General features: G+C 49.2%; 3 protein-coding genes and 4 pseudogenes across 5 annotated transcripts; 4 read left to right on the top strand and 3 right to left on the bottom strand.

The window, feature by feature from the left end:
• The first annotated feature begins 338 nt into the window (after nucleotides 1-338).
• LOC127031564 (granzyme H-like) lies at nucleotides 339-12,299 on the top strand. The gene is made up of 5 exons (XM_050918495.1): nucleotides 339-449; nucleotides 9,740-9,887; nucleotides 10,579-10,714; nucleotides 10,900-11,172; nucleotides 11,498-12,299. The coding sequence occupies exons 1-5, from the start codon at nucleotides 383-385 to the stop codon at nucleotides 11,639-11,641; spliced, it is 768 nt and encodes a 255-aa protein (XP_050774452.1). The 5' UTR covers nucleotides 339-382; the 3' UTR covers nucleotides 11,642-12,299.
• An 18,134-nt stretch (nucleotides 12,300-30,433) lies between these two features.
• On the bottom strand, nucleotides 30,434-34,180 carry LOC127031753 (mast cell protease 3-like; annotated as a pseudogene).
• A 24,686-nt stretch (nucleotides 34,181-58,866) lies between these two features.
• Nucleotides 58,867-63,394, top strand: LOC127031575 (mast cell protease 1A-like; annotated as a pseudogene).
• A 5,566-nt stretch (nucleotides 63,395-68,960) lies between these two features.
• LOC127031557 (mast cell protease 1A-like) lies at nucleotides 68,961-101,108 on the top strand. 3 transcript variants are annotated; one of them, XM_050918488.1, is made up of 6 exons: nucleotides 68,961-69,062; nucleotides 69,145-69,264; nucleotides 97,647-97,794; nucleotides 98,343-98,478; nucleotides 99,674-99,946; nucleotides 100,278-101,108. In XM_050918488.1, exons 1-6 carry the CDS (start codon nucleotides 68,996-68,998, stop codon nucleotides 100,425-100,427), a joined length of 894 nt encoding a protein of 297 aa, XP_050774445.1. In that variant the 5' UTR covers nucleotides 68,961-68,995; the 3' UTR covers nucleotides 100,428-101,108. The 3 variants fall into 3 exon arrangements, with proteins under 3 accessions (XP_050774445.1, XP_050774447.1, XP_050774446.1); XM_050918490.1 differs by having other exon boundaries at nucleotides 68,973-69,062; nucleotides 69,149-69,264; XM_050918489.1 differs by lacking the exons at nucleotides 68,961-69,062; nucleotides 69,145-69,264 and adding an exon at nucleotides 94,026-94,422.
• An 11,340-nt stretch (nucleotides 101,109-112,448) lies between these two features.
• On the top strand, nucleotides 112,449-115,209 carry LOC127031754 (mast cell protease 1A-like; annotated as a pseudogene).
• Nucleotides 115,210-124,052: 8,843 nt separating this feature from the next.
• LOC127031556 (olfactory receptor 10S1-like) lies at nucleotides 124,053-130,532 on the bottom strand. Its single transcript, XM_050918487.1, has 2 exons — nucleotides 129,621-130,532; nucleotides 124,053-124,079 (listed from the first exon to the last, which is right to left on the bottom strand). Exons 1-2 carry the CDS (start codon nucleotides 130,530-130,532, stop codon nucleotides 124,053-124,055), a joined length of 939 nt encoding a protein of 312 aa, XP_050774444.1.
• A 9,958-nt stretch (nucleotides 130,533-140,490) lies between these two features.
• LOC127031756 (olfactory receptor 10G6-like) lies at nucleotides 140,491-141,429 on the bottom strand (annotated as a pseudogene).
• Between the last annotated feature and the right edge of the window lie 1,032 nt (nucleotides 141,430-142,461).

The raw sequence follows: 142,461 nt of genomic DNA on the forward strand, positions 1-142,461 counted from the left end.
GAGATGCACACTGGAGAGGAAGCAGGGAGCTGAGCCAAGCCTGCTGGTGACTCAGCATCAGCCGCACTCCCCACCAGATGAGCTACTGGAGCAGAGGAGACAAGCGAGTTCCAGAGGAGCCTGGCACCAGGTGTGCTGGGCTCCAGGCAGGACCCAGGAGCCCCTGCTCCCAGATGTTCTGGGATGGGGTGAGAGAGGCTGTTCTCCTGCCACCAGCTCCCTCTCTCGTGCCCCCCATGTGTCAGTGGAGTATTGCTGAGGTTTCTGAGGGCGCCTGCGTGGTCCGAGCTCCTCACAAGGGGAGAAAGTGTGTGATCTGTGGTTTCCTGCTGACTCTATAAATCCCCCATGGCTGAGGCATGAGCACTGTCACTTCTCCCAGATGGTGACGATGCTGATCCTGATCCTGCTGCCTGTGGCCTTTCTCCTGCCCCCCAGGGCTGGGGCTGGTGAGTGTGTGTGTGGGGGTCAGGGATCCTGGGGTGTGGAGCCAGGAGCTCTCTGGGCTGTTTTGAAATTCTGGATCCTCTCCAGAGTAAGATGTGTCTCCCAGGGTGACTGCTGGCTCACAGGACCTGGCTAGTGAAGAGTTTGGAGGTGGGAATGAAGGAGTCAGGTGGTGGAGCTGGAGCTCAGATAAAGCCCCTGAGTTACACAGAGAGCTTGAGAGCAGAAGAGAGACACAGGGGTATCTTTAGTAGGTGCTAGGAGCCAAGACTCCTGAGTTCTACCCTCCACTTGGGAGTAGGGTCAAGTGATTAGAGTGGAGCTCAAGGGGAGGCAGTCAGGACTTCTGGGTTCTAGCTCTTTCTTCCTTTGTGTGTGATGTCATTTTAAATTGAAGCTCTTTAGGGAAGGGACTGACTTTCCTGGAGGGTCTGTGCAGCACCCGGCACAACGGGGCTTTCATCTGGGTTGGTGGCACCATATGCGAATAACAGCGACAGACTGTCCAAACAGCCTCGTTCATATGGACCTCAAACTAGCAGCCCTGAGTCATGTGTTAAAACATTCAGATGTGAGCTGCACACAGACTTGTGTTGCTTTAACCAACCTGATTTCAAACCACATCTGTGGTTTAACCGGTTCAGCTCGGCCTGTGGCTGCCCTGATATTGATTTAAACCTGGCAAAAACGTCAGAAGCTTCCCAGGGGCCAGTTAACCTCAGCGAACCAGCCTTCAACCCATACAAGTGCCTCAAGCCGTGCATTGGCACAGGGTTAAAATAAACCACACAGTCTGGCAATTCCTAATTCCTACATCCCTCTGATGGTTAGAGACCTTCTCACTTCCACCTCCATCTATCCCTGCCCAGTTTATCCCCTTTTATTCTTCTGCCTACCTTGTCCTTTGGCTTCACCAGCTCTTCCCCCCTCCTGTCCCTGCCACCCTGACGTCTTTACGCCAATTGTCTAGGTCTGACTTCATCCACCTGGGCTGAGACGTTTCAGAGTTGGTTGGAAAAGTTTTTCCCTTGGAAATTTTGACTTTTTGTTGAAAACCCCCAAAGTAATTTGTTTTTCTAGTAACTTTTTATTAATTTTTAAAAGATACATAGAGAGTGAGAAAACAAGCAGAAAAATAAACATAAACTTCTCATAATGCATAAACACCTCATAAGATATTAAGTCTTTGCTGCCTCACCTTAGCTGGGCTTGAAACATTCGTTATCTGTAGTATGAATGGTCAGAATATCAATCCCTTATGTAGTCCACAATTTACAAACAAAATATGCGTTATAAAAATCCAACTAGTTAAAGAAAAATTATTAAAGTAAGATAAAGGCTAGAAGCGAAATTCAAATGAGAGGGATAGATAAAGGGAGCGGATGGAAGTGGGTAGGGAAGAGGGGAGTTGAGGTGGGCCCCTGCATTTGATAGGATGATCAGATACTTCCAGGAGAGCATCTCATACCTCTAACAACATTGCTTGGGAAGCTCTGTAACAGCCTGTAGCTCTTTTCATGGTAGCCAAGCTTAGGATGTCTGTGCTCTAATCTTCGATTGCTGGTTGTTTTTGGAATTTCCGTTTTGGTGGTACATGTTTAATATTATTTGACAGGAGAAAAAAAAACCCACTGTCCCCTTCAGTTCCGCCCAAAGCTCACCGGTCTATGAGCATGAGGGGTAAGTCAGCACCTGCTACTCACAGCTGACTTAGCAGCACCTGCATTGAACAGGTGAAGAGAGGTCCAATGCCTCCTCCATATAATTCCTGTGGAATTAATCTTTAATGTAGCTCCAAGGAGCGGTTCAGAGCACTGGTTATGATTTCTTTCCATTTGGTTAGCAGAAAATAATTGGCCTAGTTTCTCCTCCCAGTGCTTCTTTAGGGATCAGTATTTAGTTCACATTTGTGGGCCAGGTGTGCATAATGTTACCATAGAGCCTGGCAATCTGAGGAACGTTCGCAGAAATGAAAGCAGTAATGGCTGAAGGAGAGTGAAGACAGCAGGGCTAAACAGATGGGGGGGGCATGTTTCCCTTGCATACCTTGCCACTCCATCTTAGTCTGTAGTGTGACCAAAATTAAAATTGTTTTAGTGACTAAAAAGTTACAAAGTTTCAGCTGAAAAGTGCCAAAAACCGGGGGGAAATAATCAGTTTTCCAAGAAAAATGCCAAAATGTTTGAGGCAAGGAGACGCCTTTTGGGAAAATCTGAATTTCTGTACAAAAACAGTTTGGAGGGGCAGCTTTGGAGCAGCCCTGGCTTGTCACTGGGGGTCGGTGGAGGAGGTGAAACATCAGCAGGGGACGTGTCATTGGTGTTCCGGGTGAGACTGATCCTCAGCACTGTTAACTCAAGACAGTGCGATTACTGACCCACTCCTGGTGCATTTGGCACTGATTCTCCACCCAGTGAGGTCAGAGATTTAGATTTACCTGTCGGCCCCAAGGGGTGTCCAGTGCGGGGCAGAGTGGAGGAGGGGGCAGGGTTCCAGGCACAGGGATCCCCCAGTGAGAGCATCACAGGAGGTGAGTTGAGACTGTGGGGACTCCCCTTTGGGATGGGGAGCTCGGTCATAGCCTGGCCCGGGGAGATGACGGGGCTCTTTAGATGAACCTGGTGTCCCCCCAGGCAGGGCCAGCTCTACCATTTTTTGTCACTCCAAGCAAAAAAGAAAAAAGCCACTGGATTGCTGCTCGAACTGCAGAAGCAAAAAAAATAAAAATAAATTAAAAAAAAGCAAAACCCTTTCTGTGCTGCCCCAAGAATGGAGGGAATGCCGCCCCTTAGCATGTGCCGCCCTAGGCATAGGCTTCCTCCACTGGTGCCTGAGGACGGCCCTGCCCCCAGGAGAGATCACTGGGCAACAGAAAGCCCAGCCCCACTTCAGACCCTGCATGGCCTATCTGGGTATACGATGGGCAGGGTTGCTGGTGTAGGAGAACCTTGTGCTGACGGCTGCTCACTGCAATGGAGAGTAAGTGCCTCTGTGCTGGGGATGTTGGGGCAGGTCGGGGTTAGCAGGTGACGGGGGAGCCAGGAGCTCTGGAGCAGTCATAGGTTGTAGGGAAGGAGCAGTTAGCAGGACAGGCTGGGAGAGCAGATTCCAGGGATATGATCTGCTCAGGGGGCGTCAGCACGTCCCTAGGGGACTCTGCAAACCATGGTCCAGATCCAGCGCTGGGTGAGTCAATGTGGCTATGGCCAGTGACACCAGCTGGGGTCTGGCCCATTGATCCCAATGGGGTTAGGGTCAGTGACACCAGTTGAGGTCTGCCCCATTGCCGACATGGGGAATGGAAGGGCTCGCAGCCCCAGGACAGCTCTGCAGGGCTCTGAGCTTGTGGAGCTGGCATGAGGCCCTGTCTGGATCCAGCTGGGAGGGGTCCCCTGGCTGGAGGGGAGCTGAGACCCAGGGGACAAGCGGAATGAAGGACTCTCAGATCGCTGCCTGAGCGCCCCAGGCTGATTTCCCCTACTCCAGACATTGCTGCTTTCAGGCAGTGCCCAACCTATGAGCAGCAAGGCAGGGAGCCAGGGAAACTTAGAAGCCATGTTCAGTTCTAACTCCCTCAGCTCCCCTGGCAATCCCAACCCAGGCCCTTAGGCTGCGTCTTCGCTAGGGAATCAGCTGGTTTATTTCCCCTGGGGTAACGGACACAAGCCAAACCCTGGGGCAGACCCGGCAGTTTGTAGCCTTCGCACATGTCAGCTGGTTGAGTGACCATTTATGGGAGATTCTTGTCATTACCTGACCTGCTAACTCCTATTAAAACTGCAGCCTGCCCTGTCCTCACTGGGCCTTTTCCACGTTATTTCCCTCAGGGGTAGCCACTGCCTGTTCCAAAGACACCTGTTCCCAGTGCCGACAAGGGGAGTAGGAGTTTGTTCATGGGAAGGGAAATTAGGAAATTATGCACTGAACTGATTTCAGCTGAAATGACAACTCTGAGTGCCTTCTTTTAACTTCCCTATCCTGCCCTGTCCTGCTCTGCCCTGCCGCGCGGCCTGGTATATTTTGCTCATGACTCCTTAGCCAGCAATGAATAAAAACAAAGTTTCAAAACAGTGTGCCTTTCTGGGAAGGGGCCTCGGACTCCCAGCTAACTTGTACCTAGCAGGTGTAACCAAGGTTTGGGCCCAGTGGGGAATTCACCCCTTGGGTTTGAGTAATTCATGCTGGATCTGCTAGAAAGACAAGGAAAATCACAAGTGTAAAAGCAAATCACTGTGTGTCTGATACTGACTCTGCTATCCCACTGCTGACACCCAGCTAACAGGATTGTGCTTTAGGCCACTGGAGGAGAAATCGGTACCAGAGTATTCTTAGTTTCCCTTGCACATCATTCCTCGTCCACTCTGCACTTGTCTGGGGACAGAGGGGTCACAAACAGGTGGCAGGCCAGTCCCTCCATCAGGCATCTCAGCCCAGATCTCAAGGCCTGATCCCAAAAAGCCTCTGTGTGTGTCCTCGCCTCCCCCACCCCCGAACCGACTCTAATCAAGGGCTGTTCAGGCAAGGGACAGACACCATTGCTGTTTGCACCAGCTCCCCTGCAAAGAAAATACCTGTCAAACCGAGCCCAGTGCAGCAGGGATCCACAGACCGGAACATGGCACCCTCTGCCGATGCCTGTTAGTGTCATCTCATTGTTCCCTTGGTTCTTCCCCGTCAGCCTGTCTGTAGTTACTTGTTTTCTCTTGTCCGATACCTAGACTGTGAGCAACTGGGGACGGGGCCATCACTGTGTTTTGTGTTTGTACAGCGCCTGGCATGGTGGGGTCCTGGGCCATAGCTGGGAGTCCACCTAGGTGCTACTGTGATACACCTAACCAGTCATGTGCAGTGGCAATGGGATCCATTGCCATGACTGGGTCTTCTAGGCGCTACCATAATACACCTAATAAACACTGTACAGTGCCCAGCACAATGCAGCTCTGGGCATCTGAGAGCCTGGACAGGCTCCCTGGCTCAGGTTGGACACCAGGAACCAGAGTCACCCCAGGGTCCCAGCTCAAGCTGCCATCAGACCTGCGGGTGTCACAGCGCCGGGCAGAGCGGTCAATGCTGACAGAGCCAGGGCAGGTGCAGGGAGCGAGCTGAGGCGCTTGCTGAGCTGGGCCCAGTCACACCCCAGCAGTGAGAATCCAGCCGACGCAGTGTTCTCCCTCCCAGCCCCAGGGATGCGGCCACCTCCCCTGGTCCGGGACTGTGTCCTGGAGAACTGGGGCTCCACAAAGGATCTAGGGGGCTACAGTGAACAAGCAACGCCATGAGCTCCCATGCACCGTTGGGGCAAAACTGACCAGAGCCTGTGCTGTAAAGCCGGGAAAGGGATTTTGCCTCCCTAGGCAGCATTGGTGAGAGTAAGAGCAGCCCTGGGATGGGGGACAGGCTGGTTTAGGGGAGTGGGGAATGGATTTGGGGACTTCCCTCTAGAGGGGTGGGTGGGCTAGCTCTGATACAGCTCCATGGCAGGGGATTGGCTGGTTCTAGGGGTACAGAATGAAATGTGGGACCTTTCCCCTCTTGGACACATCTGTGCTGCTGTCACTGTTCCAGGCTCCTGTAGCTACCAGCAGATTCCAAACAGCAGGTTGGTCCAGCACTGGTAGGGTGAAATGACGGATGTACAAGGATGTGAACCAATCTAGAAGGGATCTACAGGTGGTTATGTGGGCATGGGTAGATCTAGAAACACGGCACCAACTGAAGTGAATTTAAATGGACTCAGTTGGGTATTCATGCATGTATATTGATTATGAATTGATTCAGAGAGGTTTTAGAATTGCTTTAGATCAGGGGTCGGCAATGTTTTTGGCTCAAGGGACACATCTGGGTATGGAAATTGTATGGTGGGCCATGAATGGTCATGAAATTGGTGGTTGGGTGCAGGTGGGCGTGAGGGCTCCTGCTGGGGTTGCGGGATCTGGGTGAGGCTGGGGATGAGGTGTTGGGGGTGCAGGAGGGTGCTCTGGGCTGGGACTGAGGGGTTTGGAGGGCAGGAGAGGGATCAGAGCTGGGGCAAGGGGGTTGGGGCATGGGAGGAGGTCGGGGGGCAGGCTCCGGATGGTGCTTATCTCAAGCAGCTCTCAGAAACAGAGGCACGTCCCTGCTCTGGCTCCCATGCAGAGGCATGGCCAGGTGGTTCTGCGCGCTGCCCTGTGTGCAGGCTGGCCAATGGGAACTGCAGGGGCGGCGCTTGGGGTGAGGGCAATATGCCGAGCCCCTTGGCAGCCCCTATGCGTAGGACCGGAGTGGGGTCAGGACCCTGCTCCTGGGAGTCGTCCAGAGTGGGGCAAGACCCTGATTCCACTCCTCAACTGGAGCAACGGGGTGGGACAAACCCCAGATCCCCTTTTCAGCGGGAGCTCGAGGGCCAGATTAAAATGTCTGGAGGGCCAGATTGGCCACTGGGCTGTAGTTTGCCCACCTCTGTTTGACAGTGACACTGATATCTGGATGGGTAGATCACACATCTCATTCATCAGACATAGCAATTCCAAGAGAGGTACCCAGAGCCAAATAATGGAAGGGCTGAGATTGGATCTGCCAATAGGCAGATACTAAAGGATGGAAACAGAGTTAACTCCAGTCAACGTGAGTTCATGGAGAACAGATCATGTTCAATGACCATTCTGTCATTTCTGAGCAACCTTAAAATCTGGTTCATTAGGTGACCATGCTATTGTAATATATATGTGGATTCCAATAGCGAGTTTGCCCAACTACCACACAACATTCATATTGAGAAATTAGCTCTCTAAAGATTCAACATGGTTCCAAAATGGGCCAACTGATTCTCCTCAAAATATGATCCTCAATGGGGAATCAGCATCCACTGGTGTGTTGCTGGTGGCCTCCAGGCTCTGTTCTGGGCCTGAGGTTATTCAGTATCTTTATCAATGATCTGGAAGTTCATGTAAATTGTTGCTGGCAAGGTCTGCAGAGAACACAAGGATAGGTGAGGTGGAGGACGTTTCCAAACTACAGAGCTACCTGGGTCACCTGGTGAGTCTGGTGCAATTAGACCTGCACATGAATCCAGCCCAATGCTAGGTCAAACATTGAGGGAGAAGGGATGTTATTCACGCTGGCAGGATGGGAGCTGTGTCCTGGAGAGCAGGGGCTCTGAAAGGGAGCATGGTGGAACCCATCCAAACAGGAGATTTCAGTGGAATGCTGGAGCTAAGCAGGCAGGTACCATCCTTGGGTGCATAAACCAGGGGATATTCAGTAGCAGCAAGGAGGTGGGGTCACCTCTAGATTTGTCCCTTGTGGGACCATGAGTGGAGATTTTGTCCAGCTCTAATGTCCACATCTTTAGCAGGACTTTGGCAAATTGAAAAGTGCTACAAGACCAAGCTGGTGGGGAGAGCTTCAAGGAGAGTGATCTCCAGAGGGTTTTGGAGATGAAGAGGGGACTTGGCTCCCTCTGTAGGAAACTCTATGGGGTGGGGGTTTTGAGAGCAAGGTCTCTTCAGCCTCTCTGGCCAAAGCAGGACAAGACCCAGTGGCCAGGAGATGGAGTTAGAAAAGGTCTGGCTGAGACTAACATGCAAACATTAAACATGGAGTCATGGGAACAACTGACCCAGGGCCGTGGTGGAGGCAGGAGTTGCTGAGTGGGTTCTAGCTCTGGGGTGTCTACCGGGGATCAGGTTGGAAGTCACAATGGTCCCTCCTGTCCTTGAAATCTATGGGTCTGGGTATCTATTTGCAGAGAAGCACAGGGGTGTTTCTTACACCTGTAGTAGGGGGGAGCAGGGTTAACCATATCCGCCACCAGGCTGGGTGGGCACCAGAGCAGGGAGGAAACCCCCCCATCCTGATGTGGGCACAGCTGTGGCTGGAGGCTTCTTCAGTCAGTGTCTCCACCCTTTGTCTACCTGGGGTGAGAGTTTCTGGACAGCAGGGTTCATGTTCCTGTGGTTGCCAGGCTCTGCCCTCCCCTTCCCACCTCTGGTCCTTATAACCCCCAGGGGGGCTCAGGCAGAGGCTCTGTGCCCATCCCTAGATGTCTCTGACAATGCAGTTCTTGTTCTTCGTCCTGCTTCCCGTGGCTTTTCGCCTTCCCCCTGGGCCTCAGGCTGGTGACTTGGGTGGGAGGGAATCAAGGCTGTGGGGAGCGTGACCTCACCCCATATGGGGAGCTGTGGACAGCGTTTGGGGTCTCCCCCTTGCTTCTGCTGGGGCCAGGCACCTGTGTCAAACGATGTATCCTCTCCTGAGTGCTGCTGGGGCTTTCACAACAGCACAAGGAGTTGGGTGGGCCAGCCTCCACAGGCTCCTTTGGGACCCCACTGCCAATCTGTGTCCCAGATAGGGAGATGGGCCATGGGGCTGGGCCACTGGGCTTGGACCCAAGAAATCTGGGACCAGTTCCCAGATCTGCCCAGGATCTCTGTGGACAGGGATTTCTGTGGTTAGAGGATGGTCACCGAAATCCCATAGGCAGGTTTACAAACAATCTCCCTAGGCCTCAGTTTCCCTATCTGTACAAAGTGAAGAATAATTCAGTTTGTGTCAGGACGCTGCCTAGGTCAGTGAAAGGCCTGGAGCAAGGGAGCCCCTGATCTCAGTTAGTTTCTGTGCAGCCCTTGGCATAATAAGTGGTGGATCTCGCTTTATTTGCCACCCTCTTGCAAATAATGGCAATTTGTTAAAGTTGGGATTTTCCAACACACTCACCCACCCGGCTGGAGACTTCTTCAGAAGGGATCACAAAACATTTTTTATTTTCCATGGGAAAAAACCCAAAGTGATACTTTTAATTTTTCACCTAAATATTACCTAACACTGGGGGAAAGAATCAGTTTCACCACAATAATTCAGATGGGTTTGAGACAAGGTTTTCTGAGAAAAAATAATGTTCCTAAAAAGTTTGGCAGGTCAGTCTGGGAGCAGCCCTGGCTGGTGACTGTGGATTGATGGAGAAGAAGTATCCACAAGGGACCTGTCTGCGCCCTTCCAGGTGCTGCCTGGCTTAATCTGGGGTGACTTCACCCCCCAAAGCTGTTAACACCAGGAGTGCGATTACTGACCCACTCCTGGTGCGTTCTCCACACAGCGAGGTCAGAGCTTTAGATTTACCCTCCGGCCTCATGGGGTGTCCAGTCTGGGGGAGAACTGAGCAGGGGGCAGAGTTCCAGGCACAGCGATCCCCCAAGGAGAGCATCAGAGGGGGTGGGAGGAGGTTGTAGAGACTCCCCTTAGGGATGAGGAGCTCAGTCCCAGCCCGCCCCAGGGAGATGATGTGGCTCTTTCTATGAACCTGGTCTCTCCCCAGGTGAGATCATCGGGGGTTGGGAAGCCCAGCCCCACTCCAGACCCTACATGGCCTATCTGGAAATACAACGCAAAGGGAAGACATCTGTCTGTGGAGGGTTCCTGATATCGAAGAACTTCGTGCTGACAGCTGCTCACTGCAAGGGAGAGTATGCGCCTCTGTACTGGGGATGTCGGGGCAGGTCAGGGTTAGAGGGCGATAGGGGAACCGGGAGCTCTGGTGCCGTCGTAGCTGGCAGGGAAGGAGTAGTTAGCAGGACAGGCTGGGAGAGCAGAGCCCAGGGTCTGATCCGGTCAAGGGGTGTCAGTGTGTCTCTAGGGGCCTCTGCAAACCATGGTCCAGATCCAATGCTGTGTAAATCAGTGGAGCTACGGCCATTGACACCAGCTGGGTTCTGGCCCATTGCCCAGATCTGGGCAGGGAGAGAGTCACAGCCCCAGGACAGCTCTGCAGGGCTCTGGGCTGGGAGGAGCTGGCATAGACCCCATCTGGATCTAGCCGGGGGTGGGGAGGAGCTGAGACCCAGGAGGCAGGAGGACTGTGGGACGTGAAGGAGCTCAGAGGAACAACACGAGGGGCTGGTAGAGACACAGGCTGGGACCCCAACACCACTGGGCAGGGTCTTTGTGCTGCAGCCAGTGCCTCCTAGAGCGGAAAAGTCCCCTGTGCTATTTCCCAGCCCTGAAGCCGAAAGCTGAGTATGAGATCACAGACTGAGATCCCCGGCTGCCCTGTCCTCCCCATATCACTGTTCATGAGTTGGACCCACATGTGCCTCTCCCCCTCCTCATGTACGCTTCTGCCCCTGATGCACCATGTATTGCTCTTGGCTTTTTCAGTGAGATCACTGTCATTCTGGGAGCCCATAACATTAGACAACAGGAACAGAGCCAACAAGAGATCCCCGTGTGCCACCAGATCCCCCACCCCCAGTACAACAAGACCACCCGGAACAATGACATCATGCTGCTGCAAGTAAGACCCCCATTCCATCACACCACCCCCAGTTACCTCACACAGCTTCAGGTATCGCCCCTATCCCATCCCCTGATCCCCAGTGACCTCTCAGTTATGGCTTTGAGTGTTTCTGGGTATTGGGGTGCGTCTCTGTGTCCTTGAGTGTGACCCTCACATTGATCTTCATCATTCTTGTGTCTCAGCTGGCGAAGAAAGCGAAGCTGAACAGATGGGTCGATACCGTCGCCCTGCCCTGCGCCGGCAAGAGAGTAAAGCCAGGGGCTGTGTGCAGTGTCGCCGGATGGGGCTACACTAGCACAGATTGTAAATCGTCCCCGGCCAGGCTTCAGGAGGTGGACGTGGTGGTGATGCCGCATGCCGCATGTCTAAGGAACCCTGATTGGCCATATTGTGACTATAACGCTTCCACCATGATGTGTGTGGGGGATCCAAAGATGGGCAAAGACTCTTGGAAGGTGAATCTCCTCCTGTCTTCAAGCATCTTTGATAAATTGTTATTATTAATGAGGCTGTTGGTTTTGCAATCAGGCCTATGAGTGGCGGTCAGCAATCAGGCCCCACTGTGTTTGGTGCTGTACAAATGAATGGGAAAATATTGGGTTTTCTTCCAGGGGTGGCAGAGACCAGCTCTAGGGGTAGGGGTGTGGGGACTGATACCAGCTGGGCCTTGGCGGAGCCGAGCAGAGACTGGGCGGACATAGGGGGCTGTCACTGAGCTGTGCATCAGGGGGAAATTACTCCCTGAGCTGTTCTCCATCTGTGGTTTGTTTTATTTCACAGGGCGATTCTGGAGGCCCCCTGGTGTGTGGGAAAATAGCCCAGGGCATCGTCTCCTGGGGGCCTCCCACCCCTCCCGGGGTGTACACGAAAGTCTCCACCTTCATCCCCTGGATACGGGTGACGATGAGGAGGCTACAGCCCTGAGCCAAGCCAGGAATAGCTGTGGGGGCTGGAGCTGCGCCGCTTCTGTCCTTTGGTGATGCCTAGATGTAGGGCCTGTTTTGCAGATTGGCTGAGCCCTCCCTCCACTCCCCAGAATACTCCCCCACTACCACCATCACTCCACTCAGGCAGTGCTCAGCCCATGAAGATCAAGGCAGTGGGACTAGGGGAACCACGTTCAAGACCAGCTCCTATCTGGAGTTAAGTTGCTTCTTTGCTAGGGAAACAGGTGGTTTATTTTCCCTGGGGTAACGGACAAAAGCCAAACCCTGGGATAGATCCGGTGGTTTGTAGCTCCCTGCCATGTCAGCTGGTCAAGTGACCATTTATTGGGGGATCTTCATTGGTACCTGACCTGTTAAAGCCTGTGAAAAGTGCAGCCCGCCCTGGCCTCACAGGACCTATCCCATGGGTTGGTTCATTGGGCTGGCCACCACTCCTTCCAAACACACCTGTTCCCAGTGCTGGCGAGGCCAGTGGGACGGGAACGCAGAGAAGGCTGCACTGAACTGATTGCAGATCAATCCCCAGTGCTGATCGCCTCTTTCCCCCCTTCCCTGCCCCATCCTGCTGCGCGGCCTGTTGCATTTCGCTCTCTGCTCCATTGCCAGCAATGAATAAAAATGAAGTTATAAAAAAATAGTGTTTCAGGCACTGAGCGATCAACCCGAGCTGTGAAATCCAGAGCAGCTGCTGCCTCTGCCAGGCCCAGGTGGGAATTAACCCCGCAGGGGAAGGCTGGGCTTGTGGTTAATGTGCTAAGCTGGGAGCTAGGGCACATCACATTTTTGACACTGAGTGCACGTCCCCTCCCCTTTTCTCCACTTGATCCTTCCTGACTAGCTGGTAATCATGGATTTTAACTGTCCAGTCATGGGAATCATCCCACCAGGTTCCAGTCACACCTGCTCCACCAAACTGATGGTTCTGGAGGAGCAATTCCAATTCCTCATGTTTGTTCCCCAGACTCCTCGCACTGGGGCAGAGGCAAGTCAACAATTCCTTCTCTTCATTTAATTGGGGTTCCTGGATTAATTTTGTTCTTGATTTTTGCTGAGAGCTCATTTCTTCACCATTTTACCCTCCCCTTGGCCCATTAGTTTAGCCCTCCCTTGACTTCTCTAGCTGGCCTGTCCCCATGGAGATTGGTCCCTGTCATAGGTTTCACCCTCACTCTGAACCTTAGAGTATAGATGTGGGGACCTGCATGTGAACCTCCTAAGCTTGATTGCCAGCTTAGATCAATATGCTGCCACCATCCAAATATTTGAGTCATTTGGAAAACCTTCCCCTCCCTGGGTAGCCTTGAGAGACTCCTCTACCAATTCCCTGGTGAACACCGATCCAAACTCCTTGGATCTTAACACAAGGAAGAATTACTCCTTCCCCCCACCAATCCCTGGTGAGTCCAGATCCAATCTCCTTGGAAAAATCAATCAGGTTCTTAAAAAAGAAGGCAAGTTACAAAAAGAAAATAAACATAAACCTATTTAGTTACTTCCTTAATACTCACTATGATAAGAGGCTGGTTCCTTGATCTTTCCCACTCTGGCCAAAACTGAAACTGACTCTAAACAAAGGAAACTTCCCTCCTTCCTTTTGAAACATCTTGTTCCCCCATTGGTTCCTCTGGTCAAGTGTCAGCTAGGCTAGGTGAACTTCTTAACCCTTTACAGGTAAAAGAGGCATTAACCCTTAACTGTCTGTTTATGACAGTCCTCTTCTGAGGTGGAGGCCATCCAAACTCTGCAGGCCCCTCTCCTCATAGAAGATAGACTGATGTTCCACAAACCCTGCACCCTCCACACCACCAATATAGAGAGTAATCAGACCCCATCTCAGCCTGAGTCTTAGGCTAATCCAGCCCAGCACATTCACTCTCCTCTCATCAGACCTGCTCTCCAGTCCCCTGGGCGCCCTCACAGCCCTTCCCTGCTCTGCTCCAATCTGAATTCCTCTGTCCTGCACACAGGTAATGAAAATTGGTTCCAGATGGGAAGCCGGCTTCACAGTGGCTCCTGGCACACCCTGGACAGTGATGGGAGGTGTTTGCTGAGGTCGCAGCAATGATCCAGGGCAGCTGGAGTCCAGCAGCCCATGACCCCGGGAAAGGTGCCCAGCGGCAGGCCTGGCCCCAGAAGCCAGCCTTGGGAGCCCCAGAGCTAGAGGCCGTGGCTTGGCTTGGCCTGGCCCAGATGTGTCTCGCTCAGAATCATGGGAGGACTGACATTTGGGTCTGCTTGCCACAGATTAGCTCCTGCACGGTGGGGCTGAATCAGGTCCATCTGGGGTGATGCCTCTCCCTCTATAGGCAGAGCCGAGGGAGCAGGAAATGGAGAGGTTGCACCCCTCAGAAAGCCCATGTAACATGCACAGACCTGTGGGGGACGGATGTGGGTCCTGGCTGAGACCCTCAGAAACCTCAGGGTCATCATGCAGGCGCTGTGGTTCCTTCTTTCTCGCATTCAAGATGCCGGAGATAAGGCCACTTGGTGAGGAATGACCCACAGCCTGGAGTGCTGCACAGCTGGGGCCATGCAAAGCTGGAGCCCGGCCTACATAGATCCGAGCTCTGGCAGCTCTGCAGCCCATGGGACGTCCCTTCACCCCCATGCTGGTCTGTTGGTCAATGTGGCAAATGCTCTCCAATTGAGGTTACACATCAGCCTCCTCATTCACAGGAGCGGGAGGGGACACAGTTCAGGATGGTGTTGCAGATGGAGATTTACAAAGAGCAACTTAGTGCAGGCCTGGACCTGTGGATTCCAGGCCTCGGGTGAGATGCAGTAACGTTCCCTGCCCGCTGAGCCAGTCTGTCCCTCAGACCTGGGTCCTCATCAGAGCCGGTGTCCTCCAGAGAGGAAAGATCCCGTCTTGCATTCCCCATTGCCACTGACAGCAGAAGGAGATGCAGCTAGTGATTTGTTTTTCCTATTGCCCTGGTCTGACAGACAGCTCAGACTGCCGGGTTTAACCACTGAGTGGAGCCAATTGTGGAGAGGGGGGCTCCCCTCTCCTGATTGACAGAGATCCAGGAGGGAAGGAAACACTCACAGGGATGGAATTTCATAGAATTCTGTGTTGATTCCAGAGGACACAAACCAGCCTGTGAAATTAACAAGTTAAAAGGGCAGATGGTGGGGAGGGAAGCGGACTTTAACGATCCAGGTTTCAGAGTAGCAGCCATGTTAGTCTGTATCCACAAAAAGAACAGGATAATTATGGCACCTTAGAGTCTAACAAATTTATTTGAGCATAAGCTTTCGTGGGCTACAGCCCACTTCATCGGATGCATAGAATGGAACATACAACAGGAAGATATTTATACATACAGAGAACATGAAAAGATGGAAGTAGCAATACCAACTGTAAGTGTTATATCCTTGGGGAAAACTGTTTTAGGAAGAAATCACTGTAGACACAGAGCTGTAAACTTTGGAGCAGCCACTTATTGCTACACACAGAAGTAACCAACAGCCAGCCAAACAGGCTGGGCTACACCCTAATAATCTGACTCAGTTGCCATAGCAACACAAGATTCTATTACCTTGACAACCAAATACACAACATATTCCTCCCCTCTTAATAAGAACATCCCCTAAATAAAACAAACACTAATTAGACAAGGAGGGTAGACTGCCTCCATTCCCGGCTAACCCCCGGGGATTATTTTGCCTCGTAACCATGGGTTCAGCCTAGCTAAAGATCCAGCCGACGAGGAGGCCTTCTGTCTCTAGGTGGATTACGACGGACTTCTGGTGTTGTTGCACCCGGAAGTGCCTTGAGCACGGGCCTGACAATGGGCTCAGAGTTTGTAGGGCAAAGTGGTGAGGATGGGGTATCAGCTGGTGCCGGGCAGAGGGGTATCTCTGCCCCTGGCAGTAATGGAGTGGGACAGTCAGGAACAGGTGACTCTTGATTCGGTGTCTCACTGGAGGTGGTGAAGTCAGGCAACTCAATTGAAAATGTGTCCTGAGGACTGGTATGACTGGGCAGCAGCTGATCTACATGTCGATGCCAGGTGAGCTCCTCTGCAGTCCGGACTGTGTAGGAAACAGGTCCCGTTTGAGCGATGACAGTGGCAGGGACCCATTTAGCTCCAGAAAGTATAATTCTGAGCCAAAACCGGCTGTCCCGGGCTAAAGGTTCATGAAGTCTTTTGCTCTGGGTGCATGCATGATAACTTGACCTTGCTGCTGATGTTGCACAATCTGTCTGGGTTCAGAAGGTTTCAGCAGATCAAAACAAGTGCACAGCTGTCGTCCCATCATTAGAAAGACCAGGGATGCCTTGGTTGTATCATGAGGTGTGTTTCTGTAGGTTAGTAAGAAGGTGTCCAGATGCAACTGTCCCCTTGCTGATTTCAAAGCTTGTTTCATTGTCTGCACAAATCTTTCAGCTGATGCATTGGTGGATGGATGATATGGTGCTGAAGTGATGTGGTGTATCCCATTTGCCTTCATAAACTTTTGAAACTCCTGAGAGACGAACTGCTGTCCGTTGTCACTCACAAGTTGTTCTGGCAGACCGAAACGACTAAAGAGTCCTTGTAGTTTTTTGATAGTACTCTCTGCAGTAGTGGACTGCATTATAGAGACTTCTGGCCATTTAGAATGGGCATCTACTGCCACCAAGAATGTGCTTTCTTCAAGTGGGCCAGCAAAGTCAACGTGAATACGTTGCTATGGCTTTTCAGGCCAGTCCCAAGGATGTAGGGGTGCCCACTGGGGTGCATTCCTCACACCCTGCCATGACATACAAGCTCTTGCCTTCTCTTCAATAGCACTGTCCAATCCCGGCCACCAAAAATAGCTTTGTGCAATTTCCTTCATGTGCACTATTCCACAGTGACTAGAATGTAGCTGTTCTAACATCTGTGATCTCAGTGGGGGTGGGATAATGACACGTCTCCCCCACAACAAACAACCAGATTGGATTGATAACTCCGTCCTCCTGGACATGTAGGTAACAAGGTTGGGTGAGACTGGAGAGGTTCGTCGAGTTGTTCCATGCATCACCAGGTCCATAACTTGGGACAATACAGGGTCAACTCAAGTTGTCTTCTTTACCTGAATAGTGGAGATGGGTGTGTTCTCTACCTGTTCAAAGTAAAAGATTTCCTTCTGGGCAATATCTTGACATTTGACTGGCAAAAGTAGCCTTGAGAGACCATCCGCATTGCCGTGCAGAGTGGATTTACGATATTGGATCTCATATGTATGTGTGGAAAGCAACAATGCCCAACATTGCATATGACTAGTGGTTAATGGAGAAATGTCTGTGCGGGGTCCAAAAATTGAAGTCAGGAGTCAATGGTCTGTGAGAAGAGTAAGCTTTCGTCCAAACAGGTACTGATGAAACTTCCGAATTCCAAAAATGATTCCCAATGCTTCACGTTCGATTTGAGCATAGTTAGTTTCTGGTTTGCTTAGAATGCATGAAGCAAAAGCAATAGGTCTCTCTTCTCCCAAAGGCATAATGTGTGACACGACTGCTCCCACTCCATAAGGCGATGCATCGCAGGCCAACTGTAGGGGTAAGGATGGATCAAAGTGCGTCAGAACTTCAGAATTTAGCAATGCATCCTTCGCTTTGTAAAATGCAACATCACAGGCTTCAGTCCACTTCCAGGTCTTGTTCTGCTCAAGGAGTTTGTGAAGTGGTTTTAGCAGTGTAGCTAACTGTGAGATGAACTTTCCATAATAGTTCAATAGCCCTGGAAATGAGTGAAGCTGGCTAACATTTCGAGGAGGGGGAGTCTCCACAAGAGCCTACAACTTTATTCTATTCAGCATACAGAGATTATATATGACATCACATGTTAGCTAATAATAATATCACACTATAAGTGAGTAATAAACTAAAATCATTGGCTACACATCCATCCATCCATCTGCAATAGCCAGTCATCCAGCCATGCCTACATAATACCCAGCTACATCTCCAGTCAGGCTGGAGGAGATGGACGCTCCTCTCTAAAGCTTCAGTTTGTGCAGAGTGTTCTTGATCCAGCACACGTATTTGGAGAGCCTGGTAAACACACTGGGAGTTGACCTGTCACCGCTGCCATGGGAGACTATGCCCTGGGCCTTCCCATTACAGATCAGGAGGGGCCTCGGAGTTGCCCTGAGAAGCAAACACCAGGCACGGGGTTACTGATGTCCAAGCAAAGGGCGGGCTGCATTCTGTATTCACAGTCCTGAAATCCAGCTCCTTACGTTGCTTCCTGGGGACGACTCACGGTCAAATCACTCCAAGGACGAGCCTGGGGCTCCCACTCCATGGTCCAGGGACCCAGCAGACCCCTATCCCTGATTTTTCAGATCTGCCCAGTTCCAGTATCTGATTTCTAGCATCCATCCCCAATTTTTTTAACCTGCTCATTTCCCATGCCGGATTCTGAATCCTGATTTCCAGCATCTCATTCACTCCTGCCTTTGCATTCTAGGATTTCCTGCTGATTTCTCAGATCCACCCCTGGTTGTTTTTTTTAATTAATTCCCATCATCTCTCTCCTAGGAGCCAGTTGATTCCCAAACTGGATTTCTAGGATCTCTCCCTCACTGTTAAGATCCATCCCTGAGCTCCAGGATATGGCTGATTCTTGTCCTTGATTTCTAGAACATTTTGAACATCGAGCCTATTTCTGTCCTTGATTTCCAGTTCCTGTCCCAAATTATAAGGATCCCTTCCTAATTTGAAAGATCTGCCTGGTTCCTCTCCCTGATTTCTAGCCTCTATCCCTGATTTCTAGGATCTGGCCAGTTTCTGACTCTCCCCTTTCTGCCCAGCCTTGTCAGTCTCCTGTTCTTGCAGCACCTTGCCCCGGGTGCCCCTGTCCTACACTCACCAGGAATGGTGCCTTCCTCTCTTGGGGGTCCCCCACTCACAGCATCTTGGACAGGACATAGTGCAGAATGGGCTGAGATAGACACATACATTTCCCCATGACCGTCAGTTCCACCTCCTGCAGGGTCAGGGAGGGCTTTTTGTTTGTTTTGATACTGGTCTGGGCCCAGCCAGCTACGCTGCACACTGCCCCCTTCTTCACCTTCTCCTGGGACAGGAGGATGGTGCCCACAGTCTGGGTCAGCTTGGCCTTATCCCTCAGCTGTGAAGGGAGACAAAGAGAGAGAAGGGAAATCAAACCTCTCGTGCAGGCTGCAGCCTGTCCTGGGGGAATGGGACCAAGTGGGGCATCCCCCACGCTGCTGGTGGAGGATGATGAGAGTAGGTCGCACATGCAGCAGTGTGAGGTCACTCGGGAAAGGTTGATTGGACAGGGGAGGCCCCTGCAGCAGTGTGAGGTCACTGGGGGAGGAGCGATGGGATGGAGGTGGTACCTGCAGCAGTGTTAGGTCATAGGGGGTGGGGTGATGGGATGTGGGCGGTGCCTGCACCAGTGTGTGGTCATGGGGGCGCGGTGATAGGATGTGCGCGGTACCAAGAGCTTCTGCCTCCCTGGTTCATCTATTTCAGTGTTGTAGACCCCCAGCAGCATGCTGATTTTGCTGTGAAATACAAGGGGATGCAGGTGCTGCAGATAGGCCAATACTCTGCATTTAGTCATGGGTCGTTAACTTCGTTAAAGTGATTATGTGTAGACGCTGTCTTGCACTCAGTTTGCATGTTCAGAAGCCAGAGCTCCAGGGCCTTTTCACTGCAGGGCAGGGGGCAGCTTTACTTGGCCTCAGGTTAGGAGAATGGCTGGCTTGGGGACAGGGGATCCTGCATTTCTTACCCTAGGTTGCAGTTACAATGAGCCATCGTCACCACCACATCCTCCAGGATGAGGAACCCTCTGCACCTGATTTCTCCTTTTCCTTGTCTATTTTCACAAAGGTCATGTAGGATCTGGAGTGAGACCGGGCTTCCCATCCCCCGATGATCTCCCCTGGTCGAGATGCCAAGAGACGGAGTTAATTCAGGCACCTCTGAAGGTGATCACTCCCTGAAGGTGATAGAGGGACCCCTCCTAAAGATAAGGTCAGGATGACAGCATGATGGATAGAGATGTTTTGATCGAACCAATAGGTACACAGTAAAGGGGGGTAACTAACCTCGTCCAGTGGGGCAACACGTAACTTGTTTGTATCAGTGTGTAAAAGGGGGGGGTTCACAGAAGGGGTGTCCTTATCTGGCTGAGGGGGGAGGAGAAATTCCTGGCCCTCACTGAGCTAAGTCCATTGTCATGGGCACACTTGTGCTAGTGTACCTGTAGCCAGGGCCATCCTTAGCCATACGCAAACTAGGCAGCTGCGTAGGGCACCAGGAAATTGAGGGTACCAAACTGACTCAAATTTCCTGGGGCCCTATGCAGCTGTGTGTTCTCCAGTGCCCAACCCAATTTCCCGGCCGTCTGAGCCGGCCAGGAAATCTGCCCCTGCCCCTACTTCGCCTCTGCCCTGCCTCTTCCCACCCATGCTCCACCCCATCCCCATCCCCACTCCACACCTTCCCTTGAGCTATGTCCTGGAAGTGGAACTACCTGGCCCAAGCCTGCTCCACTCCGTCAGCTCCCAGCCACACCACCAGTGAGTGCTGGGGGTGGGTTCCCCTCTGCCCCCAAGTCCCAAGGCTGGGAGCCAAGGGGACCAGAGCGGAGCAGGCTGGGGCTCTGTCACTCCACTTCCCGCTGCCCCGTGAGCGTGGGGTCAGGCCTGCACTACGATCACTGGGCAGCAGGAAGTAGAGTGACCCAGCCCCAAACCGCTCCGCTCTGCCGGCTTGTGCTGGGGGGCGGTTTCCCCCCTGCCCCACAAGTCAGCTTCTGCACCACAATGTGTAGGGACAGCCCTGCCTGTAGCATGTATAGAGCACTAATACCACGCTCTGTTGGCAACAAACCTGGCCAGGCGCCTTCTCCAATAAACAGAGTCTGTGATCTTCTTGGACAATTCAGTGAAGTCTGTTGTACAGGCTGTCTGGTCAGAGCCAGTGCAGCACACTCAGAAAACACACACACAGCCAACAACTGACAACACTGGTGACCCTGAGCACTAATCTGGTAAGTAGGTGAGCTGTCTTCTGTTGGAATCGTGATCTAACATAGCAGAAAGCTACGAGATAGGAAAGCCTCTTATCCCCTTCCTGCAAATCCCCATAAGTTTGATGAGATATGGATGCACTGGGTTGCCAGTAAACCCTTAGAGAAAAAGGAGCAGGTTGACCCAGAGGTGGATTTGAGTACGGGCTTCTTTATTGCAATACTTGTTCCCCTGGAGCCAATTGTGGAGTAAGCACTGGATTAGTTTCAGCACACTCTTTTTATCTAAGTTAGTATGTAAACGCCTACATCTGTTACAACACCCCAAAACCTTTATTAAGTAATAGAAACACCCTTACGATTTGTATTCCCACCCGTCTATTGTTCACAGCATTACCTTGAAAATATATTTCTTTGCAGTAATTTGTTGCTACAAATTCCCGTAATCAGCTGTTCTCAGGGGCAGGCGGAAGGGGCCCAGGGCTCCTTGTGTAGCTGGGAAAGGAAGGGACGGGGAGATAACCCTTCTTTTATGGAAAGGGTATTCTTAGTTTAGAAAACTACATTTTTCACGCAGTTGCAGGTTTATCAATTCTTACAAGCAACAGGGAAGGGAAAAGTATGGCAACTTATGTATCAAACAAAGAAATACTGCCTGCTTATGCCTTTATCCCCTAATGCCATGTCAGCACATCAGCAGCTTCCCAGGTCTTTACTTAATCCTAACATATCCCAACACAAAGGACGTCCGTTTGAATTTAAAAAAGAACACGGGGAAGAAACATAGAATGGAATCTGTAAGGCTAGGGCAGAGACAGAAGTCTGGGAAAATAAAAGCATAATTTCTGACTGGAGGGAAATCTCATGGCAGGCTCAACTGATCCCTCCCTCCCTCCATCCTGCTTCAACATCTGTCCATCATCCATCCATCCCTTCTTCTGCAATATTTATCCATCATCCATTCTTCTGTAATATCCATGTCTGCCTTCTCATCTGCCATCCATCCATTGTTCCACAGTATCCCGCCATCATCTGTCCACCTGTCCTTCTGCCATACTCAGGAGTCTTCTCATCTACCATTTTATCTATCCATCCCCAGTATCCATCCATCTAGCTCTCCATCCACCCTTCTGCAATAGCCATCCTTCTGTAGCCTTTTTATTTTATTTTAAGTGAATTTTGTACTCTGTACATGGATTTGGCTCTGTTGGCTACAGTTTCAAGCTCACAGAGTGAAAGTCACCTCGACTACTTGCTTCAGATTTAGAGTTTTTAGGAACACATAAAGACCAAAGGGAGTGACCACACACACATTTCGCAAGGACAAGGCCTGGTCTGTTTTTCAAATTTTATTAAAGCTACAGTTAAAGTTGTGATGACCCAAGCATGTAGAAATTCTATGAGGACCTAGGCACACATTACATATATAGTTACACTCACATCCTTAATGATATTCTTAAGGACTAATGGCTGCCTGGCCAAATGATTGTCAGTAGAAGGATGGTTCCTGCTGGGGTTTCCAATAAGGAGCTCAATTTTCCTACTTTGAGCACCCTCTACTTATAATGTGATTCCAACTATTCCTCATTAAGGCCTTTTCATCACAGACAAGGGAGCCTGTGGAGTTGCCCTGAGACGTACAATCAGCAGGTGAGGAGTTACTGATGTCCAAGCAAAGCGCGGGCTGTATTCTGTATTCATGGTCCTGAAATCCAGCTCTGTACTCTGCTCCCTGGGGACTCACAATCAAGTCACTCCTTCCTTAGAGGTTTTTAAGGTCAGGCTTGGCAAAGCCCTGGCTGGGATGATTTAGTTGGGAATTGGTCCTGCATTGATCAGGGGACTAGATGACCTCCTGAGGTCCCTTCCAACCCTGATATTTTATGAATCTATGATTCTATGATACGCGTGGAGCTCCCACCCACAGTCCAGGGACCCAGATGGCCTCTGTAACTGATTTCTAGGATCTGGGCAGTTCCAGTGTCTGATTTCTAGCATCCATCCCTGATATCTTTAATCTGCTCAGTTCCCATCCCTGATTCCAAATCCTGATTTCCAGCATCTGGCTGACTCCTGCCCTTGATTTCCAGAATCTCATGCTGATTTCTCAGATCCATCCCTGGGTTCTTGATTTGGGAATTCCCATCATCTGACTCCTAGGATTCAGCAGATTCCCAACCCTGATTTCTAGGATCTGTCCATCATTATTAAGAGCCATCCCTGATTTCCAGGATGTGATCCTTGTCCTTGACCTCTGGGGCCCTGCACACCCTGGGGACTGAACAGATATGGGCCCCTGCACCCCTGGAGGTCTGTGATTATGTGGGGCCCTGCACCCCTTGGGGCTGTGCACATGTGGCTTCCTGCACCACTGAGGCTGTGCCTATCTGGGGCCCCTTAGCCCTAGGGCTATTCACATCTGGGGCCTGCACCCTTGGAGGCTGTGCACTTGTCTGGACCTGAATCCCCTGGGGTTATGCTCTTCTCAGGCCCTGCACCCCTGGGTCTGTGCATATCTGGGGCACTGTAGTGCAGGGGACATGCATATCTGGGGCCCTGAACCCCTGGAGACTGTGCATATAGGGGCTTGAGCCCTGGGGAGCAGGTGTATGAGAAGCATTGTCATGGCCCAGCTGGGGAGGGGGCATCTGCCTGGGCAGTAGGTTACAGGCCTGGCTGGGCAGCGGGGATGCAAGGCAGGAATCCTCAGGTCATGTGCACAGGGGTGTGGGTGGGGGACCTGCTGTTTCAGCACTTGGGCCCCCCACCACATCAGCTGGGGGAAGGGTGGAAAAGGGAAGTCCCCATATGGGGCCCCTCAGCCCCTGAGTGCATTCACTGGGGGTGGGGCACGGGCTTTGTGGGGCTGGTCTCACCCTGAGCAGTGCTCTGCAGCCCTGCTGAGTGGGGGGAAGTGGTCAGACACTAAGAGGAAGGGCCCGATTTGAGGCCTGTGATGTGGTTAACTTGGCCTCATCTCACTGTCTTTCTGCAACAGGAAGTCTCCTGTGTGTGGCTGAGGCCTTCACCACTGCGGGCTCACAGACTCGCTTGCCTGCCATGCAACACTGTCCCCACTCTCCCTGCACGTCCAGGGGAAGGCGCTGGAGGAAGGTTCCTATACGGACAGGTGACCTCCACAGCTGGGGCTGCGGCACATCTGGACACTGCTCAGCCTGGAGTCATGCACATCTGGAGCAGAACTGAGACCTGATACAGCTTGCAGTGACCCCTCCTGGTCCATGCCCGCACCTGGTCAGTACTGATAACATGTAACCATCTGAGCCCATAAAACAATAACTCTGGCAACTTGCTCTGCTTGGCAAACAGATGAGGTTTCTGAAATTAGTTTAGTCTCTAAAGGCTTTGTTTTGATTTCTTCTGCAAAGCCAGGTGTGTCAGAATCTGGAGGATAGGCAACCGTTACAGAGGTTTTACCTCTCGTTGCAGAGCTTCAGCCAGTCCTCGAAGAGCAAACTTGGCTGGAGCATAAGCTGTGTAACTAAATGGTCCCATTTGTCCAGGCTGAGATAATACAAACACAATCCTTCCCATTCTTCGTTCCTTCATGGTAGCAATTATGGCATGACTTGCGTAAAGCTGAGACATCTGCTGACATGGCTTCGCTGGCCTCTTCCTCCAGGCTGGGAGGGGGGAGAGATCAGGTCCAACTGGGTCAGGGTCCCCACAGCTCAGCCCTCGGAGCCCTGCCCAGCTGGCAGCTTCCCATTCGGGGGCCAGAAAGGGTTGGAGACACACTTAGCTGGGAGCCCCCTGTGCCCCTGACACCTGTGCACTGCTGGGTACCGCGCAGATCTGGAGTGATGCTGGGGGAAGTGGTTCAGCAGCTAATAGCAGTTGTGGCTCTCGCCCCAGGTTGGTACTATTATGGCCCTTTGATCCTTCTCAGCTGCCCTCCTGCCCTGCAGTGTGGGTGTGAGCCAGGGGGAGGGCTGTGGGTCAGGGAGACTAGATTCCCCCGTCTGTGACAGTGCCGCTTCCCACAGACACCCAGACTGGGGACTGGGGCAAAAACAATGAATCTAATTCTCAACCCCTCTGAGCTAGCCAGTCTTGGATGAGAATTGGCACCTCCTAGAGGGGAAAGGCCCCATATCCCATTCCCCACACACCTGAGCCAGCCAGGGCCTGGATATGGGGCTCAGTGGGAGCTGGTGCCCCCAGAGGGGAAAGGCCCCATATCCCATTCCCCACACACCAGAGCCAGCCAGGGCCTGGATATGGGGCTCAGTGGGAACTGGTGCCCCCAGAGGGGAAAGACCCCATATCCCATTCCCCACACGCCTGAGCCAGTCAGGGTCCGACCATGGGGCTCAATGGGAGCTGGTGCCCCCAAAGGAGAAAGGGCCCCTGGCTCATTGCCCAGCCCTTTAGCCAGCCAGCCTTCATCCTGGGGCTTTATTGGAGCTGAGATCCCCTAGAGGGAAAGGCCCATGTCCATTCCCCACCCACCTTCACATGAAGGGTCGCCGTGTAGCAAGAGGCTGGATTCCATGAGAAGCTTTTTCTGTTGTTGGGGGTGAGGGGCTGAATGGACACCAGTGGGTACCTGCTTTTGGCAATATGTCTTAGGGGGCCCATTGCATGTTTGGTACCTGTGAAAATCTCCCTATATCCCCCCATTGGGAGATGCTGGATGTTGAGGTTCCAGGGATTGAGCCCCTGGATTTGACAGGATGGGCTGGGGATTTCAAAGGGGCATTAGGGTGTTAGAGGCCCAATTCCCACTGAAAGTCAATGGGATCCTGCATGCGGCTTTGAACATCCCAGTCTGGCTGTGTATGATAGCGGCAGCCTGTTCTAAGGGTCCCAGAGGGAAGTAAACACCCATGAAGGCTAAATGTCATTACACTTAACTGATGCTTGCTATGTCATGTAGGAGTAGAAACAGCTGATTGACCCAAAGGGTTTCCCTGGGGACTGACCTAGTGAATGCAGGGGCTGGGGCACTGGCCGGTGGAGCTGTGCGTGTCTGGGAAAAGCAGCAGAAAGACTGGAGAAGCTGCCAGAGAAGGCACCAGCCACAGCCAAAGAAGCATGTGTAGTATGACCCTGTGCTAAACCTGGGGAGAGAGCTTTTGGGCAGAGAACTGGCTGAAGGAGGCTTGGGACTGGGAGTAAAGAAACAGTCTCTTGGTGTTTCATTCCAACTGCATTCAAAGAAACAGGACTTTGGACATGCTTTGTAAATAAATAGGGAATAATAGACCTATCACCACAATTTCTCCTCCTAAGGAAACATCCTGGAACACCCCACTCGCTGCTCAGGCCAAAGGAGCTAACCATTCCTTGAGCAGAACAGCAGGGTATGTTTTTCTGACGCCTTCTGTACCAGCACAATATTACTGGTCCAAAACGACAAGAGGCAAGACCCAGGACAGGGGCTGGCTGGCTCAGGGGCAGGGAATGGGACACAGCAGCTTTCCCCTCTAGGGAAACTTGCTCTGATCCGGCCCCAGGACTGGGACTGGCTGGCTCAAGGACAGCAGATAGTGCATTTCTTACATCAGGTTGCAGTCACAATGTGCTGCTGTCATCATCACGTCCTTTCGGATTAGGAACCTTCTGCAGCCTCCTTCTCCATTTCCTCCTGTCTCTATCTTCACAAAGGCCACATAGGGTCTGGAGTGACGTTCAGCTTCCCATCACCCGATGATCTCCAGAGAACACAGGATGGGAATTGAAATTAACAAGCAGTGTGGTTAAGGGGCTGTGGTTACCACGATGTGTGGGAGCCAGGGCCGGAGCCAGGCACCAGCCAAACAAGCTCATTCTTGGGGCGGCAGATTCAAGGGACGACTTTCCTCCAGTCCTAGGGCTGCCCTTTTTTTCTGCCGGTTTGTTAGGGGGCGGCAGCGCGGAGGAAGGGAGCACCCTGCTAGGAGCCAGCTGTGCGCTCCGTCTGCCCCAGCCGGTGCCAGGTCTGCAACAAGCCTGTTAGCCCGCATCCTTCCCTCCCCACCAACCGGAGCGGCGCGGAGCCATCCTGGCAGGCAACACGGTGGCAGGGGCCAAGTGGTGAGCGCCCTGGCTGAAAGAAGCCCTGGCCACCCCCCTTCTTTCTCTCCCACCCGCTCCCTCCCCCTCCCCACTGTTAGCTAGGGCACGCACTCCACTGCCCAGGGTACGTCTGCAGTGCAGGGAGTCCTGCTAGCCGAGAGTTTGCACCCTGGTTCCGGCCACCCTGCAAATTTTTTTTTTTGCTTCACCGCTCCATGTGCCTTTTTTTTTTTTTGCTTGGGGTGGCAAAAAAGCCAGAGTTGGTCTTGATGGGAGCTGGGAAGCTGTGTGGCCAAGTAGCCAGAGCAAAGGCCTGCACCTGGGGACACCTGTGTTCTGTTCCCGACTGTGGTGCTGCGTGACCTTCGGCAAGTCCCAGCCCCTTTCTGTGCCTCAGTTTGCCCATCTGGGGCTAATGATCCTCACCACCGTTTGTAAAGTGCTTTGAGATCTCCTGGAAGGAAGAGCGAGGAGCCCAGATCCCCAAAGGTATTCCGACTCCCAGTGATTTCAATGGGAGTTAGGCACTCAAAAACCTCTGAGGATCTGGGCTTTGATGTTTTTATTTAGCATCAATTTTGTTTATGGCTCAACCCAGCACCAGCATCCTGCCCACCACCCCATTATTCACCCCCAACCCTATATTATCCACACACGCAACGTCCAGTCTATAGGCCAGTGATGGAAAAGGCAGTGCAAATTGTTCAGAGAAAACATTTCTTATTCAGAAAAATGGCTTTTATTCCTTCAAGTATCATTTGATTTTCAAACAAGCATCCATTTTCAATATTCTCCAAATATTTGGAAATAGACAATTCTTTCTTTTGCCCCAATGTATCTCAGCGATGCTTTCTGGGTTCCCTTCCTTTGGGTTTTTCCAACCTCTGGTCAGTATCACAATAATAAATAATTAAATATTTGTGGGGTGGGAGAGGGAAAAAGAAAAGAAAATACCGAAAACAAAAATTGGGTCCGGCTCAAAACGTGTGAAACAAAATCATTGAAATTTCAATGTTTTTCACACAACCATTTCAATGTACTATTGTCACAGACTGTTTAATTTAACTACCCATGCTCTGTGGTCATAGGTTGGCCACTGAAGCCACATGGCCCCATTCTTGTGCTTCAGTTTGGTGAAAGAAAGTTTTTAAGCCGGTCGGAGACACGCTGGAGCTAGGAATTTTGATGGTGGAAACCCCGTGAGGAATGGATTAGGTATACAAATGATCAGCATTTGTAGAAGTCCTATAGAATTCAGCTGAGAAAATACAACCCATGCTCCAGAATCCCTTTAGCTGATGTAAAAGCCTGTGCGCACGTGCGAATTCTAATGAGTCAAGAGGAAAGTTGTCACCGAATATTGTTCTGGGGTAATGAGACATGTGGATCGGACAGACACAACATAAACAGAGAAATCTGGGGACAGAAGTGAGTCAGACATAATGTAAAAAGCCAGGCAGACGTAACCTGGAAACGCAGGAATGTGGCCCTGAGAAAAAGCTAAGAGAACCATTTTGGGCACAGAGTCTTGGCTGGAGAGGAAGAATCTGTACACTGAACAGAGGAGATGTCTGCTGCTGTTTGATTCTGACTGTGTTCAGGAAAACAGAACTCTTCTCTAGCCTAAATATGCCCAATTCTTTTAGCCTTTCCTAATCTCTGATCATATTTTTTTGCTCTTGTTTCTCTCCTCTGGACTCTCTCCAGTTTGTTCACATGGAAGGAAATGTTTCAATCTGTTCATATCTCAGCGTGTTTATTTTGATTGAAAATGTTGCAATGAAACATTTCAACATTTCTGAGTGAAACCTGCTTTTGGAATTTCCATTCTGCCAAAAATGTTGAAATCTCAACTCTTCTTAGAAAACAAAGATTGAAATGTTGCCATTTCCTGTTAGATGGGAACACTGATTCTCCCTCAGCTCCAGTGCCAACCTGGCCCTATGAACATCAACAGCAAAGCTCCCATCCACGTGTATGGGGTCAGGATTTCACCCAGGGTCCTGGCTGTTGGGTAGCCTCAGGGTTGAGTTCATCAGCAGACCCTCCAGTGAAGGTGAAGAGTAGAGATGGTCAGACCATGTGGTAGGGAAGAGGGGAGGTTTCCCCTTTTTCCATCAACACTTTTCCTGGAACATTTTGCTAAAAGCTCAAAGCCTAACTATCTGTAATCATGGGAGTTGTATTTCAGGCGCATCATTCTCTTATGGGAACACAGGCCTGGAAGGGCCCTACTGGGTCATGGAATCCAGTTCCTCCTGTCACAGGCAGTCCTGTCATATCATCCCATCCATAAACTTATAAAGCTTTGTGTGCATCCTTGTTTCCCCTCCCGCTCCAATTGCTCCCAGTGGACGTTGTTCCAGAACCTCCTCCCTTTGATGGTTAGAAACCTTCCCCTCATCTCCAGCCTCCATTGATCCCTGCCACTTTTATCCCCATTTGATTTGTCCTTTAGCTTCAACAGCTCGTCTCCCTCCCTGGTGTCCCCCTGCCCCCTCCTGATGTATTTATAAGCAATCAGACCCCTCTCAGCCTGTGTTCTATGCCAAGCTAGCCCAGGTATTTTATTCCTTTCTCATCAGACCGGCTTTCCATTCCCCTGATTGTCCCACCAGCCCTTCTTAACACCTGCTCCAGCTGAAATTCCTCTTTCTGGGACAGGTCTGCCCAGAACTCTGCACCAGATTCCAGCTGAGCAATGCCCAGAACCTTCTCCGCTGGCATTAAAACCTCCCTCTCTACTGGAGACACCTTGGCTGCTTCATCCCAGGACACATGGGCCTTTCTTCCGGCCACATCCCAACGGTGGCCCACAGGGCCAGTGCAACCATTTAGGTGACCTAGGCGGTCGCCTAGGGCGCTAGGATTTGGGGGGTGCCATTTTCTTCGGCAGTGACCGTGGCGGCCAGATCTTCGGCCGCCCAGGTCACCCCCGGCATTTAGGTGGAGGGAGCTGGGGCAGGGTAGCGCGGGGAGGGCCGACTGCAGCAAGTAAAGGGGGGCATGCAGGGGAACTCTCCACCCGAGCTCACCTCTGCCCCACCTCCTCCTCGAGCACACCATAGCTGCTTCACTTCTCCCGCCTCCCAGGCTTGCAGCACCAATCAGCTTAGGCACCGCAAGCCTGGGGGGTGGGAGAAGTGAAGCAGTGATGGCGTGCTCGTGCTCGGAGTAGGGGTGAGCTGGGACGGGGGGTGCTTCAGGGCGGAGGGAGGGGGGTGGGGAGCTGCTGCAAGGGGGGCGCCTCAGGGCAGAAGGAGGTAGCTGCTGCGGGGCGGAAGGGCGCCTCACGGCCGAGGGGGAGAGCTGCCGTGGCGGGAGAGGGGCTCCTCAGGGCGGGGGCGCACAAGGTGGAAGTTTCACCTAGGGCGCAAAACATCCTTGCACCAGCCCTGGTGGCCCATGGTCATCCTGTGATTCACTGACACACCCATTTCTCCCTCCCCGTCTGTCACTTCCAGCTGATGATCCCCTGGCTCAGAGGAGAAATTCTTGTTTCTTGTCACTATGTGCATGAGCCCATGTAAAATTTCGGCCCATTTTCACCCCCACTTTGCACAAGGGCAGTAACACTGGAGATACCTCTCTGCAGTCATTCTATGTGCTGGGCTCCCCGGCTGGGCTGCATCTCCCATGATGCACAATGGGCTCCCATCTTGGGGCAGTGGAGCATGGGAGGGGCACAGCCATGGTGGTTTCCATTGGCTCCTTCCCCTGGAGCAGCTTGCTGTACCCCCAGTGGGTCTGAGCGTGGGGATATTTACCTAGAAGGCTGATTTCTTGGCACGAGGGCTGCCAGAACACAGCATGGTGGTGGGGTTGTAATGCTGGTACTGCTCTTTGCACAGGCTGTCCGACACCACCTCCTGCTTCGCCTCCTGCAGCCTGTCGTGGTGGTGTTCACTCCAGTCCGACCCCATCTGGCCACGCTGCACTCAGAGCCTGGGCTGATGTGGTCATTGGCCTTCGGCAAGGAGACAAGCTCCACCCACTTGGTCAGCTCCGCGCTGTGCCACAGCTGACATGAGCAGGAGAGAGAGAGAATGGATCCAGATCAACGCAGGATTCGGAGCTGGCAAGGTGCAGCACCACCTGGCCAGGGCATGTATGTGAGTCCAGAAAGTGAGTGTGAGGTCACTGGGGGCAGGTGATGGGATTGGGGTGGTGCCTGCAGCAGTGTGAGGTCACTGGGGGGGGTGATGGGATGGGGGCAGTACCTGCAGCAGTGTGAGGTCACTGGGGAGGGGGTGATGGGATGTGGGTGGTACCTGCAGCAGTGTGAGGTCACTGGGGGTGGGGTGATGGGATGGGGGCGGTACCTGCAGCAGTGTGAGGTCACTGGGGGTGGGGTGATGGGATGGGGGCGGTACCTGCAGCAGTGTGAGGTCACTGGGGGTGGGGTGATGGGATGGGGGTGGTACCTGCAGCAGTGTGAGGTCACTGGGGGTGGGGTGATGGGATGGGGGCGGTACCTGCAGCAGTGTGAGGTCACTGGGGTATGTGTGATGGGATGGGGGCGGTACCTGCAGCAGCATGACATCATTTTCAAAATTCTCATTGTTGAAGTCGGAGCTGGACCCAGCGATGGGCCCAAATCCATTGCCAGTTCTGTCCTGGCTTTATGAAGTCTTGGACTCCAAGGTATTTATAGGTGTTGCTGGAAAAGCCAAGGGGAAAATACAGAGGCATTAGTGCCCATTGGACAGCAGGGTACCTGTAGATGTTCGGACTCACCCCTGCAGCACCTCCTGCTGATGACTTCCAGGAATTAGATTGAGTTTCAGCCCAGAGTGCCCTCTGCAGGCTTGTGATCCACTTGTCTCTTGCTGTTGGCCCCTGTGTCCCTCCCTGCACCCAGTTCCCCTTTTACATGGGGTGCTGCCCCCTGGCAGTAACCCCTTTCTCTCAGGGTCTCCTTTCCCCAGGGAACCCTACCCACTATCCCCATCTTGCCTCAGTATCAGGCTACTGCCAGTCGCATCTAGCCCCTGCACCCTGGGGCAGACTGCAGTATCAGCCTGCTCGTCACTGGTAAGGTTGGGTTTGGACCTACTGCCTTTGCCTACCCCTGGGCTGCCCTCTGCAACCCCCAGTGCCTGTTAGCCCAATGCTAGGCTAGAGCCTGAAGCTTTCCAGGCTGGAACTCCCAAACTCCTCTGCCTTTCCCCAGCCCTGCTCCACTCAGGTACCCTGTGTTTAGCTCTCTGCAGCCAGGTCCATCTCCCTCTACAGCTAGAGAGAGACTGTTTGGGCGCCTGGCTCACAGCCTTTTTATACAGGCCAGCTGTGGCCTGACTGGGGCATGGCCCAGCTGCAGCTGCTTCCACAATCAGCCCAGCTTTTAGAGCTGCAGCCCTCTCCAGGGCCGCTTTTTAAAACCCTCAGGGCAGGAACGGGGAACCACTCTGGTACAGTACCCCAGAGCGGGGTGCCCACCCATCACAGACCCTCTGGTAGGGACACAAGCCTAACCCATGTCATGTGCAGATTTCTACCTACATTTGTGTGACTGAGTAACACAGAGACCATCTTATGCATCTACATGTGGACAGACTTCCTTCTTCTCTGCTCTGGTTGGCTAAAAGGACCCAAAAGGCTGACCAATAAAGTGACCATTGTCCAGTTCTTGTGTCCAAGGTTCAAGAAGATGTTGATAAATTGGAGAGGGGTCAGAGAAGAACCACAAGAATGACCAAAAGATTGGAAAACCCACCTTATACTGAGAAACCCAAGATCAATTGGTTTCAAATTCAGAGGGACCATACAGGATTCTGTTTGGTTTCTTTCTCAATGATTGTTTCATGGTCTGAGATTTAGCAGGGACTGTAACTAGTGTTGGAACCACTTACCAAAGTTCATTGTGGAGTCTCCATCACTGGCAATTTTTATTCACGACTGGATTTTTTAAAAGATCTGCTGTAGATCAAAAGGAATTATTTGGGAGATGGTCTCTGGTCTGTGTTCTACAGGAGGTCGTTGGAGATGATCACAAAGATATTTACATCCATAAATCATTGAAGTGCATATGGCAGAAGAAGGAAAATACCCATGGGAAGGTGTAAGGCCCTAACCTGGGCGCAACTTTGAAATATTAAAATACATTGTTTAAAGCAGGGAAATCCCAGGTGCCTTGGCTGGGCCGACACAGAAATAAGCTGGCTGGAATGAATGAAACATGTAAATAAGAAAAGGATCAAAGAGTTTTTTATGCACCAGTGCCATCTACTGGATATGGACAGCAGTAGCAGGAAGCCCAGATCTGCCCATGAAATGACCCTGGGGACAGAAATCACAAGGTGGGACATAAGTGGCTGCTGAGTCCATCAGAGAAAATTTTGAAGTCGAGAAGGGAATCAGGACACTTGGCCCAGCCCCTCTGGCCAGCCCTTTCCCTCCTCCAGGGTTAGCGGGACATGAGAAAAACTAGTGAGACTTCATGGCAGAGATTGAATCTCTTTGTCTTTCTTTAATCTCTGTCTAGATGTTCCCCTTTTGACACCAAGAAACGTGCTACAAACACAAAAGAATTGATGGCTGAAGATCACAAGTGAATGTCGTAGGAAATTCTCGGGATTGGATCAGTTTCTGGTACAACAGCTGAGCCCCAGTGCTGATCTATGTTAATTGCCTACAGGGTTGCTCTGTTCAGTAGGGCTCAGATTCCCAAAGGCAATTAAGGGATTTCTTGATTGGTTAAGAACAGCCAGGGGTCTGGGTTTGAGAAGCGATGGCCAAGGGAAAAGACTTGAGAAGGGGCTGGGTTCAACTGAGTGAAGTAACTCAGTGACAGGGGTTGTTCTTATTGAACTGATTAAAATAATCAACTGAAATGTTAATCCTCTGGGGCAGGTCTGGTTTGGTGGGTTTGGACTTTAAAACCTAACAGGCACCCCGTGAAATTAGTCATTTTCACACACCATAAACCCTTCTAGTGTTTGGGGCAGTAGCCCGTCGCACGGCCGGAGGAGCCGTGGGGCAGCAGGCCGGCGTGGAAGCGCAGGAGCGAAGTTGAGCGGGGGGCAGGGAGGTCCTGTCTGGGGGCATGGCCGGGGGGGGAACCAAGGGAGTGTGGCTAGAGGGGGAGCTAAGGGGGGGCATCTTTTTTATGATTTTTGCTCCCCCTACCCTGAAAACTGGGCTACGCCACTGGTTTGGGGCAAAATATTGCCAGCTCCAAACCCATCCCAGAGATGGACACTGACAGGCTCAGAGGGTGGGAAATGGTACACAGGGCCTTTCTCCTCCAGGGGCACCAGCCCTGATCCAGCCCCGGGGTTGGGGACCGGCTGGCTCAGGGGTGAGGGATGGCGTGTTCCTTACCCCAGGTTGCAGTTACAATGAGCCGCCGTCACCTCCACGTCCTCATGAATCAGGAACCCTCCGCAGCTTCCCGTTGACCTAATTTGCACATAGGCCATGTAGGGTCTGGAGCCAAGCGGGGCTTCCTGGCCCCCGATGACCCGAGCTAGAGAGAGACAGGGAGGGGTTAAAAAGGGAGCCAGACAGTGGGATTAAGAGCCCAGTGCAACCTGGATCTTCATCCCTTAGCTCAGCCCAATGCTGGCCTGGATTTCAGCCCCTTAGCCCCCCGCAGCCCAGCCTGCCCCTAAGTCACCCCCTCTCCCCAACCAGCCCAGTCTATCCCATACCTACACGTGCCCACTGCACATCCACCTATTTCCACGTGTACCTGTCCATCCTTCCATCCATTCTTCATCCCATACACGCCCATCCATGTTTTGTCTGTGGGGCCACCCTCTAGCCATCTCCCCTCTCAGAGAACTAGGTCAGGAATTCCCTGTCACCCCTCAGCCTCATTGTCCCATCTCCTTGTTGCCGACACAGAGGGTGCCCGAGGCAAGCAACAGTGGTTCGTTGCCCAGAGTGCGTAGCGCCAATGAACACACCAGGGTGGAGAAGCAAAACACAAGTTTATTTGAGCTCAAATAAGGTGCAAGGGAGAAGTAACAATCTCAAATCCTACACACCTAAAACAAGCAGTTTCTTCCTCTTATATTCTAGTTGTTTACTACAAAACTTTTTTCTTGCTGACTAGCTGATCTCTCACTCCCCCCTCCTTTCTCATCCAGCTGTAGTATCTTTTCTCATTCAATCTTTTGTCTTCCCCCTTTCTCCCCCCTCTCCACTGCTGAGACATGTATACAGTATCTTAAAACGGCCTTGAGCATGCATGCTTTAGCCTAGCTTCAATGTATTACAGCAGAGAACTTGGCTGTTACAACTGAAAACTAACTCCTAACACTACATTTTTGCAGCTGTTAGTACGTTAGGTTACACAAGGTTACACAAAGTGTTTAACATGGAGGAACTTTGGTTCATTGAGGCCTGACCAGGAGGGCTTCATCGGCACTCGTGATCTTCCACCCTCCCGAGCTACCTAGATCTATGCCTAGTGACACCAACAACTCTCTCCTTTGAGAATACTCAACAAACTTTTGGCTGAGTGTTCTCACATTCAAAGAATAACATGTGATTAAGCTCTAGGGAGCTGGAGTGCTTTACACAAGCAAGCAAGAGAAGAGTAACGATACACAACACCACACCAGTGAGCAGGAGGCTAACAATACCTGCCCCTAGTTTCCCCAGGTAGAGTAACCAGCCCCAGAGGGAATCAGAAATAGTGGGTTCCCTTTCCTCGGCTTTCCACTGTTCAAAAGCCTGTTTGACTGACAGGATGTGCTTGTTAATATCCTGTGTGTTTTCTGGGACAAAAGAACAGCATTCATCCCCTATGAGAGCGCACACCCCGCCCTGTGAAGCCACACTTCCACCCAGAAAGTGTCCAAGTATGTCTCCATAATCACAGATCAGATGGTATTCCTGATGCATCTGTAAGGGCAGTGGGCCAAGTCTGGTACTCAAGATCACTCCGAATGACCATCAGCTGGTCATCCAGGAAATCCTGAATTCCTACACATACTAGATCCCACTGCAATGCCTTCCCAGCCTCAGTGATATTCAATACCATCTTTCCTTGGTGTAGTACTATAATACACCTGTTATTTCACTATTCTCAGGTACTGTCAAAAGGCATTAACATTAATAGCATAGGAGGGGGTTACATGATTAGTCACTGGAATGATTTCAATACGGGTAAAATTTCTAGTGGCAGAACAAACTCTTCGGGTACTTGTTATTTAAAATCCAATTAGAGAGAGCAATACATGCTGAAGGATTTATCCAGAACACAGGGCATAGCCTGTAGAATAAACCCCAAAACCCAATCAATACCACATTCCCAAGCATGGGTCCCACAAATGTCCTCCCGCCAGTGTATAATTTTTTGTTTCTTCACCAGGGTCAGTTCTTAATGTCCTTTCTAGTCAGGAATTCCTGGACTTCGGCAATTTCAGTGGAGCGAGTGTTCCTTCTTCTTTCCCAAAACAGTCATGGTGCAGCATCCTACAGGGGAGAGGTTACCAGCACATCACCCTGTAATGGCTGTGATTCTTCTAGAAAAATTCAAAGGCACAGTAGATCTGTCAGTGGACAAGGGAGAGGTTACTAGCACTTCACCTTGTACTTTTTCCCTGCTGTCCAGAAGGCACAGCGGAGCTAGAAGGCGAAATAGGCTAATCATCAGTAGGAGAATTCTCCCGATGTGGAGGGATCTTTTTGCAGTGAAAATCATGGGTACAGGCAGTCAGTCTTTGACACTTCACAGCGGTGCTAGTAGTTAGCAGGACTTAATAAGGGCCTTTCCAGGGTGGAGCCAGAGCAGTCTTTCGTTGGTGGACCTTTACATCAATCCAGTTTCCTGGTTCCAAGGAGTGGCAGGGCTGCTAGGGTCTTTGGGTAGCACTTCTTTACCTGTGAGAAAAGAAACCTAACACATTTCATTAGTGCCTGGCAGTGTTTTGCAAACCTTATAGCTGCATGGGCAAATTCAAGCCCTCCTTTTCCTGATTGTCAGCCAAGTCTTAACTGTGAGCAGTGTCCTTGAGTGGAGTCAGTGTATTATCTATAGCCTGAGCTTGTTATTTTTTTCCAGTTAACTTATTCTGTTTTTTTGTCCTTCTTGCTTTCTTGGCTTCTTTTAACCTACAAAGGAAACTTCCACTTATACACCTTTTTCCAACAACGAACACATAAACATTGCCATTATACAGTATATCAGTCTTATTATTCAATGTATGCCACACATACCCTTCCACTAAAGTAACCTTATTACAGAACTTTGGAGCAACAAGCCAGGACAAACACACCCACTTTGAGGAGTTCACTCAATACAACCTCTGGTGTCCAATAGCTTCCCACCACCCGCAGCCCTCTAGCTAGAAATCTGAGGTAGCCAGAAGGATCCCATGTACAGTATGGGGAGTGGATTAACTTTTCATGGCTTTGCTTTCAAAGACTCTTGATATGCAAATTTTAACAACAATTTTTGCAATTAACAATTTGGCCAATGAAATTTCTTTTTCTTAAGGAAATGCATTAGACTTTAGTATATCACAGTCTCCTGATTTATTCAAACACTTTGTATTCCAAGTTGAACAAAACAAGTATCTGCATTTTAATTTAACCTTTTTGTTTGATTTTAAACTAGACTATTTTATAAAAATATTAAACACAACAATTCCGGCCACAAGACAAACACCACAAGACAGAACATAGAACACAAAACATAATTTCTATTGTGCCAGTAAATGCATGGTACGTTGAATGCTGTTCAGCTGGCATCAGGGATAAAGTGAGGAAGGCTAAAAGCCGCATTGAACTGGAACTTGCAAAGGGAATCAAAACCAATAGTAAAAGGTTCTACAGCCACATAAATAAGAAGAAAACAAAGAAAGAAGAAGTGGGTCCGCTATACACTGAGGATGGAATGGAGGTTAAGGATAACCTAGGCATGGCCCAACATCTAAATAAGTACTTTGCCTCGGTTTTTAATAAGACTAGTGAGGAACCTTGCGATGATGGAGGGATGATAAACGGGAATGTGGACATGGAAGTGGATATTACTGCAACTGAGGTAGAGGCCGTACTTGAACAGCTCGATGGGTCGAAGTCGGAGGGCCCGGACAATCTCCACCCAAGGATATTAAAGGAACTGGCACGTGAAATTGCGAGCCCGTTAGCGAGAATTTTTAAGCAATCGATAATCTCGGTTGTTGTGCCGTATGACTGGAGGATTGCTAATGTAGTTCCTATTTTTAAGAAAGGGAAAAAGAGTGATCCGGGTAATTATAGGCCTGTTAGCTTGACGTCTGTAGTATGTAAGGTCTTGGAAAAAATTTTAAGGGAGAAAGTAGTTAAGGACATAGAGGTCAATGGTAATTGGGACGAATTGCAACACGGATTTACTAAAGGTAGATCGTGCCAAACCAATCTGATCTCCTTCTTTGAGAAGGTGACGGATTACTTAGATAAAGGAAATGCGGTAGATATAATTTACCTAGATTTCAGTAAGGCGTTCGACACGGTTCCGCACGGGGAGCTGTTAGTTAAATTGGAAAAGCTGGGAGTGAATATGAAAGTTGTAAGGTGGATAAGGAACTGGTTAAAGGGGAGACTCCAGAGGGTCGTATTGAAAGGTGAACTGTCGGACTGGAAGGAGGTCACCAGTGGAGTCCCTCAAGGATCGGTTTTGGGACCGATCTTATTTAACCTTTTTATTACTGACCTTGGCACAAAGAGCGGGAATGTGCTAATAAAGTTCGCGGATGACACGAAGCTGGGGGGTATTGCTAACACGGAGAAGGACAGGGATACTATTCAAGAAGATCTGAACCACCTTGTAAACTGGAGTAATAGAAATAGGATGAAATACAATAGTGAAAAGTGCAAGGTCATGCATTTAGGAATTAATAATAAGAATTTTGGATATACGTTGGGGGCGCATCAGTTGGAAGCGACGGAGGAAGAGAAGGACCTTGGGGTACTGGTTGATAGCAGGATGACTATGAGTCGCCAATGTGATACGGCTGTTAAAAAAGCAAATGCGATTTTGGGATGCATCAGGCGGGGTATTTCCTGCAAGGATAAGGAGGTGTTAGTACCGTTGTATACGGCGTTGGTGAGACCCCATCTGGAATACTGTGTGCAGTTCTGGTGTCCCATGTTCAAGAAAGATGAATTCAAACTGGAACAGGTTCAGAGACGGGCTACGAGGATGATCCGAGGAATGGAAAAACTGCCTTATGAAAGGAGACTCAAAGAGCTTGGCTTGTTTAGCCTGGCCAAAAGAAGGCTGAGGGGGGATATGCTCGCCCTATATAAATATATCAAGGGGGTTAACGTTAGGGAGGGAGAGGAATTATTTAAGTTTAGTACTAATGTAGCCACGAGGACGAATGGGTATAAACTGGATATTAGGAAGTTTAGACTTGAAATTAGACGAAGGTTTCTGACCATTAGGGGAGTGAAGTTCTGGAATAGCCTTCCGAGGGAAGTAGTAGGGGCAAAAGACTTTCCTGGCTTTAAGACAAAGCTTGATAAGTATATGGAGGGGATGTTATGATAGGATCGTTAATTTGGGCAATTGATCTTGAATTACCACCAGACAGGTCTGCTCAATGGTCTGCGGGGTGATGTTGCATGCGATGGGTACTGAGTTGCTGCGGAGAACTCCTTCTTGGGTGCTGGCTGGTGACTCTTGCCCACATGCTCAGGGTTTAGCTGATCGCCATATTTGGGGTCGGGAAGGAATTTTCCTCCAGGGCGGATTGGCAGGTGCCCTGGAGGTTTTTCGCCTTCCCCTGCAGCGTGGGGCACGGGTCGCTTGCTGGTGGTGTCTCTGCAGCTTGAGGTCTTCAAACCATTTTTGAGGATTTCAATAACTCGGTCCTGGGATAGGGGTTGTACAAAATTGGATGGGTGGGGTTCTGTGGCCTGCCTTGTGCAGGAGGTCAGACTAGATGATCAGATTGGTCCCTTCTGACCTATGAGTCTATGAGTCTATGAGTCTATGAGTTTTCTCTGATTATCTGAAAGACAAAAAAACAGATCTACCCCTTCTGGGCAGTCAGTCATCGCTTAAAATATACAAATTACCCTTGTTGATTTCAGGCAAAACAGAGGAATTACCCCATAGTTTCTTGTATTAGTTTCATAGGCAGCCCAGGTTTTCAATTACATAACACTGTATACATTTTTCAGCTAATTCAACTCAATTGTTCATAGCCAAATCAAATAATTGCAATCCAATAATTTCTTTGCCTGAATTTATTTACAAACATTTCAAAGACATTTCAAAGACACCAAGAACTTTCCTCTTTAGCATTTTTACAAAGTGCAACTACTGTTCCCTCCAGCAACTACAGAGTTAACTTCTCACTCTCCCTTAAATTACTTGCTTGTCTCCCAACAGCCATTTTTATTAACTCAAATCACCATTCCAAGTAAGTCCTGGGTATTTGAAATCCCCATGCTTACACTTACTGACTCCTTCCTTCCACTACACCCTCAAAGTATTTCAACCTGTTTTTCAATCTCTCGGTCTGTTGCCTGCCCGCCTGGGCCCGATCCTGCTTTTCTCGCTGAACCATCCCTTCTATGGGCACCAACTTGTTCCACTACCAGTTTAGCTAGGAGGGTGGGCTTCTCAACTAGCCCCCCACCCCTCCTGGTCTCTTTCCTTAAACATTCTTACTCACAAGACTACCCGAGTCCTCCCTCGTGAGGCTTGCCACCTGGATAAAAACACATGGCCCACTGGGCAAAGGCCATTTACTCAACATACAATCCAAACCCTTTCAGGGGGTTTACCCAGAGACCCATCCGTCTGTCTGCTGACACTTAAACAGAAAAGAGAATTACACAGAGCAGAGGAAATTACAGTTTAAGCCAGTTTTTCCCATTTCTATACACTGACCGCTACAGGGGACGGGACAGAAGGATCTCAATTCGACCTCAGAGCTTCCTCGCACGCATGGCTTCCACTCCGAGGAATTACGAACGAGAGGTTCAGTTCCGCCCACACTCCTAACATCCAAATGAACAGAGCAGAAAAACAACAGTAACCGGTTACACAGAACAGAACCAGAACCAGAACGCGTTTCCTTATCCTATTAGGGCTCACTTTAATCATGCAATTCTCAACATATAACACCAACAGTACCAAGCAAAGCAAACATAAAATAACAAGGGCAAAACAAATAGATGGTGTAAATTCTGCAGGGTTCCCCCCTTCTTAATTGCTTACCAAACTGTGACAAATTTCTGTTACCAATCTATCCCTCATGTCAGGTGATCAGGCTGACACTACAGGATCGTTGGGGGAAGATAAAGAAAACACACCATATAATTGAATTTTTAAAGCTTCATTAATAAAATAATAGAACAACAACAGAGAGTGTTGGGAACGCTCCCACATCACTCAGGAAAACATTAATGCCCCAAACCCTAAGCCCCTTTTATACTCACACACGTACGTCCAGACTGGCCACTTCTGTGTATAATGTTCAGAGAAGGGGGAGAGGTGGATGGGAGATTACCCTGTATACAGCTTGTCCAGAATTTCCAACATGCTTCCGCTCATGGAAGGGCAGTTCTCTTACACCCTGGAATCTCCTGCGGTGTCTCTTTCAGAGATTCCAGTCCAGGTGGGCTGCCTGTGGCTTCTTCGGTGTCACCAAGCCACACCGGCTCTGGGTTCACAAAGGCACACTGTTGGATCTTACTGGACAGTTAAGCTTTGCAAATGTAATCTCAGTTCTGTAACTTATATTGCCTTTGGTTCGCCTTTGTGAATTTTTCTCTTTCCACAGCCAGCTGGGGCTGAAAGCAGTTTTTCTTTGTACTTAGCACAGTCTGCGTTGAGTCTTGACCTTGAATGCAGAGCAACTTTCTTTTTATCCCTGGGCCAAGATGAATTTCAAATTAACTCGTTCGTTTCCTCAATAGACAAATTTGCTCACGCTGTGTTAGGGCTTTTTGGTGATTAAATGCTCCTTTTAGATGTATGATCTTATTTACATTAAAGTACCTTCTAGTGGGCATTGTTTAGATGGATTTTCATGCTTGTAAATATTCCAATTCTCTAAATACCTGCAGGTTGATGAACCATAATGTACATACATGTAATATGTGGGTGTACCCTTAGGCAGTGAGATGGAATGTTTAGACTGTCCCCCACCCATTTTCCATTTACACACACAGGGAGGGTGCCCTGTCCGTGCTAGCGGCTCATAATCTAAGGATTTTTCCCTACAGGGTACTCACACAGGAGAGGCTAACGAGGATGGCCCCGAACCTCCTACACCTCCCTTCAGCAAAGAGCGTCGGCTAGTCTCTGGGAGACGGCGCTGCTTACTCTGATTGCATTCAGTGAGATGATCAGACTGTCAGTAGCCCACACGGAAAGGAAAGGGGAAGGGAAGATGGGTACACACACTCCTAGACCCAGGTAGCTTCCTCACCGGACGATGCCAGGCCGAGTCAGCCCACCATGGGTCAGACCTCCTAAAGATCCACTAGTTACTGGGCTTGCGTTAGAGTAGTCCTGGCCACGAGCTTTTGCTTCACAGGGTACTCTGGGCGTCTTCCGGTAACAGTCACTCACACTGGCCCCCAGTACCATTCTGCATCTTTCTTTTTTTTTTTGGCAGCCACAACAGGGAGAGAGTGCACTAGGACACAGGGTCTCCCCTTCCTAGACAGGTCCCTCCTCTGTCTCTGAACTATCCCTAACCTGCTTTTGGATCCTTGCACTCCACCAGACAGAGGGAAGAACAGGAGCTACGGTGGTTTTTTTTGTTTTGTTTTTTGTTTTACCAGAGCTTTTCATATAAACAGCTTCAGAAGCTACTTGTTCACTGACAAAACAGGAGTAATTGGAGGATCGTACTGTAATTTACTGATCCTTCAGGTGGCCACCTTTCCTGACCCTCTAATTTGTACTGAGGCCAGTCTACTGTACTAAACCTTTGTAACCTACTTTTGGTCATCGGATCCGATCCAAACACCTTCCAATTTTCTAGAATGCATTCTAGGGCGGGTACACCGTGCCTTCCCCACCTTGCTCTGTCCCTGCCCCGTGTCGCAGGTAGACGCTGGGTGTCCCCAGGTCCTAACAGAGAGAGTCCAGACAACTGGACTGTTCCTACCTTATCCAAGGGACCGGTTCCTCACCGTCACCCGGGACCGGTTCCACACCGTCGCCCGCAACTGCTTCTCCACTATTTGAGCGCGTTGCACCGTTGTGCCCTCCGGGGTCGCTCACACAGCGTCTCCGCCAAGGCCCCCGGTGAAGTCACCGGTGTGCACTGGGCATCGGTCATCGCCGCAATCCGTTGACCACCAGAAGGGATCTGGGCAAGGCTAATTTTCACCTCGAGCGCACCCAGGGATGCCAAGAACTGTTGCCGACACAGAGGGTGCCCGAGGCAAGCAACAGTGGTTCGTTGCCCAGAGTGCATAGCGCCAATGAACACACCAGGGTGGAGAAGCAAAACACAAGTTTATTTGAGCTCAAATAAGGTGCAAGGGAGAAGTAACAATCTCAAATCCTGCACACCTAAAACAAGCAGTTTCTTCCTTTTATATCCCAGTTGTTTACTACAAAACTTTTTTCTTGCTGACTAGCTGATCTCTCACTCCCCCCTCCTTTCCCATCCAGCTGCAGTATCTTTTCTCATTCAATCTTTTGTCTTCCCCCTTTCTCCCCCCTCTCCACTGCTGAGACATATATACAGTATCTTAAAACGGCCTTGAGCATGCTTTAGCCTAGCTTCAATGTATTACAGCAGAGAACTGGCTGTTACAACCGAAAACTAACTGCTAACACTACATTTTTGCAGCTATTAGTACATTAGGTTACACTAGGTTACACAAAGTGTTTAACATGAAGGAACATTGGTTCATTGAGGCCTGAGCAGGAGGGCTTCATCGGCACTCGTGATCTTCCACCCTCCCAAGCTACTTAGATCTATGCCTAGTGACACCAACATCCTGACACCTGCCTGAGCCCATGGCTAATTATATCCCCCTGCCCTTGGTGTGGGTTGCGCTGCCCATAGCCCCAATCTCCATGTTCTCACCACTAGAGCCGGGCAAAAATGTATAAGCAATTGGCAAATTTGCTAAAAAAAAGCAATTTTCAGGCATCCAAAGTACCTGTGAACTGAGGTGGAATTTGGTAGATTGTTTTGGCTGCAAAAAAAATTTTTTTTCCAGGAAAAAGTAGAAAAGTTTTGTTATGTGCATCGGGAAATGAAACATCTCGAGTTTCTGTTTCAAATGGTGCTTCCTTTAGAAATGGAGGGAATTGGGTTTTTTTTCTACTATTTTTTAAAAAAGTTTCTAAAAATATGCATTTAGGTTCAAAACTCAGCTAATTAAAATGTAAGCATGAAAAACATCAGCACAGGCCACACAATGGAAGTGAAAAGCAAAAATAAAATTATTTCAGTTTGAAGGAGACACCTCAAAGCAAACGACACCTCTACCCCCAATTTGTTTTGAAACAATGTCTTTTTAGGGTTTCTGCTTCTGTGAGAAAAAATGCCCGTTATTAAATATTTGTTCCCTGTGTATGTACATATAGACTTTGATCCTGTCACCCCTTCCCTTTAAAAACAACAAGGAGTCTGGTGGCACCTTAAAGACTAACAGATTTATTTGGGCATAAGCTTTCATGGGTAAAAAAGCCCCTTCTTCAGATGCATGGAAGAGCTGAGAAAGGAAAACAGAGATCAGTTGTTGCCAGCAGCAAATGAAACAACATGTGCACAAACCTAAGACACAAAAATCCAAATCCTGTTCTCAAAAAAGGGTAAATTTTATTAAAAACAAAAAGAAAGAAAATGCATCTGGATCTTAGGCTTTTACTAGATTTAAAAAATCTCACTTACGAAAATTAAACATCAAGAATAACCTTCTTGAGGCCCAGCTTAAAGGTTGCAAGCAAAACAAAAGCCTCTGGAGTGAGCACAGAAGAGTCCACAAGCCTTACAAAATAAAAGAAATAAACCTAATTGCATCTTTCTAGACATTTCTGATCACTTACATATCTGGGGTTCCAAATAAGCAACTTCTAGGTATGCTTATGATGATTTTCATACCTGGTCTTCAGCTTCTCCCAGCATAACTGTTGCCCTCTTCCTCAGAGAACAATAACAGACACAAAGGGAAAGTTTTTCCCTGATTTAAAAAAGTTCTAGCCCAGCCATTGGCTTTTTGGTCATGTGCCCACTCCCTTCCTTCACCTATGGACTTGTTTTTAACCCATTACAGGTAAGGCAAGTACAAAACAGCTATTAACAGGGATTTTATTGCTAACTGGCTGGCTGGGTGTCCGTAAAAAGGAGCTATCTCCCACCTTCATTTATCACACTTGCCCATGTTGACTATTCCTGATCACCTTCCTCTCATCCAAGTGTTTCAAAATGGATTCCTGGAGGACCTGCTCCATGATTTGTCCAGGGACTGAGGTGAGGCTGTAATTCCCAGGATTCTCCTTCTTCCCCTTTTTAAAGATGGGCACTATATTTGCCTTTTTCCAGTTATCCAGGACCTCCCCTGGTCACCACGAGTTTTCAGAGATAATGGCCAATGGCTCTGCAATCACATCAGCCAACTCCCTCAGCACCCTCAGATGCATTGCATCCGGCCCCATGGACTTGTGCCTGTCCAGCTTTTCTAAATAGTCCTGAACCTGTTCTCTCACCACTGAGGGCTGCTCACCTCTGCCCCATACTCTGCTGCCCAGAACAGCAGTGTGGAGCTGACCTTGTCTGTGAAGACCAAGGCAAAAAAAGCATTTTTCTAGATCATCTGTCACTAGGTTGCCTCCCCCATTCAGTAAGTGTCACATACTTTCTCTGAGCCTCTTCTCCTTGCTAACATACCTGAAAAAACCCTTCTTCTTACCCTTCACATCCCTTGCAAGATGCAACTCCACTTGTGCTTGGGCCTTCCTGATTACACCCCTGCATGCTCGAGTAATATTTTTATACTCCTGCCTAGTCATTTGTCCAAGTTTCTACTTCTTGTAAGCTTCCTTTTGTGTTTAAACTCACCGAAGATTTCTCTGTTAAGCCAAGCTGGTCGCCTGCCATATTTGCTACTCTTTCTGCACATCAGGATGTACTCACCAGTGCCAAGTAGAGTGAGACAATTACCTCCGTGTCTTACACAGGACACTCCTATTAATACACCCCAGAATGATACGAACCTTTTCACCAGCTGCTTCACACGGCTGACTCATATTCCATGTGTGATCCTCTAGAGCCTCCAGATCCTTTTCAGCAGTACGAGCACCTAGCCAGAGAGTCCCCATTTTGTAGCTCTGCATTTGATTTTTCCTTCCTAACTGTAGCACTTTGCATTTGTCCTTACTGAATTTATTCTTATTGATTCCAGACCAATTCGCTAATTTGTCAACTTTGTTTCAATATCTAGTCCTGTACCTGAAAGTCTTTGTAGTCCCTCTCAGCCTGATGTCATCTGCATATTTATATTCTCCACTCCATAATCTAAGCCATTAATGACAATATTGCATAGTACGTGACTCAGGACTGACCCCTGCGGGACCCCACAGGAATCGTTCTTCCAGTTTGACACACAATTATTGATAGTTTTTGAGTACAGTCTTTTGATCATTTCTCCTAGCACCTTATAGTAATTCCCTTAGTTTATCCATGAGAATGTTTGGTGACATTGTGTCAAAAGCCTGACTAAAATAATGATATATCATGTCTACTGTGTCCCGCCATCCACCATGCCAGTAACCGTGTTAAAGAAGGACATTAGGTTGATTTGGCATGATTTGTTCTTGTCAAATCCATGTTGGCTATTCCTTGTAACCCTATTATCCTCTAGGGGCTTGCTAAATGGTTGTTTAATAATTTTATTCCAGTATCTTTCCAGGTATCAATGTTGGGCTGACTGGTCTACAATTCCCTGCATTCTCTTTGTTCCTCTTTTGAAAAATAAGTACTATATTTTCCCTTCTCCAGTCCTCTGGGACCTCTCACCTGTCTCTTGCTAGGTCCCTTGCTAGCTGAAACTTATTTTGGGCCCTAGCCCTTCCAATTTTGGTCCTACATGCTAGTCCTAGTCTTTTGTACTCCCCTTTAGTAATTTTTCAACTTTCCCCTTTACGGATTTTCATGACATTAAAGAGTTTCTGTTGGAGCCATATTGACCTCTTACTTTTCTTCCCATCTTTGCTTTGTATAGGAATAGTTTGTAGTTGTGCCTTTAATATTGCCCCTTTCAGAAACTGCCAGCTTTTCTGAATTACTTTAGCCCTGAGATTTTCTTTACCTGGGACCTCACCTATACTTTTCGGAAATGGTTAGTCTGTTTTTTGAAGTCCATTGTTCTGATTCTGCTGCTCTCACACCTTCCTTTCGTTAGGATCAGGAATTCTATCATTTGAGGGTCACTTTAGCCTAAATTGTCTTCCACCTTCAGATTCACAACCAATTCCTCCCTGCTTGTCATATTCAAGTCTAAAATGCACCCCCCTCCATTTTTCCTCCACCTTCTGAAACAAAACGTTGTCCCCAAGACATTCCAGGCACTTATGGGAAATGTTGGGACTTATTGTATTACTTTTCCAGCAGATGTCTGGGTAGTTAAAGTCCACTTCCCTCCCCACCACCTGCGCTCTTTACATGTTAATTTCACAGGCTGGCTTGTGTCCCCTGGAATCAATACAGAGTTCTACGGAATCCCGTCCCTGTGAGTGTTTCCTTCTCTCCCGGATCCTTGTCAGGGGAGGCCCAGTCACTCAGTTCCCCAGGGCAGTAGAGCCCCAGTCACTGGCAATCTGAGCTGCCTGTCCGACCAGGGCAGTTAGTTAAACAAATCACTAGGATCCAGCCACTCTCAATGCATTTCCTTATGTTGTCAGTGGTGATGGGAAATGTGACATGGGACTTTTCTTCTCTGGGAGGCACCGGCTCCGATCCCGCCCCAGGTCTGGACAACTGGTCTGTAGATGACGTGAATTGTAAAATTAAAGAAACTAGTGGTAATTTTTAGTGGTAATTTGTGTATGAATAATTTCTTTAATACCCCCATCATTACATTGGGATATGAGCTGCAGTGACCCAGTTTAACCCAGGAACATTTAGGTTTTGTAGCAGCGTTGGTGGACAACGTGACAGAGGTGGAGGAACTAGATAGAGCATTAGATGAAATCATCAAATTAACAGATACATGTTAGATAAAAGTTAGAGTGTGGTCTGGGAACATAACAAGGCATATTGTACAAATAAAATGAATCATAGAATATCAGGATTGGAAGGGACCTCAGAAGGTGATCTAGTCCAACCCCCTGAAGATGCTTGTTGTAAACAAAATGTAAGTTGAAAATGTCAGTGTGAAGCATGTTTTTATGGAGCTCACGAGTGGGGGTGGTTGTCAAAAGAGAAGTAGTTTGAATCCATGGTATACTTGTAGTTAGGTTATAGTTTTTCAACAATAAGAAATATATGGACGGCCTGTTCCTCTAACGAGGGCCCACAAGTGCTTGTGCATGAGAGACGGGCTGTCGAGGCATCTGGACCATTGCAAAGTAGCTCCAGAAACCCTCTTAGGCCACGTCCAGACTAGGAATTAAAATCGATTTTAGATACGCAACTTCAGCTACGGGAATAACGTAGCTGAAGTCGAATTTCTAAAATCGAGATACTCACCAGTCTGGACGGGGCGCCATCGATGTCCGCGGCTCTCCGCGTCGATTCCGGAACTCCGTTCGGATTGATGGAGTTCCGGAATCGATGTAAGCGCGCTCGGGGATCGATACACCGCGTCCAGACTAGACGCGATATATCGATCCCCGAGCAATCGATTTTAACCCGCCGATGCCGCGGGTTAGTCTGGACGAGGGCTTAAACCCATACCATCTTCTGCTTCGACTGTGCCTTTTAATTTTCCAGCAAGCCCTCTGCATTAGGACTTTAGTGATCATGACACCTCTGTTTTCAGCAATGTCTCAGGTCTTTCCTCTACTGGTGCATATTATTCAATGCTGTACAGCATCTAGGGTTACAGTTTGCATAAAAGTGTTTTATAAAAATACAACAAAAAATTCTCTAAGGTGTCGAGACAAGATAATAATAAACAAAAGTGTAGTTGTTGCTTTGCAGGCACCGCTACAAAGTATCTTCAAGTACGTAATTCCAATGTGGTTTTGTTAGTATTATTTATGACAGGCTGTTGGACTGGGAAGATAATACCTCACAGAGTGGGAAAGGGATTCTGAACAACAAACGCTCCCCTGTGCACAAGCATAACAACTCACAGAGAATGGCTGCCTACAAAACTGTGTCACTAAAAGAGATTTCAGTCAGTTATCAATATTCTCCTAAAATCTCAGGACAGCTCTCTTATCCCCAAGCCCTGTTCTCTATGGCTGTGGCTTTTGTCTTTTTAATTGTTTTATTGTAAATCCTTCATTTGTGTGTGTGTATGTGTGTGTGTGTGTGTGCGCGTGTGTGAGATGGGGGATAGGGGGAGGGAGATTCTTTACCACACTCTTGCCTTTTAAAGCTCTCTTTACAATTTACGACAGAGAGCGTTTTGTATTCTAGGCAATTTGTTTACACAAAAGTTTAAAAAAAACCCTAAAACTATATTTTAAAGACTCTGCCTAACCATGTAGAAAGCTATAACGTCTTTACATTTTATTTTATTATTGTAAAACTTTTCTTTACATGAGGGTTTTGTATAATATTTCTGTCCCCCTGGAACTTATTTCTTCACAATTTACATTCCCGTATAATCTAAATTTACTGTGCCGGGGCGGGAGGAGGCGGGAAGGAGAAGGAGGTTTATCCTACCAGGCAAGTTAGAGTAAAATCTTTGTGTTACAGAGATGATCATTATTTAGTTATGGAAACTGAGTAAACTTAGCATCTTTTTAGGCTTATATTATTTAATTTTAAGCCTGTGCATTTGCTGCAAAAGTTAAAGTTTTTTAAAAAAAATATGCTGCTTCAAATTGTCCTCACTGCATGCTAACTTCTTTTTTTATTGAAACTCATATGGAAACTCCCCTCAATTGTGACAGTTTTCATATTCTATTCAGTTGTTGTTTTGGTACTTTAAAAATGCTATTTTTCAAAGGATAGGCTAGGGTACTTTAAACATTCTTGTGTCACTGAACTTGTACAAAATATCCCTAAAAAAAGACCCTGTTATGTTACAGCTCATTCAATGCCCTCAGCCTCTCCTCATAAATCATATGCCCTAAAGCCCCAATCATTTTTGTTGTCCTGTGCTGGACTCCCTCCAATTTGTCCACATCCTTTCTCTAGTGGAGGGCCCAAAACTGGATGCAATACTCCAGACGTGGCCTCACTAGTGCCAAATAGAGGGGAATAATCACTTCCCTCAATCTTCTGGCAATGCTCCTAATAATTCAGCCTAATATGCCGTTAACCATCTTAGCAACAAGGGCACACTGCTGACTCTTATCCACTTCCTCATCCACTGTAAACCCCAAGTCCTTTTCTGCAGAACTGCTGCTTTGCCAGTCAGTCCCCAGCCTGTAGCGGTGCATGGGATTCTTCTGTCGTAAGTGCAGAATGCTGCACTTGTCCTTGTTCAACCTCATCAGATTTCTTTTGGCCCAATCCTCCAATTTATCTAGGTCACTCTGGACCCTATCCCTACCCTCCCGCATATCGACCTCTCCCCCCAGCTTAGAGTCATCCATGAACTTGCTGAGGGGACAATTCATCCCAACATCCAGATCATTAATGAAGATGCTGAACAAAACCGGCCCCAGGACCGACCCCTGGGGCACTCCACTTGATATCAGATGCTAACTAGACATCGAGCCGTTGATCACTCCTCATTCAGCTCAACAATCTAGCCAGCTTTCTATCCACCTTATAGTCCATTCATCCAACCCATACCTTTTTAACTGCTGAAAAGAATATTGTCAGAGACCGTATCAAAATCTTTGCTAAAGTCAAGATATATCACGTCCACTGCTTTCCCCATATCCACAGGGCCAGTTATCTCATCATAGAAGGCAATCAGGTTGGTCAGGCATGATTTGCCCTTGGTCAATCCACGTTGACTGTTCGTGATCACCTTCCTCTCCTCTAAATACTTCAGAATGGATTCCCTGAGGACCTGCTCGTGCTTTGTCCAGGGACTGAGGTGAGGATGACCGGTCGGTAGTTCCCCGGATTCTCCTTCTGCCCTTTTTTAAAAGATGGGCACTATGTTTTCCTTTTTCCAGTCATCCGAGACCTCCCCTGATCTCCATGAATTCTGAAAGGTAATGACCAATGGTTCTGCAATCACATCAGCCAACTCTCTCAGCAACCCTGGATGCATTAGATCTGGACCCATGGACTTGTGCCTGTCCAGCTTTTCTAAATAGTCCTTAACCTGTTCTTTCACCACTGAGGGCTGCTCACCTCCATCCCATACTGTGCTGCCCAGAACAGCAGTCTGGGAGCTGACCTTGTCTGTGAAGACCGAGGCAAGAAAAGCATTGAGTACTTCAGCTTTTTCCATGTTATCAGTCACTAGGTTGCCTCCCCCATTCAGTAAGGGTCACACACTTTCCCTGACCTATTTCTTGTTGATAACGTACCTGTAGAAACCCTTCTTCTTACCCTTCACATCCCTTGCTAGCTGCAACTCCAATTGTTCTTTGGCCTTCCTGATTACACCCCTGCATGTTTGAGCAATATTTTTATACTCCTCCCTAGTCATCTGTCCAAATTAACACTTTTTGTAAGCTTCCTTTTTGTGTTTAAGCTCACTGAAGTTTTCTCTGTTAAGCAAAGCTGGTTTCCTGCCATATTTGCTCTTTCTGCACACCGGGATGGTTTGTTCCTGTGCCCTCAATAAGACGTCTTTAAAACAAAGACAGCTCTTTTGGACATTTTTCCCCCTCATATTAGCCTCCCAGGGGATCCTGCCCATCAGTTCCCTGAGGGAGTCAAAGTCTGCTTTTCTGAAGTCCAGGGTCTGTATTTTGCTACTCTTCTTCCTTCCTTGTGTCAGAATCCTGAACTTGACCATCTTATGGTCCCTGCTGCCCAGCCTGCCACCCATTTCTAGTCCCCCTACCAATTCTTCCCTATTTGTGAGCAGCTGGTCAAGAGGAACACGACCTCTAGTTGGTTGCTCCAGCACTTGCACCAGGAAATTGTCCCAAGCACTCTCCGAAAACTTCCTGGATTGTCTGTGCACCACTGTATTGCTCTCCCAGCAGATTTCAGGGTGATTGAAATCTCCCATGAGAACCAAGGCCTGTGATCTGGAAACTTCTGTTATTTGTCTGAAGAAAGCCTCTATCTACCTCATCTTCCTGGTCTGGTGGTCTATAGCAGATGCCCACCATGACATCACGCTTGTTACTCTTGCCTCTAAACTTAGCCCAGAAACTGTCAATAGGCTTTTCTCCAGTTTCATACTGGAGTTCTGAGCAATCATACTGCTCCCTTACATACAGTTTACCTCCTCCACCTTTTCTCCCCCTCCTGTCCTTCCTAGACAGCTTATACCCATCCATGACAGTGCTCCAGTCATGTGAGTTATCCCGCCAAGTCTCCATTATTCCAATCACATCATAGTTCCTTCACTGTGCCAGGACTTCCAATTCTTCCTGTTTATTTCCAAGGGTTCTTGAGTTCGTGTACAGGTACCTAAGATAACTAGCCGAAAGCCCTGCTTTCTCAGTGTGAATCAGGAGGCCTCTCCTTTTGCACCCTCCTCCTTGTGTTTCCCCCAGCTACCCCACTTCCCCACTTACCTCCAGGCGTAGGTCACCATCCCACAGTGAACCTAGTTTAAAGCACTCCTCACTAGGGGTATGTCTACACTATGGGATTATTATGAGTTTACAGAAAACAATTTTTGGAAACAGATTGTGTAAAGTCGAGTGCACACAGCCACACTAAGCACATTAATTTGGTGGTGTGCGTCTATGTACCGAGGCTAGCGTCGACTTCTGGAGCGTTGCACTGTGGGTAGCTATCCCATAGCTATCCCATAGTGCCCACAGTCTCCACCGCCCATTGGAATTCTGAGTTGAGATCCCAGTGCCTGATGGGGCCAAAAATTTGTCGGGGTGGTTATGGGTAAATGTTGTCAGTCAATCCTCCCTCCGTGAACGCAACGGCAGACAATCATTTCACGCTCTTTTCCCTGGATTGCCCAGGCAGACGCCATGGCATGGCAACTATGGAGCCCATTCAGCCTTTTTTCACTGTCACCGTATGTCTATTGGATGCTGCTGACAGACGCCGTACTGCAGTGCTACACAGCAGCATTCACTTGCCTTTGCAAGTTAGCAAAGACGGTTACCAGCCCTACTGTACCGTCTGCTGCTTTGCAAGTTGACAAAGACGGTTACCAGTCATACTGTACCATCTGCTGCTGTCATGGGTGCTCCTGGCCAGCCTCGGTGAGGTCGGTCGGGGGTGTCAAAATGGGAATGATTCCCCAGCTCATTCTCTTTAAGTTTTGTCTACTCAAAAGTCAGTCCTGCCTAGAATATCAGGCAAGCCTACTAAAGAACCAGAGAGGCAAACGGCCGCTCTGGGTCAGAGCCCCAGACATCCCACAGAAATGATGAGCTGCATGCCATTCTAGGGGGTGCACCTGCAACAAGCCACACCTTGCTTCCCTCCTCCCCCACTCCTCCTGGGCTACCGTGGCAGTTATCCCCCCATTTGTGTGATGAAGTAATAAAGAATGCGTGAATAAGAAACAACACTGACTTTATTGCAAGCAGAAATGAAAGAGGGGAGGGGAGGGCGATTGGCTTACAGTGAAGTAGAGTGAACCACCATTCTGCACTTGCTCAGCCTATAGCTGAAAATGGGAATCTGTGATAAGCACTAGGATAGAACTGAATCTCCATTTGTGTGGAGGCCTTTGGTTGACACTGGTAAAATACAAAATGTCCCAGGATATGTATGTTGGAGGACAGTTCTAAATGGCAGCTTAATTTTTTAATTTGCAGCAGAATGTAGAGGTCTAAGTATCTGATTGTGAGCCCTGGTAGCAAGGGTAGGCTGGGGTAGGCGCGACTGCACAGTGAGGCTGACTGGGAGAGCAGCCTGAGGCAGAAGCCTCCAGCTGACGTGATGTTCCAGGAAGGACTGAATCTCCATTAGACAAAACTTAAAGAAGAGAATTGCCTGGAGTCATTCCCATTTTTGCCCAGGCACCCCGGCCTATCTCACTGAGGCCAGCCAGGAGCACCCATGGGACGACAATGACGGATTCCAGTCCTACTGTACCGTCTGCAGTTGCAAGGCAAGGCAAGGGGATGCTGTGTAGCACTGCAGCACTGCATCTGCCAGCAGCATCCTGTAGACATACAGTGACATTGAAAAAAGACGAGAAACAATTTTTTGCCTTTGCTTTCATGAGGTGGTGGTGGGAGGGGGACTGACGACATATACCCTGAACCACCCGCGACAATATTTTTGACCCTTCAGGCTTTGGGAGCTCAGCCCAGAATTCAAATGATTTTTGGAGAGTGCGGGAACTGTGGGATAGCTACAGTCATCAGTCACCCCTCCCTCCTTGAATGTTAATTTGATTCTTTGGCTTTCTGATACACTTGTCTCAGCTCCTTAGTTTTCACGCAGCACTGTTTGGAGTTTCTGTTGTGGCCTCTGTCCATCATGGCCTTGGAGATTTTTTCAAATGTTTTGGCATTTCGTCTATTGGAACAGAGTTCTGATAGAACGGATTCATCTCCCCATACAGAGATCAGATTCAGTATCTCTGATACGGTCCATATTGGAACTTTTTTTTTGATTCTGGGACTGCATGGTCACCTGTGTTGATCAGCTCTCCATGCTGGGCAAACAGGAAATAAAATTCAGAAATTTGTGGGGATTTTCCTGTCTACCTGGCCAGTGCATCCGAGTTCAGATTGCTGTCCAGAGCAGTCACAATGGTGCACTGTGGGATAGCTCCCGGAGGCCAATACCGTTGAATTGCGGCCACACTAACCCTAATTCAAAATGACATGGGTGCAGGGTTACTTCTATTTAAAACTGCTAAATTTGACATAAACTCGTAGTGTAGACCAAGCCTAGGTTAGCAAGCCTGCCTGCGAAGATGCTCGTCCCACTCTTCGTTAGGTGGATCCCATCTCTTCCTAGCAATCCTTCTTCCTGGAACAACATCCCATGATCAAAGAATGCAAAGCCTCCTCTCCAACACCCCCTGCACAACCACACATTCACCTCCACAATTTGATGGTCCCTACCTGGGGCTTTTCCTTCAACAGAGAGGCTGGATGAATACATGACTTGTACCTCAAACTCCTTAATCCTTCTTCCCAGAGCCACGTAGTCTGCAGTGACCCGCTCAAGGTCATTTTTGGCAGTATCATTGGAGCCCACATGGAGAAGTAGCAAGGGGTAATGATCCCAGGGCTTGATCAGTCTCTGCAGACACTCCGTCACATCCTGAATTGTAGCTCCAGGCAAGCAGCACGCTTCTCGAGTTTCCCGGTCTTGACGGCAGATGGATGACTCTATCCTCTTAGGAGGGAGTCTCTGACCACCACCATCCATCTCCTCCTCTTGGGAGTTGTGGTCATGGAACCTCCATCCCTAGGACAATGCATCCCATGCCTTCTGGTCAGTGGGGTCCCCTTTTGATCCCTTCCCTCAGATAACTCTTTCAAACCATTCTCTGCCGAAGTACCTATGTAGAGAGCCTGAAAATGATTGCTTATGTCAATCTGCACTGGGGGTACATGAGTTCTCCTCCTTCTTCTTCTGGAGATCACATGCTGCCAATTTTCTTCCCTCTTCTGTACTGCCCTCTCTGATTCTTCAGCATGCTGTGCCTGCAGTACGAAATGCTGACTTCTATATAGAAACTCTTCATTTTCTCCAATGCCATCACAGGGTTGATACTTGCATCTCTAGTCCTTTAACCTTCTCTTCCAATAAGGAGACCAGTTTGCACTCCATACAGAGAAAGTTGCTTCTGTCCTCTGGGAGAAAGACAAATTTGGAACATCCTGTACAAGTCACAAGAGCTGATCGCTCACTATCCATATTGTCTTCCTTCTAAGCACCTCTTCTGATGTTGTGTTTACTGCTCACAGAAGCCTGAAAGGCAAACAACTCCATGGGAACTCCCACCAGGTGAAATCCCAGGCAAACTCCCTCTGTTTGCCTGTCCTGCCGTTCGCTGTCCTGAGCCATGGCTGGGGCACATAGCTGCTACCGTAGTACACCAAATAATTAATGTACAGCACCTTACACAACCAGATCCTTTGCCATGACTAGGTCTTCTACACACTACCATAATAAACATAATAAACACGGTACAGCACCCAGCACAATGGGGCCCTGTTACTCTGACAGTCCCGGCCACGCTGAACGTCTCAGGTTGGACACCTGAATCTGGAGTCACCCAAGTGTCCCAGATCAAGCTGCGATCAGATCTGCGGGTATCACAGAGTTGGGCAGTGCGGTAAATGCTGACAAGGCAGGGATTGAGCTGGGGCACTTGGTGAGCTAAGCCCAGTCACACACCAGGGGTGTGAATCCAGCCGATGCAGAATTCTCCATCTTGGCTCAAGAGACCTGGCCACCTCCTCAGAGCTGGGACTCTGTCATGGAGAACTGGGGCTCTACAAAGGATCTAGGAGGTCTTACAGAGAACAAGCAATGCCATGAGCTCCCCACATGCCGCTGGGGCAAAACTGGCCAGAGCCTAGACTGTAAAACCAGGAGAATAGGAGCAGGGAGGGGATTTTGTCTCTCTATGCAGCATTGGTGAGACTGATACCAGCCCCAGGATCAGGGGCAAACTGGCTCGGGGGGGTGCGATATAAACATGGGGCCTTTCCCCATAGGGGGTTCCTGCTCTGAGCAAGTCCCATAGCAGGGACTGGCTCGTTCAGGGGGTGCCTAATCAGACGTGGTGTATTTCCCCTCAAGGGCATCTCTGTGCTGCTGTCACTGGTCCAAGCACCAAGTTCTGCAATTCCCCAGCTCTCATGTGTACGTGGGCTGTGGGTAACACTGATCGGTATCAGTGCTGGGTGAGAAAACACACCCCTGTGCCCTTCTGTGTGAGATAGAGGCGGGTGACTCTGATCATCCTGATACCAGCGCTCCACCCCAGATATTGTGTATCTGACACCCAAAGTGTCTCTGACACTCCCCAACAGATTGTCAGAGACAGGTGTCTTCCCTGCTTCTTCTGCCCCACTGAGTTTATCAGCCCCCAAGGGAGCTCAGCCCCATCCCTGCCATCAGGGTCCCTGGCCTGTCAGGGGAGGTGCTGTCCCCCTATGGGGATTCACAAGTACAGAGCCAGGAGCATCACTGGTTCAGTCATTCCTGCATCCCACCTCCCCAGGGACTGTACATGGATGCTCCCAGCCAACCCCCCCTCTTGGCCCTGAGTGGGGTCAGTGACCCCTATTATAGCTACCAGAAGGATGCAGACAGCGGGTGGGTCCAGTATTGTTAGTGTGCAGAGATGGATCTAGAATGGATGTATGGGGATCTAGATTGCTCTAGATTTGATGTGCAGGGATCTGCATTAATCTAGAAGAGACCTACAGGTAGCTATGTGGGTATGGATAGATCTAGAATGGAACAGCATCCACTGAAATTAATCTAGCTTGAATGGATATAGAGAGATTCTGGAATAGTTCTACATGGTGACACATAGATCTAGTCATATCTGGATGGATAGATCCCACCGCTCATTCAGGAGACATGCCAATTCCAAGAGGGGGATCCAGAGACAAATAATGGAATGGCTGAGATTTGATCTACCAATAGGCAGATACTAAAAGATCAAAACAGAGTTAATGCCAGTCAACATGGGTTAATAGAGAACAGACCATGGTCAATAACCACTCTGTCTGGTTCATTAAGGTGACTGTGCTGATGTGATATATACGTGGATTCCCATAGGGAGTTTGCCCAACTACCACACAACATTCATATTGAGAAATTGGCTCTCAAAAGACTCAACATGGCTCCAAAATGGGCTAAGTGTTCCTCCTCAAAATGTGATCCTCACTGGGGAATCAGCATCCACCAGGATGTTGCTGGTGGGCCCCGCAAAGATCTGTTCTGGGCCTTAGGTTATTCAGTATCTGTATCAATGATCTGGAAGTACATGTAAAATTGTTGCTGGCAAAGTCTGCAGAGAACACAAGGATAGGTGGGATGGGGGACGCCTCCAACCTACAGAGCTACCTGGGTCACCTGGTGAGTTTGGTGCAATTAGACCTGCACATGAATCCAGCCAAATGCAAGGTCAAATATCAAGGGAAAAGGGATGTCGTTCACACTGGCAGGATGGGAGCTGTGTTCTGGAGAGCAGGGGCTCTGAAAGGGAGCATGATGGAACCCATTCAAACAAGAGATTTCAGTGGAATGCAGGAGCTAAGCAGGCAGATACCATGCTTGGGTGTATAAATCAGGGGATATTGAGTTGCAGCAAGGAGGTGGGGTCACCTCTGGATACGGCCCTTTTAGGACTATGACTGGAGATTGTGTCCAGCTCTGGTGTCCACACCTCCAGCAGGATGCTGAGAAATTGGAAAGACCTACGAGAACAAGCGGAGATGTGAAGACCCTGGCTGGCAGGGAGCACTCCAAGGAGAGTGAGCTCCTGATGCTATTGGAGGTGAAGAAGGGACTCAGCCCCCTTCTGCAGGAACCTCCATGGAAAGGGGTTTTCTGGGAACAGGGAGGACTTCAACCTCTCTGGCAAAGGCAGGACAAGACCCAACAGCTGGGATCTGGAGTCAGAAAAAGTCTGGCTGCGACTAATATGCAAACATTAAACATGGAGCCATGGGAACAACTGACCCAGGGCCATGGTGGAGGCAGAAGTAGCTGGGTGGGTTCTGGCTCTGGAGTGTCCACCAGGGGGTCAGTTTGGAAGGTCACAATGATCCTTTCTGGCCCTGAAATCTATGGATCTGGGTATCTTGATGCAGAGAAGCCCAGGGGCATTTTTTACATCTGTAGTAGGAAGTGGGGAGGGTTAACTACATTTGCAGCCAGGCTGGGTGGGCACCAGAGCAGGGAGGAAACCCCCCCCCCCCCGTTCTGATGTGAGCACAGCTGCGGCTGGGGGCTTCTCCAATAGGAGTCTCCACCCCTGGGCCATCAGGGCAGGGAGTTTCCGGGCAGCAGGGTACATGTCCCTGTGGTTGCCAGGCCCTGCCCTCCCCTCTCTGTGCCTGGTCCATATAACCTCCCGGTCTCACACAGAGGCTCCGTGCCCATCCCTGGATGTCTCTGACAAAATGGAGCTCCTGATCCTCGTCCTGCTTCCTGTGGCCTTTCTGCTACCCCATGGGTCTCAGGCTGGTGAGTTGTGGGAGGGGGATCAGGGCCTATGGGGAGCAGGATCCTCGCCCCATATGGGGAGCTGTGGGCAGCATTTAGGGTCTCCCCCTTGGTCCTGCTGGGGCCAAGGGACTGTATTGAATCCTGCATCCTCTCCTGAGTGCATCTGGGGCTCTCAGAGCAGCCCAAGAGTTTAGGTGGCCAATCCCTCACAGGCTCCTTTGGAACCCCACTGCCAATCCCTGTGTCAGACAGGGAGGTTTGCCATGGGGCTGGGCCACTGGGCTGGGCCCCAAGAAATCTGGGACCGTTCCCAAATCTGCCCAGGATCTCTGTGGACAGGGATTTGTATGGATTGAGGATGGTCATTGAAATCCCTTAGGCAGGTTTACAAACAATCTCCCTAGGCCTCAGTTTCCTTATCTGTACAATGTGAATAATAATTCTGCTCGTGTCTGGATGCTGCCTGGGTCAATGAAAGGCCTGGAGCAAGGGAGCCTCTGATCTCAGTTAGTTTCCATGCAGCCCCTGGCATAATAGGGGCCCAGATCTCGGTCCTCATGCCACCCTCATGTAAATAACAGCAATTTGTTAAAGGTGAGATTTTCCAGCCGCCCCCTTTCCCTCCCGCCCACCCTCAGCTGCTTGGAGACTTCTTCAGTAGTGATTACAAAATGTTTTTTATTTTCCACGGGAGAAAACCCCAAAGTAGTACTTTTATATTTTCACCTAAATATTACCCAACACTGCGGGGAAAGAATCAGTTTCACCACAATAATTCAGATGGGTTTGAGATGAGGCTTTCTGAGAAAAAATGATGTTTGTAAAAAGTTTGGCGTGTCAATCTGGGAGCAGCCCTGACTGGTGACTGTGGATTGATGGAGAAGACACATCCTCAAAGGACCTCTCAGTGCCCTTCCAGGTGCTGCCAGGCCTAATCTGGGGGGACTTTGGCCCCCAAAGCTGTAAACTTCAGGCAGTGCAGTTCCTGGTGTGTTTGGCACCGATTCTCCACACAGCAAGGTCAGAGCTTTAGATTTTTCCTCCAGCTCCATGGGATGTCCAGTCTGGGGGAGAGCTGAGGAGGTGGCAGAGTTCCAGGCACAGGAATCACGCAAGGAGAGCGTCAGAGGGGGTGGGATGATGTTGTGGAGACTCTCATTTGGGATGGGGAGCTTGGTCCCAGACCGGCCCAGGGGCATGATAGGACTCTTTATATGAACCTGGTCTCCCCCCAGGAGAGATTATCAGGGGACAGGAAGCCCAGCCCTACTCCAGACCCTACATGGCATATCTGGAAATACAATGCAAAGGGAAGACGTATATCTGCGGAGGGTTCCTGGTGTCGGAGAACTTCGTGCTGACGGCCGCTCACTGCAAGGGAGAGTAAGTACCTCTGTACTGGGGATGTTGGGGCAGGTCAGAGTTAGAGGGCGATGGGGGAGCCGGGAGCTCTGGAGCCATTGTAGTTTGCAGGGAAGAAGCAGTTAGCAGGATAGGCTGGGAGAGCAGAGCCCAGGGGTCTGATCTGTTCAGAGGGTGTCAGTGTGTCTCTAGGGGCCTCTGCAAACCACGGTTCAGATCCAACACTGGGTAAATCAATGGAACTATGTCCCATTGACACCAGCTGGGCTCTGGGCCACTGTCTTGATCGGGGCAGGGACGGGGTCACACCCACAGGACAGCTCTGCAGGGCTCTGGACTGGGGGGAGCTGAGCACAGAGCCGTCTCTGGATCTAGCTGGGAGGGGTCCCCTGGCTGGAGGGGAGCTGAGACCCAGGGGACAAGGGGATTGAAGGAGTCTGAGATCACTGCCTGAGCGTCACATGCTGCCCTGTTCCCACAAGATCAGTGTCAGACCGTGTGCCCACCCCCCACCTCAGTGCTCTCCTGCCCCAATGCCCATGTATTGCTCTTGGCTTTTACAGCAAGATCACTGTGTGCCTGGGAGCCCATAACATTAAATAACGGGAACAGAGTCAACAGAAAATCTCCGTGCGCCGCCAGATCCCACACCCGCAATTCAGCAGAGCAACCTGTAACAATGATATCATGTTGCTGCAGGTACCGCCCGCACCCCATCACCCCACCCCAAGTGACCTCACACTGCTGCAGGTACCACCCCATCCCATCACCCCCCCCAGTGACCTCACAGTGCTGCAGGTACCACCATCATCCCATCACCCCACCCCCAGTGACCTCACACTGCTGCAGGTACCGCCCCCATCCCATCACTCCATCCCCACTGACCTCACACTGCTGCAGGTACCGCCCCCATCCCATCACCCCCCCCAGTGACCTCACACTGCTGCAGGTACTGCCCCCATCCCATCACCCCCCCCAGTGACCTCACACTGCTGCAGGTACTGCCCCCATCCCATCACCCCCCCCAGTGACCTCACACTGCTGCAGGTACCGCTCCCATCCCATCACCCCACCCCAAGTGACCTCACACTGCTGCAGGTACCGCTCCCATCCCATCACCCCACCCCCACTGACCTCACACTGCTGCAGGTACCACCCCATCCCATCACCCCACCCCAGTGACCTCACAGTGCTGCAGGTACTGCCCTCATCCCATCACCCCACCCCCAGTGACCTCACACTGCTGCAGGTACCATCCCATCCCATCACCCCCCCCAGTGACCTCACAGTGCTGCAGGTACTGCCCTCATCCCATCACCCCACCCCCAGTGACCTCACACTGCTGCAGGTACCATCCCATCCCATCACCCCCCCCAGTGACCTCACACTGCTGCAGGTACCGCCCCCATCCCATCACCCCACCTCCACTGCCCTCACACTGCTGCAGGTACCGCCCCCATCCCATCACCCCCCCAGTGACCTCACACTGCTGCAGGCACCATCTCCTTCCCATCACCCCACCCCCACTGACCTCACACTGCTGCAGGTACCACCCCATCCCATCACCCCACCCCCACTGACCTCACACTGCTGAAGGTACCACCCCATCCCATCACCCCACCCCCAGTGACCTCACACTGCTGCAGGTACCACACCCATCCCATCCCTCGAACACCAGAGACCTCACAGGTATGGATTTTCATGTTTCTGGGGACTGGTATGTGCCTCTGTGTCCTTGAGTGCAACCCTCACATTGATCTCAATTGTTCTTGTGTCTCAGCTGGAAGAGAGAGCGAAGCTGAACAGATGGGTGGATTTCATCGCCCTGCCCCATGCCAGCGAGAGAGTAAAGCCAGGGGCTGTGTGCAGCATCGCCGGCTGAGGCAACACTAGCACAGAGAGTGCATTCACCCCAGCCACGCTCCAGGAGGTGGACGTGGTGGTGATGCAGGCTGCGGCATGTCCGAAGAAGCCTACCGGGCCATATCATGACTATAACTCCTCCATCATGATGTGTGTGGGGGATTCAAAGACGAGCAAAGACTCTTGGGAGGTGAATCTCCTCCTGGCTTCAAGCATCCTTGATAAATTGTTATTATTAACGAGGCTGTTGGTGTTGCAATCAGGCCTACGAGTGGCAGTCAGCAATCCAGCCCCACTGTGCTGTACAAATGAGTGGGAAAATATCTGGTCTTCTCCCAGGGGGAGGCAGAGAACAGTTTGGAGTGTGAGAGATGAGACCAGCTGGATACTGGGGGGGCCAATCAGAGAATGGGTGGACATAGGGGGCTGTCACTAAGCTGTGTATCAGCTGGAATGACTCACTGAGCTGTTCTCCATCTGTGGCTTGTTTTACTTCACAGGGCGATTCTGGGGGCCCTCTAGTGTGTGGGAAAACAGTCCAGGGCGTCGTCTCCTGGGGGCCTCCCACCCCTTCCAGGGTGTACATGAGAGTCTCCGCCTTCATCCCCTGGATACAGGTGACGATGAGGAGGCTTCAGCCCTGAGCCAAGCCGGGAATAGCTGCGGGGGCTGGAGCTGCGCCACTTCTGTCCTTTGGTGATGCCCAGATGTAGGGCCTGCTTTGCAGATTGGCTGAGCCCCCCTCTCCCCAGGATACCCATCGCCAGACATTGCTCCACTCAGGCAGTGCCCAGCCCATAAGCATAAGGCACTGAGCCTAGGGGAGTTAGGAGCCAGATTCAAGGCCTTGTCCCATCAGCTCCCTTGGCAATCCCAACCCAGACCCTTAGGCTGCCTCTTCACTAAGGAAACGGCTGGTTTATTTTCCCTGGGGTAACAGACATAAACCAAACCCTGGGGCAGACCCAACGGTTTGTAGCTCTCCCCCATGTCATCTGCTCGAGTGACCGTTTATGGGGAATCTTCACTGGTACCTGACCTGCTAACTCCTGTGAAAACTACAGCCTGCCCTGGCCTCACTGGACCTATCCCATGGGTTAGTTTGTCATGCTTGCCAATACCTGTTCGAACCACACCTGTTCCCAGGGCTGGTGAGGCCAGCGGGACAGGAACGTAGAGAAGGTTGCACTGAACTGATTGCAGATCAATCCCCAGTGCTGATCGCCTCCTTCCCACCTTCCCTGCCCCACCCTGCTGCGTGGCCTGTTGCATTTCACTCACTGCTACATTGCCAGCATGAATAAAAATGAAGTTACAAAAAAAACGGTGTTTCAGGCACTGAGCGATCAACCCGAGCTGTGAAATCCAGAGCAGCTGCTGCATCTGCCAGGGCCAGGTGGGAATTAACCTCTACAAGGGAAGGCTGGGCTTGTGGTTAATGCGCTAAGCTGGGACTTAGGACACATTGTATGGGGAGATTTTGGCAAATCAGAAAAGTGCCTGAAACCACGACTGCTTATGTCTAAAGCAGCCAAGTCAGCAAGCCGTAAAGTGGCCATGCAGCAGCCTCAGCTTGACCAAGGCAGGAGGGGAGGGGGGTTTGGGTGACACAGTAAGGGCAGCTTGACCCCACATCCTTCGTGATAAGAATTGTGCTGAAGTTGCTGATACATGCATTTTAGAAGAGCAGGATGTGCCCCCAGGAATGTCTGTTAGGGCCTCAAGGCTGCAAACTCTGGAAAAACCCACACCTGGTTAATCAAAAATCCAAAGGAATCTCTTGCTTGACTGTTGAAACTGCTTGTTTAACCAGGTTTCTTTAAGGGACATGCCACTGTATTATTAATCTATAAATAAGCGGGGAAAGTTTGAGGTAATTGGACTGGACTCTCCCTCTGGATACATCTTGTGTTCCCCACCAGCGCTGTGCCACTCGAGAGCCACACTCAGCTTTGATAATTATCGAGGGTTGGAGGTGTTTTATTAACCTGTTTAGCTTTAAGTGAAAGCACTCTTGTGTTGTCCTGTTTGTGCCAGCCTTCTTTGGGTTGGACGGCCCTGTCTCCCCTGATTTATTTCCTGACACCACCTTGCAGAGAGTAAAAGTTATTAAGAGCTTTGGGTTGAAAGAACCCCGGTTAACAACATCACGTGGATTTTTCCTACACATTATAGAAAGGTGCTCAAGGGGCCAGGCCTCCTCTTCCCAAGTGTGATGTGATGGTCTATAGCTGACACCAGCTAACCTCTCTTGTGCTTTATCAGGTAGGACATTGATCCATAAGGACCCAGGATCATTTTCTTCCCAGTTATCAGTGACTTGGAAACAGGCGGTGCCATTTTTAACACTGAGTGCACGTCCCCTCTCCTTTTCTCCACTTGATCCTTCCTGACTAGCTGGTAATCATGGATTTTAACCGTCCAGTCATGGGAATCATCCCGCCAGGTTCCAGTCACACGTGCTACACCAAACTGATGCTCCTGGAAAAGCAATTCCAATTCCTCATGTTTGTTCCCCAGACTCCTCGCACTGGTGCAGAGGCGAGTCAAGAATTTCTTCTCTTCATTTAATTGAGGTTCCTGGATTAATTTTGTTCTTGATTTTTGCTGAGAGATCATTTCTTCCCCCTTTAACCTTCCCCTTGGCCTATTAGTTTAGCCCTTTCTTGACTCCTCTAGCTGGCCTGTCCCCATGGAGATTGGCCCCCTTCTCTTGAGGTGGAGTCTATCCAAACTCTGTAGCCCTCTCTCCCCACAGAAGATAGACTGATATTCCACAAACTCTGCACCCTCCACACCACCAATATAGAGAGTAATCAGACCCCATCTCAGCCTGCTTTTTAGGCTAATCCAGCCCAGCTCTTTCTCTCTCCTTTCTTCAGACATGCTCTCTGGTCCCCTGAGTGCCCTCACAGCCCTTCTCTGCATCTGCTCCACATCTGCTCTGGTCTGAATTCCTCTGTCCTGCACATGGGTGACCCAAATTGGTTCTCGATGGGAAGCCGGGTTCACAGCAGCTCCTGGCGCACCCTGAACAGTGATGGGAGGTGTTTGCTAAGGTTGCAGCAATGATCCAGGGCAGCTGGAGTCCGGCATCCCACGACCCTGGGAAAGGTGCCAAGTGGCAGGCCTGGTCCTGGTAGCCTGCCTTGGACGCCCCAGAGCTAGGGGCTGTGGCTTGGCTTGGCTCACATGTGTCTCGTTCAGAATCATCTGAGGCATTTGGGTCTGCTTGCCACAGATTAGCTCCTGCACGGTGGCATTGAATCAGGTGCAACCAGGATGATGCCTCCCCCTCTATAGCCAGAGCTGGGGGAGCAGGAAATGGAGAGGTTGCACCTCTAGGAAAGCGCAGATGATACACACACAGGCCTGTGGGAGATAGATGTGGCTTTTAACTGAGACCCTCAGAAACCTCACAGTCATCATGCAAGCACTGTGGTTCCTTCCTTCTCGCATTCGAGATGCTGAGGATAAGGTCACTTGATGAAGAATGGCCCAGAGCCTGGAGTGCTGCACAGCTGGGTCATGCACAGCTGGAAGTATTCAATGCACAGCTGGGGCCACACACAGCTGGACGTATGCAATGAACAGCTGGAGTTATGGAATGCACAGAAGGGTCCATACATAGGTGGAAGTATGCAATGCACAGCAGAGGCCATACACACCAGGCACTATGGAAGGGTGGCAGCTTCTCCCCAGTTTAGGCCTAGAGTCTTGTGGCTGTCTATCATTCACCCAAGTCAGAACGCTAGACTATTGAGACCATGAGTTTCTGGCTCTGCCCTATCTGAGAGCCTGAGGGACCCAGACTGGGTGTTTGCTGCTCCGCCCTGCCTGAGGGCGGCAGATCCCAGATTGCTGATTTGATGCTCCTCGCTGCTTGATGGCCTGAGACTCTAGGGGGCAGCCCTTTCCCCTCTGCCTACTAGGATATGCTGCCCTGAGAGAAAGAGCTATCCCAAAGGACTCTGACAGCCTAAGCCAGAACATGGGAGAGTGTGAGTGGTCAGAGTCCTTTGGGCTATCCTTGTTCCCAGGGTAGTGTGACCTAGTAGTCAGAGCTACTCTGGCAATCAGGGCATAAGCTCCCCACTGACTGTGCGTGACTAGACACAACTTGACGGGGTATATCTACACCATGACAGACAATCCACTCCCTTCTATCTATCCATCAGTCCCCATCAACACCCTTCTCTCCAGCCATTCCTCCCTTCCCAGCCACTCCCTTCTTTCCATTTTCCCTTCCATCCTTCCCGCTCGCTTTCCCTACACATATGCAAGTCTCCATCGCTCCCTCCCTTCCCACACACCCCCTCCCTCCCTCCCTCCATCCCGACAGTGGAACCAATTGCTGTAGTATCTCAGCTCCATTGGTGCCTTCACCTCTGCCATGTTTGCTCATTTATTTCACTCCCTGTCCTCTGTCTGCCGGCATCAATGGAGTGTAGTGACATTCAGCCTTTGTGGGTGTTTACTTCCCTCCAGAGCCTTTGCTATTGCACACAGACATGTTGGGATGTTCAAAGCCACATGCAGGAGTGAGGTGTCGAAATCCCCTTGACTTTCAGTGGTCCCTGGGCCCATAACACACTGACTCCCTTTACTGTCCCCAGTCCATCCTGTCAAGTGTTGAGGCTCAATCCCATGGAATCCCAGTGCCCAATGGGGGATATGGGGAGATCTTCACAAGAGCCAAACACACTGTCATAAATAGATAGTTAAGGGTTAATGCCTCTTTTACCTGTAAAGGGTTAAGTACTCAGTAAACCTGGCTGACACCTGACCAGAGGACCAATGGGGGGACAAAATACTTTCAAACCTTGATGGAGGGAAGTCTTTGTTTGTGCTCTTTGTTTTTGGGTGTTGTTCTCTCTTGGGACTAAGAGGGACCAGACGTCAATCCGGGCTCTCCAAATCTTTCTGAATCAGTCTCTCATGTTTCAAACTTGTAAGTAACAGCCAGGCAAAGCAGATCAGTTTTATTTTTGTTTTCTCAATTTGTAAATGTTCCTTTTTTTGCTGAGAGGATTTTACCTCTGCTTGCTGTAACTTTGAACCTAAGGCTAGAGGGGGTTCCTCTGGGCTCTATGAATCTGATTACCCTGTAAAGTATTTTCCATCCTGATTATACAGAGATGATTTTTTTTACTTTTCTTTCTTTAATTAAAAGCTTTCTTTTGAAGAACCTGATTGATTTTTCCTTGTTTTAAGATACAAGGGGATTGGATCTGGACTCACCAGGGATTGGAGGGGGGAAAGGAGGAGGGATGGTTGATTTCTCCTTGTTTTAAGATCCAAGGGGTTTGGATCTGTGCTCACCAGGGAACTGGTGAAGCCTCTCAAGGCTGCCCAGGGAGGGAAAGCTTTTTGGGGGGACAAGAAGTGATCCAGACACTGAAATTTCTGGATGGTGGCAGAGTTACCAGATCTAAGCTAGTAATTAAGCTTAGAAGTGTCCATGCAGGTCCCCACATTTGTACCCTAAAGTTCAGAGTGGGGAAGGAACCTTGACACACACAATGCCCCCTCTGTAGAACGTAGGCCAAGAAGCAAGTACACACTGGAGTCCACTCAGCCCCTCACTCACAGCAATGGGAATGGCTCCAAAAGGGATCCAGCCTCACACTGCAGTGTGGGGTGGGCTGGAAATGCACATGGGCCTTTCCCTTCTAGGGGACAGTGGCTCTGAACAGCCCCAGGGTGGGGACTGGCTGGTTCAGGGGAAGGGGAATGGGACATGGGGCTTTTCCCCGCTAGGAGGCACTAACCCCCATCCAAGATTGGCTGGCTCGGCAGGCGGGGGAGAGGCAGAGAATCTGTTTCACTATTTCTGCCCCGGCCCCCATCCAGATGTCTGTGGAAAGCCGTGCTGTCATAGATGCAGGGGGGTGGGGTAGTTTGGTCTCCCTGATACATTTCCCTCATGCCACCTCATGCCCGCACTGCTGGGGAGGGGGACAGTTGAGGGGGATCAAGGGGCTGGGTTCCCCCCTGAAGCTGAGTTGAGTCTTGGTCAAACCCCAGCTCCCACGACGATAGCACCAAGCCAGGGAGAGAGCTCTGACTGTTAGCGGCTCAGTCACTTCCCCCACCTCCGCTCCAGATGTGCGCAATATCCAGCAGTGCACGGCTGGCAGGGGCACTGAGGAGTCCCTGCTAGACATGGCCATAGCTGTGCCTGGCAGCACAGGCAGCCCCCAGCTGGGCAGGGCTCCAGGGGCTCAGCTGGGGGCATGGGCGTGATGCAGTTGGGCCTGATCTCTCCCCCTGCAGGCCATATGGTGGGATTTCCAGGAACGGAGATGGCCGAGGCCCCACCTGGGAGGTGGAAACATCACACTAAGGTGTCCTTCCCACTCCCATCTCTGCTTCAACCCAGGCCCCTGGGGGAAGAGGCCAGCACAGCCATGTCAGTGGACATCTCAGCCCTCGCCGCACGCCTCACCAGGCATGTGCATGGAGCAGAGGAGGCTGTGCAAGCTGCATAAGGGCTCAGCTCCACTCCAGATGTGCTTAGCTCCAGGCTGGGCCAGTGCCCAGATGTTCTGCAGCCCCAGATGTGGAGGGTGCCTGGCCACAGAGGAATGTTCCTCCTGCTGCTTCACCTGGACATGAGAGCGAAGAAGACCGGTGTTGCTTTGCAGGACAAAGGGCAAGCGAGTCTGTCAGCCTGTGGCTTGTGAAGGTCCAACCAGACACAAGAGCTCTCCTGGTGCAGAGAGATGCTGAGATCAGGCTGGGTTAACCACAGCATCGGCCTCAAACTAGGCCCCTCTTCCTTGCAGCTGAACCACTTCCCTCTACTCTGCAGGGCTGCTGGGCACTGCGCAGGGTGAGCACAGCCCTGCAATGCCAGTGGCCCCACCAGAATGGACTCAGGCTGGTGACTCCTGTTTTCCATCCTCCCTCCCAGCAGGTGTGTGGGTGGTGGTGGGTGAGACTGCAGATCCCCTACCCACACACCGGAGCTCATGCCCCTCCCTTTTATTCTCCCCCAGACAGGTCTATATGTGACTCCAGAGGCCGACACATCATCTCCCTCCCTGGACTCCCTCTGAAGATGCTCCTGCTGCTCCTGTTCCACATTGTCTTTCCCCTGCCCCCTGGGGCTCAGACTGGTGAGTACTTGGGGAATAGACCCCCAACGCCATAGGGACCAGAGCTGTCTGCAAACCCTGGCTCCTTCCCGGAGTCAGATCTTTCCACAGGGCTATCGCATCACCCAGATGTGGTGCCGTGGGGTCTGGGGGGCTATCAGTGTTTGCCCAGGATGCAACTGATGAGCCTCAGAGCTGTGTGGTCTAGGGGCATCAGTGTGTGCCCAGAACCCAGCTGCGGAGCCATGATGTCTGAGGTAGGTGGGAAGGGAGCTAAAGGGGCAGAGGGGGAGGGGGGGGTTGATGCTAACATAAAAAAGTCCCCCGTAGCAGAGGCAATGCAGAGAAGCTCAATATGCCTGGTGAACAGTGGGCACCTAGGCAGGAAATGAAGATCTGTGCAGCCTGTATAATTAGAGCAGGGGAGGGGCTGGGAGCCAGGACTCCTGGCTTCAGTCTCCGGCTCCAGGAGTGGAGTGGGTTCTAGTGGTTAGAGTGGGGGCTGGGCATCTGGGTTCATTTTCCAATCCTACCACACACTGTGCCAGTGATTCTGGAGTGACTATTTAAGCCTAAGTTGATTGTATCTAGTTTGCTGAGCCATTACAAGCATTGAATCTATCTCCCCTTGTAAGTATTCTCACACTTCTTATCAAACTATCTGTACTGGGCTATCTTGATTATCACTTCAAAAGTTTTTTCTCTTACTTAATTGGCCTCTCAGAGTTGGTAAGACAACTCCCACCTTTTCATACTCTCCGTATGTGTATATATATCTCCTCAATATATGTTCCATTCTGTGCATCCAAAGAAGTGGGCTGTAGCCCATGAAAGCTTATGCTCAAATAAATTGGTTAGTCTCTAAGGTGCCACATAGAATTCTCTGTTGATTCCAGAGGACACAATCTGGCCTGTGAAATTAACAAGTTTAAAGTGAAATGGCAGGGAAGGAAGGGGACTTTAACTATCCAGACATCAGCTGGAAAAGTTATACGGTAGGACACAACATTTCCCATAAGTGCCTTGCATGTCTTGGGGACAACTTTTTATGTCAGAAGGTGGAGGAAGAAACCAGGGGGGCATTTTAGACTTGATTCTGACCAACAAGGAGGAATTGGTTGCAAATCTGAAGACAATTTATGTGAAAGTGATCCCAAAAAGATAGAATTCCCGATCCTAACAGAAGGAAGGAGGGAGAGCGATAGAATAAGGACAACGGATTTTGTAAAATCACACTAACAAGTTCAGAAAATTATAGATGAGCTCCCATGCGAAGAAAATCTAAGGGCGAAAGGCGTTCAGGAAGAGCTGTCAGTGTCTGAAGAGGACAATATTAAAGGCACAAATGCAAACTATTCCTATGCAAAGGAAAGACACAAGGAATAGTAAGAGGCCAATATGGCTCCACAGAAGTTCTGTAATGACCTCATAATCAAAGAAGAAACCTAAAAAATGGGGGAAACTTGGAAAAATTGCTAAAGAGGAGTATAAAAGAATAGGACTAGCACATAGGAACACAGAGAGGCTAAGGCACAAAAAGAGTTTCACCTAGCAAGGTCCTTGAAATGCGTTGGGAGCAAAAGAAAGATTCAGGAAAGTGAAGGTTCACTACATAGCCGGGAAAGAGAACTAACAATCAAAATGAAAACAGGTGTTTAATGTCAGTTTTGCTTCAGACTTCACTAAAAAAGTTAATGGTGAACAGATACTTTTCACAATTAATACTAGCAAGGGGGAAGGGACACAAGCCAAAACTGGGAGAGAACAGGTTACAGAACATTTATTCGGGTTAGATGTATTCAGGTTAGCAGAACCTGATTAAATTAATCATTGTGTGCATACGGAAGTGGCTGAAGCCATCACGGAATTATTAGGATGTGTCTTTGAGAACCTCTGGAGGACAGGTGAGGTCCCAGAGATCTGGAGAAGGGCAAACATGTACTTATCTTTCAAAAGAGGAACAAAGACAATGCAGGGAATTGTAGACCAGTCAGCCCAACATTGATACCTGGAAAGATACTGGAGCAAACACTCTGGGTCACAAGGAACTGCCAGCAAGAACAAATCATGCCAAATCAACCTAATTTCCTTCTTAAATTGAGATACTGGCCTAGTGGATGAGGGGAAGCAGTTAGGGTGACCAGACAGCAAATGTGAAAAATCAGGACAGGGGGTGGGGGGTAATAGGTGCCTATATAAGAAAAAGACCCCAAAATCGGGACTGTCCCTATAAAAATCACGATATCTGGTCACCCTAGATGCAGTAGACGAGACCATACTCAAAAACTATCATTGGCTGTGTGTCAAACTGGGAGAACGATTCTAGTGAGGTCCCGTAGGGGTCAGTCCTGGGTCTGGTACTTTGCAATCTTTTCATTAATGGCTTGGATGCTGAAGTGCAGATGACACCAACCTGAGAGGGGCTGCAAACACTTTGGAGAACAACATTAGGCTTTGAAACATACTTGACAAATTAGAGATTTGATCTGGATTCCCCAACATGAAATTCAATACAGACATGTGCAAAGTACTTCACTTAGGAAGGAAAAATCAAATGCACAGCTACAAAATGGGGAATAACTGGCTAGGTGGTGAAACTGCAAAAAGGATCTGGAAGCTATAGTGGATCAGACATTGAATATGAGTGAACAATGTGCTGCAAGTGTGAAAAACATTAATATTATTCTGGGGTGTATTAAAAGGAGTGCCATATGTAAGACTGTAATAACCTAGGTCCCAGATTTGGACCTTAGCGTCCAAAATATGGGGGTTAGCATGAAAACCTCCAAGCTTAGTTACCAGCTTGGACCTGGTACCTGCTGCCACCACCCAAAAAATTAGAGTGTTTTGGGGCACTCTGGTCCCTCTGAAAAACCTTCCCTGGGGACCCCAAGACCCAAATCCCTTGAGTCTCACAACAAAGGGAAATAATCCTTTTTCCCTTCCCCCCTCCAGGTGCTCCTGGAGAGATACACAGACACAAGCTCTGTGAATTCAAACAGAGTGAATCTCCCTCTCTGTTCCCAATCCTGGAAACAAAAAGTACTTTCCTATTCCCCCAGAGGGAATGCAAAGTCAGGCTAGCAATCCAACACACAAATCTCCCCGATTCCTTCCTCCCACCAATTCCCTGGTGAGTACAGACTCAATTTCCCTGAAGTAAAGAAAAACTCCAACAGGTCTTAAAAGAAAGCTTTATATAAAAAGAAAGAAAAATAAGTACAAATGTTCTCTCTGTATAGATGATACAACACAGGGCAATTGCTTAAAAGAATATTGAATAAACAGCCTTATTCAAAAAGAATACAAATCAAAGCACTCCAGCACTTATATTCATGCAAATACCAAAGAAAAGAAAACCATAGAACTTACTATCTGATCTCTTTGTTCTTATACTTAGAAACAGAAGACTAGAAGGTAGAAAGTACTTCTCCAAAGCTCAGAGAAGGCAGGCAGACGGAAAACAAAGACACAGAGACACAATTCCCTCCACCCAAAGTTGAAAAAATCCGGTTTCCTGATTGGTCCTCTGGTCAGGTGCTTCAGGTGAAAGAGACATTAACCCTTAGCTAGCTGTTTATGACACGCCCCCCAAATTGCAGACAGTGGGGAATCTCACTGGCGGCGATTTCCTTCTAGAACTTGAAAATAAACAGATTAATACAACACATACACCTTTACATATAGTCCTAAGTATATAACTAACAGACTTCTACATTTTAAGAACACTTTTTAACTACTGAATTCTGGGAAACTCTCACGGGAGAGTGCATCAGCAACTTTATTAGAAGCTCCTGTGATGTGTTGAATTTCAAAATCAAAATCTTGGAGAGCTAAACTCCAACGAAGAAGTTTCTTGTTGTTCCCCTTGGCAGTATGAAGCCACTTTAGTGCAGCATGGTCAGTTTGTAGTTGGAACCACCGTCCCCAAACATATGGGCGTAGCTTTTCCAGGGCGTACACAATGGCATAGCATTCCTTTTCACTGACTGACCAGTGACTTTCCCTCTCAGACAGTTTTTTGCTGAGAAACACGACAGGATGGAAGTTGTGATCTGTTGCTTCCTGCATGAGCACTGCTCCTATACCACGCTCAGATGCATCCGTGGTTACTAGGAATGGCTTGTTAAAATCCGGGGCCCTGAGCACAGGGTCAGACATGAGCGTTGCCTTAAGTTGGGTAAAGGCCTTTTGACACTCATCAGTCCACTTAACTGCATTTGGCTGGGTCTTTTTGGTCAGGTCGGTCAGTGGGGCAGCGATTTGGCTGTAGTGTGGTACAAATCGCCTGTAGTATCCGGCCAAGCCTAAGAAGGATTGGACCTGCTTCTTTGACTTTGGGACAGGCCACTTTTGGATAGCATCCACCTTGGCCTGTAGGGGGTTTATGGTTCCTCGACCCACCTGGTGCCCCAGGTAAGTTACTCTGTTTTGGCCTATTTGACACTTTTTGGCCTTAACAGTTAGTCCTGCCTGCCTGATGCGCTCAAAGACCTTTTCCAGGTGTAGTAGGTGTTCGGGCCAGGAGTCTGAAAAAATGGCCACATCATCGAGGTAGGCAACTGCAAATTCTCCCAGTCCAGCTAGTAGACCATCTACCAGCCTCTGGAAGGTGGCGGGTGCATTTCGAAGGCCGAAAGGAAGGACATTGAATTCATACACCCCCGCATGGGTGACGAATGCTGACCTTTCCTTGGCAGGTTCATCTAGCGGTACTTGCCAGTACCCCTTGGTTAAGTCTATTGTAGAGATGAACTGGGCACGTCCCAACTTTTCCAATAGCTCATCGGTACGTGGCATTGGATAGTTGTCCGGACGAGTTACAGCATTTAGCTTACGGTAGTCCACGCAAAAGCGTATTTCCCCATCTGGTTTGGGTACCAGAACCACTGGAGATGCCCATGCACTGGAAGATGGGCGGATTATACCCATCTGTAGCATGTTTTGGATCTCCCGTTCTATAGCAGCTTGGGCATGAGGAGACACTCGGTAGGGTGGGGTTCTGATTGGGTGAGCATTACCTGTATCAATGGAGTGGTATGCCCGTTCAGTCCGTCCTGGGGTGGCTGAGAACAATGGGGCGAAGCTAGTGCACAGCTCCTTGATTTGTTGCCGCTGCAGACGTTCCAGGGTGGTTGAGAGGTTGACCTCTTCCACGCCACCGTCTTTTTTCCCGTCGTAGTAGACACCGTCAGGCCACTCAGCATCCTCTCCCTGGACTGTAAACTGACAAACCTGTAAGTCTCTGGAATAGAAAGGCTTGAGAGAATTAACATGGTACACTTTAGGCTTTAGTGAGGAATTGGGAAATGCTATGAGGTAGTTTACAGCTCCCAGGCGCTCTTGGACCGTGAATGGCCCTTCCCATGATGCTTCCATCTTATGGGCCTGTTGCGCCTTCAAGACCATAACCTGGTCTCCTACCTTGAAGGAACGTTCTCTGGCATGTCTGTCATACCAGGCCTTTTGCTCTTCTTGAGCATCCTTTAGGTTCTCTCTAGCAAGGGCTAAAGAGTGTCGGAGGGTGCTTTGTAGGTTGCTTACAAAGTCCAGAATGTTAGTTCCTGGAGAAGGCGTAAACCCCTCCCATTGCTGCTTCACCAACTGTAATGGCCCCTTAACCTCGTGACCATACACAAGTTCAAATGGTGAAAACCCTAAACTGGGATGTGGTACAGCCCTGTAGGCAAACAGCAACTGCTGCAACACTAGGTCCCAATTATTGGAGAATTCGTTGATGAATTTTCGTATCATGGCCCCCAAAGTTTCATTGAACCTTTCAACCAGGCCATTGGTTTGATGGTGGTACGGGGTGGCAACCAAGTGATTCACCCCATGAGTTTCCCACAGTTTTTCCATGGTCCCTGCCAGGAAATTAGACCCTGAATCTGTAAGGATGTCGCAGGGCCAACCTACTCTGGCAAAGATGTCTGTTAGGGCCAGGCACACAGTGTTAGCCCTGGTGTTGCCTAGAGCGACTGCTTCTGGCCATCGGGTAGCAAAGTCCACTAAAGTCAGTACGTACTGCTTTCCTCTGGGCGTCTTTTTTGGGAAAGGGCCTAGAATATCCACAGCTACTCGCTGAAATGGGACCTCAATTATGGGGAGTGGCTGGAGAGGGGCCTTGACCTGGTCTTGAGGCTTTCCCACTCTTTGGCATACCTCACAAGACCGGACATACTTGGCAACGTCCTTGCCCATCCCCTCCCAGTGGAAGGACTTCCCCAACCGGTCCTTGGTTCTGTTCACCCCAGCATGGCCACTGGGATGATCATGGGCTAAGCTTAAGAGCTTCCCCCGGTACTTAGTTGGAACCACCAACTGTTTTTGCGGCTGCCATTCTTCCCGGTGTCCACCAGAAAGAATTTCCTTGTATAAAAGTCCTTGGTCTATAACAAACCGGGATCGATTAGAAGAGCTGAGAGGCGGTGGGGTGCTCCGTGCCGCCGCCCAAGCTTTCTGAAGGTTGTCATCCGCTTCCTGCTCAGCCTGGAACTGTTCCCTTGAGGCTGGGGTCACCAGTTCTTCCTCAGACTGTGGACTTGGGCTTGGTCCCTCTGGAAGCGATGTAGGTGATGGGGTTGTTTCCGTTGCTGGTGAACCGCTCTCCGCTGGTGCACCTGAGGATATTTCAGGCTCTGGCTGAGCCTTTTGGGTATGGCTGTCTTGTGCTTCTGCCAGTTTTGGCTCGCTGGCGCCCTCTGGCGTTGAGTTTGAAGATGTAGTTGCACTTGCTGGTGCTGGTTGCTGTTCCAGTTCCGGGCCTGGGACTGGAGATGCTGTGGCTGTTTCAGTGGTAGGCATGGAATCCGGGTCCACTACCTCTGTCTGGGTTTCTGGTAACACAGACGGGGCCTCTGTGGACGGCTCAGGAACAGGAATGGGTCTGGAAGCTTGCCTGGTTTGGCTACGTGTAACCATTCCCACTCTCTTGGCCCGCCTCACCTGGTTGGCCAAGTCTTCCCCCAGTAGCATGGGGATAGGATAATTGTCATAGACTGCAAAAGTCCACATTCCTGACCAGCCTTTGTACTGGACAGGCAGTTGAGCTGTAGGCAAGTCTACAGCTTGTGACATGAAGGGGTAAATTGTAACTTTGGCCTTTGGGTTGATGAATTTGGGGTCAACGAAGGATTGGTGGATAGCTGACACTTGTGCCCCCGTGTCTCTCCACGCAGTAACCTTCTTTCCGCCCACTCTCAAATTTTCCCTTCGCTCCAAGGGTATTTGAGAGGCATCCGGGCCTGGGGATCTTTGGTGTGATGGTGGTGTAATGAATTGCACTCGCATGGTGTTCTTGGGACACTTGGCCTTGATATGTCCCAGTTCATTACACTTAAAGCATCTTCCATCTGATGGGTCACTGGGCCGAGGTGAGTTACTGGAGACTGGTGAGGTTGAAGGGTAGGGTATCTGTGGCTTTACTTGGGTGGTATGTGGGGTCTTTGGCTGTCCTCGGTTGTAGGGTTTATGGTCTGTGTGCCCCCTGGGGTAATCGTTCCCCTTGACAGTAGCTTTCTTGCTTTTTGCCAGTTCCATCCATTTGGCTCCAATCTCCCCCGCCTCAGCGATATTCTTGGGGTTTCCATCTTGTATGTACCGTGTGATGTCTTCAGGAACACCATCCAAGAACTGCTCCATTTGTATGAGGAGGTTCAGTTCTTCCAAGGTTTGAATGTTGTTTCCTGTTAGCCAGGCCTCATAGTTTTTTGCAATGCAGTAGGCGTGTTTGGGAAATGACTCCTCTGGTTTCCACTTTTGGTTTCTGAAACGCCGACGGGCATGATCTGGGGTTATCCCCATCCTGTATCTGGCCTTGGTTAGGAAAAGTTTATAGTCATTCATTTGGTGCTTAGGCATTTCAGCTGCCACCTCTGCTAAAGGTCCACTGAGCTGTGACCTCAATTCTACCATGTACTGGTCTTCGGGAATGCTGTACCCAAGACAGGCTCTTTCAAAATTTTCCAAGAAGGCCTCGGTGTCATCACCTGCCTTGTAGGTGGGAAATTTCCTGTGCTGTGGAGCAATATTTGGCGCCGGGTTGTTAGGGTTGGCTGGCACAGGCAGCCCAGCTTTTGCCAACTCCAGTTCATGTTTTCTCTGTTTTTCCTTCTCTTCATTCTCTTTTTGTTGTTTTTCCATTTCTCGGTGGTGGGCCACCTCTTCTTCTTCTAGTTTTCTTTTGTGTGCTGCCTCCTTGGCTGCCTCTTTGGCTGCCTGTTCTCTTTGGTAGGCTGCCTGTTCTCTTTGGTAGGCTGCCTCTTTGATCTGTTCTTCTCTTTCTTTCATCTCCATCTCTTTTTGTTTTATTTCCAGTTGCTGTTTGTGTTTTTCCATCTCTCGCCTGTGTTCAGCTTCTTTGATTTGTTCCTCAGCCTCCATTTTTGTCTTGGTAGACATGGTTCCTGTTTTCTTGTGTTGGGGTGCCCTCCGGTGTTTATCTTCTGAACTGCAGGTTCTCTGTTGCCTCCTGAAGTCTGCCTAGCAACAGTGCCTTTAGCTAATCTTCAATGTCAAGTAAACCTGAAAAACCACTTTATTTGCATTCATATAGTGCTGGTATGACTCTCAATGGGAGTGCTATTGTGTGACAAAAGACTGTTAATAGTCCTTAACGACTTCTGCTTAACATGCAAGCCACAAACTGCCAGAGAGAGCAGAAAAAAAAAAATTTCTCTCTGGTTCCCTTTTAAAACCAAACTGTTTCTCTCTGCTAAAAAGCCCTTAGCAGAGAAAAGAAAAATATAATATTCCTACTGGCTTCTGGATTCTGTCTATATCCCACCGCTGCTACTCATGTAATAACCTAGGTCCCAGATTTGGACCTTAGCGTCCAAAATATGGGGGTTAGCATGAAAACCTCCAAGCTTAGTTACCAGCTTGGACCTGGTACCTGCTGCCACCACCCAAAAAATTAGAGTGTTTTGGGGCACTCTGGTCCCTCTGAAAAACCTTCCCTGGGGACCCCAAGACCCAAATCCCTTGAGTCTCACAACAAAGGGAAATAATCCTTTTTCCCTTCCCCCCTCCAGGTGCTCCTGGAGAGATACACAGACACAAGCTCTGTGAATTCAAACAGAGTGAATCTCCCTCTCTGTTCCCAATCCTGGAAACAAAAAGTACTTTCCTATTCCCCCAGAGGGAATGCAAAGTCAGGCTAGCAATCCAACACACAAATCTCCCCGATTCCTTCCTCCCACCAATTCCCTGGTGAGTACAGACTCAATTTCCCTGAAGTAAAGAAAAACTCCAACAGGTCTTAAAAGAAAGCTTTATATAAAAAGAAAGAAAAATAAGTACAAATGTTCTCTCTGTATAGATGATACAACACAGGGCAATTGCTTAAAAGAATATTGAATAAACAGCCTTATTCAAAAAGAATACAAATCAAAGCACTCCAGCACTTATATTCATGCAAATACCAAAGAAAAGAAAACCATAGAACTTACTATCTGATCTCTTTGTTCTTATACTTAGAAACAGAAGACTAGAAGGTAGAAAGTACTTCTCCAAAGCTCAGAGAAGGCAGGCAGACGGAAAACAAAGACACAGAGACACAATTCCCTCCACCCAAAGTTGAAAAAATCCGGTTTCCTGATTGGTCCTCTGGTCAGGTGCTTCAGGTGAAAGAGACATTAACCCTTAGCTAGCTGTTTATGACAAAGACAAGGGAGGTAATTGTTCCACACTACTCAACACTGGTGGGGCCTCAGTTGGAGTACTGTGTCCAGTTTTGAGTGCCACACTTTAGTGGAGATGTAGAGAAATTGGAGAGAGTCCAGAGGTGAGCAACAAAAATGATCAAAGGTTGAGAAAGCCTGAGCTAAGAGGAAAGGTGAAAAAAAACCGGACATGTTTAGTCTAGAGAAGAGGAAGCTGAAGGGGAACCTGAGAACAGACTTCCACTATGTGAAGGTCTGTTAAAGAGGACAGGGATCAATGGTTCTCCACATCCACAGAGTATTAGACAAGAAGTGATGAGCTTAGTCTGCAGCAAGGGAGATTGAGGTTAGTTATTAGGAAAAACTTTCTAACCCTAAATGGACTTAATCTATGGAATAGGATCTCAAGGGAAGTAATGGAAACCTTGTCACTGGAGGGGTTTACGACCAGGTTGGACAAACACCTGTCAGGAATGGTCTAGGTTGACATGCTCCTGCCTCAGAACAGGGGGCTGAACCAGGTGACCTCATGAGGTTCCTTCCAGCCTGATATTTCTGATTCTACTCTATGAAATGTCTTCTGAGATTAAATCCTCTGAGCTTCCTTCCCCTCCATTGCCCGTTATCTGGAGCCCAGCTGGGCAGGAGGCCAGGCAGATATGAAACCTCACACGGAAAAAAACAAAGCTGGTCTTGAAAAGTTTCTGAGAACCAGGAGTAAAAGGAAATGACTCATCAGATGGGGACTGGAGAAATGAAAAATTTGCATTCAAAGATGTAGACTTTTAATAGTGGTTCCAGTGTGGGCCAGAGGTGGTGGGATGCGGGGCATGTGGGGTCAGATGTACCCCCCTCCAATATCCTGCGTGGCTTTTACTGAACATGCTCACATGGACTCTCAATCCTGACCTGCAGCACCCCTCTTCCCATTCCTGGACTCAGACCCTCACACAGCTCTGCTTGTTCTTCCCAATGTCTGACTCTGAGAACTGTTTCCATTCATGACACGGCCATGCGTGGGGATGCACCTTTCACTGCCAGGGGGGATGGGGAGCACTGCTCCCTCTAAGCTGTACACCCCATGTGCACGTGCACCCAGATCCTAAACCCCGCACACATGGTGAAACACCACCCGCACAAAAAATGAAATACTACATTGGAGCCAGGCCAAAATATAATTTACGGGAGATTTTGGAAATTGTTTGCCCGCCATCTATCAACACAGCCAGATTCTACTAGCTGGCAAGGGGGGAAAAGGGAAAGGAGGGCAATGAATCGCCTGCCAGCATTTCGAACGTGGAACGTTGATCATGTCGGGATGGTTGGGACCCACACATCTCTTTGTAGTCTGTTCATTTGGCTGGGTACAAACTCAAGTACATGTGAATAAGTCAGAATGCCAGGCCATAGTTGTTAAGGAACTGCAAAGATTTCCCAGAAATGAACAAAGGTAAGTGTTGTTTTTGTGACTGAAATCTTTCAAAGGCATTGGACTTCATACATTTACTCGTGATGTTATACCATTTTCCCGCATTTTTGCTGCATTTTTTAGCTATGCACAAACTTCCGGTATCCTGATCTGAATGATCTCCCGTTTGCCCTTTTGTCAAGTTATGCTGTTAAGTGCATTGAAATAGTAGCCATTGTGACAGACCCAGACCAGTGGGGTACAAGAGTCTGGCAGAGGGCAAATATACTGGTCACTGAATGAGTAGTTTTCTGTTCCCTGAGTGACCAGAGCAGGAGCTGCACTAGAGTAACCAGGAACCTGCTAGAACCAATTAAGGCAGACAGGCTGATTAGATCACCTGCAGCCAATCAAGGCAGGCTAATCAGGGCACCTGGGTTTAAAAAGGAGCTCACTCCAGTCAGGCGAGGGGGAGCCAGAGGAGAGGGAGTGTATGTAAGGAGCTGGGAGCAAGAGGCACAAGGAGCTGAGAGTGAGAGGCTGTGTTGCTGGAGGACTAAGGAGTACAAGCGTTATCAGACACCAGGAGGAAGATCCTGTGGTGAGGATAAAGAGGTGTTTGGAGGAGGCCATGGGGAAGTAGCCCACGGAGTTGTAGCTGTCATGCAGCTGTTACAAGAGGCACTATAGACAGCTGCAATCCACAGGGCCCTGGGCTGGAACCCAGAGTAGAGGGTGGGCCCGGATTCTCCCCAAACCTCCCAACTCCTGATCAGACACAGGAGGAGTTGATCCAGACTGTGGGGAAGATCACTGAGGTGAGAAAATCTGCCAATAAGCACAGGACCCACCAAGGTAGAGGAGGAACTTTGTCACACCATAGAATAAAAGTATTAATTTTAAATAAACCAATCTGGTAAAGAATCAATCCCAAAATGTCACTGTCTAGAGGTCTAAAGCATAAAAGAACAGCGACTTCATTTAAATCTGGATCGCTGGATGAGACTATAGAGACGGTTACACCCGAAGTCACATAGTGTAATGCTTGTTAAATTTGGTGAAATATTCATATATGATGAGGACAATGGAGTGGTTTGTGTATATTGTCGAGATGCCGGAGCTTCGGGAGAATTTTCAACAGGAAGAATGTGGAACAATGTTTGGAATTGGATTTCTTAAAGCATTATCTGTCAAGTAAGTCTCATATAGATGGAGTAACAAGGCTTAGAAACAAAAACCCTTTTTACGGAGCAGATTGCTTAGCATGATTCTTGAAAGTCCAGCTGAAAAGCTGAGGAGGCAAATTAATCTTGAACACAAGCACTCAAAACCAGAAGAAATCAAGGTACTTATTGACAGTGTGTTGTTGGCTTTTAAAATGAACAGCTCAGTGCTTTTTGTTCAGTATATTAATGACCATATGGAAAAGTATGTGCACATACCAGCGAGCTAGAGTAAAAATTATGCTGTTGAATTTCTTGAAATTATCAATTGCATTGTCCAAAATGACCCCATACATGAAATAGCATCGGCAATGTTTCATACTCTAGCGTTTGATGAAAGCACTGATATATAGATTAACAGATACTTGATACTCTACTTTAAATATAGATCTATAAATTCTGCAGACTATAAAACTTCGTTTGGTGGACTATTACAATTGCAAGAATGTGATGCTGTTTCAATAGTGTCTGCAATCAAAGAGTTTTATAAAAAACACCAACTTAATCTAATGAAAATGTTGATGTTCACATCTGATGGTGCCTCCGTGATGTTGGGCAAACTCAACGGCATGGCGGCTCACCAGAACGAACAGTTTGAGGACCTTGCAAAGTTGATGGATATTGGTGGAATAGTTTAATGAACACTCTAAAAAAATAAACTACAGTATTGTTTACAAGTAGATCATCTGGACATGCTGATGTGTATTAAGAGTTACTAGCTGGATAGAGGACTGATAGATCTGGACAGGGTTTATATTGAATGGGTAAATGAAAACGATTGCAGGGAAAAACAGTAAGGTTAGTTTAGCAGTCTTTGACATTTCGACCAATAAGGAAATTAAAATGCATTTGTAATTACATATCTTATTCTTGGCTGACAATCATTGATTGATATTTTTTAGGAAAATTTTAAATTTAAAACACAAACTCTTGTTTTTCTTTTTTTACTTGAGATGTCTCTATCTGAAAACTCATATAAATTGACATAATGGCATACTTATTAAATTGTCTTTATTATATGTTTATCAAAATCTTTTTGAACATGTATATAGAATGAAAGGTGAAAGTGGACACCAACAGGCAGAAGCCTATGGACTGATAATGATCACGATTAACATGTGCTTGATATATGCTCGTGATTGTCTATAAAAAGATCCTAAAGTGTAATGCTTAAAACTAACTTCCTCTTCATGAGGAATGGTTAAATTTCCTTCTTCTAGGTATTTAAACATGACATTTATAAAATAACATGGTGTAAAACTATTATCACAAATTGAAAATTAAAACTTTTTAAATGTATAAGCATGTTGCTCGCTTGGGGGCATTTGCCTCGTGGCGCACAAATTTAAACTCTGCTTCAAAAATTTGCACAGAAGAAATGTTTTGCGCACATGGCCTGTCAAAAATTAGAGGGAACATTGGCAGAGGGTTGTGTGGGTCTCTGTGGGGCAGGGGGGAGTGATGGACGGAGCCAGCCGCAGCCTGGGTCTGCTTTGTGGGAGGGTGTTGCTATAGCCCCCTCAGGAATCCCCCTCAGGCTATTTTATGCCAGCCCCGGGATGCTCATCGCTGCTCCTTTCCCTTGCCTACAGCTCCATCTATCTGCCTCCACAACCCCCGACTGTGTCCTTCTGTCTGTCAGCCCCCACAACCCCCAGCTGTCTCTTGTGTCTCTGACAGGGACAGACACCTGGGGCTCTCTCTGCCTGCGGCTCCCTCCCACCCCTGCTGTGGAGGCACAGCCAGGCAGCTCCAGCATCAGACCCTGCAGCTCCAATTGGCTGAAGTTTAAGCCCAATGGGCTGGGAGCTGGGTCAGCACTGGGGCTTCTCTGCAGGACGCAGCAACTCTGGGGATGGGGGAGCTGCTTGTGGGGAGACAGGGAAGCTGCTCCTGAGGTGAAAGTACTTCACATTGCTGACCCATGGCGCGGGGCCCCCAAAACACGGGGCCTGAGGCCCAAACATTGGAGGAGCTGGGCCCACCTTCACGAATATTGATTGAGCATGGGCACCATGGGCCCATATAACTCGCCACTTACGTACTCCTCAAGTAATACACCGACTTGCTTTAGCTTTATACAAAACAGTGAATGTCCTATGCGCAGCACTGACAATAAAAGTTTAAAGGAGAGAAATTATATATCAACCAATCCCCCTCTCCTTTTTGTTCCTAGAAGATAACAGTGAGAAGGAAGTAGATAAAACTCCCTTCTAACCATTTTGAAGATAAGCTCGTTTCTTAATTCTTTGGCTAACAGTAAATACAAAAATGCATCTTTTACCGAAAGATGTTCTACATTTCTCAAAAAAACACTGGCATGCTTTTTAAATTTTTGCCCAAAGAAAAAAATCTGTAAAGAAATTATACAACGTTTACAACCAGAAACCCTGCTTCTAAGATAAAGACAATGACCAACAACTCCAGAGTTAAAAACACCCAACCCTCAGAAAGACCCCAAGTCATAAAATCACTTTAGTTGTAAAGTGTATGTCATAAACAGATGGTTAAGGGTTAATGTCTCTTTTACCTGAAAAGGGTTAAGAAGCTCAGTAAACCTGGCTGACACCTGACCAGAGGACCAATAGGGGGACAAGATACTTTCAAATCTGGGTGGAGGGAAGTCTTTGTTTGTGTTTTTTGTTTTGTTCATTGTTCACTCTTGGGGCTAAGAGGGACCAGACGTACACCCAGGCTCTCCAAATCTTTCTGAATCAGTCTTTCATGTTTCAAAATTGTAAGTAATAGCCAGGCAAGGCGGATTAGTCTTATCTTTGCTTTCTCAACTTGTAAATGTTTCTTTTGCTGGAAGGATTTTTACCTCTGTTTGCTGTAACTCTGAACCTGAGGCTAAAGGGGGTTTCCTCTGGGCTATATAGATCTAAGTACCCTGCATTTTCCATCCTGATCTTACAGAGATAATTTTTACCTTTTCTTTCTTTAATTAAAAGCTTTCTTTTTAAGAACCTGATTGATTTTTTCTCATTTTAAGATCCAAGGGAATTGGACCTGAACTCACCAGGGATTGGTGGGGGATGGTTAATTTCTCCTTGTTTTTAAGATCCAAGGAGTTTGGATCTGTGTGAAGCCTCTCAAGTCAATCCAAGGAGGGGAAGGTCTGGAGGGAAAGGAGGGGAGATGGTTAATTTCTCCTTGTTTTAAGATCCAAGGGATTTGGATCTGTGTTCCCCAGGGAAGGTTTTGGGGGAACAGAAAGTGTGCCAGACACTAAATTCTGGCTGGTGGCAGCGTACCAGATCTAAGCTAGTAATTAAGCTTAGAAGTGTTCATGCAGGTCCCCACATTTGCACTCTAAAGTTCAAAGTGGGGAAAGAAACCTTGACAGTGTGAAAGTTCTGTTCCCAGCATTGACAATAAAAGTTCTAAAGAACCTATATTAGCAGGTTCTTACAGTGGATGACACTAAGAAAGCAGCTTATACAAAAAAAAGCTCCTTTTTTCAAATAAAAAAGTAAAACCTTATATTTTACAACAAAGAGATACCTCTCCTAAGATAAACACCCATCCTGGTTATCTAAAGAAACGAAAGCCCTCAGTAAACCATAAAAACCAGCTTTGAATAAGCTGTAACGTAACAAAGTCTCTTTTTTAGGAACATTTTGTACAAGTTCAGTGACAAAAAAATGTTTAAGGTACACTAGCCTATCCTTTGAAAAATAGTGTTTTTAAAGAACCAAAACAACTGAATAGAATATGAAAACTGTCACAGTTGAGGGGAGTTAACATATGTGTTTCAATAAAAAAAAGAAGTTAGCATGCAGTGAGGAAAATTGGAGGTAGCAAATATTTTTAAAAGCTCTTAACTTTTGCAGCAAAACCACAGGCTTAAAATGAAATCAGGAAAGGTATGGATGCATCAGGAGAGGTATTTCCAGCAAAGATAAGAAGGTATTAGTACCATTATTCAAGACACTGGTGAGACCTCATCTGGAATATTGTGTGCAGTTCTGGTCTCCCATGTTTAAGAAGGATGAATTCAAACTGGAACAGGTACAGAGACGGGTTACTAGGATGATGCGAGGAATGGAAAACCTGTCTTATGAAGGGAGACTCAAAGAGCTTGGCTCATTTAGCCTAACCAAAAGAAGGCTGAGGGGGGGATATGATTGCTCTTTATAAATATATCAGAGGGATAAATATTAGGGAGGGAGAGGAATTATTTAAGTTTAGTACCAATATGGACACAAGAACAAATGGATATAAACTGGCCATCAGGAAGTTTAGTCTTGAAATTAGACAAAGGCTTGTAACCATTAGAGGAGTGAAGTTCTGGAACAGCCTTCCAAGGGGAGTAGTGGGAGCAAAAGACATATCTGGCTTTAAGACTAAGCTTGATAATTTTATGGAAGGGATGGTATGATGGGATAGCCTAATTTTGGCAATTAATTTGGCAACTGATCTTCGATTATCAGCAGTTAAGTATTCCCAGTGGTCTGTGATGGGATGTTAGATGTGATGGGATCTGAGTTACTACAGAGAATTCTTTCCTGGGTGCTGGCTAGTGAGTCTTGCCCACATGTTCAAGGTTTAACTGATCGCCATACTTAGAGTTAGGAAGGAATTTTCCTCCAGGGCAGATTGGCAGAGGCCCTGGAGGTTTTTTGCCTTCCTTTGCAGCATGGGGCACGGGTCACTTGTTGGAGGATTCTCTGCAGCTTGAGGTCTTCAAACCACGATCTAAGGACTTCAATAACTCAGACATAGGTTAGGGGTTTGTTACAGAAGTGGATGGATGAGATTCTGTGGCCTGCATTGTGCGGGAGGCCAGACTAGATGATCATAATGGTCCCTTCTGACCTTAAAATCTATGAGTCTTATATAAGCTTAAAAAGATGCTAGCTTACTCAATTTCCATAACTAAATAATGATCATCTCTGCAACACAAATATCTTAGCCTAACTGACATACCTGATAAGATCAACCTCCTTATCTTCCCCTCCCCTCCACTGCCCCGCCCAGTAAAATTAGTTTTCACAGGCATGTAAATTGTGAAGAAATGAGTTCCAGGGGGACAGGAATATAATACAAAAATCCTCATGTAAAGAAGGGTTTTACAATAATAAATAAAATGTAAGACATGTTATAGTTTTCTACGTGGTTAGGCAGGGTCTTTAAAATATAGAGTTAGTTTGTTTTTTAATCTTTTGTGTAAATGAATTGCCTAGAATACAAAAAGCGTTCTACTTGTAAATTGTAAAGAGAGCTTTAAAAGTCAAGGGTGTGGTTAAGAATCCCCTCCCCCATCCCACAACACTACACACACACACACACACACACACAATGAAGGGTTTTCCAATACAACAATTAAAAAGTCAAAAGCTACAGCTAAACAGGGTATGGGATAAGAGAACTGTCCTGAGGTTTTAGGAGAATATTGATAACTGACAAAAATCTCTTTTAGCGACACAGTTTTGTAGGCAGCCATTTTCTGTGAGTTGTTTTGCTTGTGCACAGGCAAGCGTTTGTCATTCAGAATCCCTTCCCAACTCTACAAGGTATTATCTCCCCCGTCCAATGGCCTATCAGAAATAATATTAACAAAAACACAGAGGAATTACATACTTGAATATACTTTGTAATGGTACCAGCAAAGCAACAATTCCAATTTTGTTTATTATTATCTTGTCTCGACACCTTAGAGAATTTTTGGTTGTGCTTTTATAAAACACTTTTATGCAAAGTGTAACCCTAGATGCTGCACAGCATTGAATAATATGCACCAGAAGGTGAAAGACCTGAGACATTGCTGAAAACAGAAGTGTCATGATCACTAAAGTCCTAATGCAGAGGGCCTGCAGGGAAATGAAAAGGCACAGCCAAAGCAGAAGATGGTGTGGATTAAGAGGGTTTCTGGAGCTACTTTGCAATGGCCCAGATATCCCAGCAGCCTATCCCTCATGCACAAGTGCCCGTGGGCCCTTGTTAGAGGAACAGGCCATCCATATATTTCTTGTTGTTGAAAAACTATAACCTAACTACAAGTATACCAGGGGTGCAACCTACTTCTCTTTTGACAACCGCCCCCTCCCTTGAGCTCCATAAAAATAAGCTTCACACCGACGTTTTCAACTGTCATTTTATTTACAACAAGCATTTTCATTTTATTTGTACAATATGCCTTGTTTTGTTCCCAGACCACGCTTTTAGTGATATTTCTCAGCAGGATTTTGTAATTTGCTGAGTAAAGAAGACGTTCAACATTCCACATTAAACATGTATCTGTCGGTTTAATGATTTCATCTAACGCTCTAGCTGATTCCTCCACCTCTGTCATCTTTTCCACCAGCTCTGTCCCTAAACCTAAATGTTCCTGGGTTAAACTGAGGCACTGCAGCCCGTATCCTAATGTAATAATGATATTTTAAAAACACTTCATAAACAAATTACTACTCATGTCTTTAATTTTATAGTTTACATCATCTACAGACCAGTTCATGCAGTCCAGATCTGGGGCTGGATCAGAGCCAGTGTCCCCCAGAGAGGAAAGGCCCCATCTCATATTCCTCATCACCACTAACAGCACAAAGAAATGCATTAAGAGTGGCTGGATCCTAGAGATTTATTTAACTAACTGCCCTGGCTGGACAGACAGCTCAGAGTGACTGGGGCTCCCCTGGCCTGAGTGACAGGGATCTGGGAGAGAAGGAAACACTCACAGGGACAGGATTTATTAAAACTCTGTGTTGATTTCAGAGGGCACAAGCCAGCCTGTGAAATTAACGTGTAAAGAGGGCAGATGGCAGGGAGGGAATGGGACTTTAACTACCCAGACATCTGCTGGAAAAGTAATACCACAAGACACAAGATTTCCCATAAGTGCCTGGAATGTCTTAGAGACAACTTTTTGTTTCAGAGGTGGAAGAAAAAATGGGAGGGAGGGGAATTTTAGACTTGAATCTGACAAGCAGGGAGGAATTGGTTGTCAACAGGAAGGTGGAAGGCAATTTAGGCTCAAGTGACCCTCAAATGATAGAATTCCTGATCCTAATGAAAGGAAGGAGTGAGAGCAGCAGAATCAGAACAATGGACTTCAAAAAACAGACTAACCAGTTCCAAAAAGTATAGGTGACGTCCCATGTGAAGAAATTCAAAGGGCTAAAGTAGTTCAGGAGACCTGGGCAGTTTCTGAAAGGGGCAATATTAAAGGCACAACTACAAACTATCCCTATGCAAAGCAAAGACGGCAAGAATAGTAAGAGGCCAATATGGCTCCAACAGAGACTCTTTAAAGTTGTGAAAATCCATAAAGGGGAAATTTTAAAAATTAGTAAGGGGGGATCCAAAAGACTAGGACTAGCAAGTAAGACCAAAATCAGGAAGGCTAGGGCCCAAAATGAGTTTCACCTCGTAACAGACCTACCAAGGGACAGGTGAGAGGTCCCATAGGACTGGAGAAGGGCAGACATAGTACTAATCTTTCAAAAGAGGAACAAAGAGAATGCAGGGAATTGTAGACCAAGCAGCCTAACATTGATACCTGTAAAGATACTGGATCAAATTATTAAACAATCAATTAGGAAGCCCCTAGAGCAGGAGTTGGCCACCTCTGGCATGCGGCTTGCGAGGATAAGCACCCTGGCGAGCCGGGCCAGTTTGTTTACTTGCCAACATGGCAGGTTCAGCCGATCACGGCTCCTGCTGGCTGCAATTTGCCATCCCAGGCCATGGGGGCAGCGGGAAGCCGCAGACAGCACATCTCTCACCCTGTGCTGCTTCCCGCTGCCCCCATTGGTCTGGGACGGCAAACTGTGGCCAGTGGGGGCCACAGTCGGCCGAACCTTGGTCTTCACAGCCAAGGTCAGCTCCCAGAGCGCTGCACTGGGCTGCACAGCATGGGAAGGAGGCAACCAGCCCTCAGTGGGGAAAGAACTAGCTCAGGACTAGTTAGAAAAGCTGGACAGGCTCAAGTCTATGGGGCCGGATCTGCTGCATCCAAGGGTGCTGAGGGAGTTCGCTAATAAGATTGCAGAGCTATTGGCCATTATCTTTGAAAACTCACAGCAATTGGGAGAGGCCCTGGATGACTGGAAAAAGGCAAAAATAGTGCCCATATTTTAAAAAGGGGAAGAAGGAGAATCTGGGAAACTACAGACCTCACCTCAGTCCCTGAAAAAATCACGGAGCAGGTCCTCAAGGAATCCATTTTGAAGCACTTGGAGGAGACCAAGGTGATCAGGAACAGTCAGCATGGATTCAGCAAGGCCTAGTCATGCCTGGCCAACCGATTTCCTTCTAAGATGAGATAACTGGCTCTGTAGATATGGGGAAAACAATAGATGAGACATATCTTGACTTTAGGAAAGCTTTTGATATGGTCTCCAACAGTATTCTTGCTAGAAAGTTAAATTAGTATGGATTGGAGTAATGGACTATAGGGTGGATAGAAAGCTGGCTAGATCATTGGGCTCAACAGGTTCCCTCCTCACTCTGAACTCTGAGATATAGATGTGGGGACCCACATGAAAGACCCCCTAAGCTTATATTCTGACATCTTAGGTTAAAAACTTCCCCAAGGCACAAATTCCTTGTCCTTGGACAGTATTGCTGCCACCAAGTGATTTAAACAAGCATTCAGGGAGGCGCCACTTGGAGCCCTATTCTGCCGCCCCCCCATATCCTCCCAAGCCCCTTTCTTTCACTTTTCTGGGGAGGCTTGAGAATAATCTACCAACCAAATAGGTAAACAAGGTGAGCACAGACCAGATCCTGGGTTTTTTTAGGCACTAAAAACCAATCAGGTTCTTAAAAGCAGAACTTTATTATAAAGAAAAAAAGTAAAAGAAGCAGCTTTGTAAAATCACGATGGAAGGTAATTTTACAGGGTGATAAACAGCTTTAAAACACAGAAGATTCCCCTCTAGACTCAACTTCAAAGTGACAAAACAGGAATAGACCTTCCTCTTAGCATAGGGAAATTTCACAAGCTAAAACAAAAGACAATCTAATGCATTTCCTTGCTATTACTTACAATTTCTGTAATTTTAGATGTATCATTTCAGTAGGAGCTGGATTACCTGCTTGGTCCCTCTCTTTGTCACTTGAAGGAACACACAGAGAGCACAAACAAAACCTTCCCCTGTCCCAGATTTGTAAGTATCTTCTTTCCCTATTGGTCTTTCTGGTCAAGTGCCAACTAGGTTAATTGAACTAATTAACCCCTTACAGGTAAGTGATTCTGTACCTCTGGCCAAGAGGGATTTTATATTACTGCATACATAAAGGTTGTTACCCTTCTCTTTATATTTATGATAGGCTCGATGTCTAGTTGGCAGCCGATGTCAAGCAGAGTGTCCCAGGGGTTGGTCCTGGGCTGGTTTTGTTCAACATCTTCATTAATGATCTGGATGATGGGATGGATTGAACCCTCAGCAAGTTTGTGGATGATACTAAGCTTGGGGGAGAGGTATATAAGTTGGAAAGTAGGATAAGGTCCAGAGTGAACTAGACAAATTGGAGAATTGGGCCAAAAGAAATCTGATGAGGTTCAACAAGGACAAATGCAGAGTCCTGCACTTAAGAAGGAAGAATCCCAGGCACTATTACAGGCTGGGGACTGATTGGCAGAAAAGGACCTGTGGATTGCAGTGGATGAGAAGCTGGATGAGTCAACAGTGTGCCGTTGTTGCCAAGAAGGCTAATGGCATTTTGGGCTGCATTAGTAGAAGTCTTGCCAGCAAATTGAGGGAAGTGATTATTCCCCTCTATTCAGCACTGTGGAGGCCACATCTGGAGTACTGTGTCCAATTTTGGGTCCCACACTACAGAAAGGATGTGAACAAATTGGAAAGAGTCCAGTGGATGGTACAGAAATTATTGAGAGGCTAGGGCACATGATTTATGAGGCAAGACTGGGGGAACTGGGCTTATTTAGACTGGAGAAGAGAAGAGTGAGGGGGAATTTGATAGCAGCCTTCAACTATCTGAAAGGGGGTTCCAAAGATGATGGAGCTCGACTGTTCTCAGTGGTGGCAGATTCCAAAACAAGGAGTAGTGGTCTCAAGATGCAGTGAGGGAGGTCTAGTTTGGAAATTAAGAAACACTATTTCACTAGGAGGGTAGTGAAGCACTGGGATGGGTTACCTAGGGAGGAGGTGGAATCTCCTTCCTTAGAGGCTTTTAAGGCACAGCTTTACAAATCCCTGGTTGTAATAATTTAGTTGCAATTGGTCCTGCTTTGAGCAGAGGGTTGGACCAAATGACATCCTGAGGTCTCTTCCATCCCTAACCTTCTATGATTCTGTGATTCTACTGTGTCCAGTTCTGGGTGTAACACTTTAGGAGAGATGTAGAAAAACTGGAGAGTTTCCTGAGGACAGCCACAAAAATAGTCAAAGGTTTAGAAAATCTGACCTAGGAGGAAAAGTGAAAAAAACTGAGTATGTTTAGAGAAGAGGAGGCTAAGGGGAACCTGAGAACAGTCTTATAATATGTTAAGGGCTGTTCTAAAAAGTATGGGAGTCAATTGTTCTCCATGTCTGCTGACTGGAGTACAAGTAATGGGTTTCATCTGCAGCAAGGGAGACTGTGGTTAGTAATAGGAAAAAATCTTTCTAACCCTAAATGGAGTTAATCTCTGGAATAAGATCACAAGGGAGGTTGTGGAATCCCCATCACTGAAGGTTTTTAGGTCCAGGCTGGACAAACACCTGTCAGGGATGGTCTAGGTTGACATGGTCCTGCCTAGAAGAGGGGGATGGACCAGGTGACCTCTCAAGGTCCTTTCCAGGATAATATTTCTATGATTCTACTCTATGAAATGTCTTCTGATATGAAATCCCCTGATATTTGTTCCCCTCCATTGCCCATTATATGGCGACCAGCTAGCCAGCAGCCAGGCAGCTATGAAAAATTACACCGAGAAAACAAAACTGGTCTTGAAAGTTTTCTAAGAACCAGGAGAAGAAGAAAATGACTCAGCTCATTGGGATTGGAGAAATAACACATTTTCAGACAAAGATATAGACATTTAATAGTTTTGCTGGTGCAGGCCAGAAGCCGTGCAGCGGGGGTTGGCAGTTTGTGACCACAAATGCCCCTCCGATTTGCTATTTAGTTTACCTGGACCATGCTCACATGGACTGAGCATGCTGGATAGCACTGCTGAAACCGGCTGTCCTCATGCTGTGCCCCTGCTATGGGCAGGCCTGGGTCATCTCTGCCGGTGACCCTCAATCCCGACTTGCAGGCCCACCATCCCAGTGCTGGACTCAGGCCCTCAGAGAGCTCCATTTGTGCTCCCTAAGTCTGACTCTGAGAATTGTTTCCGTTCATGACACAACCATGCGTGGGGATGCACCTTTCACTGCCAGGGGAATGGGGAGATGTCCCTGCTCAGATGCTGGGCTTGTCAGTCAAGCCTCAGGGCTGACAGCCTGCTATAGATGGGAGGGTTTTATTCTCCAGGTCATGGCCATTGGGGGTACAAAAAAAACCCATGGTATCAAGTTTCAGAGGCCAAATTAATTGATCCCATAGGGTGGACCAGATTGGGCACAGCTCCAGCTATGCAGAGCCCAAGACGCTGAGTGTCTGCAGATGTTGGAGTCCCATCCCTTCTCCCTCCCTTGTGGCTGGGTGTACATGGCCCAGGACAGCCTAGCACCCACCTACGCACTGGGAACCTAACCTGAGTTTTCCTGTCCCCACCCAGCTTGGCCTGCAATCCCTCTTGGCCCAGGCAAAAGTGCTGCCCCCTCCTTAGACAGACCATGAAGATGCTGCTTGTGGGGGATTGGAGGACGTCCTCTGGGAGAGAATAGGGGGTTCTCATGCTCTGTGGGTGCTGTCTCAGTCGTATTAGGGCACCCTGAAGGAGTGGGATGGATGAGGAGAAGACCAGGGGGGTTTAAGCATTTATGGGTCAGGTCTTCAAACTCTTCTCTGCAGTTTCGTGGGCTCAAAACATCCAATTTACCACAAGGGAAGCTGAAATTCACAGGTGATCCCATGACTCCTGATGCTGGGACTTTATGAAATACACCAAGGCATTTCATGAGAGCTCAGAGCTTGATGGAGAAATGGGGCCGGGACCTCAGGACAATATTAAGCCACTTTATGGGGCCCAGAATTGTGGGCGTGTGAGATGTTCAAACATCTGGACAGCCAGGGTCACATTTCCAAATGGTCACCCCTGTTGTGTGGGAATGTTTGCAATTTACTCAACCATGCCAGCCCTGGGGCAGGCCCAGAGGAACATGACTCCAGCACCATCTGTTCAAGGCCTTCCCCATCGCCTATCACCATGGTATCAGTGCTCCCCCACATCTACCACTGGGTGGTCTACCTGCTCCCCAGCCTCTGGGAGAATTTCTGCCATGGGCTCTGTGGCTGGGCTACAGGAAGTCACAGGAGGGACCCCATTCCCTTCTTACTGCTCTGAGACGCACACTGGAGAGGAAGTGGGGAGCTGACCTAAGCCAGCGGGTGACTCAGCATCGGACACACTCCCTGCCAGATGAGCTGCTGGAGCAGAGGAGAGGGGCGAGCTATAGATGAGCCCTGCACCAGCTGTGTTGGGCTCCAGGCAGGTCCCAGGGAGCCCTGCTCACAGATGTTCTGGGATGGAGTGAGAGATGCCTCGTCCTAGAGGGACTCTCCTCTGGGCTCCTTGCTCCAGAGAGAAGTTGTTTTTCATCCACCAGCTCCCTCCCTCATGCCCCCCAGGTGTCAGTGGAGTAATTCTGAGGGCACCTGTGTGGTCCCAGATCCCCAAGAGGGGAGGGCATCTGTGATCTGCGGTTTGCTGTTGACTCTATAAATCCCCCAGGGCTGAGGCACGAGCACTGTCACTTTTCCCAGACAGCGACAATGCTGATCCTAATCTTGCTGCCCGAGGCCTTTCTCTTGGCCCCCGGAGCTGGGGCTGGTGAGTATGCATGTGTGTGGCCGGGGTGTGGGGGGAGGGAATCAGGCATCCTGGGGAGTGGAACCGGGAGCTCTCTGGGCTGTTTGCAAATCCTGGATCCTCCCCAGAGTCAGATGCTTCTGCAAGGGTGATTGCTGGCTCCCAGGACCCAGCTAGGGAATGGTTTGGAGGTGTGGGGTGAAGGAGTCAGGTGGTGGAGCTGGTACTGAGACATACACAGCAAGTCTGAGAGCAGGAGAGAGACACAAGGGTATTTTAACTAGGGGCTAGGCGCCAAGACTCCTGGGTTCTATCCCCTGCTTGGGAGTGGGGTCTAGTGATTAGAGTGGAGCTTGGGGGGAGGCAGTCAGGACTCCTGTGTTCTAATTCCTTCTTTTTTTGTGTGTGATGTCATTTTAAATTCAAGCTCTGTAGGGAAGGGACTGACTTTCCCTGAGGGTCTGTGCAGCACCCAGCACAACAGGGCTTTCATCTAAGTTGGTGGCACCACATGCAAATAACAGCGACAGACTGTCCAAACAGCCTCGTTCATATGGACCTCAAACTAGCAGCCCTGAGTCGTGTGTTAAAACATTCAGATGTGAGCTGCACACAGACTTGTGTTGCCTTAACTAACCTGATTTCAAACCACATCTGTGGATCAATGGGTTCAGCTCGGCCTGTGGCTGCCCTGATATTGATTCAAATCTGTCAAAAGTGTCAGAAGCTTCCCAGGGGCCAGTTAACCTCAGCGAACCAGCCTTCAACCCATACAAGTGCCTCAAGCCGTGCACTGGCACAGGGTTAAAACAAATCACACAGTCTGGCAATTCCTAATTCCTACGTCCCTCTGATGGTTAGAGACCTTCTCACTTCCACCTCCATCTATCCCATTTGCTACCTCACCTTAGCTAGGCTTGAAACATTTAGTTATCTGTAGTATGAATGGTCAGAATATCAATCCCTTACGCATTCCACAATTTACAAACAAAATATGCTTTATAAAAATCCAGCTAGTTAAAGAAAAATTATTAAAGTAAGATAAAGGCTAGAAGCAAAATTCAAATGAGAGGGATTGTCATAGGTTTCACCCCCACTCTGAACCTTATAGATGAGGGGACCTGCATGTGAACCTCCTAAGCTTAATTACCAGCTTATATCAATATGCTGCCACCATCCAAATATTTGAGTCATTTGGAAAACTCTGTCTCCAACCCCCAAACCTTCCCCTCCCTGGGTATCATTGAGAGACTTCTCTACCAATTCCCTGGTGAACACCGATCCAAACTCCTTGGATCTTAACACAAGGAAGAATTACTCCTTCTTCCCCTTTCCCCCCTCCTCACCAATCCCTGGTGAGTCCAGAACCAATCCCCTTGGAAAAATCAATCAGGTTCTTAAAAAAGAAGGCTTTTAATTAAAGAAAAGAAAGGTAAAAGGAAAAAACTCTCTGGGAGATAGCATACAAGTTGATCTCACAAGACAACAGATTCAAAACACAGAGGATGTTCCCCTGGGCAAAACTTAGTACACACAAGAATTCCCGATTTTATTGTTCCCCTAATGCCAAGACAAGTTACAAAAAGAAAATAAACATAAACCTATTTAGTTCCTTTCTTAATTCTCACTACTCTGATAAGAGGCTGGTTCCTTGATCTTTCCCACTCTGGCCAAAACTGAAACTGACTCTAAACAAAGGAAACTTCCCTCCTTCCTTTTGAAACATCTTGTTCCCCCATTGTTTCCTCTGGTCAGGTGTCAGCTAGGCTAGGTGAACTTCTTAACCCTTTACAGGTAAAAGAGGCATTAACCCTTAACTATCTGTTTATGACTGGGATAGATACAGGGAGTGGAAGGAAGTGGGTAGGGAAGAGGGAGGTTGAGGTGGGCCCATGCATTTGACAGGATGATCAGATACTTCCAGGAAAGCATCTCATATCCCTACCAACGTTACTTGGGAAGCTCTGTAACAGCCTGTAGCTCTTTCCATGGTAGCCAGGCTTAGGGTGTCTACTACCCTCTGATCTTCGAATGCTGGTTTGCTTTTGGGGTTTTTGTTTTGGTGGGACTTGTCTTTTCACTGCTGTTAGTGCTCTGCTTAGCCAACGGCTTTCTGAGTTATTCTGCTTCCAGATAACACCCACTAGGTTGAAAGTTACACTCTTAATTTTATTTGATAGGAGAAAAAAAAACCTACTGTCCCCTTCAGTTCTGCCCAAAGCCCATCGGTCTATGAGCATGAGGGGTAAGTCAGCACCTGCTACTCACAGCTGACTAAGCAGCACCTGCATTGAACAGGTGAAGAGGGGTCCAATGCCTCCTCCATATGATTCCTGTGGAATTAATCTTAAATGTAGTTCCAAGGAGCAGTTCGGAGCAGTGGCTAAAGATTGTTTCCATTTGGTTAGCAGAAAATATTTGGCCTAGTTTCTCCTCTCAATGCTTTTTTAGGGGATCAGTGTTTAGTTCAATTTGCTGGCTAGGTGTGCATAACGTTACCACAGAGCCTGGCAATCTGGGTAACATTTGCAGAAACGAAAGCAGTAATGGTTGAAGGAGAGAGAAGGCAGCAGGGCTACACAGATGGGGGATGGCATGTTTCCCTCACATACCTCACCACTCCATCTTAGTCTGTAGTCTGTAGTGTAGATGTAAGACTACATCTTAGTCTGTAGTGTGACCAAAATTTAAATTGTTTTGGTGACTAAAAACTTACAAATTTTCAGCTGAAAAGTGTTGAAAACTGGAGAGAAATAATCAATTTAAAAAAAAGAAGCCAAAATGTTTGAGGTGAGGAGATACCTTCTGGGAAACATTTCATTGTCTAGAAAATCCAATTTTCTGTACAAAAACAGTTTGGAGGGGCAGCTTGGGAGCAACCCTGATTGTCACTGGGGGTTGGTAGAGAAGGTGAAACATCAGCAGGGGACGTGTCAGTGGCTGATGTTGACACCCAAACCCATTACCTCAAGGCACTACGATTAGTGATACACTCCCGATGCCTTTGGCACTGATTCTCCACCTAGCGAGGTCAGAGCTTTAGATTTAACCTCCGGCCCCATGGGGTGTCCAGTCTGGGGGAGAGCTGAGTAGGGGGCAGGGTTCCAGGGACAGGGATCCCCCAGGAAGAGCATCACAGAAGGTGGGTTGAAGTTGTGGAGACTCCCCTTTGGGATGGGGAGATTGATCCTTGCCCAGGCCAGGGAGACGGTGAGACTCTTTATATGAACTTGGTCTTCCCCCAGGTGAGATCATTGGTGGACAGGAAGCCCAGCCCCACTCCAGACCCTACATGGCCTATGTGAATATACTACGTGGAGACAACAGTTTTCGCTGTGGAGGGTTCCTGGTGTCAGAGAACTTCGCCCTGACGGCCGCCCACTGCAAGGGAGAGTAAGTGCCTCTGTTCTGGGGATGTTGGGGCAGGTCAGGCCTTAGTGGGTGATAGGGGAGCTGGGAGCTCTGGCACCATCGTGGGTTGCAGGGAAGGAGCAGTTAGCAGGCCAGGCCAGGAGAGCAGAGCCCAGGGGTCTGATCTGCTCATGGGGTGTCAGTGTGTTTCTAGGGGCCTCTGAAAACCATGGTCCAGATCCAACGCTGGGTAAATCAATGGGGCTACAGCCATTGACACCATCTGGGGTCTCACCCATTGCCCAGATGGGACAGGGAGGGACTCACAGCCCCAGGATGGCTCTGCAGGGCTCCAGACAGGGAGGAGCTGGGCCTAGACCCATCTGGATCTAGCTGGGAGGGGTCCCCTGGCTGGAGGGGAGCTGAGACCCAGGGGACAAAGGGAAGAAGGAGTCTGAGATCACTGCCTGAGCGACCCAGGCTGCCCTGTCCCCATAAGATCAGTACTTATGTCAGATCAACATGTGCTCATCCCCCACCTCAGTGCACTCCTGGCCCAATGCCCCATGTATTTCTCTGGGCTTTTACAGCAAGATCACTGTGTGCCTGGGAGCCCATAACATTAAACAACAGGAACAGAGTCAACAGAAAATCTCCGTGCGCCGCCAGATCCCACACCGTAAATACAACAGAGAGACCTTTAACAATGACATCATGCTGCTGCAGGTACCACTCCCATCCCATCGCCCCACCCCCAGTGACCTCACACTCCTGCAGGTATGGCCCTATCCCATCACCCCACCCCCAGTGACCTCAGACTGCTGCAGGTACCACCCCCATCCCATCACCCCACTCCCAGTGACCTCACACTCCTGCAGGTACCACACCATCCCATCACCCCATCCCCCAGTGACCTCACACTGCTGCAAGTACCGCCCCCATCCCATCACCCCATCCCCAGTGACCTCATACTGCTGCAGGTACCACCCACATCCCATCACCCCCTCCCCAGTGACCTTACACTGCTGCAGGTACCACCTCCATCCCATCACCCCACCCCCAGTGACCTCATACTGCTGCAGGTACCACCCCCATCCCATCGCCCCACCCCAGAGACCTCACACTCCTGCAGGTATGGCCCTATCCCATCACCCCACCCCCAGTGACCTCAGACTGCTGCAGGTACCACCCCCATCCCATCACCCCACTCCCCGTGACCTCACACTCCTGCAGGTACCACACCATCCCATCACCCCATCCCCCAGTGACCTCACACTGCTGCAAGTACAGCCCCATTCCATCACCCTACCCCCAGTGACCTTGCACTGCTGCAGGTACCGTCCCCATCCCATCACCCTGCTCCCAGTGACCTCACACTGCTGCAGGTACCACCCCTGTCCCATCATCCCATCACTCAGTGACCTCACACTGCTGCAGGTACCGTCCTCATCCCATCACCCCATCCCCTAGTGATTTCACACTGCTGCAGGTACCACCCCCGTCCCATCATCATGCCTCCAGTGACCTCACACTTGCGACCACCCCCGTCCCATCATCCCACCCCAGTGACCTCACACTGTTGCAGGTACTGCCCCCATCCCATCACCCCACCCCCAGTGACCAGGCACCGCCCCATCCCATCACCCCACCCCCAAGTGATCTCACACTCCTGCTGCTACTCCCATCCAATCACCCCACCCCCAGTGACCTCACATTGCTGCAGGCAGCACCTCATCCCATCACCCCACCCCCTGTGATCTCACACTGCTGCAGGTACCGTGCCCGTCCGATCACGCCACCCCCCAGTGTCTCCATGGACATACATTGGCTGTAGTTTCTCTCTCCTTGGATTCTGTCTCTACCCGTCATCAGCACTGACCTTCATATTGACCCTGGTGCTTGTGTCCTCTCTTGGTTGTAGCTGGAGCACAAGGCAGAGCTCAATGAACAGGTGGGACTCATCCCTCTCCCCCTGGCTCATCAGCGAGTGCAACCAGGGACCGTGTGCAGCGTCGCCGGCTGGGGCCGCACAGACGCACTCAGTAAGGTGCTCCCCGATACGCTCCAGGAGGTGGATTTGAAGGTGCTGGACGATGAGGCCTGTCTGAAGTATCCTGGTGGGATGTATCGTAACTTTAACACCCGCACGATGATGTGTGTGGGGGACCCAAAGGAGCACAAAGCCTCTTTCCAGGTGAAACTCCCAAGCGCCCTTGATAAATCGTTATTAACAAGGCTCCTGGGGTTGCAGTTGGGCCCACAAGCTTAGATCAGAGGTCAGGCCCTGCTGCGCTAAGTGCTGTTCAAACCAATGGGAAAATATCTGATCTTCTCTCGGGGTGGGAGGAGGCAGATATTGACTGGAAGGAGTTGGGGGTTTGGTGAGACAGGCTGGGCTGTGGGGGGCCTAAGCAGAGACCATCTGATAGCAGCCAGCTGTCACTAAAGTGTCCATCAGTGTTCGAAGTATAGCGGGAAATGCCTCACTGAGCCTCTCTCCATCTGTGGCTTGTTTTGTTTCACAGGGAGACTCTGGGGGTCCCCTGGTGTGTGGGAAAACAGCCCAGGGCATCGTCTCCTGGGGGCCTGACAATGGGAGCCCCCCAAGGGTCTATGCAAGACTCGCCACCTTCATCCCCTGGATACAGAGGATGATGAAGAAGCTGCAGGCCTGAGCCGTGCTGGGAATCGCTGCAGGGCTGGGGCTGTGTCGCTTCTGTCCTTTGCATTGGCCCAGATGTAGCGGCTGCTTTGCAGAGGCGTTGACTCCTCGCAGGTTGATCTCTCCCACCCCAGACATCGCTCCTCTCAGGCAGTGCCCAACCCATGAATATCAAAGTTGGGAGCCTGGGGGAGTTATGATCCATGTTCAATTCCAACTCCCTCAGCTCCCTTGGCAATCCCAACCCAGGCCCTTAGGCTGTGTCTTCGCTAGGGAAACAGCTGGTTTATTTCCCTGGGATAACGGACACTGGTCAAACCTTGGGGCAGACACGGCAGTTTGTAGCCCTCCCATATGTCAACCAGTTGAGTGACCGTTTATGAGGCATCCTGACCTGTTAACTCCTGTTAAAACTGCAGCCTGCCCTGTCCTCATTGGGCCTTTTCCACATTATTTTCCCCAGAGGTAGCCAGCGCCCCTTCCAAAGACATCTGTTGCCAGCGCTGACAAGGGGAGCGGGAGTTTGTTCATGGGAAGGGAAATTAGCAAATTATACACTGAACTGATTTCAGCTGAAATGACAACTCTGCGTGCCTTCTTCTAACCTCCCCTGCCCTGCCCTGATCTACTGCCTGGCCTGGTGCATTTCGCTTGCTCTCTCTTAGCCAGCAATGAATAAAAATGAAGTTGCAAACAATGAAGTGGTGCCTTCCTGGGAATTGAATGAATGCCCCCAGCCTTGGACTCCCAGCTAACTTGTACCTAACAGGGGTAACCAGGGTTTGGGGAATCAGTGTGTGTGTTGTCAGCTCTCCTGGCTCTGGTATCCCACCGCTGACACCTAGGCCAGCTTCCTGCCAACAGGAGTGCACTTTAGCCCACTGGAGGAGAACTCGGAACCAGGGTATTCTTAGTTCCCTTGTAAGTCATCCTTCTTCCACTCTGTACCTGTCTGGGGACAGAGGGGTCACAAACAGCAGGCAGGCCAGTCCCCTCCTTCAGATATCTCAGCCCAGATGTCAAGGCCTGATCCCAAGGAGCCTCTGTGTGTGTCCCTCAGCCCAACTGACTCTAATCAAAGGCTAATCGGGCAGGGGGTAAACTCCATTGCTGTTTGCACCAGCTCTCTTGCAAAGAAAATGCATCACAAACCGAGCTCATGCAGCAGGGATCCATGGACCAGACGCAGCTCTGATGATCTGGGAAGAGATGTCTCAGACTGGAACATGGCACCATCTGCCAATGCCTATTAGTGTCATCTCATCAGGGCCAGTGCTTCCATTAGGCGACCCTAGGCAGTCGCCCAGGGTGCCAGGATTTGGGGAGTGGCATTTTGTGAGCTCCCCATGGGGCATGCGGGAGCTTCCGGTTCCGCTCCAGTCATGCCGCCGAAGAAGGACCTTCTGCCGACATGCTGCAGAAAACAGCGGCAGGCAATTGAGCAGCTCAATGATTGTCACTGTCACCTGTGGCATTTCGGCGGAGGGCCCTTCTTCGGCGGCGTAATGGGAGTGGAACTGGAAGCTCCCATGCACCCCGTGGGGAGTGCACAAAATCCCCCCCCCGAATTCTGCCTAGGGTGCCAGAAACCCTGGCACTGCTCCTGCATCTCATTGTTCCCCTGGTTCTTCCCCATCGGCCTGTCTGTAGTTACTTTTTTCCTCCTGTCCTATACCTAGACTGTGAACAACTGGGGATGGGGCCATCGCTGTGTTTTGTGTTTGTACAGCGCCTGGCACGGTGGGGTCCTGGGCCATAGCTGGGAGTCCACCTAGGTGCTACTGTGATACACCTAACAAGTCATGTGCAGCGGCAATGGGATCCACTGCCATGACTGGGTCTTCTAGGCGCTACCATAATACACCTAATAAACACTGTACAGCGCCCAACACAATGCAGCTCTGGCCATCTGAGAGCTTGGACAGGCTCCCTGGCTCAGGTTGGACACCAGGAACCAGAGTCACCCCAGGGTCCCAGCTCAAGCTGCCATCAGACCTGCGGGTGTCACAGTGCCGGGCAGAGCAGTCAATGCTGACAGAGCCAGGGCAGGCGCAGGGAGTGAGCTGAGGCGCTTGCTGAGCTGGGCCCAGTCACACCCCAGCGGTGAGAATCCAGCCAACGCAGTGTTCTCCCTCCCAGCCCCAGGGACGCGGCTACGTCCCCTGGTCCGGGACTGTGTCCTGGAGAACTGGGGCTCCACAAAGGATCTAGGGGGCTACAGTGAACAAGCAACACCATGAGCTCCCCATGCACCATTGGGGCAAAACTGACCAGAGCCTGGGCTGTAAAAACAGGGGCAAAGAAGCAGAGAGGGGATTTTGCCTCTCTATGCAGCCTTCGCACTTTATCCCTACATGTTCTGACCTCAATAAGGTAGCCTTCCTTGCTAATCCCTCCCATCTTCCACTCCTTGTAGGCTTTCTGCTTTTTCTTCATCACCTCTCTGAGATGTTTGCTCATCCAGCTTGGTCTACAACTCCTGCCTATGATTTTTTCCCCCTTTATTGGGATGCAGGCTTCTGCTAGTTTCTGCAACTTTGACTTGAAGTAATTCCAGGCCTCCTCCGCATTTAGATCCACAAGTTCTTCAGTCCAATCCACTTCCCTAACTAATTTCCTTAATTCTTTAAAGTTAGCCCTTTTGAAATCAAAAACCCTAGTCTCAGATCTAATTTTGTTTATCCTTCCATCTAGTTTGAACTGAATTAGCTCATGATCACTCAAACCAAGGTTGTCCTCTACAATCATTTCTTCTATGAAATCCTCACTACTCACCAAAACCAAATCTAAAATGGCATCCCCTCTTGTTGGTTCTTCAACTACTTGGTGAAGAAATCCATCAGCTATCACATCTAGAAAAATCTGAGCACTATTATTGTTACTAGCACTTGTCCTCCAGTCTATATCTGGGAAGTTAAAGTCTCCCATGATCACACAATTGCCATTAGTGTTTATTTCATTAAAAACATTAAAGAGGTCTCTATCCATATCCAAATCAGAGCATTGACAATAAAAGTTCAAAAGAACCTATATTAGCAGGGTTTTACAGTGGATGACACTAAAAAAGCAGTTTATACAAAAAATAGCTCCTTTTTTCAAATAAAAAAGGAAAACCTTATATTTTACAACAAACAGATACCTCTCTTAAGATAAACACCCACCCTTGTTATCTGAACAAACACAAGCTCTCAGTAAACCATAAAGCCTAGCGTTGAATGAGCTTTAACATAACAAGGTCTTTTTTAGGCATGTTTTGTAGAAGTTCAGTAACATAAAAATGTTTAAGGTACACTAGCCTATCCTTTGAAAAATAGTTTTTAAAGAACCAAAACTAAATAATGGCAGCAAATAATCCTGTGGCACCTTATAGACTAACAAACGTTTTGGAACATGAGCTTTCGTAGGTGAATACCCACTTCGTCGGATGCATGTTTGTTAGTCTATAAGGTGCCACAGGATTATTTGCTGCTTTCACAGATCCAGACTAACACGGCTACCCTTCTGATACAAAACTAAATAACAATCATCTCTGCAATACAAAGATATTAGTCTAACTGATTTACCTGACTAGATCAACCTCCTTCTCTTCCCCTCCCCACCAACTCCCCCACTCCCCCACCCAGTAAAATTAGGTTACATGGGAATGTAAATTGTGAAGAAATAAATTCTTGGGGGACAGGAATATAATACAAAACCCTCACATAAAGAACGAGTTTACAATAATAAAATAAAATGTAAAGACAGGGTTAGGCAGGGTCTTTAAAATACAGTGTTAGTTAGCTTTTTAAACTTTTATGTAAACAAATTGCCTAGAATACAAAAGATGCTTTACTTGTAAATAGTAAAGAGAGCTTTAAAAGTCAAGGGTGTGGTTAAGAATTTCTTCCCCCTATCCCCCCCCCCCCCCACACACACACAGGCAAATGAAGGGTTTTACACTAAAACAATAAAAAGACAAAAGCCACAGCCATAGCGAACTGGGCATGAGGGTAAGAGAGCTGTCCTGAGGTTTTAGGAGAATATTGATAACTGACAGAAATCTCTTTTAGCGACACAGTTTTGTAGGCAGCCATTCTCTGTGAGTTGTTATGCTTGTGCACAGGCAAGCGTTTGTCATTCAGAATCCCTTTCCTATCCTACGAGGTATTATCTCCCCCACTCAATGGCCTAGCAGAAATAATATTAACAAGAACACAGAGGAATTACATACTTGAATATACTTTGTAATGGTACCTGCAAAGCAACAATTCCAGTTTTGTTTATTATTATCTTGTCTCGACACCTTAGAGAATTTTTGGTTGCATTTTTATAAAACACTTTTATGCAAACTGTAATCCTAGATGCTGCACAGCATTGAATAATATACACTAGTAGATGAAAGACCTGAGACATTGCTGAAAACAGAAGTGTCATGATCCCTAAAGTCCTAATGCAGAGAGCCTGCAGGGAAATGAAAAGGCACAGCCAAAGCAGAAGATGGTGTGGGTTATGAGGGTTTCTGGAGCTACTTTGCAATGGCCTAGATGACCCAACAGCCTATCTCTCATGCACAAGTAGCCAGGGGCCCTTTTAGAGGAACTGGACATCCATATATTTCTTGTTGAAAAACTATAACCTAACTACAAGTGTATCACGGGTTCAACCTACTTCTCTTTTGACAACCACCCCTATCAGTGAGCTCCATAAAAACACGCTTCACACCAACATTTTCAACTGTCATTTTATTTACAACAAGTATCTTCATTTTATTTGTACAATATGCCCTGTTTAGTTCCCAGACCACGCTCTAACTTTTATCTAACGTATACCCGTTGGTTTGATGATTTCATCTAACGCTCTATCTGGTTCCTCCACCTCTCTCTCTCTCTCTCTCACACACACACACACAGTGGTGGGTTTTACAATAAAAAAAATAAAAAGACAAAAGCCACAGCCATAGAGAACAGGGAATGGGGATAAGAGAGCTGTCCTGAGGTTTTAGGAGAATATTGATAACTGACAGAAATCTCTTTTAGTGACACAGTTTTGTAGGCAGCCATTCTCTGTGAGTTGTTATGCTTGGGCACAGGCGAGCGTTTGTCATTCAGAATCCCTCTCCCACTCTATGAGGTATTATCTCCCTCATCCAACGATCTTTCATAAATAATATTAACAAGAACACAAAGGAATTACATACCTGAAGATACTTTGTAACGGTGCCTGCAAAGCAACAATTACAATTTTGTTTATTAATATCTTGTCTCGGCATCTCAGAGAATTTTTTGTTGTATTTTTATAAAACACTTTTATGCAAACTGTAACCCCAGATGCTGCACAGCATTAAATAATATGCACCAGTAGATGAAAGATCTGAGACATTCCTGAAAACAGAGGTGTCATGATCCCTAAAGTCCTAATGCAGAGGGCCTGCAGGGAAATGAAAAGGCACAGCCAAAGCAGAAGATGGTATGGGTTACGAGGGTTTCTGGAGCTACTTTGCAATGGCCCAGGTGTCCCTGCAGCCTATCCATCATGCACAAGTAGCCAGGGGCCCTTTTAGAGGAACTGGACATCCATATATTTCTTGTTGAAAAACTATAACCTAACTACAAGTGTATCATGGGTTCACCCTACTTCTCTTTTGACAACCACCCCTACTCGTGAGCTCCATAAAAACACGTTTCACACCTACATTTTCAACTGACATTTTATTTACAACAAGCATCTCCATTTTATTTGTACAATATGCCCTGTTTTGTTCCCAGACCACGCTTTTAGTGATATTTCTCAGCAGGATTTTTTAATTTGCTGAGCAAAGATGACGTTCAACATTCCACATTAAACATGTATCTGTTGGTTTGATGATTTCATCTAATGCTCTAGCTGGTTCCTCCTCTTGTGTCACCTCATCCACCAGCTCTGCCCCTAAACCTAAATGTTCCTGGGTTAAACTGAGGCACTACGCATGTGTCCTAACATAATAAAGATATTTTAAAAATACTTCATACACAAATTACCATTAATTTCTTTAATTTTACAGTTCACATCATCTACAGACCAGTTCACGCAATCCAGATCTGGGGCCAGATCGGAGCCAGTGTCCCTCAGAGAGGAAAGGCCCCATCTCACATTTCCAGTCACCACTGAGCTCAAAAGGAAATGCATTAAGAGTGGCTGGATCCTAGTGATTTGTTTAACTAACTGCTCTGGTTGGACAGACATCTCAGAGTGACTGGGGCTCCCCTGCCCTGAGTGACAGGGATCTGGGAGAGAAGGAAACACTCACAGGGACAGGATTTATTAAAACTCTGTGTTGATTTCAGAGGGCACAAGCCAGCCTATGAAATTAACATGTAAAGAGGGCAGATGGCAGGGAAGGAAGGGGACTTTAACTACCTAGACATCTGCTGGAAAAGTAATACAACAAGACACAGCATTTCCCACAAGTGCCTGGAATGTCTTGGGGACAATGTTTGGTTTCAGAAGGTGGAGGAAAAAAAGGGAGAGAGGGGCATTTTAGACTTGAATCTGACAAGCAGGGAGGAATTGGTTGCGAATCTGAAAGTGGAAGGCAATTTAGGCTCAAGTGACCCTCAATTGATAGAATTCCTGATTGTAATGAAAGCAAAGTGTGAGAGCAGCAGAATAATAATCAATGGAGATATGCCTATCTCACAGAGCTGGAAGGGACCCTGAAAGGTCATTGAGTCCAGCCCCCTGCCTTCACTAGAAGGACCAAGTACTGATTTTGCTCCAGGTCCCTGACTGGGCCCCTCAAGGATTGAATTCACAATCCTGGGTTTAGAAGGCCAATGCTCAAACCACTGAGCTATCCCTCCTCCCAGAATCAGAGCAATAGATTTCCAATAAAAAAAACAGACTAACCAGTTCAGAAAAGTATAGGTGACGTCCCATGTGAAGAAATTCGAAGGGCTAAAGTAATTCAGGAAAGCTGGCAGTTTCTGAAAGGGATAATATTAAAGGCACAACTACAAACTATCCCTATGCAAAGCAAAGACGGGAAGAATAGTAAGAGGCCAATATGGCTCCAACAGAAACTCTTTAATGTCATGAAAATCCGTAAAGGGGAAATTTGAACAATTACTAAGGGGGACTCCAAAAGACTAGGACTAGCACATAGGATCCAAATTGGAAGGGCTAGGGCCCAAACTGAGTTTCACCTAGCAAGGGACCTAGCAAGGGACAGGTGAGAGGTTTCCAGAAGACTGGAGAAGGGAAAATATAGTACTTATCATTCAAAAGAGGAACAAAGAGAATGCAGGGAATTGTAGACCTGTCAGCCTAACATTGATACCTGGAAAGATACTGGAGCAAATTATTAAACAATCATTTAGGAAGCCCTTAGAGGATAATAGGGTTACAAGGAATAGCCAACATGGATTTGTCAAGTGCAAATCATGCAAATCAACCTAATGACCTTCTTTAACATGGTTACTGGCATGGTGGATGGGGGGACACAGTAAACAAGATGTATATTGATTTTAGTCAGGCTTTTGATACAATGCCAACAAATATTCTCATGAATAAACTAAGGGAATTACTATAAGGTGCTGGAAGAAAATTTCAAAAGACTGTGCTCAAAAACTATCATTGGCTGTGTGTCAAACTGGGAGAACGATTCTAGTGAGGTCCCGTAGGGGTCAGTCCTGGGTCTGGTACTTTGCAATCTTTTCATTAATGGCTTGGATGATGAAGTGCAGATGACACCAACCTGAGAGGGGCTGCAAACACTTTGCAGAACAACAGTAGGTTTTGAAACATACTTGACAAATTAGAGATTTGGTCTGGAATCACCAACATGAAATTCAATACAGACATGTGCAAAGTACTTCACTTAGGAAGGAAAAATCAAATGCACAGCTACAAAATGGAGAATAACTGGCTAGGCGGTAAAACTGCAAAAAGGATCTGGAAGGTATACTGGATCAGACATTGAATATTCGTGAACAATGTGCTGCAGGTGTGAAAACCATTAGTATTATTCTGGGATGTCTTAAAAGGAGTGTCATATGTAAGACACGGAGGTAATTGTCCCACTCTACTTGGCACTGATGAGTACATCCCGATGTGCAGAAAGAGTAGCAAATATGACAGGTGACCAACTTGGCTTAACAGAGAAATCTTTGGTGAGTTTAAACACCAAAAGGAAGCTTATAAGAAGTGGAAACTTGGACAGATGACTAGGGAGGAGTATAAAAATATCGCTCGAGCATGCAGGGGTGTAATCAGGAAGGCCAAAGCACAACTGGAGTTGCAACTTGCAAGGGATGTGAAGGGTAACAAGAAGCGTTTCTACAGGTATGTTAGCAAGGAGAAGAAGGTCAGGGAAAGTGTGGTTCCCTTATTGAATGGGGGAGGCAACCTAGTGACAGATGATGTAGAAAGAGCTGAAATACTCAATGCTTTTTTTGCCTCGGTCTTCACAGCGAAGGTCAACTCCCAGACTGCTGCACTGGGCAGCACAGTATGGAGAGGAGATGAGCAGCCCTCAGTGGGGAAAGAACAGGTTAAGGACTAGTTAGAAAAACTGGACAGGCTCAAGTACACTAGGGCCAGGTGCGCTGCATTCGAGGGTGCTGGGGGAGTTTGCTGATATGATTGCAGAGCTGTTGACCATTAATTCTGAAAACTTGTGGCAATCAGGGGAGGCCCTGTGTGATTGGAAAAAGGCAAAAATAATGCCCATCTTTTAAAAAGGGAAGAAAGAGAATCCAGGAAACTACAGACCTCGCCTCAGTCCCTGAAAAAATCATGGAGCAGGTCCTCAAGGAATCCATTTTGAAGCACTTGGCGGAGAGGAAGGTGATCAGGAACAGTCAACATGGATTCATGCCTGACCAAACAGATTTCCTTCTATGATGAGATAACTGGCTCTGTGGATATGGGGAAAGCAGTGGACATGATATATCTTGACTTTAGCAAAGTTTTTGATATGGTCTCCAACAGTATTCTTGCTAGAAAGTTAAAAAAGGTATGGATTGGATTAACGGACCTTAGGGTGGATAGAAAGCTGGCTAGATCATTGGGCTGAACAGGTAGTGATCAATGGCTCTGTTAGGGTTCCCTCCCCTCTCTGAACTCTGGGGTACAGATGTGGGGACCGACATGAAAGATCCTCTAAGTTTATATTCCACCATCTTAGGTTAAAAACTTCCCCAAGGCACAAATTCCTTGTCCTTGGATAGTATTGCTGCCACCACCAAGTAATTTAAACAAACATTCAGAGAGGAGCCACTTGGAGCCCTATTCCGCCCCCCCGTCCATATCCTCCCAAGCCCCTTTCTTCCATTTTTCTGGGGAGGCTTGAGAATAATTTACCAACCAAATAGGTAAACAAGGTGAGCACAGACCAGACCCTGGGGGTTTTAGGACACTAAAAACCAATCAGGTTCTTAAAAGCAGAACTTTATTATAAAGAAAAAAAGTAAAAGAAGCAGCTTTGTAAAATCATGATGGAAGGTAATTTTACAGGCTGATAAACAGATTTAAAACACAGAGGATTCCCCTCTAGGCTCAACTTCAAAGTGACAAAACAGGAATAAACCTTCCTCTTAGCATAGGAAAAATTCACAAGCTAAAACAAAAGATAATCTAACACATTTCCTTGCTATTACTTACAATTTCTGTAATTTTAGATGTATCATTTCAGTAGGAGCTGGATTACCTGCTTGGTCTCTCTCTTTGTCTCTCAAAGTAATACACAGAGAGCACAAACAAAACCTTCCCCCGCCCCAGATTTGAAATTGTCTTTTTTCCACATTGGTCGTTCTGGTCAGGTGCCAGCTAGGTTAATTGAACTGATTAACACCTTACAGGTAAGTGATTCTGTACCTCTGGCCAAGAGGGATTTTATATTACTGCATACATAAAGGTTGTTACCCTTCTCTTTATATTTATGATAGGCTCGATGTCTAGTTGGCAGCCGATGTCAAGCAGAGTGTCCCAGGGGTTGGTCCTGGGCTGGTTTTGTTCAACATCTTCATTAATGATCTGGATGATGGGATGGATTGAACCCTCAGCAAGTTTGTGGATGATACTAAGCTTGGGGGAGAGGTACATAAGCTGGAAAGTAAGAATAGGGTCCAGAGTGAGCTAGACAAATTGGAGGATTGGGCCAAAAGAAATCTGATGGGGTTCAACAAGGACAAGTGCATGCATTGCTACAGGATGGGGACTGATTGGTAGAAAAGGACCTATGGATTACAGGGGAAGAGAAGTTGGATATGACTTAACAGTGTGCCCTTGTTGGCAAGAAGGTTAACAGCATTTTGGGCTGCATTAGTAGGGACATTGCCAGCAGATTGAGGGCAGTGATTATTCCCCTCTATTCAGCACTGAAGAGACCACATCTGGAGTACTGTGTCCAGTTTTGGGCCCCACACTACAGAAAAGATGTGGACAAATTGGAGAAAGTTCAGTGGAGAGTATGGAAATGATCGAGAGGCTGGGGCACATGACTTATGAGGTGAGACTGTGGGAACTGAGCCTATTTAGTCTGCAGAAGAGAAGACTGAAGCAAGATTCAATAGTAGCCTTCAACTACCTGAAAGCTGATTCCAAAGAGGATGGAGCTGAACTGTTCTCAGTGGTGGCCGATGCCAGAATAAGGAGTAATGGTCTCAAGTTGCAGTGGGGGAGATCTAGGTTAGAAATTAGGAAACCCTCTCACTAGGAGGATGGTGAAGCACTGGAATGGGTTACCTAGGGAGGCGGTTGAATCTCCTTCCTTAGAGGTTTTTAAGGCCCAGCTTGACAAATCCCTGGCTGTAATGATTTTGTTGGGGTTGGTCCTGCTTTGAGCGGGGGGTTGGACTAGATACCTCCTGAGGTCTCTTCCAACCCTGATATCCTATGATCCTGTGATTCTACTGTGTTGGGTTCTGGGTGCCAAACTTTAGGAGAGATGTAGAGAAACTAGACAGGGTCCGGAGGACAGCCACAAAAATAATCAAAGGTTTAGAAAACCTGACCTAGGAGGAAAGGTGAAAAAAACAGGGTACATTTAGTCTAGAGAAGAGGAGGCTAAGGGGAACCTGAGAATAGTCTTCCAATATGTTAAGGGCTGTTCTAAAAAGTATGGGGGTCCATTGTTTTCCATGTCCGCTGACACTAGTACAAGTAATGGGATTCATCTGCAGCAAGGGAGATTGTGGTTAGTAATAGGAAAAAACTTTCTAACCCTAAATGGAGTTAATCTCTGGAATAGGATCCCATGGGAGGTTGTGGAATCCCCATCACTGAAGGTTTTTAGGTCCAGGCCATACAAACACCTGTTAGGGATGGTCTAGGTTGACATGGTCCTTCCTAGAAGAGGGGGATAGACCAGGTGACCTCTCGAGGTCCCTTCCAGGATAATATTTCTATGATTCTACTCAATGAAATGTCTTCTGAGATGAAATCCCCTGAGCTTTGTTCCCCTCTGCTGCCCGTTATCTAGAGATCAGCTAGCCAGGGCCAGGCAGTTATGAAAAATTACATCGAGAAAACAAAGCTGGTCTTGAAAGTTTTCTAAGAACCAAGAGAAGAAGAAAATGACTCAGCTCATTGGGATTGGAGAAATAACACATTTTCAGACAAAGATATAGACATTTAATAGTTTTGCTGGTGCAGGCCAGAAGCCGTGCAGCGGGGGGTGGGCGGTATGCAACCACAAATCCCCTTCCCCCACCTTTGCTATTTAGCTTATATGGACCATACTCACATGGACTGAGCATGCTGGATAGCACTGCTGAAACCAGCTGTCCTCATTCTGTGCCCCCACTATGGGCAGGCCTGGGTCATCTCTGCCGGTGACCCTCAATCCCGACTTGCAGGCCCACCATCCCAGTGCTGGACTCAGACCCTCAGAGAGCTCCATTTGTGCTCCCTAAGTCTGACTCTGAGAACTGTTTCCATTCATGACACAATCATACGTGGGGATGCACCTTTCACTGCCAGGGGAATGGGGAGATGTCCCTGCTCAGATGCTCAGCTTGTCAGTCAGGCCTCAGGGCTGACAGCCTGCTACAGATGGGAGGGTTTTACCCTCCAGGTCATGGCCATTGGGGGTACCAAAAAACCCATGGTATCAAGTTTCAGAGGCCAAATTAATTGATCCCATAGGGTGGACCAGACTGGACACAGCCCCAGCTGTGCAGAGCCCAAGTTGATGAGTGTCTGCAGAGGTTGGGGGCCCGTCCCTTCTCCCTGCCATGTGGCTGGGTGTACATGCCCCACAACAGCCTAGCACCCACCTACGCATGGGGAACCTGACCCTGAGGTTTGTTGTTCCCATCCAGCTGGGGCTGCGACCCCTCTGGGCCCAGGCAAATGGGATGTCCAGCCTGGGGGAGAGTTGAGCAGGGGGCAGAGGTCCAGGCACAGGGATCTCCCAAGGAGAGCATCAGAGCGTGTGAGATGAGGTAGTGGGGATTCCCCTTTGGGATGGGGAGCTCAGTCCCAGCCCGGCCCAGGGAGATAATGTGGCTCTTTTTATGAGCCTGGTCTCTCTCCAGGTGAGATCATTGGAGGCTGGAAAGCCAAGCCCCACTCCAGATCCTACATGGCCCAGCTGGCTATACAATGCAAAGAGAAAACCTATATCTGCGGAGGATTCCTGGTGTCAGAGAACTTCGCGCTGACAGCCGCTCACTGCTATGGAGAGTAAGTGCCTCTGTGCTGGGGATGTTGGGGCAGGTCGGGCCTCAGCGGGTGTTGGGGGAGCTGGGAGCTCTGGCACCATCATGGGTTGCAGGGAAGGAGCAGTTAGCAGGACAAGCTGGGAGAGCAGATCCCAGTGGTCTGATCTGCTCAGGGTACGTCGGCGTGTTTCTAGGGGCCTCTGAAATCCATGGTCCAGATCCAACGCTGGGTAAATCAATGGGGCTACGGCCATTGACACCAGCTGGGGTCTGGCCCATTGCCCAGATGGGACAGGGAGGGACTCACAGCCCCAGGACGGCTCTGCAGGGCTCCAGACAGGGAGAAGCTGGGCATAGACCCGTCTGGATCTAGCTGGGATGGATCACCTGGCTAGAGGGGAGCTGAGACCCAAGGGACAAGGGGAAGAAGGAATCTGAGATCACTGCCTGAGCAACCCAGGCTGCCCTGTCTCCACAAGATCAGTACTTATGTCAGACCAACATGTGCTCATCCTCCACCTCAGTGCACTCCTGCCCCAATGCCCATGTATTGCTCTTGGCTTTTACAGCAAGATCACTGTGTACCTGGGAGCCCATAACATTAAATAACAGGAACAGAGTCAACAGAAAATCCCTGTGCGCTGTCGGATTCCCCATCCGAAATACAATAGAAAGACCCATAAAAATGACATCATGTTGCTGCAGGTACCACCCACATACCATCATCCCACCCCAGAGACCTCACACTGCTGCAGGTACCACTCCCGTCCCATCACCCCACCCAGTGACCTCACACTGCTGCAGGTACCGCCCCATTCCATCACCCCACCCCCAGTGAGCTCACACTGCTGCAGGTACCGCCCCCATCCCATCACCCCCCCCCCAGCGACCTCACACTGCTGCAGGTACCACCCCCGTCCCATCACCCCACCCAGTGACCTCACACTGCTGCAGGTACCACCCCATCCCATCACCCCCCCCCAGTGACCTCACACTGCTGCAGGTACTGCCCCCATCCCATCACCCCCCCCAGTGACCTCACACTGCTGCAGGTACCGTCCCCATCCCATCACCCCATCCCCACTGACCCCACACTGCTACAGGTATCACCCCCATCCCATCACCGGCCCCCAGTGAGCTCACATTGCTGCAGGTAGCACCCCCATCCCATCATCCCACCCTCCAGTGACCTCACACTGTGCAGGTATCACCCCCATCCCATCACCGGCCCCCAGTGATCTCACACTGCTGCAGGTACCGTGCCCGTCCCATCACCCCACCCCCCAGTGTCTCCATGGACATACATTGGCTGTAGTTTCTCTCTCCTTGGATTCTGTCTCTACCCGTCATCAGCGCTGACCTTCATATTGACCCTGGTGCTTGTGTCCTCTCTTGGTTGTAGCTGGAGCACAAGGCAGAGCTCAATGAACAGGTCGGGCTCATCCCTCTCCCCTGGCTCATCAGCGAGTGCAACCAGGGACCGTGTGCAGCGTCGCCGGCTGGGGCCGCACAGACGCACTCGGTAAGGTGCTCCCCGATACGCTCCAGGAGGTGGATTTGAAGGTGCTGGACGATGAGGCCTGTCTGAAGTATCCTGGTGGGATGTATCGTAACTATAACACCTGCACGATGATATGTGTGGGGGACCCAAAGGAGCACAAAGCCTCTTTCCAGGTGAAACTCCCAAGCGCCCTTGATAAATCGTTATTAACAAGGCTCCTGGGGTTGCAGTTGGGCCCACAAGCTTAGATCAGAGATCAGGTCCTGCTGTGGAAAGTGCTGTTCAAACCAATGGGAAAATATCTGATCTCCTCGCCGGGGCAGGGGGTGAACGGCATAGACCATCTGATAGCAGGGGGGTGTCACTAAAGTGTCCATCAGTGTTTGAAGAACAGCGGGAAATGCCTCACTGAGCTTTTCTCCATCTGTGGCTTGTTTTGTTTCACAGGGTGACTCTGGGGGCCCCCCGGTGTGTGGGAAAACAGCCCAGGGCGTCATCTCTTGGGGGCCTGACAATGGGAGCCCCCCAAGGGTCTATGCAAAAGTCTCCACCTTCATCCCCTGGATACAGGCAATGATGAGGAGGCTGCAGCCCTGAGCCAAGCCGGGAATAGATGTAGGGGCTGGAGCTGCGCCGCTTCTGTCCTTTGGAGATGCGCAGTGGTGGGGCCTGCTTTGCAGATCAGCTGAGCCCCCCTCGGATACCCTCCCCAGCCATCGCTTCACTCAGGCAGTGCCCAGCCCATGATCATCAAGTCACTGGGCCTAGGGGAGTTAGGAGCCAGGTTCAAGACCAGCTCCCATCGGCTCCCTTGGCAATCCCAACCCAGATCCTTAGGCTGCCTCTTCGTTAGGGAAACACCTGGTTTATTTCCCCTGGAGCCGAACCCTGGGGCAGACCCAGCGGTTTGTAGCTCTAATGCTTGTCAGCTGGTTGAGTGACCGTTTATGGGGAATCTTCATTATTATTTGACCTGCTAACTCCTGTGAAAACTGAAGCCTGCCCTGGCCTCACTGGACCTATCCCACGAGTTAGTTCATCGGGCTGGCCACTATCCATTCCAAACACACCTGTTCCCAGTGCTGGCGAGGCCAGTGCGAAGGGAACGCATAGAAGGCTGCACTGAACTGATTGCAGATCAATCCCCGGTGCTGATCGCCTCCTTCCCACCTTCTCTGCCCCACCCTGCTGCATGGCCTGCTGCATTTCACTCCCTGCTCCATTGCCAGCAATGAATAAAAATGAAGTTACCAAAAAAAATAGTGTTTCAGGCACTGAGTGATAACCCGAGCTGTGAAACCCAGAGCAGCTGCTGCATCTGCCAAGGCCAGGCAGGAATTAACCCCGCAGGGGAAGGCTGGGCTTGTGGTTAATGTGCTAAGCTGGGAGCTAGGGCACATCACATTTTTGACACTGAGTGCACGTCCCCTCCCCTTTTCTCCACTTGATCCTTCCTGACTAGCTGGTAATCATGGATTTTAACTGTCCAGTCATGGGAATCATCCCGCCAGGTTCCAGTCACACCTGCTCCACCAAACTGATGCTCCTGGAGGAGCAATTCCAATTCCTCATGTTTGTTCCCCAGCCATGGCCAGTACGTCCCTCGGCCCGCGCAGCTCCCATTGGCCTGGAGCGGTGAACTGCGGCCGGTGGGAGCCACAATCAGCCAAACCTGCGGATGCGGCAAGTAAACAAACCGGCCCGGCCCACCAGGGTGTTTATCCTGGAGATCCACGTGCCAAAGGTTGCCGACTCCTGGTCTAAACAGACAAACTCCCCCTAGACTCACCCTGTGAGCCAGCCAATCAGGACAATTGAGCAGGCGCTTGGACTAGATACCTCCTGAGGTCCCTTCCAACCCCGATATTCTGTGATTCTATGACAAGCCTCTAGTCTCAAAATAACAGAACCACGCCCTGGATTAACCATTTGTCTCTGTTTCAGAGTAGCAGCCGTGTTAGTCTGTATCTGCAAAAAGAACAGGAGCACTTGTGGCACCTTAGAGACTAACAAATTTATTTCAGCATGAGCTTTTGTGAGCTACAGCCCATTTCCTCGGATTCTGTAGCTCACGAGAGCTCACGCTGAAATAAATTTGTTAGTCTCCAAGGTGCCAAAAGTCCTCCTGTTCCTTTGTCTCTGGTGTCTGAGGGGAAACCTGCCTTCTGCTGGGCAGAGAGACAATAGAAAGGAGCAACTTTTATTAACTTCACAACCTGTCCTCTTCCTTTGAAATGCTGCCCCCTCCTGGACAGAGACACACGTGCATGTGAATCCCCCTGTGGTTGTCACTGTGGCTCTATTTTGTGTCTCTGTGTTAAACAGTTCCCTTTTCACTGCGTTTAACACTGGGAGCTGCCTCCTCCTGGACAATGGGGTTACCCCCAGAGCGGGGCTTCATGGGAATTGACATGGCCAGCTATGCACACAGACACACTGCCACTAGCCTGTAGCAATCAGAGATCAGGCTTGGTTTAATCCTCAGGGTCTAATGCTCCTCCGAGAAAGGGTGCTATTTTCTGCCACTGGTGAGCTTTCTTTCACATGTATCTCCATTTCTGTTTCTTATGCCCGTATTGTCTCCTCGGGGAATGCTTTCCCGTTGGCTAGTCTTGTGGGGCAAGGAAGCTATTTTTGATATAAAACCACCAGATCCAGGCAATTGGGGAAGATGAAAAGGGGGAAATTCTATAATTTTCCAGGTGTTTCTTTAAGGTTCTTCCTTAAATTACTGACCCCTCTTCCTTTCCTTTTATTCTATCCCCATAGCTTCTGTTCTAGTCCATTCCAATATATTCTCTTTGATTCCATTCTGTTCTTATTACCCCTCGCCTGGTCTGTCCTACTTTCCTTTCTTCTCCGCTCATAGCCTCTCTTCTAGTCTAATTTCTTCTTGTCTTCTCTCCTCCTGCCCCTCCTCCAGCCAGGGCTGTGTGAGGGCCTCACAGCACAGATGCACAGCCCTGTCTACCAGGTGGCTGCTGTTCAGGTATGGGGTGACCAGATGTCCCGATTTTATTGGGACAGTCCCAATATTTGGGGCTTTTTCTTATACTGGCTCCTTTTATCCCCATCCCCCACCCCTTGGCCTGATTTTTCACGCTTGCTGTCTGGTCACCCTATTCAAGTACAAGAAGCTGCTTTTGGATTTGGTTTCCAGGCTCATGGTGAAATTCACCCGGATGTCTCTGTGACTTGAGGACCAGAGCACAGCGAACGGCGGCTGGACCCCCGGGAGCTGGCGGTACCAGCGCACACCGGATTCGGTGCCTGTGTAGGAGCAGTTGAGTTGGATGGGTTCTCTTTCAAGGGCAGTGGCCTGGGACCGCTCCTGGGTCACCATGTATTGGGCCAAGGCACCTGTGGGGAGGAGGTTGAGTTTAGTCCACATTTTCTTACAAGCAAATGAAAATCTACCCTTCCCTCTGTGCTGTTCTGTCTGTCTGTCCATTCACCCTTCCCTCTGTGCTGTCCTGTCCGTCCATCCATCCACCCTGTCCTCTGTGCTGTTCTGTCCATCCATCCATCCACCCTTCCCTCTGTGCTGTTCTGTCTGTCTGTCCATCCACCCTTCCCTCTGTGCTGTTCTGTCTGTCTGTCCGTCCATTCTTCCCTCTGTGCTGTCTGTCCATCCATCCATCCACACACCTTCCCTCTCTGTTTTCTGTCCTTCTTTCCTTCCCTCCTCAGTCTTGTGGTAAATGAAGGGGTGGGGTAGCACCCTTGTGTAACTCCAACCAGTCAGTTAGCTATAGAATCCTCCTTTTCAGCTCTACCCAGTTGCCTTACCTGTAAAGGGTTAAAATGAGTTGGCACCTGACCAAGGGAACCAGTAGGGAAGCTTTACCCTTTCAAATTGGGACAAACTGTGCAGGGTGAGGGTCTTTGCAGCAAATATGTTGTAAACAGGGCCAGGTATGAAAATCATCAACACTCATACCTAGACTTTCTCCTTTGGAACTACAGGAATGTAAGTAACACTAGAAATGTTTAGACAGACACGATCAGGGGTAGTGCTTTTTATTTTGGCTTGTGGATTCCTCTGTGCTAACCCCCAGGTGCTTTTGTTTGCTTTGTAAACTTTAAGCTTGACCCCAAGAAAGTCATTCTTGGTGCTTACCCTTGAAGTGGTTCATTTAATATCTAGCAATAACCTAATTTTTCAAACGTGTTTTCTTCCTTTTTTTTCAATATAATTTACCTTTTTTAAGAACATGATTGGATTTCTGTGTCTTAGGAGGTAAAAGTTTGTGCATCTGTTAATTAGCTGATACAACAGGTGGGTTCTCCTTTTCTTTTGTTTCTTTCTCGGCTTCCCTGAGGGAGGGATGGAAAAGCTGAGGGGCCTCAGGAAAAACTTCCCAAGTGAGTTTTTTCTGGATTGGCAAAAGGCAGTTTTCACTTGGGTGATGGCAGCATTACCAGCCTGGAGTGGCCAGAGTTAATTTGTAGAGTCCTTCCAGGCCCCCGCCATCTGCACTCAAAGTGCCAGAGTGGGGAATCGGCCTTGACAACTCTGTCCGTCCTTCCCTCTGCGCCCTCTGCCCACCTTTCCCTCTGTGTTGTCTGCCTGTCCATCCACCCACCTCCCTTCTGCACCATCTGCCCTTCCTTCTTGGAGCACTATCCTTCTGGGCACCCATCGCCTTCCCCAACAGCCTGGAAATCCCAACCCATGGCCCCCTGCTCATTGCAGACCCTGAACACCTGGAGCCAGCACCAGCAGCCCAGCAGCCCGGCTTATTGTCAGGGACCCTGCTGCAGATGGGAGCAGCAGCAGCTGCAGCTGACTTTGAGGAGGGGAAACTGTGACACAGCTCAGCCTGCAGGGGTGGCTTTCAGGCTGGAAGGAAATCGCTACATTTCCGGGGTGGGGGGGAGGGGAGCAGGGAATGGGTTTTTTGTAGTGTACTGGGCCAGATCCTCCACTGGTGTAAATTAATTGGCTTCCATCAGGGTCCTTGGCCCACTTCCCCAGCTGGAGCAAACTGGCCGTAGTTCCACTGGAGACATGGGCAGATCCAGAGCTGATGTAGATCAGTGGAGCTGCATTTACACCTGGGGGAGCTGGTCCCATTTCTCCCGGCTAAGGTTCGGTCCCTATAATTCATGGATTTCCCGCCCACGTTATGCTCTCCTGGTTTAAGGAATATTGATGTAATGCACACACACCGACATCAGAGAAGCCATACGGATGGTTATAAGCAGCAGGCCCATGAGGGTACAAGGCGAAACATCAACCTGCTCACTGTCAGACAAAGAAATGTAACAGGAATAATAACACAAAAAAGATGAGGGGAAGTGAATGCAAACAGAATTTCAATGAATCGCAGATTGTTACAGCTGTAAGTGGTTGGACTGGAATAGCCACTAAGGGGCAGCAGAGGGTAAGGAATATGGAGAAGGGGCCTGGTTTTACCCTCAGGTTTAGCCTGAGACAGGGGCAGCTGTAGGCACCAGCAAAGCAAACAGGTGCTTGGGGCAGCCCATTTGCAGGTGCGGCAGCCAGCAGGGATCCAGCCTGGGAGCTGAGAACCAACAGGGGGCCCTGGGAGCTGTAGTTCCTTGGTTAGCTCCGTACCTATAGAGCCAGCCCTGGAGCAGGGAAAGAACTACATTTCCCAGCATTCCCTTGGCTGCTATCAACAGGAAAGGGAGGGGGAGGGAGTATGGTAGCTGAGACCTCATGCTGCAGCTTGTTGTGAATGGAGAGCTCACTGCTAGAGCAGGGTGGCACTGGGAATGGGGAACAAGTGTGCGCAAGGAGTAGAAGGCTTTGGCCCAGATATCCCCTTCAGAAGACCTCCCCACACTGTATTAGGGATACTGGAGTTGTTGGTGTCACTCTGGCATAACCCTACGTAACTCGGAAAGGTGGTAGACCACAAGTGTCAGTGAAGCCCTCCTGTTGTAGGCCTCAATGAACCAATGTTCTTCCATGATTAAACACTTTGTGTAACCTAGTGTAACCTAATGTACTAATAGCTGCAAAAATGTAGTGTTAGCAGTTAGTTTTCGGTTGTAACAGCCAGTTCGCTGTTGTAATACATTGAAGCTAGGCTAAAGCCCGCTCAAGGCCGTTTTAAGATACTGCATACATGTCTCAGCAGCAGAGACGGGGGAGAAAGGGGGAAGACAAAAGACTGAATGAGAAAAGATACTGCAGATGGATGGGAAAGGAGGGAGGAGTAAGAGATTAGCTAGTCAGCACGAAAAAGTTTTGTAGTAAACAACTGGGATATAAAAGGAAGAAACTGCTTGTTTAAGGGGTGCAGGATTTAAGATTTTCTCCCTTGCACCTTATTTGAGCTCAAATACACTTAGCTGTTTGCTTCTCCACCCTGGTGTGTTTATTGGTGCTAAGCACTCTTGGCAACGAACCGCTGTTGCTTGCCTCTGGCACTTCTGTGTCGGCAACAGAGTGACCTCACCTTGGAGCCCCCAAAGAAGGATTTGGGTGGACTAAATGGACAGTGCCCCTCTCTATCTGAAGCCCAGCAAGGGAGGTACGTGGCTCCCTCTAGAATGGAAAATGAAAAGTAAGGGAGGGGAGGCTCTGGACCTGGGCAGCTTTAGATACAGTACCAGGCAGGTAGGAGGATTTCCACTTCTGAGCCATGGAAACAGAAATTGACTTTTCCTTTCCAGATTTACCGAATATTCAGAAAGGGAATCTAGCACCTGCCTTCCAGATCTGAACACCTCAAAATTCAGGAGTGCTCAAGCTCAGTTTGGGCAGCTGTTACTTCATTTCTCCCAAATCAAATATACTGATCCACTGTAACTTGCTGTAGAAAAAGTAGGAGAAAATTGAGCAAGAAATGCTTCCTAGTGGTTATTAGGACTGGGATTGCTATTTTCAACAGCCATTGCTTTTTTTTTTTTTTTTTTTTTTTTTTAGTTTTATTTATTTAAAAGGAAGACAGTGATATTGCATTGGCAAATTCCCCATAGAAAGGAATAGTGGAACAAAAGAATAATAAAGGCACCTCAACTTTTCCTCATTTATGGAGGACAGTCTTACAGTATGCATCCAGATATCCTCCAATCACACACGCTGAAAATTGTTCCAGTTTACTGAAGTTCTGTAACCATATGGGAACCAGTCCTGTCTGTGTTCTGTGCACATCCAAAATTCCTGCTGAATGACCTGCCCTGGGAGTGAGTTACCAGTGACCCAGGGCTGTAGCAGAAGGAGGGTGCAGGTGGTGGGGGGAAGAGCCCAGGGCTGGGGCAGCAGAGGGTATGGGTGGAAGGGGCAGAGCCCAGGGCTGGGGCGGCAGGGGGTGTATGGGTAGGGGGGCACTGGTGAGGGGGAACGGGGGAGCCCAGAGCTGGGGCAGCACGGGATGTGGGGAGGGGAGAGCCCAGGACTGGGGTGGAAGGGGATGCGGGTGGAGGGGAGAGCCCAGGGCTGGGGCGGCAGGAGGGGCAGGTGGGGGAGGAGAGCCCAGGGCATGGAGGATCTGTTGGTCCCCAGTGTCCCATCTTCAAAACAGGCTAGTGCCATACTGTGATTATTTCAGCAAGCACTGAAGGGCCTCATGGAGGATAGGTCCATCAATGGCTATTAGCCAGGTTGGGCAAGGATGGTGTCCCTAGCCTCTGTTTGCCAGAAGCTGGGAATGGGCGACAGGGGATGGATGACTGGATGATTCCCTGTTCTGTTCATCCCCTCTGGGGCACCTGGCATTGGCCACTGTCGGTAGATAGGATACTGGGCTAGGTGGACCATTGGTCTGACCCACTAGGGCCGTTCTTATGCTCTTATGTTCTTATGCCTCTATAGGGAGCCTGATGGGTGCTTTAAAAACAGATAGTGACAAAGGCTCCCTACCCCCAAGAGATTACCTGTGCAGCCCAGAAAGGCAGACCAGAAGTGGGAGGGAAAACAGTCACACAGAAAGCAGAAAGGACTTGCCCAAGTTCATACAGCTGCTAGCGGCAGAGTCAGGGAGTCATCCTGAGACTGTTGGTTCTTTAGGGAAGGGACTAGACTGTCTGTCTGGGCGTCTACACCCCCTCGGCACTACTGCCAATAATGATAAAACCCTTGTACTATCTGCACTGAAGCTCTGTCCACCAGGCCAAGTTGTTTCTCTATGTTCTTGCAGAGAAAGGCAGGATGAGAAACAATAGCTGGACATTACAGCCAGACAAATGTGAAATAAGTAGGCTTGGCAGAATTCAGTTTTGATGGATCCTGTCCATGGTTATTTTTAAGCATTTTTAAAATTATTTTATCTATTTGTACAAAATTAGTAGTGGGAGGGTCAACATCCCATGAAAATATAAAAGGTCAATATCCCTAAATTAAACTATAGTAAGTTCTCAGGCAGAATTTTCCTTAGTTTTGCCTATCGGTACATTTCAGTTTTTATGGATAGTAATATTTTTTCATTGGTTTATGTGTGTGCATGGGGAAATTAACGTTTAACAACATTTACCAATAAAAATCTGATCTTTCCAAGCTCAGAAATAAGACCTACAGTTTTGGTTTTTTTTAACAGTGAGGGCAATTAACTATTGGACTCAACTGTCAAGGGAAGTGATGGGTTTCCCATATCTTGAAATCTTCAGATTCAGATTGGAGGTTCTTCAGGAAGATGTTTTACCCATGCACGATTTATTGAGATGAATACAGGGGCTACTGAGAGAAATTCTCCAGCCTGTGTGATACAGGGGATGAGACCAGATGATCTAAGGGTCCCTTCTGGCCTTAAACTCCTTGTTTCAGCAGGTGTCAGTCCCTATAAAAACAACGAGGAGTCTGGTGTCACCTTAAAGATTAACAGATTTATTTGGGCATAAGCTTTCATGTGTAAAAACCCCACTTCTTCAGATGCATGGACTCCTCGTTGGTTTTGTGGATTCAGACTAACATGCCTCCCCTTTGATAGTCAGTCCCTATAGTTCATCATATAAAACTAAGCTGGGGGGAAGGAATTGCATCCTGGTGTTCAGCTTTGTCCAGAGCGGGTGGGGTGCTAATAGCAACCTCATGGTTAAAACACAAGGCCAGAGCCTGGGAGATCTAAGACATGAGTCTCACTGTTATTAGTGGCCTGCTTTCCGGAGGCACAACCTGGCTCCTATCAGCAGTGTCCTTGTTCTCATTTAGTATCACCCCTCCCATTTTTTTTTATATGGGAGGCACTGAGACTATGGTAATAAGTAACAGCATAAATCCCTAAGGCAGTGGCTCTCCACCTTTCCAAACTACTGTCCCCCTTTCAGGAGTCTGATTTGTCTTGTGTACCCCCAAGTTTCACCTCACTTAAAAACAACTTGCTTACAAAATCAGACATAAAAACACACAAGTGTTGATGAAAAATGGCCGATTTTCTAATTTTAATATAAATAGTGTCCTGACATTTCAGTTGATGTACCTCCTGGAAGACCTCTGCGTACCTCAGGGGTATGCGTACCCCTGGCTGAAAACCACTGCCCTAAGAAAATAACCCAGGTAGTTGCAGCATTAGTAAAAATGGACCATCTGTCACCTCTCATTAGGTTCTTATTTTGTGTGAGACACTTTATCCTTCTACACGGGACAGTTTTGTCTTTATAAAAAGTACATAAGAACTTAAGAACGGCCAGACTGGGTCAGAACAAAGGTCCATCTTGCCAGTGTCCTGTCTTCCGACAGTGGCCAATGCCAGGTGCCCCAGAGGGAATGAATAGAACAGGTAATTTAGAATTAAGGCCCCAGAATAGACAGGGGCCAGATGACCAGTGGCTGGAAATCCATCATAGCACCATCGGAGTCAATAGGCCAGACCTGTAGCTGGGTGAATTGGTATCGTTACAATAAACTCAATGGTGCCAGATCTCCAGCTGGTGTAAATCAGAGTAGCCAAAATACAGATTCTGAGCCTCTGGTCTGCTGATGGCTGTGAAGCAGACAGATCTGCAAAGCTGCACAGATGTAACTAGAGTTTTAAGGAGCTGTGCAGTGTGTTTTCCGGTTGCTTGGTCAAAATGTAGCCATGTAATTTCTGGTTCCCATTGTGGCTCATTAAAAAAGTTGCAGTTCCTCCCTGCCATGACTTTTTAGTTGTTGCCTTTGCACCCTGCTTGCAAAGTGTGTAATCCCCAGGGCTTATTAGGGAGAGCTTTGAATTAATGCCCCCACAGGGCTTGTTGGCTGCAGCATGAGAGGTTGGCAAACAGCAAGTGTATGTTTGGAAAGAGAAGGGAATTGTAGCTAAAGGAAACCCGGCTGTATGCAGAGGAGGGCTAAGCGAAGGCCAAAAGTCCCTGGAGAACAATTACGATATAAGAAGCAGAAGCACACGTCTAATGCCAGATCCCCACCTGGGGTAAATCAGCCTGAGGCCGGTCGAGTTCAATGGGACTCCACTGATATATTCTGGCTAACGAAATGGACCCGCGGTCCGTGGGGAATTTCTCAGCAATAATCCCTGACAAATGGATGCTAAAGACAAGCATAGAGTGGCACATCACAGTTAAACACCCTGTGATGCAGATGGCTCGTGGGTGGTCTGGAAATGGGATATGGGGTCTTCCCCTTCTTGGGGACACCAGCTCCAATCCAGTCCTAGAGCAGGGGGATGGGCTGGCTCAAGTGGTGGCGGTGGGAGCAATGGGATATGGGGCTTCTCCCCTCTGGGGGCAGCTGGCTCTGATCTGGCCCAAGGCCAAGGGGACTGGTTGGCTCAGGGGGTTAGGAATAGGATATGGAACCTTTCCCCATTAAGGTGTGCCACCCCAGCTCCAATCTGGCTCCAAGCCAGCGAATATGGGAATGGCATATGGGGCACTGGCTCCAGTCCACTAATGGCTGAGAGTCATTAGTGCAAAGGGGCTATTCAACTGGCTCAGTAAAAGTATCTGGCAGTGGCCCACCCTGCTCCCAGGGCACATACCAAGTAGAAACACTGAGACGTCGGGCACCAGCTCCCAGCCCTGTTGTATTGCTTGTTGGAGATGACAGGTGTCAAATGGGGCAGTGACTCTGAACTCCCTTCTCGCCCCCTGCTGGGGAATGGCTCTGAGTCCCCATGTGCTGCAGGGAGCGAGGTGGGAGATTCAGCAGGGGGCGCTGTCCCCTCGCAGTCGGTGCTCACCTCAATGCCCCGGTGTGGTGCTAGGGGGTCATGATGCATCGGGAATTTCCCTTTCTTGGGTTAAACTTGAAACCAACCCTCTGCTGCTAGTGGCCTTATCGCTTTCCTTACAGCTGGTGTCCAGCCCAAACTCAGACTCAGCTTGTCTCATTCTGCCTTCTTCTGTTCACTTTTTTGGTTTGAACTTGGTACAGAGCTCTTCTTCCTCTACTATAATGCACCGTTGCAGTGCACTGTAAAACAGCCACAGTGTCCCACCCCAGAGGTGGCTACCTTTCAGCAGTCATTGAGGCACCTCACAAGTGGGTTATTTAGCTAACATTTCCCAAGCAGTCTGAAGCCTTTATGTAGTGGGGTGGTCGCCCCGCTCCCTCCTTAAAGGGCTTAGAACAGCCCAGGAGAGGGCTGTGATTGGGGAAGCAGCCTCAGCTGGGGCCATGCCCCAAACAGAACACAGCTTGCCCTTATAAAACAGTTGTAAGACAGGCGCTCTGAGACTCTTGCTCTGCCTTTAGAGGGAGAAGGGCCTGGCTTCTGGGGAATGCACCTAAGGTGGAGCAGGGCTGGGGGAAGGCAACAGGAGCTGGGGAGCTCCGGCCTGGAAACACCCCCAGGCTGCCGGCCTAGTGCAAGGCCAAAAGGTACTGGGGTTGCAAAGGGCAGCCCATGGGTAGGCAGAGGCAGTAGGCCCGAACCCTCCTTACCAGTGATGAGTGGCAATCATACTGCAGTCTGCCCCAGTGAACGGAGGCTAGATGGGGACTGGCAGTAGCCGCGACTGAGGCAAGGTGAGGATAGGAGGATGGGGGTTCCCTGGGGAGGGGAGAGCCACCGAGACTGTGGAGGAGCTGCAAGGGGCAGCACCCCAGTGGACAGGGGCACTGGGGTCCGGGAGGGACTCAGGGGCCCAATGAGGCAAGACAGGGGCCTGCAGAGGGCGCTCCAAGGCTGTGAAAATGCTAATTCCCAGGATGACTGCAGGAGGCGCCGCAGTGGTGAGTCCTCACCCCGTTACACTTTGGGTGAAAAATCCTCAGGACTGGCAATCAATCCAGCTACAATTAATCATTACAAAGGATCAGGCAACAACAGCAAATACTGTTTAAAGCACTGCACCAGCTTTCTATTGAAAAAACGTATCAGTTTTTATTAACACTCAGCATCCAATAAATATAAGACAGGATTCCACAGGGAAAAAATGGGCTGCAGTCATTATTATAACTGGTTTCCAATACTCTTTATATGAGTGAGATGAAATAAGGTAACTCGATCGATAGATTAGAGATTGTTTGCAGAGTTGTAGCCATGGTGGTCCCAGGATCTGAGAGAGAAAAGGTGGGTCAGAGAATGCCTTTCATTGGGACAACTCCTGTTGGTGAAGGGGCCAAGCTTTCGAGCTAGACAGAGCTCTTGCCCAGCTCTGGAGGAGGGAACTTGAGTGTCACAGCTAAATACAAAGAACATTGGCCCAGATCCTCCCATTGATTTCGATGATCTGGAGTTTTATTCTTGCTATTTTCCAGATGTAAGCAGAATCAGGATGACCTCTACCCTGACATCTGGTGATGACTTATGGCAAGTGTGGAAAAGAATTTCAGGGGCTGATCTTGTTTGCATAGGCACACCCACCCCGCCTAGCATAGCCCACAGCAGCCTAAAAGGGTCACTTTAACAGCTGTGGGATCCCCAATTTCTCTGTTATTGGGGCAGGAGGAATAAAGTGTTGTTACCCTGATTATGAGAATGAGGGACTATGAACTGGTTTTAGGACAGAGGATCTCACCATCAACTAAGTAGCACTCGCTAGAAAAGGGACATAGATTCCAAAACCCAGTGAATTGAAAGCAGCTGGGGACTAGTATGTGTAGTTGATGGTATGGGCCCCTTTTGAGGACCTGGGACACCAATTGCATCTCCTTTTCTCTCCACTGTTGAACAGCAGAGCTAATTTTGATTTTATTAGAAATCTAGCTAGAAGCTGCTGAGAACTGAATTCACTTTGGGCCAATGGTGCACCAGCACTAGGGCTCTCCTACTACAAGCTGAAATTGCTAAAAGAGCTAAACTTACTGAGCTGAATGCTCTGTTAACTAGTGGGGGAGCCTGGAGATATATCACTAAGCAGCTGGCAGAGTGGAGCTGTTTGCAGGATGGTTGGAGCATCCCACAGAATGTGGAGCAGAGCTGAGCAGTTTTCAGGTTGGTTGGACCAGCCCACGGAACAGCGAGTGGAGCGGCTTTCAGGGACAGCTGGAGTGGCTCACAGGTTGGCTGGTGCAGTGGAACTGTTCATGGTGAAGGCAGCAGCAGAACTCCACGGAGAGGCGGGGCAGTTGGCCTCGGACTACAAAGGGTGCCCATTAACTCACTGTGTGCCCCCTCCATTTCCACCCAGGCTGAGGGGGTAAAACTCTGCAGATAAACTTTTGAATTCTGGGGCGACATTGACCAGGGAAAAAGACTTTTGGGTTGTTGGACTTTGGGGTGATTAGACTTAAGACCCTAAGGGGAAAAGGATATTGCCAAAACTTACTTGGTGGGTCTTTTGCTCATGGTTTATGTTATGAATCCTGTTTGTGGTGTTTCCTCAATATGATGCCGCATTGTTTCCCTCCTTTATTAAAAGGATTTTGCTACACTCAGGCTCTGTGCTTGTGAGAGGGGAAGTATTGCCTCCTAGAGGAGCCCGTGGGGGGTGGTATGTAATAGTCCCAGGTCACTGGGTGGGGGCTCGAGCCTGTTTTGCATTGTGTTACTGAAATGGAACCCCAGGACACTGAACCTGGCCCTTGTTGCTGCCAACTCAGAGGGGCAGAAGGGTTACACAGATACAACTGAAATAAATAAAAGAATCAAACCCTGAGGCAGATAACACAGCTGCAGCAATAGTCAAAATGGTCAGACTGTCACTTCTCTTCAGGTCGTATGTTGTATAAGATACTTTATCATAAGGGGTTCACACATGTTGTAGGAGACCACTTGCAATGGAGTGATCACTTAACATCTCTGCAGGACAAAGGAAGTTTAGTAGGCACCACATTATGTTACAAAATTGTTGTAATGAGCAAAGAAAACAGGGTCTCTGTTGGTTGGGATTCCCTCCAAGGCCTGTTCCACTTGGCTGATCCAGCTCTGGGAGAGCATTTCATCCAGTTCCCTGGGGAAACTCACTTCTACTCCAGATCTCATCACTCAGGTCCCTTTATTTGGCATACAGCAAAGCTACGCTGAGTTGATCTGACTCACCTCACCCCACTGATATGTTTGAGCAACTCGCAAATCTGTCATGGATTTAGCCCCCCAACCACCCCAAGGGAGGCAGGAAAATGACATTAAATGAACAAAAAGTGGATTAATGCAGAATTCAGTGCAGCCATTCGCCCTGCACTGGGCAGCCTTCATTCTGCAATAACAGAGATTTGGGGTAGTTAATTTCCATGGCTGTGTCAATCCCAGCAGAGTGCTAGACACTAGACTAGTCCATCTCCACGTGCATTCGACGCAGCAGGGTGGACTGGCTGGATGGGTCAGTGAATGGTTTGAACTGTCTTGCTTTCTCTGAGGAGTTATGGCTCCAAAAAATGGCTGGTGGGGAGCCCCAGGGCTGTGATTGTACCAGGCGATTAGATCCTCACTGGTTACACTGTTGTTACAGGGAAACTCAGCTGAGTCCCGCACTGGGAGAGTTCAGAAGCCAGAGATACCTCCTCATTGACTCCCCGACCTCGAAAAACTGCCACCATTGAGCTCAGACTGTGAACAATAATCTAGGTCCTGACTAGAGAGCTTTTGCTAGCCTCAGGGAATGAATTGCACTGAAGAACTCAATCTACCAAAGTGGCCAGATAGAAGAGAAATGTTGGCTGGGCTACCATAAGGGTCTAAGAGGACCCTGCACCCATGGGAGATGGGCATCTTGTGTCCTTGGGTTTCTTTGCAAGTCTCCAGGATTTGGGTCTGTCTTATGCATGCAGAGAAAGTGTTTGTCCACAAACTACTTTCCTCAAGGCCTTTTTCATCTCCTTGTTCCTCAGCGTGTATATAAAGGGGTTCAGCAGAGGGGTGACTGCAGTATAGAATACAGCCACTGCCCCGTCGGATGCTTGACTCGAAGAGGGATGCAGGTATATGAAGACTGGGGGTCCATAGTAGAGCAGCACCAGGGTGAGGTGGGCGCTGCAGGTGGAGAACGCCCACTGCCTCCCTTGGACTGTGTGGATCTTCAGGATGGCAGAGGCTATGTAGGCATAAGAAACGCAGATGAGCAGGAAGCAGCTGGCCCCCACTGCCTCAATGTTGGCCAGAATGACGATCTGGTTGGCTGCTGTGTCGGCGCAGGCCAGCTTCAGCATGGCGGGGATGTCGCAGAGAAAGTATTCTACCTGGTTGGGGCCGCAGTAGGGCAGGCGAAAGGTCAGGAAGGCCTGGATCACGGCATGGATTGAGCCGGTTAGCCAGGTGCCAGCTGCCAGCCACAGGCAGGTCTTTCTGCTCATCACCACGCTGTAGCGCAGGGGCTGGCAGACGGCCAGGAAGCGGTCATAGGCCATTACCGTATAGAGGAAGCACTCCGTGCTGCACAGGAAATGGAAGGTGTAGAGCTGCACCACGCAGCCGCCAAAGGAGATGGCCCTGCCACTGGGCCCCACCAAGCCAGCCAGGATCTTGGGCACAGTGACGGAGGAGAGGCAGGTATCAAGGAAGGAGAGGTGGCCAAGGAAGCAGTACATGGGCAGGGCATGGAGTCGAGAATCGCAGAGCACAGTCAGCAGGGTGAGGGCGTTGCCCATCAGGGTGAGCAGGTAGAGGAAGAGGAAGAGGAGGAAGAAGAGAGAGGGAAGCTCCCTGGTGTTTGGGAGTCCCTCCAGGATGAATTCTGTCACCGGCGTTTGGTTTCCTGGCTTCATCTGCTTCCCCCAGTGCAGAGCAACAGTAGCTAGAGCAGAAGTTATCCTAGTATGTTCCTCTCTCACACACGCACACACAAGTTATCCCCCGCCCCCCCCCCAACACAGAGTTCAGTGGAGTACCATGACACCATAACTCAGAGGTCTTTTCACTCTAGTATCCCACCAGCCCACCATCGCAAGCCAAAGCACAGTGATTATTCATCCCCTCTGGTATCTATCTAGACCCCATGACTGTTACATTTAAAAGTCTGAGGCTCTCACATGCATTTTTTCCTCACAATACCTCGGTTTTCCAGCCTATGAGCCGAGGCACAGAACAGCTCAAAGTCACACAGGGAACCCACATCAGAGCAGGAGATTTAAATTCAGGTGTCTCAGATCCATGGCTAGTGACTTCATTGCTGGACCCTCCTTCCTCTCATCTTGTCTCCTGTCCCATCATCTGTGAACAATGTCCTGCGAGTGTAGGTAGATAAATATCCAGCGGCGGCTCACACTTCCGGGAGCTGCAGAGCCCGAGCGTGGCAAGGGAGGATCTGGGGGGTACACGGGACCCATTGCCCGCATGCCTCCACTGCAGGAGCCCCCCCGTCCCTGGGGGGGACCAGGCCGCAGCCCAGGGAGGCGTGCCCCCTGGTTTCCCCCTCATCACACTCGGGTTCTGCGGCTCCTGGAAGTGTGAGCCGCTGCTGCCCCTTCTGCCACTCCCCCACACCCCCAGTGCCTCAGCACTCCACATGGAGTTTTGCCTCCACGTGGAGCCAGTCTCACCAGCATGGGCCCGGTAAGAGGAGTCCCAGGGGGCAGTTAGGGAGCAGGAGGAGGGATGGATGGATTGGGAGTTCTGGGAGTCCTGTCAGGGGGTGTGGAGTGGTTGGATGGGGTGTGGGAGTCCCTGGGGGTCTGTCTGTGGGCAGGGGTCTTCATAAGGGTTGAGGCAGTCAGGGGACAGGTAGGGGGTAGTGTCCTAGGGGTGCAGTTGTGGGGGTCTCAGGAGGGGGCAATCAGGGCACAAAGAGCAGGGAGGCTTAGGTAGGGGCAGGGGTTCCAGGAGGGAGCAGTCAGGGGACAAGGAACGGGGAGGGGGGGTCTGACTGCGACAATAGGGGTGGGAAGTGGGAGGAAGTGGAGGGGGACTCGGGCAAGACTTTCCCCTCCGTTTTGATTGTTGAAATATGGTAACCCAAGTTGAGGGGAGAGCCGGGGGTGCATGGGAGCTGGCGCCCACATACATCCACTGCAGCCTACAGGCGCCAGCAGGGAGGTGCCGGGCCACAGCCTGGGCAGGAGGGGTGGGAGGGCACAGCTGCTCCCCGCTAGCAGTGCCACTGCCGCCTTTGCAGGGCTGCTGCTGCCCTGCACTGTGCCAGCTCCTCCATGGCTGGGGCTCGCCGCCGCTGCAAGCAGGATGCTCTGGCTCTCTGGTGCCTCCAGAAGGCGGCTCCTCCCTGCTGAGCTGCTGCACCAGACCAAGCCTGGCAAAGCCAGAGAGTGGACTTGGGGCAGGGGCCACCAGGGTGGGGTTGGGAGGGCTCGCAGGGGGGCTGTGCACCCTGCAGGGGAGTGCAGGGGTCGGGTAGAGGGGGACCTGGTCTGGGGAGCAGCCCCTGGGCACGGCTGGCCCCTGGGGTCTATAAAGGCTCGTTGGGGATTTGTCCCTCAATGAACCAATGGGCAAGGTAGAAGTTTCGCCTAGGTGGCAAAATATCCTTGCACCAGCCCTGCCCCGGGGGTGCATGCACCCCAGGTTAAGAACCACTGCACTAAACTGATATGATCTGCATTTTAATTTAATTTTAAGTGAAGCTTCTTAAACATTTTAAACAACTTGTTTACTTTACATATAATGGTTTAGACTTCTAGAGAGAGAGACCTTCTAAAAACATTAAAATGTATTATCGGCACATGAAACCTTAAATTAGAGTGAATAAATGAAGACTCAGCACACCACTTCTGAAAGGTTGCCGACCCCAGGTCTATTGCATGATTCCAGTTCCAATTACAAAACTTGTCCACACAGGAAAGTCAACATCCAGAGTGCTGCACAGATGACAGCCAGCATGAAATCAGGGGATTTGTATAAAGCAGGAAGGGTGGTGCCCTCTCCTGATCCGGGAATGAGCTGATCCGGAACTGGGAGAGGTTAGGGAGAAAAGACCCACTAGAGGCAGATGAACTCTTAGCTGCCCTCTGTGGGGTTTCTTGTACCGTGTGTCCTAGGAAACAGCTGGTAGCAGAGCCTCAGATCAGAGCCTGGGCTGGATGGACCTTGGGTTAACCTGCTCTGGCAGTCCCTCTGTCCCTAAAGAAAAGCCACTCCCCAGCTCGGATGCACTCACCACTCTCACGATACCGGGATGAGGAACAGCCGCTTCATTGTCTCCGCTGTGGCAAAGTGCCTGAGTCAGCCAAGTATTTGAATGATATTTTCACCCTTGGGTACACTGCTCACCACGCTCCTGGGAGCTAATTGTCTGACCGAAATCCAGGCGAAGCCTCGCCCCGGGTCTCCCCTTCCCAGACCCTGTCAGCAGGGGAGAGAGGGCATCCCATTGGGATTCTTCACTGAGTGTCTGACGGTTCGCTACCCAGGGCTGCGTTGCTGCTAGCTACATGGAGATCATTTTAACGTGGCTCTGGCAGCTTCCAAGATCCCAGGAGCTGTACTGGGACGAATCTGCATCAAGCATGATCTAGTGGTGAAAAACCGGCAGGCCAGGCACTGTGTGTTTGTGTGTGGGGGGGTGGGTCTGGGTTGGGACTGAGGGTCAGCAGGCAAGCTAAGACTGAGGAAAGCCCATTGCTAGTGTATCAGTGGGTAACCCTTCATAGTGTAAATCCCCCAGAGTCAATTGGAGTCAATGTGGCCAGATCCCCATCCGGTGTAAATCAGCCACAGCTCCACTGGAGTCATCGCAGCACCTCTGAATTAGAGCAGCTGCACAGCTGGCCGATGTGAATACCCACAGATAAATAGTTCTTGCCAATTCACCGTATGGCAGTCTGGGACAGAATTTCCCCCCAGGCAGTGACCGTGGTATTTTCTGGCCGTCCTCTGCAGTGGTGGTGGTGGTGGGAGGGGGGTGTAGTCACTTGCCAGGGTCACTTGGATATGTCTCACTAAATCAAACCCCCACCAGTGCAGGGAACCCCCAGGCCATGGTGCATCTCGGTCTCTCCTGTTCTCTGCCTGTGGATGTAACACCTTGGTCTCATTTCCTGTGTTGGGTTCAGTGGGAGGATGCTGGGTGGGTTTGGTGGTTTGCGAGATACAGATGAGCAGACTGGCTGTGCTGATGGTCCCGTCTGGCCATAAACTCTATGGCATTCTACAAAAGGTCCAGAAGCCTCCATTGTATGTCCCCTTCTGCCAGGACCAGATGTGACTGCAGGGTTGTATAGAGACGCATGTGTGTGTGTGTGTGTGTGAGAGAGAGATTCAGTTCCAAGTTGTTTCAATGTTTCCCCATGAACTCTAATGGGCCCCTCTGATAAAAGAGGGGGAATAGCACCCTTGTGTGACTCCCCAACCAGTCAGTTAGCTATAAAGTCCTTTTTAGCAGCTGTTCTCTAATTGCCTGACCTGTAAAGGGTTGAGAGATGCTTAAAATGAATTGGCGCTTGACCATGGGAACCAATAGGGAAGTTTTACCTTTCAAATTGAAAAACTGCTGGGTGTAGACAAGGCAGCAACATGCTATAAGGTTTAGGTCAGGTATAAAAATCAGCAGCATCATACCTAGAAATTACTCATTTGAAACCACAGCTATGTAAGTAGATCATGAATGTCTAGTTAGACGTGATTTGATTTAATTCTTCATTTCGGGCTTTTGGATTCCTCTGTGCTAACCCCAGGTGCTTTTGTTTGGCTTGTAACCTTTAAAATGGACCTCAAGAAAGTCATTTTTGGTGTTCAGTCCCTAACAGGCTGAGTTTTCAGATGTGTTTTCTTTCTTTTTTCATTAAAATTTACCTTTTTTAAGAACTTGATGAGATTTCTGTGTCTTAGGCCTGGTCTACACTGAGAGTTTAGGTCAAATTTAGCAGTGTTAAATCGAATTAGCCCTGCACCCGTCCACACAACGAAGCCATTTTTGTCGACCTAAAGGGCTCTTAAAATCGATTTCTGTACTCCTCCTCGACGAGGGGAGTAGCGTTGAAATCGACATTGCCATTTCAAATTAGGGTTAGTGTGGCTTCAATTCGATGCTATTGGCCTCTGCGAGCTATCCCTCAGTGCACCATTGTGACTGCTGTGGACAGCAATCTGAACTTGGATGCACTGACCAGGTAGACAGGAAAAGCCCCACAAACTTTGAATTTTATTTCCTGTGGAGCACCGATCAGCACAGGTGACCATGCAGTCCCAGAATCAAAAAAGATCTCCAGCATGGACCATACGGGAGATACTGAAGCTGATCTCTGTATGGGGAGATGAATCTGTTCTATCAGAACTCCGTTCTGAAAGACGAAATGCCAAAATATTTGAAATAATCTCCAAGGCCATGATGGACAGAGGCCACAACAAGGACTCAACACAGTGCTGCGTGAAACTTACAGAGCTGAGACAAGCGTACCGGAAAGCCAAAGAATCAAATGTACGCTCACGTGGGGGAGGGACAACTGACGACTGTAGCTATCCCACAGTTCCCGCACTCTCCGAAAACCATTTGAATTCTGGGCTGAGCTCCCAATGCCTGAAGGGTCAAAAACATTGTCGCGGGTGGTTCAGGGTATATGTCATCAGTCCCCCTTACTCCTCCATGAAAGCAAAGGGGAAAAAATTGTTTCTTGCCTCTTTTTTCATTGTCACCGTATGTCTACTGGATGCTGCTGGTAATTGCGGTGCTGCGGCGCTACACAGCAGCATCCCCTTGCCTTGCCTTGCCGACGGCAGACGGTACAGTAGGACTGGTGTCCGTCATCGTCATCCCGTGGGTGTTCCTGGCTGGCCTCGGTGAGGTTGGTCAGAGGTGCCTGGGCAAAAACGGGAATGACTCCTGGTCATTCTCTTCTTTAAGTTTTGTCTAATGGAGATTCAGTCCTGCCTGGAAAATTACGTCAGCTGGAGGCTTCTGCCTCAGGCTGCTCTCCCAGTCAGCAGCACCACGTGGTCACACCTACCCCTTGCTACCAGGGCTCACAATCAGGTACTTAGAACTCTACATTTTGATACAAATAAAAAAATTAAGCTGCCGTTTAGAACTGTTCCCCAACATACATATTCTGGGACATTTTGTATTTTACCAATGTCACAAAGGCCCACACAGAAATGGAGATTCAGTCCTGCCTGTGCTTCTATCCTAGTGCTTGTCACAGATTCCCATTTTCAGCTATAGGCTGAGTAAGTGCAGAATGGTAGTTCACTCTTCTTTGCTGCAAGCCAACTGCCCTCCCCTCCTCTCTTTGATCTCTGCTTTCAAAGGCAATAAAGTCAGTATTGTTTCAAAATCACGCATTCTTTATTACTTCATCACACCAGTGAGGGGATAACTGCCATGGTAGCCCAGGAGGGGTGGGGGAGCAGGGAAGCAACGGGTGGGCTTGTTGCAGGGGCACCCCCTAGAATGGCATGCAGCTCATCATTTCTGTGGGATGTCTGGGGCTCTGACCTGGAGCGGCCGTTTGCCTCTCTGTTTCTTTAGTAGGCTTGCCTGATATTCTAGACAGGACTTACTCTCCATTAGAGAAAACTTAAAGAAGAGAATGATCTCGGGAGTCATTCCCATTTTTGTTCATGCACCCCCGACCAACCTCACCGAGGCCGGCCAGGAGCACCCATGACAGCAGCAGATGGTACAGTATGACTGGTAACCGTCTTTGTTAACTTGCAAAGCAGCAGACGGTACAGTATGGCTGATAACCATCTTTGCTAACTTGCAAAGGCAAGGAGATGCTGCTGCGTAGCACTGCACTACCGCATCTGTCAGCAGCATCCAGTAGACATATGGTGACAGTGAAAAAAGGCTGAACGGGCTTCATGGTTGCTGTGCTACAGCATCTGCCCAGGCAATCCAGGGAAAAGGGTGCAAAATGATTGTCTGCCGTTGCGCTCACGGAGGGAGGATTAACCGATGACGTTTACCCATAACCACCCACGACAAATGTTTTGGCCCCATCAGGCACTAGGAACTCAACCCAGAATTCCAATGGGCAGTGGAGACTGTGGGAACTATGGGATAGCTATGGGATAGCTACCCACAGTGCAATGCTCCGGAAGTCGACGCTAGCCTCAGTACATGGATCCACACCACTGAATTAATGTGCTTAGTGTGGCCACGTGCACCCAACTTTATACCACCTGTTTCCAAAAATCGATTTCTTTAAAATTGGAATAATCTCGTAGTGTACACATACCCTTAGGAAGTAAAGGTTTGTGCTTCTGTTAATCAGCTGATACAACAGTTGAGCTTCACCTTTCTTTCCTTTCTCGGCTGCCCTCTCAGGGCAACTCCCAACCCTCTATACCCACCTTGCCTCAGTGGCTACTGCCAGTCATCACCTAGCCCCTGCTTGCTGTGGCAGATTGCAGTCTGTAATGGCCACTCATCACTGGCAAAGGGGTTGGACCAGCTGCCTCTGCCTATCCCCAGGCTGCACCGCTGCAGCCCCAGTAATTGCTTAGGCCTTAACAATGCCTCAGCCTGGGAAGTTGCCAGCCTGGAGCTGCCCAGCTCCTCTTGCCTTTCCCCAGCCCTGCTCTGCATCACGTACCCTCTGTTCCCAGGCAGCCAGGCCCTTCTCCCTCCAAGCCTGGAGAGTGACTCCATGCCTTCTGGCCCTGCAGCTCTTTTATAGGGCCCAGCCTGGCCCTGATTGGCTGCCTCCCAGGCTTTTCTTCTTGGCTCTCAGCCCCAGCCCTCTCCAAGGGCTGCCCTTTAACGCTTTCAGGGCCGGAGTGGGGTGACCGCTCTGCCAGAATTGGCAAAAGGCCACTTGTGTAGTGGCAGCATTACCAGCCTGGAGTGCCAGTATTAATTTTTGGAGTCCTTGAGGGACCTCACCTTCTGCACTCGAAGTGCCAGCATAGGAAATCAGCCTTGGAAGCCCCCATTGTCTTTCCCTGGCGGTCGTTGTGTTGTGTACACAACAGGCTTGGGAGGACCCCCCCGCCCCGCTCCTTGCTGTGAGGAGTTGGGATTTGTAGTACCAGTCATTAGCATAAGACAGAGTTTCATAACCACAGTCTGTATTCATACCTCAGCTTGACCATCGAGTTCGGACCACTACAAGCTTTCATACAAGACCAGGGGCGGCTCTAGGCACCAGCAAAGCAAGCATGTGCTTGGTGCAGCCCATTTGCAGGGGCGGCAGAGATCCAGCATGGGAGCTGAGAACGAACAGGGGGCCCTGGGAGCTGTAGTTCCTTGGTTAGCTCCCTGCCTATAAAGCCAGCCCTGGAGCAGGGAAAGACCCCCCCAACTTCCCCCCTAGGATCCCATCCCCTACTTGTCCCCTGACAAACCCCTGGGACTCTCATGCCTATCCAACCGCTGGGTGTCCCCTGACTGCCCCCCCAAACCCCTCACCCATCTACCCCCCCTTCTCCCTGCTCCTGACTGATCCTCCTGAACTTCTGCCCCATCCAAACCCCTCTGCTCCCTGCCCTTGACTGCCCCCCCAAACCTCCGCTCCATCCAACCCTCCCTGCTCCCGGTCCCTCGACTGCCCCCTGAAACCTTACACCCCTTCTCCAACCCCTCAACCCCCTTACTGTGCCACTTAGAGCAGTGTGTCTGGCTCCGCATGCTGCTGTGCTCCCCCGCGGAGCCCACAGACTCCCCAGCACCGGCCTTCCAAATTTGAACACCTCAAACTTCAGGAGTGCTCAAGCTCAGTTTGAACAGCTGTTACTTCATTTCTCCCAAATCAAATATACTGATCCAGTGTAACTTGCTGTAGAAAAAGTAGGATAAATTGAGCAAGAAATGCTTCCCAGTGGTTATTAGGACAGCAATTGCTATTTTCAACAGCCATTGCATATTTTTGTTCGTCTGTTTAAAAGGAAGACAGTGATATTGAATTAGCACGTTCCCCATAGAAAGAAAGAGTGGAAGAAAGGAATAATAATTTATGGAGGACAGTCTTATAATATGCATCCAGATATCCTCCAATAATACAAGTTGAAAATTGTTCCACTTTACTGCAGTTCTGTAACCATATGGGAACCAGTCCTGTGTGTTCTGTGCACATCTAAAATTCCTGCTGGATGACCCACCCTGTGAATGAGTTACCAGTGACCCAGGGCTGCGGTGGAAGGAGGATACAGGTGTGAGGGGGAGAGCCCAGGGCTGGGGCAGCAGGAGGTGTGTGGGGGAGGTTAATGGTGGGGGGGAAGGGGGAGCCCAGAGCTGGGGCAGCAGGGGGTGTGGGTGTAGGGGGAAAGCCCAGGGCTGGGACAGCAAGGGGGTGTAGCAAGGAGCCCAGGGCTCAGACAGGGGGCAGCGAAAATCCTAGAGCCAGCCCTGTACAAGACCTTACTGGTATATGTTTTTGCACAATGACATTGTATGCAACCAGTTGATTCAATTGCCTATTTGGGGGTTCAGACCCCCTGTCATCTCGTTAGGTGTCTGGACCCTCCAGTCCCCTTCCCACACCACTCTTACCATTAGACCCCACACCCCTTCCAGCTCTGTAAACCCCACTACCTTCTCACAGCATCAAATACAACTAGGGTTGCCAACCCTCCCAGTCTGGCCAGGAGTCTCCAGGAATTGGGCTGTATCTCCCTGAGGCGAATAAAGGCAATCAGGGAGATTTTAGGCCACTAAAAGTCCAGTGGCGTATAGGAGCTAAGGCAGGTTCCCTGCTTGATCTGGCTCCCCGTGGCTCTTGGAAGTGGCAGCATGTCTGGCTCCTAGGTGCAGGGGCGGCCAGAGCCAGGGGGTCTCTGCATGCTGCCCCCACTCCCCGCCCCAGGCGCCAACGCTTCAGCTCTCATTGGCTGGAAACAGAGAATTGTAGCCAGAGGGAGCTGTGGGGGCAGCGCCTGCAGGCATGAGCAGTGTGCAGAGCCCTCCTGGCCCCCTGCCCAGCAGCCACAGGGATTTGCTGTTTGCTCCCGGGAGTCAGGCCAAGCCAGGGCCGTCAGGGAGCCTGCCTTAACTCCACTGCATTGCTGATCAGGAGCTGTCCAATGTAAGCACTGCCTGGAGACCTCACCCCTCAAACCCTCCTTGCTCCAAGCCCCTGCCCCAGCCCCGAGCCCCCTCCTGCACTCCAAACCCTCATCCCTGTCCTCACCCCAGAGCCCGCAACCCCCACCAGAGCCCGCACCTCTGCTGCACCCCAACCTCCAGCCCTGGCCCAGAGCCCCCTCTCACACACCTAACCCCTCAACCTCACCCCCCAGACCAGAGCCCGCACCTCCCCTGCACCACAACTGCCTGCCCTGGCCCAGAGCCCCTTCCCATACACCTAACCCTTCGACCCTACCCCCCCGGCCCAAAGTCCAAACCCCAACGCCCTGCCCAAGGCCAGAGCCCCCTCCCACACAACTAACCTCTCATCCTCAACCCCCAGACCAGAGCCCACACCTCCCCTGCACCCCAAACTCCTGCCCTGGCCCAGAGCCCCTTCCCACACACCTAACCTCTCAACCCCATCCCCCAACCCAGAGTCCACACCCCAATACGCTGCCCCAGCCCAGACCCCCCTCCCACACACCTAACTCTTAGACCCCACCCTCTAGCCCAGAGTCCACACCCTAACCCCCTGCCACAGCCCAGAGCCACCTCCCACACACCTAGCCTGCTCCCAAGCACAGTAACCTGCTCCTGTCCCAGAGTCAGGGGCAGAAATGAAAAATCTGTACTTTCATCCATTTCTGCTCCAAGCCACTGACATCAGCTCTCCCACCGAACAGAGGCAGAACAGGGGAGTCCTGACTTCTGTCTCCAAGTCCCTCTCTCCCTGGCCAGTTTTCAGGCAGTTCCTGCTGAAAGCAGAATAATCATAGCTCAGGGCCCGGCAGTTTCCTGCCCCCCAGTCTCATCAGAGCATCTTTCAATTCCTTGTTCCTCAGCGTGTAGATGAGGGGGTTGAGGAGTGGGGTCAATTGATGTAGAATACAGCCACCACACCATCCAGTGGGTTCCAGGATCCTGGCCTCAGGTAGATGAAGAGCCCAGGCACATAGTAGGTCACCACCACAGTGACATGAGCCACGCAGGTGGAGAAGGCCCGATGCCTGCCCTGGGCCAAGCGAATCCTCAGGAGGCTGAGACGATGTAGACATAGGACATCAGGATGAGAAGGAAGCAGGTGAGGGCCAGGAAGCCAATGTCCACAAATGTCACCAGCTTGTTGAGCGCTGTGTCCCCTCAGGCCAGCTTCGGCACAGCTCGGATATCACAGAGGATGTATATAGCACCCTGTTCTCTTGGCCATAGGGCAGCTGGAAGGTCAGCACGGTCTGTATGGTGGAGTGCAGGGAGCCCCCTAACCAAGTCACTACTGCCAGGCACAGGCAGGTTCTGTGGTTCATAATGACGTTGTAGTGCAGTGGCTTGCAGATGGCCAGGAAGCGGTCGTAGGTCATAACCGTGTAGAGGAAGCACTCGGTGCAGCCAAGGAAGAGGAAGAAGAGCTGGGCCAAGCAGTCCTGGAAGTAGATGGCCCTGCTGCCCGGCAGGAAGCCTGCCACCATCTCGGGAACCACCACTGAGGAGACCATAATGTCCAGGAAGGACAAGCAGCTGAGGAACCAGTACTTGGGCTTGTGCAGCCGGCGCTCCCCGGCCACCACCAGCAATATGAGCAAGTTCCCGCACAGCGTCAACAGGTAGACGATGAAGAAGAAGAGGAACAAGGGAATCCACAGCTCTGGGGGATATGGGAGCCCCACCAGGACGAAATTGGTCAGCTGAGAACAGTTCCCACACTTCATTCACTCGGTCTGTGTCCCTGAAGGTGAACCCGGGTGTTAATGATTAATGAGCAGAGAAGCAATGGATGATCTTTGCTGGGGCATTTGGGACAAGATTCACTCCTGTGCCAGGGGAAAAATCGAGTCCAGAAGCCTTGACTCCCCATCTCTCCCTCTATGCTCTACCCCACTAGACCCTGCTCAGCTCCAAGAGCTGGGACCTTAACTCTGGAGTCCTGGCAACGAACTGCCCTTGCTCTAACCTTCTGGACCCCACTTACCTCCCAGAGGTGGATATACAACCCAGGAGACCTGACTCACATCCCCTCCGCACCCCTTACCTCTCACTCAACACCCAGAGCTATGAAAATAATCCAGAAGCCCTAGTCCACCCCCAATCTTCCCCACTAGACTCCATTCCCTTCCCAGGGATGGGGATACAACCCTACAATCCTAGAGTCCTGATCCAAGTGTCCCTTCCCCATGTTCTAACTCCCTGCAGCCCACACGTGACTAATCCTCATGCTGGGCCAACTGCACAGGTGTGGATTTCAACCAGGGTGCTCTGAAGATCACAGGTGTGGATTTCAACCAGGGTGCTCCGAAGATCAGATGGTGATAAAACTTCCTACTTTTTGGTCAAACTCAACTTCTAAGTGACCTGGAAAAGGAAAAAAAACCCTCTCTGGAAAGTCAATACTGGAACTGCCCCCTGCAGAGGTTTTTGCACCTTCCCCTGATGTTGCCAGTTCAGGCCATCATCAAGGAGCAAGTGGCTGTTCTGTGGCATGAAGGACTCAGTTGCCATGGGGAATGGGAATTTTCACCAGCTAGGGACCTGGCCCTGTAGTGAGGAAGAGCAGCAGAGAGAGACTGAAACAGGTGACAGAACAGTCCTGCTGCTGCCCCTCTGGATACAGTTCCCTGGAGTGTGTTGCAGCTGGGATGCATGATTTGGTCTTCAAGCAGGTCCTATTTGCTCTTTTCCATGCTCTGAGATCTCCTTTAAATCCCCCCAATCAAACATTTCACACAGGAGGTGGGTTTGGCTCCAGG

Source organism: Gopherus flavomarginatus, chromosome 11 (genome assembly GCF_025201925.1).
Source record: "Gopherus flavomarginatus isolate rGopFla2 chromosome 11, rGopFla2.mat.asm, whole genome shotgun sequence".
In the NCBI taxonomy this organism is placed as follows: Eukaryota; Metazoa; Chordata; order Testudines; family Testudinidae; genus Gopherus; species Gopherus flavomarginatus.

What these genes read in the sequence shown, in the direction of transcription:
- LOC127031564 (XM_050918495.1), top strand. Translation starts at nt 383, where the DNA reads ATGGTGACGATGCTGATCCTGATCCTGCTGCCTGTGGCCTTTCTCCTG. An exon ending in GCTGCTCACTGCAAGGGAGA is followed by an intron (nt 9,888 to 10,578) that starts GTATGCGCCTCT and finishes TGGCTTTTTCAG; the next exon opens with TGAGATCACTGTCATTCTGG. An exon ending in TGGGCAAAGACTCTTGGAAG is followed by an intron (nt 11,173 to 11,497) that starts GTGAATCTCCTC and finishes TTTATTTCACAG; the next exon opens with GGCGATTCTGGAGGCCCCCT.
- LOC127031557 (XM_050918488.1), top strand. Translation starts at nt 68,996, where the DNA reads ATGCCAGTGGCCCCACCAGAATGGACTCAGGCTGGTGACTCCTGTTTT. An exon ending in TCCATCCTCCCTCCCAGCAG is followed by an intron (nt 69,063 to 69,144) that starts GTGTGTGGGTGG and finishes ATTCTCCCCCAG; the next exon opens with ACAGGTCTATATGTGACTCC. An exon ending in GCCCCCTGGGGCTCAGACTG is followed by an intron (nt 69,265 to 97,646) that starts GTGAGTACTTGG and finishes GTCTTCCCCCAG; the next exon opens with GTGAGATCATTGGTGGACAG.
- LOC127031556 (XM_050918487.1), bottom strand. Translation starts at nt 130,532, where the DNA reads ATGAAGCCAGGAAACCAAACGCCGGTGACAGAATTCATCCTGGAGGGA. An exon ending in AAAAGGCCTTGAGGAAAGTA is followed by an intron (nt 124,080 to 129,620) that starts GTTTGTGGACAA and finishes TGTCCCGTGTAG; the next exon opens with AAGGATAAAGTGTCTCACAC.